The sequence below is a fragment of the Argentina silus genome (assembly GCF_951799395.1).
Source record: "Argentina silus genome assembly, chromosome: 1".
Lineage (NCBI taxonomy): Eukaryota > Metazoa > Chordata > Actinopteri > Argentiniformes > Argentinidae > Argentina > Argentina silus.
The window spans coordinates 8,518,954-8,663,132 of NC_139655.1; the positions used below are offsets into that span (position 1 = coordinate 8,518,954).

Genomic DNA, 144,179 nt, shown 5'->3' on the forward strand with positions numbered 1-144,179 from the left:
AATGAATCACCCAATACGTTTCCAAAGAGAGTATTCATCATTATACAGTGAAATTAAGCACAGTGGCAAGGCATTCAGATTATACCCACTAAAACACATTTTAATTCAATCATCTCCCCAACGAGGAATGGCCATTAAAGCCAGCATGGTAACTCATTATGGTTTCGCTGATGACTTTTAGCTGCTTGCTTACATTGTGTCTTAGTAGCCTGAAGAAATATTTAATGTATTTGCTTGGCTATTAACTGCAGAATTGCTTGGTACAATACATTGAAAGATGCAGATACTACTTATTGTAGGAATACATTTGACACTGTTACCCTGTTTTGCTGTTATATAGACACTTCCTGTTCATCCCATAGAGGTTTTTACACATTCTCAACATAGACTGATGTACAAAAGTTGGCCTATGGATGAATGTAATGTACTGTACACATGCCTGACCTGCTCCATGAAGCACCCATAACACGACAGCTATCTTATCAGCAAATCTTGGCTCTCACCCTGCAGAATACATAAGATGCTGGGTGTGAATGCACATATCTGTGAGCATGACTAGTTAACTGTGAAATAGGAAAAAGGTGGCTGAAGGAGTACAGTGAGATGTCATACAGCTCAGATTGCCCAATGCCAGTAAAACTTATGAGCACTGACTCAGTGGTATTGACACTGTTGTGTACAAGTATAACCAACATGAATTTTCCATCGAATATCACTACAAAAGAAGTCCATGGTCAATTAGGAACAATAGCCATGTGCTGTGAAATAATGATGAATATAACTGCATTGTCACGGTCCAACAGCATGTAATTTAGAAACCTTTTTAAAAGTAATTTTATCAAGATTTCACATCTTTGAAAAAGCCTTTGATTTTCAGTTCACGATTCTAATTTGATGAGCCCAGTGTGTAGTGTATTATTCCACCTTAAATGATTAGAAATATAGATTACTAAATTCCCAGCTGCGTCAATTTCAATCCTTCTGATTTAATAAAAAGGGACTTTGTTTAAACTAGTGGTATAAACCACTTAGAAGTGTATAGAAGATGGTCCTTATCAGTAAAAAAGTATCATCCACTGATATCTATCAGATCTGCATTTAACTTCAAGAACATTGATTTGTTCTGGTATGCTATTTTGGGTTTATAATGCATTTATGAAAAACGTGCTGCTTCAAATACTATGCTAGACTATATACCGGTAAGCCCTATGCATTACTGAGCCTAAAAAGAGACTAAGAAATTAATTTCAATAATAACATCAACCTCAGAAACATATCTTTGGCTGTGTGATATCGGCTTCCACTGCCAAGGCTTCCAGTAGGCTAAACATTACTACTGTTTGGAATTGAGGCCACCCTGGTCCCCTATACAGAAATACTACAGCTACCTGCATACTCACAACAGAAAGGGATTGCTGTGGAACTCAGTGGTAATTAACAGTAAAAAATGTTTAGCCTTAATCTCATATAATTTATACAGCACTGTTACACAGCAGCTTTAGTGTGCGCTCAGCATGTTGCTGGAATCACATGGAATTATGGAGTCTAGTGCACTGCTTAATCCCATTTTGCAATTAATTACCCACCACTTCGGAAATCTGACCCTCTGCACTCAGACTGTGGGATGTTTTGAAAAACCTGCACCTAAAATACCATTCCATTGCAAGCTATCCCCCGGGGGACAGAGCTTGGCAGTGCCATTGTTCATACTCCTCACATATGCCACATTAGCATAGCTGGCTGGCTGTGAGGACATTAAACGCAGGTGAAGCACAACAAGGGTATTATCACATTTTGTTTATCACACAAAGGGAACGTGTGTACTCTCCCTTCACTTCATCTCACACAGACAAAAACATCAGGCTGCATGCCTCGCACACTCTCTTGTTTGAATTGCCTACTATGATGGATTCCAACCCATAATCTCTGTTTGTGGTGGTTTGCTTGCTTTCTCTTTGTGTTGTGTCCTTTATTTAGATTTGTGTTGTTGTTCTATTGTTGAGTACACATTCACAGAACACAGTCACAATGACAACACTTGTCTACATACTGGTGCATTATCTTGATTTCAATGCAACATAGATACAACCTGCTGTTGTAAACGTTCTGGATGTACATTACACAATGTACATCCAATGACAAGTGCATGTACTTTATGAACATTCCATTCAGGCAGACAGCATATTCAAGTATATTCAAGTTAATTGAAGTGCATCCTTTGTTACAGTATCTTAGCAGACAAAACTGCAGTAATTTCATCATATAAAAGGAATTACATATTGTGAATAGGGAAGATGAAACCTCCCATACATCCTATTTGTAGAGATTTTCTATGGACGCAATGACTCATGTGTGCTCTGAATCACAACAGGAGTAAAATAACAGCTGAAAGGCAAAATACCGAATTGCCTTTGCCATCTCAAGTATGCCCCAATGAATAAAGGAGCAATTTAAGATGGGAGTTGGAGAAATTACCTCTATTCACAACGAAGTAACCTGGGCAGGGGGATTGGATTAGACACAATATCCATAATCAAACGGGTTTAAGAGTTGTAGTTTGATAATGGATAACTTCATATCTGACAACTTTTATTTCTGTTCAGTACATGTAGTGCTGTTCTCAACTTCAAGCTATTAGTTCAGCCAAATATAGATTAATGGACTTTGTTTAAAAACACTGTTTTCCACATTTCATGCTTAAATGTAAAACATGCTTTGCTGTATCTGAAAAGATATTCCCTAAAATACATTTACTCAGGCTATGTCAACAGACACAGCTTTATGAGTAGGATGAGGCTATTTACAATTCATGGCAGTCACAGTCAGATTATACTAACAATTGAAGTTGGGAGCAGCTAATTAGTGGTGACACCTCTAAACACAGGTTGTGTGATAGCATGCTTATAACCACACAAACAGTGAAGCAAGGATTCTCCCTGCCTGTTGTCTCCTCTCAGCATGATTCCTTTGCTGATGATGAGTCACCCATTCAGAACAACTCAGGAGCTTGGTTTTCATCAAACCCCTTAATGGTGTCACTCATATTTCCCATCATAAATACATTTATGTCACTTGCCAAATATGGTATTTTAGGTTATGAATAGTCTCCTGCTGTTAGAGGAGATCTTGAATGAAACACAGTACCGTTACTCACTGGCAACATACCTAAAGAGAGCATACCCTGCAGGATTACAAAGGATAATACAAGTAAGGCCCAGAGAAATTCTTGACTTGTTTTTTGCTGGTAGTTCCATCCCACAGCATCAAGAACACGACATATAGTAGTGCCTAAAACTATAACCAGGATGTATATAAATGTATCTTTTAACAATGTTCATGGAAAGATAGCGATCAGGTAAGCAAATTTAAAGGGACAATCTGAGATTGTTACATTTTTTTTCCTTTGAAATTCCTGCTATTTAGCCATTGATTCTTGAATATAGTTTATAAATTCCTTATGAGCGTAGTTCAACTGTCTTACCCCATCAGAACCCCAAATATAAGCTTGCTTTACTCAATTGTTGCTAAACAATGTCATTGTAAACAAACACTGTAAAATGTTAAGGTCATACATGAATGGTCAGTCCTTGCATCCATAGCTTCCTTTATGCATTTGAGAGAGGTAACATTTCTCCAGCCCCATCCCTCAACTGTTTAACAAAACGTGGCGGGGAGACCGCTTTGTTGCTGTTTGAACCCCAGATTGCCTCTTTAATGTGGGAAAATCTGTACAATTGCAGGCCTGTAGAATTCAAACACATTTTGAATAAATGAGTGTTTCCAGTCTATTTATAATGTTATGTCTTTAGTTTAGTTTAGTCCACTGCGTGAAAAAAAAACACTTTGAAACTGCCGGGACTGTGGAGATGCTTTAAGGAAAAGCTTTGAATTACACATGACAGTTTTTCTCGATTGCTTGAGCACGTTACCCTGAACAGTTAACATGGTGCCAAAACACCACATTTCTTTTGCAAAATGCACTATAACAGAGAATATGATTGGTTACTATAAATATGAATCAAATTAATCTAAAATATTCAGAAACAGTAATTGCATTACTGTAGAACATGAAGAGTGCCAACAAAAACATTTACAGTAATCTCTTCTCTCCTGTCTGCCACGCCACGTGTTACGTTACTGATGTACTTGATTACAGACTGATTGTTATATGAGAGTTTACATGTAAGTCAACACTTACTCAATTCATTTTTGAGTGTGTGTGTTACAAAAAGGTGCTTAACAGTTTCATTGTGTGTAAAACAATGAGAAATGACTAACTGTTTTGTTGAAAATGTTACTGTTGTGCTCATATATGTTATCGCTGTGTGCATGTGAACTTCAGTTTCATACAAATGGTGAAAATCCAGCCCTAGATATAATGAATAATGTACACAAAAATGACAGAAATAAGTATAAGTAAGTATGACTCTCATTTTTGATTTATCCCACGTACCCGAAAATAACTCATTGATCACAGGTCTTCTTATCCATTTGTTCATTCTGATAGCGTGCTCACCTGGTGGCTCCCAGAACTAAGTAACATTTCCGTCCCATGTTGCATAAATGCTGAAGTATGCTAAGTTTATCAATTAGGCCCAGGTATGTGTCTAGTCAGGGCAGTAGGGGGCCTTCAACGCATCCCCATTAGTGATGGAATTATGTTTTAGATGGATAATGGCTTATTTACAAAACCCAGTCATTTGTATAGGGTCACGTTCACTCTGGATAAAGCAATTTGCTTTGATAGACCCTCAGAAACTGCTTGTGCATGCAAATAGCAGCATTCATTAATATGTGACCGCTCTCTGCGTTGCATAGAGAGGCTATTACTGCCAGGCTCTGCCTGCCATTACAAGCCAGGGGAAAGTGAGATAGAGCAGCCTCTCTCCTCACACTGTATAGGCTGGGCTTGTTAATGTCAGTCCTTGTCTGTAGGAATGGTACTTGTTACCTTTCAAAACTCCCCAGTTGGTAATTGACAGGGACATTTAGAGACTTTATTTGGACTGTGCTGTTTAGATGGCCAGATACTGCAGATGGAAATTAACTAGTGTCATGATGTAGTGTTGGGAGTATGTACACAGAGTCAGTGACATTGACATGAACGGAGATGGCCCTCAACTCAATGACTCATTAATCAACGGAGCATAGAGAGAGGGATGACAGGCAGATAAGAGTGTACACACAGAATCAGCTGTATTATAACAGGGTCTACACTAAGCCTGTTATGTGCACTGGTTGATAATCTACACAAGCGCAAACAAACTTACGAACTGAATTAATATGATAAACTTAGCCTCAAGTTATTGCAAAATAGCAAGCAGTTTCATTGCATGTGTAAAAGGGAATTTTGCACTTGTGTATGTCTCTCTTATCTTTGTCTGGAAGTGCTTCTTGATGAATCATGCAACATCATAAGATGATAATTGTCTGAAAAAGTCATCACTTTGATGATGTATAAACAATAAATCAACAGTTCAAAATACATGCCATAGGCTTTGCAAAAGTGAGTTCTTAATACTGTACATCAGCAAAATGATAATGCATTTTTGTCTGGCATTTCAAGAGATGTTGCATCAGCTCTATGTCTGACAAGCAGCATATGTCTAACGTTATTACTGCCCTTCCCTACTCCAGTATGAAGTGCTCCTCCCAGCTGCAGTCTGTGCCAGAAAATAAGTCAGCATTCTCCAAGGACTGTGCAGGTGGTGGGTCAGACAGCTCTAGCACTGCAGGAGGGAGAGATGGAAGGAGGGAGTCAAAGAGAAAGAGTGTCAGGAGGTGCTTAGAGAGGATAAGAGACACATTTAGAAAGGAGTAAGAGGAAGACAGATAGAGCCAGGGATGAAGACTAGGGGGGATGAAGACTAGGGGGGATGAAGACTAGGGGGGATGAAGACTAGGGGGGAAAGAACAACAGAGTGAAAGACAAATAGGTGTGGGGAAGACAAAACCGGGGGAAGACTTGGGGAAGACTTGTAAAAAAATAATTAAAAAAAATAAAGGAAAAATAAATGTTGAGTAATTGAGAGAGAGGGAGAGATAAAGCAAGGGAGACATAAAGCATTGGGGGATCAGGTAAGGGCCGGTGTAGCAAGGTGGTTGGAGGGAGAGACCTTGTCACTGAGAGCCATTGTGCAGATGTTGCAATGTACAAAGGTCCCAGCCACCCATGATCATGAACAGCTTGAGTATGGTTGCTGGGCCTCTCAGTGGAGCAGTCAGATTGCATTTCAAGGGGACTGCTGGGAGCTGGGGTGCAAGGGGTCTAATGAAGCACCATGTTCACACAATCGCACATAAATACATTACAGCATGGCCGTGTGATAGCCCCTGCCTCATGTCTGACAGAAATTGAGCAGCCGTCGTAGATAATGGAGTGTGGGAACCTTTGTCCTTTCATATAAATAACGATAACAGAAAGATATAACTCAGAATGATATAATGACTTTGTGTGTGTGTGTGTGTGTGTGTGTGTTTGTGTATGTGTCTGTCTCTCTGTCTGTGTGTGTGTTTGGAGGGAAGTTGATAAACCATGCTCTGATAAATTGATGGAGGTTAGGGATGTTTGTACGTGGATCCTGATGCAAGCTATACAGGAAGGGGCAAGGGACATAACAATTAGCAATTTAATGCAATAGTGACACATAAGAGGATCATGTTACAAGTGAAGTGATTATGTTTGCTATACATTTCCTGCTCCCTGGGCAACACAATGATCTTCATACCTGCCCTGGCATGGGTCCTATTCAATGCAATCAGGACACAAGGTTTATTTCACTGCGTGATGACTGAAGCACAATTCTCACACTGGTATAGCAAAGTGGCAGCAGCAAGGGGATTGTTACATTTACCTGGTTTTGATTATGGTTTTCCGAGGCTGCTTACCACTGGTTCAACACCCTACAACCAGACATAATAACAGTTATACTGCAATAACAATTTGACAAGTGAAGTAACAGTTTTCATGTGGTTTGGTCAAAATACACTAGCTACAGTATCTGATTTAAAATGCCCTTACTTCCTTGCTTATTTGAGACCTAGAGGTTACAAATGTAACCCAGGTTCTCTGAAGGAGATGAAGGAGACCCCTCACTATGCGACACGCACTCTGCGCCTCAGCAGTCATCCCACTGAAACCTACATGGCACGCCGAGATGGCAGCCAGGTAGACTTTCACCGTTGCGAAGGCTTGCCCTTATCGAGCAGGTCCTGTAAGAAGGAAGAGAAAGAAAGTTCTGAAAAGGCACCTCAAAAAGCCTCCATTTCAGGTCCTAAAGACCCCTGGTGGATGGCGCTCTAGCACTTTGAAACGTGGCAACCATGTTCGAAAGCATGCCTTAAACCCATAAGTCCATCAGCTTGGGTCAAGGGTGTCACAAATACCCATGCAGCACCCATGCTGGAAGTCTTGCAGGAGGTCAAGCTGAACTACCACAATCTATGAAGCCATTAAACCCAAGAACCTCAGACACGTGTGGTATGATAATATATGCCATTTATCTGATGCTTTTATCCAAAGCGACTTACACTGCAGTGAGTGCATACATTTTTCAGTATATATGGTCCCAACAGAAAACGGTCCCAGTATGAAACCCATGTGGCTGGGAAAAACACCTGCAGACACCTGTCCAAGGACGTGTGTCTGGCTGGGGTGGGGGAAGCTCTAAGCGAGACCAAGATCAGGCCACCATTTTGCTGGGAATGAGAGAGCTTTTGGCATAATTCATCTGAAGCCTAGGTCGAGCAGATGTGACAGAAGGATTGATGTGTGAACCGCTGTCTATGCCTCAATGTCCACGCATACAAACCAATTGTCAATAGGCTCTATGTGAGAATCTAATTGCCTCTCCCGAATAGGGGGGCAATGGCGGTTTCAAAACTTCATGAATGTCCTTTGGGCCAGGGACAGACCTCATGGCAGAATGAGGTGGGCGAATCTCAGTGGGCGAATCTCAGAAAACTGCTGTGTGACTAACAAACCTCAATGTGGAAATATGCCGGAAATGACACCCTCCACGTACCTGACCCTCCGTTCCAGAACATCTGAATCCTGCAGAGCGCATAGCAGACTTGATGTAAGTCTGACTTCCACACAGCATGACCACATCCACTAGGGCATTCTCCCTGAGGAGTTGCCCTCTTGGAGCAGCGTTTCCCAGCTCGAGTGGAGTACAAAGAAACACAATGGTCACCATATACGTTCACACGAGCTAGCAGTAGTGTGTTGCAACAACTGTAATGAGTAAAATCTCCCGAGAGAGCAGGTACACGCCCACACACCAAATTAATGGAGCAGTAAAGCTTCACTAAGATGGTGGAAGAAAGCTAACGCGACAGTTGCCTGAACGCAATAGGCAGTGTGAGGTTAGCAGTAGCTAAAGAGTAGCAGTTGCTAAAGAGCAAACTCTGTTTGCACGAAGCGAATGAGCAAGCTACCCTCAGATTAGCTACGTGCTCAAGTCGTAAAAAAACAACAAACGTGCAAGCTAGCCAACCCTCCAAGTGGTTAGCTGAAGCTCATATGAGGGACCTAGCAAACTTTACACTTGGTAACTAGCTGGGAGTTATGCAGAACTAGTAGTAAGAGCTCAATAGTTGAAGAACTATGAAACTCTAACTAGCCAGCATTCCTGTGAACAGGGCGCTAATATTTTCAGCACAAGGTGGAATAATATAACCTTGTCAAATGCCGGGGGGTGAAACCAAGTTGACTGAAAGAGAACTGTAAATAGGCCCAGCAAAGATTGGAGTAGTAGCTTTCAGCAAACATTTAGCAATAATTGCAGCATGTATTGATGATTTTAAAGAATCTCAGAAATGACTGGAAGACATTTCCAAGTATAAGCACAGTCCCTTAAGAGTGGTTGCCAGGCAATGAGGAAAAGTGATTCATCTCACGGAACAGACAGTATATCTACAGAGTATCTTCATTATGGTGCACAACATGTATAGTACAGAATGTATCATTTCAGATTTTCGCCTCTGTGATAGTGTATGTTTGCAAGACACACCTTGGGTGTAAAGTCTCTTAGTTACTCAACATGTCCACTGCATGAGAGAGGGGTTATGAGGTAGGGAGGCAGGGGCGCAAGATTGATAGTCTTCTCATATCATTATAGCTGTTGCATTAAGATACTTCGTATTTCTCAAAGTGTGACCATAGGGCTTTTGCACATTAAAGTGCCTAGCAAGGAGTCTCAGGATTTTCAATTTTCCACCGATGAGAGCCCTGGGGTATTTCAGTAGATCACTACCTTTCAGGTTAGGTCTATACCATCATGTTTGAATTTGGCATAAGTGATACAGTATTTCTCTCCCAAGACATCGTCACATCCATTTTCTTTTTACATTACGGTCATGTTTCTGAAGCACATTGTAGCGAGATGACTTAAATGAGTGGTGATGAGATGTAAGGGTCAGGATTTCAACATTAGAGGGTAAAGGGTTAATGTCACAGCCATAACTCAAAAGACTTAAAAAAAAGGCTTCTGCTTCCACTTTCATATAAATTATGAAAAGCCCTGTCGTAGTGTATAGCAGGTTCTCTTACATCACATGAAGCCATGAACCATGAGTTGCTTGGATTAATTCTCGGGGTAAAAAAACTGATATGTTCTGCAGTAATGGAGCCCATTGCCATCTGTTCAGAGAGCAGAGCAGCTTTTTATCATATCATATGAAAAAGATAAAATATTCCAATGAAACCACATTGAAGAAAAGATCATTTAAAAATCATCCTAAAACATATTCTAATTTCCTCTCCTAACGTCAGATTATAGATGGGAACCCAGTTGAGCTGAGGTTGTCTTGAATATGCCTCACTTTGGTAAAAAAAATCCTGTCAGCAAAAAAAATTAATTCACTCAAGCTAAGAGGAGGAGCAGACTGGCAAATGGAGGCTGACATCCTACAGCGATATCTGTGGTATTTGTTAATAACGGCCATGAATATGACTAAAGTAGTCAGCAGATTGTGATTTAATTGCATCATGTTTACATCTCTTGAAACTGGGATTTTTGGATGCAGGTGGAGAAGCAGTGAAGACAAAAGGTACATTTATTCCCTATTAACTTCAGATGGTTATGTACATTAAGGGCCCTTTCCCAACTAGTTTGTTTGCTAAAGTTCGGCTTGGTTGTTACGTTGTATTTTTTTCATTTGGTCCGATTCGTTTCACATTGCCCAATTGCAAGCACACCACAGTTCAAAATCATGATGTCCTGATGCAGGATCGTTCACTCATTGGCCAGAAATCTTGCGGGGTTCAACAAACAAATCGCACACTATATCAAATCCCACACTTCACAACAAGAAACAATGGAGAAGCACTGCCGTTGTATTATAACCTTCTCATCCCCGAGCTGCCACTTCTCCTTAGGACATTGCGCACCTTGACATACTTTTTTGTTTTGTTTTACCTTTAAGGGACACTGTTCACCGGTTCGATTAAATCCCCTGCCGCACAAGTTGTTACTTAACATGTTGAATGTATTGGCATTTTTCTGTTTTCTCGAGCTGTTCTTTTATGAAGTCGTCCGCCCATATTTCCAAGAGGCATTTCACCTCTTCATCGCTCCATGTGAGCCCCTGACTCATTTTTTAACAGCTTCTTGTCTTTGTCTCTGCTAGCTTTCGTTTCACAGCTGTCTGCTACCTGCATTCTCTTTTATCAACAGCATCTGCCAAACATTACCCACAAATAGTTTATTTCCTGTGATTGGTCCGGACCTTTGTCAAATTATTTTCGAATGGAATAGGATCACCCTTTTTTCGAACTACGGTCCGATTGTTTGGTGCGCATCCAAGGTCAGACTTGTCTGAGCAAAACGTTTGCTAAGTCTGCACCACGAGGTAGGTGTGAAAGCGCCCTAAGTAAAACATTTGGTTCCCACACACACAAGCACATGCCCGTACTGGACCGCATGTCTTTTGTCTCCTCCAAATCCGACTACAGTAGCATGTATAATGTACCAACATTATAAGCCTACAATGAATCAGTCAAAACCAGATGAATCTTTGATATGGTCATTTATTATGGTTTCCACAAGACTGCCATAAACAATCTGTCAGATTGTTAAATAAATACCAATAATGTTGCAGAATCAATTGCATCACTATAATCATCTGATAATATCAATAGAGAATATATACTATTCAACAATTTATTTTGATCCAGCTTTTATTAGGCACAGGCGTTTACTTGAATTTGTACGGTATGTTATATTTCTCTTACTTCTTGTATCAGTGTCACACTATATTGTTTGTTGTTCCCCAAAAAGACCCAGATAGGCTACATACTGTACTGTAGATCTGCAACAGAGTAGTGGGCCTACTATAAGGGCAGATATAGAAGTAAGGGTCCATATACCCATAACAAAATGAGGGAATTCATTGCAAGTGATAATAAAGTGCTTTGTAGCAGGTTGTTTATTTCTTTCAAAGAGTCATATGAAATAAACTCTCCTCTGAGATTTGGATACCCAACTAGGACTTGTGCTATCGGGCAATAGCTGCACAGGCAGAAGAAATAAGCTTCTGAGAGGAAGTAGGCAAGACTCAACATTGTGGTGGAATTTCAATATTTAACTAAAACATTGGTCTAACATTTCCCTGAAGAGCTTGAAATTGTAGGAAAAGAGCTTCATGTATAGAAAGGCTACAGTACATGCAGTACTGTACATGCATGTCAATCAAAGATCTGTTTAACTACTACTGTCGAAAGCAAATGATGGATGGGTGAACACATGTAAAGACACCACTCACACATTTTCTCATTTCCATAAAAAATCCAACATTTTCAAGACCCAAACACGCTTCTGTAAACGTTGTACACTTTGCAAAGTTTGTGACAACTTTACAAAAGCTGTTTTTAGCTACCTTTCCATAACTGTTCAATTTCCGTTGTCCTATTGTTCATTGTTCTCTCATTATACCTGCATATATTGGCCCTTGATCTCTGGGGGTTTGTGCTGATTTAGAATGCAGTAAGGTGGTGCTTAGTATAGAGCTGTTGTATATGCACTGTGCCATGTTTCTCCTAAACACATAAACACCACAAGAAATGAGGACTGCACTGGCGAAGAACGTCCCTCAAGGCCAATCCTGTCTTTGTATCTCTATATTGGTGAAAATAATAAGTCCCCATGTGCCATGCACATAGTTACACAGAATCACACAATTTCAAACATTAACAATCACATGTCACCTATAGAGTTTGTTGTCTCTCTTTGTTGTTTCCACCCTGGATTCCCACATGGACATTGTTTCATATGCTTCTTCCGTTCTGGATTACATCAATACAAGTGTCAACAGTGTCACCACCCACAAACAGATAAGAACTTTCCCGAACCAGAAGCCTTGGATGAGCAGCGAGGTCTGCTTTTACGGCGCTTTTAGATCTGGCGATCAGCTCATCAAGGGCTAACCTGAAGAGGGGCATCAGGAAGGCCAAACACAACCACAAACTGCAGATTGAAGAGCACTCTGATCCCCAATCCATGTGGCAGGGCATCCAGGCCATCACAGACTACAAGCCCAAAAACACAGCATCCCAAACCAGCACTGCCTCCCTCCCGGACAAGCTCAACCACTTCTATGCTCGCTTCGACCGGGACAACAAGGAACCAGACAAAAAAAAAAAAAGCTGAGCCCCCCCCAGACGACCAGCCCCTCACACTCTCCACCACTGATGTGTACTGCGCACTGAGCAAGGTGAATGCACGCATGGCTGCTGGCCCTGACGGCATCCCTGGCCGTGTGCTCAGGGTGTGCGCTGGGCATCTGGCCGAGATTTTCACTGACATTTTTAACCTGTCAATGACCCAGACAGATGTCCACATGTGCCTCAAATCAGCAACCATTGTGCTGATGCCGAAGCATTCTAAAGCAGCGGGCCTGAATAACTTCAGCCCCATTGCACTCACCCCCATCATTATGAAGTGCTTTGAGATGTTGGTCCTGGCTCACCTTAAAGACCACCTACCCCCCACACTGGATCCCCACCAGTTTGCCTACCGCCCGAACAGGTCAACAGAGGATGCCATCTCCACGGCACTACACTCCGCCCTGACCCACCTGGATAACAACAACACCTACGCAAGGGTGCTGTTCATTGACTTCAGCTCAGCATTCAACACCATCATCCCCACCAAGCTGGTCATCAAACTCAGTGACATTGGCATCAGCACGTCCCTCTGCAACTGGACCTTGGACTTCCTGACCAACAGACCCCAGTCTGTTAGGTTAGACAACTACACCTCCTCCACCCTGACCCTGAACACCGGTGTCCCACAGGGCTGTGTGCTGAGCTCTCTCCTGTACTCCCTCTTCACCCACGGTTGCATGCCTGCGCATGGCTCTAACACCATCATCAAGTTTGCAGACAACACCACAGTGGTAGGCCTGATCAGTAACAACAACAAGTCGGCCTACAGGGAGGAGGTCCAGCACCTGGCGGTGTGGTGTGCCGACAACAACCTGGCCCTCAACACCAAGAAGACCAAGGAGCTCATTGTGGACTACAAGAAAGCTGGGGGCTGCAGACACACCCCCATCTACATCAATGGGATGGAGGTGGACCGTGTCTCCAGCTTCAAGTTCCTGGGTGTCTACATCTCCAAGGACCTGTCTTGGACCCTCAATTCCTCCACCCTGGTCAAAAAAGCGCAGCAGCATCTATACTTCCTGAGGAGACTGAAGAAAGCCCATCTGTCTCCTAGGATCCTGGTTAACTTCTATCGGTGCACCATTGTGAGCATTCTGACAAACTGCATCACAGTGTGGTATGGCAGCTGCTCAGTCTCGGACCGGGAGGCCCTGCAACGGGTGGTGAAAACCTCCCAGTACATCACTGGTGCCCAACTTCCTGCCATCGAGGTCCTCCAGCGCAGGCGGTGTCTAAGGAGGGCGCGAGCCATCAGTAGGGACACCTCACACCCCAGCCATGGACTGTTTGCCCTCCTCCCATCCAGGAGGCGGTACAGGAGTCTCAGTTTCCGCACCAGCAGGTCAGGAACAGCTTCTTCCCTGCAGCTGTTACTTTGCTGAACTATCAGTGTACCCTCCCCCCATACCTCTACTGGCTGCACACTCAGGACTTCAATTTAGCTTTTGCACTACTGCTTGTTTGCACATACCGTATTTATTATATTGGTCTCTAATTATACATCTTACATATGTAACATATCTCAACATATCAGATTGATATTCATCTCATGTATATTCACTCATTATATTCATTTATTTATACTCACTGTAATACCTTATACTGTAATACCTTATACTGTAATACCATGCACTGTCAACAATTTCATGTCTTTTGCACTATGGCACGATTTGCACTACCTGGTTAGTTGCCAAACTACATTTCGTTGTCTCAGTACTTGTACTCTGTGCAATGACAATAAAGTTGAATCTAATCTAATCTAATCTAATCTAATCTAATCTAATCTGCACATATTCAGAATCACTCTGTATGTCTTCAGCCAGTTTAAGAATGCAAACTGGATTCAGACGATCCATAATGTAAACAAAACAGGCAACACAATGGGCTCTCCCAATGGACCACTTTTACATTCCCATGTAGCCTGTACACTACAGTACACTACACTACAGTACACTAAATGAAATGGCTGAACAAATGTCAAATAAACGTACTGCAGTGCTGATTTTTACTAGCCTCCATATCAGAATCCTTTACTTCTGTCTCTTATGCCTATCATGGAGGAACATCAAGGACGAATCAATCAAGGTGGTTACACTCTGTCCCCTGTTCACTGGTGTTTCAGTAAAAAATGACTCTCTAAAGAGCGATTCCCTAAAGAGCTCATTATCCTCTTAATTTTAAATGATTTCAACATAAATGAGTGCTCCTGGCATCCCACTACAAGGCTGTCATTGAGGAACATCGGTGAGCGTGCTTTCCTCTCACAGGAGATAAATGGGCAGGTGATCAAACACTCTATTTCATATGCCAAGCAGGCTTTTTTTGTTAAAGGAACTTTAAAGAAATAATATCTGCTCCCATTTGGTGATTCTATTCTTAGTTTGCCATGTAGAGCATTTTCATGATGTGTAGAGAAGGGGTACAGTATGTGTGGAACTGGAAGTGATTGTGGGGTGGCTTTGCAGCATGTTGGAGAAATTACTCTCCTCTACCCAGGAGACAAGAGTTTCTGCCTCCCCTATTACAAATCAAACGGGAGGTGAACCACTACCAATGACACCAACTCAGATGTGTATAGACATGGTATATAGGTAAAGACAGGCCAAAAGTTCTGGATTGGTTTGATCTCATTAGATGGTGGGCTCTATTTTCAGCCGGTCTGTGTCGGCGGTAACAGGTGAAAATACCATTGTGTTGTCTTGCCTGCCAGCCTGATCTCATGCCCATACGTAAGAATGTTCTGATTGTTCATGCCTCAGAATACAACCTATGTTTACGTATGCTTGACCATGTGAATTGTGAATTACGACTTGCATGGCGGTTAGACAGTATTAGGCATTAACTTCGAGTGGTTAAGGTTAGGGTAAGTTGTCAGGGTAAGGCATTAGCAAATATTTACTAATTTACAATAATTAGCAAGAATTATCCTCCGATGGAGGCTTATGTAAGGCATACGTAAACACTGGCCGTTTTCTGTGGCATGAACAGGCACTCAGAACATAGTTGCATAAGCAGATTAAACTTTGTCACTGCATGATAATGAAACAACCATTGTGTGTTTAGAATGTCCAGTTCATGTGATCATTTGTTTTCTCTAGTTTTAATGTTGCTAGTCCCTCCAGCATGCTAGAATGGATTGTGTTCATAGTAGTTTATTGTGGCTGTGTGTGACAGTGCCACAAATGAAGAGTACACCTTTGAAAGAAAACCTAATCCATAGTAACTGTATAGAGGCATTTGGCAGGAGACTGAGCCACTGTAGTGTTGTGCACACAGCAGAGACAGAGTGGACCACAAGCATTACATTGCTTCTATTAGGCATTCGTATCCACTGCGAAGGTATTCAAATATCCTCAACATGAATCGAGTTATACATTTGTGCCAAATGTTTCAGTTTGTTTAGAGTCTCACAAGAATAAGAATAACGTGTATGTATCTCATACTCATGGAGAAGTTCCTAAAAATGGTGCGCTTGCTAAAATGAGTCATTCAGACGTCCCCATGTTTATCGGGCTATTGCAGGTCATCCATCTCGCTGACAGAGGCATTCTAAACCATAATTTGAAATTCACAGTAATTTTCATTATTGTGGTTTCTATGGAGATTATTGTCACAGTGGACATGTTCTTATCAAAGGGTGTAAAGGCTCATTCTCTTTTTGCCTCAGAGCAAATTCTGTGTGTCCAATATGCATAGACATTAGACATAGACAGTATTCCATTAGGAGAAGAATTATGGAATATTTTGTTGACTCAGTTGTCTTTTCTTTGTTTACATTACTGAAATGGAATATCTTTGGTTTCAGAATAATTTATGATTTTCAGTTGACTCTTTTCAGTCTACTCTCTTTCTGTCCATGTTGAGTTGATAACTGAACAAGGACAAGGATAATACCAACTTCAACTGACACAATGGAACAGGAAATGTTAAAACCTTGAGTGTGTGTGTGTGTGTGTCTTTTTTAAGTGAAATGTCAGCGTAACAAAAAATTAAACTGTTCATAATTTCACTTTTCCACTGCAAACTTAGTAAAAGTATATTGAATTATGGGGGGGGGGGGGGGGGGGGGGGGGGAGTTTCCGTAGAGTGAAATTTATCTTGCTGATCTTACCAAAAACCAAAGATTGATTGGACAAACTGGAACAGAATTATATTGAGTTCCATTTAAATTAAAAGATTTTCATGGCTCAAACCCGGTGAACAGATATTTTGTGTTGATATAGGAAGGTTTGCAAAATGGAGGTATAATTGAAACATCACTACTGGCACCTGAAGTGTTAACATGGATTGCAATATAATATATAATAATATGTGCCATTTAGCTGACGCTTTTATCCAAAGCGACTTACATTGTAGCGAGTGCATACATTTTTCAGTATATATGGTCCCAACGGGATTGTGTTAGATAAACAATGCTGCTATTGTTGACACAATATTATTTCACTGTATTTGGACTAACATCCTTGCAGTGCTGTTGAAATATAGTTCTGCCTTATATCAGAAATGTATGGACATCTCTTTTATTAGATTATGGTTCTATAGTTATCTTTGTTCAGGGAACAACATATCAATGTGAATGTAAAACCACTTTTATGTCTGCTCCTTTTCCATATTATCTTACTTCTACACACAAATGCAAAGGCAGGACTTGGCATCCCCACAACAACCTTATATCATATTAGAATTAATTAAACACATTGGGTTTGTTTCTCAATTGCCACCTGTAAGTACTGTGTATGTGTCATTAACCAACATGTGTAATTGCAAAGAGATTAGTTTTGCCAGTCATGTATGAAAAATCCCCTCGTTAAAGTTTTTTTGTCACTAGGTTTATCTTCCATATAGTGTGTTAGGCTTGAGTGTGAGGTGCACACACACTGTTAACAATATTGTTATTACCAGAGCTCTGAGACACTGAAACACACCATTTAGGTCAGATTTATGACCTCCTGTTTACTGTAAATGGGCTTTTTAATTAGACACGTTGACATTTGTTAATTGTGCAACTAGATCAATTAGAGGTGGCAGGAGATTTGTTTTCAGGGGCAGACTGGAATGACCCAATCGTTATCTAGACCACAGAGAAGAAATTTGATGGGTCAGACAACCAGTTTAAAGCTTGTCAAATGCAAAACAAATTAAATTCTGTGCATACAAATATTAATGTACCAAGAACAGCACACACACACACACACACACACACACACACACACACACACACACACACACACACACACACAGCCTTTTATAGTTTTATGGGGAAAGTCTTACAGTGAGAATCCATATGCGAGGGACCACCATCCCATACCGTATTAAAATCCTTCCAGTTCCCAGGTGTCCCCCAAGCCTAGTCCCATCCCCACTAACTCAGGGCAGTGTTTCTCTATCCATGTCTCAATGTTTTAACACAAATGTGACAAGGCAAGACAGTCAGAGAATCAGAGAGAGAGGGAGAGCAAGACAGAGAGAGGAAGCGTGATAGAGAGAAGGAAAGAGAGAGAAAGGGGGTCTCTGAACTTTTCATCACTCTCTCATCCCCTTTATCCAGGCCCCGTCAGTGTTTCAGGACCAGCCATGGCCCAGGGCCCAGGAATGTGTGAAAGACTGGACAGGCCTCCAGGGATTCTCAATATTAAACTGCATGTATAAAATACCATGTAACTGATGCAATTTGTCCTAGTTCTGAGGTCAGCTTTGAATAGTAGTGTCTTTTCAAAATGTTATGCCTCCCCGATGGCAGTAATAAGAGATAATGCAAGATTTCACCCATCAATAAAGAATAGTTTCGGAGAGTAAACCAGAATAGAACGTATTGGGTTAGAATGTCAGTTATTGTCATCAGATGGAAAAGGTTGCCAGAAATGGCAATTTCACAAATATAAGAGTTGTTAATTGTGTAAAACAAAGGTGTGATTGGGGAAATTACACTTCTCTGTAACGTTATTTTCAAATATTCGTTTGCTTTCACACATAGCCAATTTGTGTATTATGAATCAATTATACTCCTTTCAAGTTAGAATGTATGGTTGATAAAACTTTTTTTGTGCATTGTGCATCTAATCATTAAAACTTTGAGCAATTAAAACAATTCTCGACTGAATACGGTTCTATTGTGCAATAACCCTAAATATGTATATCTTCTCACAGAAAAACAAGTTAACACTTTGTATCACATACATCCACTCATGGAATTCAGGACTTTATTGAGCAATAAAAAATATACACCAAGGAAAATATTTTCCATTTTCCGTTAGCCTTATTTTCCATCCCAAAATCTGATTAAATTCTTCCGCATGTACGACCCATGGTCCAAAATGAAAAAAAAGGAAAAAAGGGTAGTCAATTCAACAGTAGAAGTGGAACAGCTGAAACAGTTCAAAAGCATGTTCTGTTTATTGTTAAAATGAGGAGAGGAGAATAGGTTTTGGTTTTGAAAGTGACACAGGCTAGGTCGCCACATCCGACTCTGCCTCTCCGTAGAGTTCTGCCAGTTTCTGAAACTCCGGTCCCCAGTCCTCCAGGTAGTTATAATCCTGCTCTGAGTGTGTTCCCGGGGAGTCCAGAGAGCTGATGGAGCCTGCGGGCGAGCACTGCCCCTCGTAAGCGTATGTCTGCAGGGAGTCGTAGGGTGGAACGCTGGTGTCCATGTCGGCCTCCACCAGTCTCTGTTTGATAAACTCCTGCACATCCACCTGGTCCAGCTCCAGGGAGGGGCTGTGGCATCCGCGAGGCGGCCCGCGTTGCCTTACCTCCGGCCGTACGTCCCGCCTGAACTTCAGCTCCTCAGCCGCGGCAGGGTTCCGCAGGGCGATGATGTCAAATGCCTCCGTGTCTTCCTCGCCACCTCCCTCGTCGTCGTACGTGACCACGTTCTCACGGATATCCTCCTCTGAGATGATGAGAGGCTCTTTTTTGCTCCTCCGCAGAGTGATGAACAGAACGACAATTGCTGCAAGAGACAGATGAGTGTATTAAACAACACTAGTGAAATCAACATCAACAAAACACTTTGTTGAAGAACACAATGTCATTACAGCAGAGTTGAATGGTGGTACAATATTCAGCCTGACTGTATGCTAATGACATTCTCTGCATGTGCTACGTTGTTTGTTAATTCATAACTTAACATGTTGTGGTTCATAAACAGCTAACCAAATGAGAGCCTAACGTCAGCGCTTTTTATGTGAATATTTATCTGGTTTTCCATTAGGACACAAAAACTATCCAAGCGTTGAAGAGTTGTAAATCAATAATACATATTTGCCATCATTAGCATTGGCTATGATGATTCTCTGAATCGAACCTGGTAGGATGATGAGAATCTCCTCATCTCAAATACAGTATTGTGACTGGGGAGTGAGAGAAAGGTACACTGTAACAGCAAAGCAATCCAAACTTTTTTTGTATGACATTGTTTGAGGTTCTCTGGCTGAGTATATACTTCAAATGCACCTTTTTCATCCCCAACAATAATTATGAGAATATTTCTAACATTATCTGATATTTACTGTATCTTGCTCCTAGAAAAAAAATTAAATGAAACCTACATGAACTTGCTACTGGAGTTAATGACTGTTATTCCTCTGAGTGAGTTAATGATGACTGTGTGATGTTAACACAGTCATCCATTTAATGAAATGTCATGCAAGTACATTTTCAGCTAATAATCACAACAAATTTGATAATCATGCTACATGAAAAGAGAAGACCAAGAGAAGATCTTCCATCTTGGTGAATCATTAATGCTTATGACCTTTACTTCCCCATGCAATTATTTTTGAGCAGTCACGGTACAAATTCAGAGTTGAAACAGAACAGTTTAACACGTGCCTGTCTATATTTAGAAATACAGCAGCCTGCCAGTGCGCTACGCACCATTTCTCAGGATGAGACACATTTTAACACATGCAAAAGGTGAGAGCTTTCTCATCTCTGATGATGCCCTAGAGTGCTTAAGAGGTGGGTGTATCTTTGTCATCTGACACACTGGAAATAGAGACACAGAGAGATGGAGAGAGAACGAAAGGGAGGGAGGGAGAGATGTGGCTTTTTGTAAGGTGGCAGGGGATGTACACATGTACACATCACAGATCTCTCGCTTAATGACACTTTCAACCATCTTCTATTGCATCTATACTCTGAGCTTTGTCTCACACTCGCCTCATCTCAATCTTCCACACCAGCTCCAGTATCTCACTAAACCCCTGTATTTAGGTGTCCAGATGCCTCTCTCTGTCTCCCTCTCTGTCTCCCTCTCTGTCTCCCTCTCTGTCACTCTATGTCTCCTGCTGATAATTGGTCATGCATGTGCTGTCTCTCACTCATGCGTTCACTCCAAACAGTGATGATGGCCTTTTGTTCCACCGAGCCACAGACTCTGCCATAGCGTGGTATGACTGCTGATATTAATATGCACCACCTTCACGCACTGTTGTCAGCACACAATCAAGGGGAGGGGCGAGGGAGTAGGTGATGGTGGATTGTGTTAATTATACACGCTCTCTTCCCCTGTCCTACTACTGTTCTGTTTGCACTAGAGGGTATTTGTTTGTATTTGGCAGAGGCATTTTCATCTCTCCCTTTTGCTGACTTTTCTGTGGCAGGTTTGATGCATACTCTTTGATCTCAGACTATAAACCATTTAGCACTGTAGAGCAAATGAATTTACTCAAGTAGTCTGCAGAAACTTATTATGTTGTAAATGGAGAACAGAAAACAATGTGTGGATGAAGATGATTAGTCAAACCCAGCCCAGACCCTGTGTACCTCCATGCACCCCTCTCCAAATCTCCTTGTCCCTTTCTTTGTATAATGTGCCTCCTTCTATTCTCTCTTTCACTCCCCTATCTTCATCTATCTACTGGCCACGCTCCACCTTTCCACTATCCTAACCCCCTAAACTCCTCCTTTTCTGTTGTCACTCTCCAGCTCTCCTCAGTCTCATTCTGCATTCCATCTCCGTCCTCACCCTTACATTCATCCCTCCCCCTGACTGCCCTTGCCCTGTCATCCCCTCCTCTCCTCTTCTCCTTTGCCCTTGCCCTGTCATCTCTCCTCCATGCCCCCTAGGCATGCGCCCCAGGCAGCCCCCCCGGCCTACCGAGTAGGATGACGATGCACAGCAGGATGGCAATGAGAGCCCCTGTGCTGAGGCCTGCTGAGGAGAGGAACGCCTCGCTCTGGCATGTGCGGACCCTCCCGTTGCGCTGGCACGGGCACACCCGCAGGGTCAATGTGCTGGTGCTGCTCAGCGATGGCTCCCCGCCGTCCCACACCACAATGGGTAGCTCGTACAGCTCCTGGGCCAGCTGGTTGAAACGCCTCCGTCGGGCAATGATGCTGGCTGTGTTGTCTGCAATGAGAGAATGCACTCATTAAGGGAAATTAGCCATATTGGCGCAGAAGAGTGCTTTCATTCTGGTACTACTTTCATCTCCCACTACATTCAGTCCATAGTGCTCATTCTAACCCATTTCAGCAGATGGATTTTAATGGATAAATTCAGTAAAGAACATATCTGACACCTGGCATTGTCACTGCAGGAGCAGAGTAGGACATGAAACTGTACATTTTTTGCACTTGGAGGGTGTCTTGACCGAAATGCCAGTGGTTGTTGCATGCGGTGGTTGTGGACAGTTTTTCTTCACAATGGAGAAATTGAGAAAATGCACCAAACTGAAATATTCCAACACAACCCTACAATCCAAGCAATCCTGATCTCTCTCAAGTTCGTAAACGTTTCTCTCTGCCTCTCGCTTATTGTTTCTCTGTTCGCTTTGTCTTCGTTCCATTTCCAAGGCATACAGTATATCACATACTGGAGCTGCCAATGAACACTTCACCTTGAACATCCACAGGGCCACTCTACTAATAAAGTTAAGGTTAACAGAGGCGGGCGAGAAAGAGAAGAGAACAAAAAAGAGGAAACAATTGGGGTAATCCAATGGCTGTTGTCAGAGGCACTGACGTCTGTTCTCTCCTCCACGTGGACCTCACCTCTCAACCCACCACAACGACTGAGCCGTGACCATCAGCGTCACAGGAGCTCTGACATACAGAAAATGATCAGACCAATGAACGATAGAACACAGGCTCCTAATTGGCATGTTCGGCATGTTGAGGTTCTCAACGCTCTACCACACCAGTGCACAGGACATTTAAACTAATTATCTTACTGTAAAAAGAAAATAATAAGAATACTTGAATATCAATTTTCAGCCAACAGCATCGGTGGAATTGCGGTTACTGCTACACGCCTAAAGACCACATGCTATACTTTCTATTAGACGTGTAAGTCTAAATATATTGCATTCCCCATTATGACATGGTATTGACACATCTCTGTAGTATGTTTTTACACAAGCAGCACAGGTAATATTATCCAGTATGCAGGCTTGAATGAGAGAGTGTCTCTGACTGTGAAAACACATCCTCCATACTGTATCAAACTGCTGCTCTGAAACCTCACCTCCCACTCCAATCTCTGCTCCATCTATGAATAATTAGAATGATCGACAGTTGGAATGACAACACGTACTTCAAGCTTTATTAACTCAGACTCACAGTATCACATTATCGCTGAGATGGGAGGGGGTAGAAAAAGAGAGAGAGAGAGGGAGAGAGAGGGTCGGGTTATATCTAAAGTCCAGATCCATAGCAACGTATCATCTTTTAGAAAAAAAAGAGGGGGTCCATAGCAACTCAGACTCACAGTATCACATTAACTCTAAGATGGTAGGGGGTAGAAAGAGGGTGAGAGATGCAGAGAGAGACAGAGAAAGAGAAGGGGGGGGAGAGAGAGAGACAGGGAGAGAGAGAGAGAGACAGACAGAGAGAGAGAGAGGGGGAGAGAGAGAGACAGACAGAGAGAGAGAGAGGGAGGGAGGGAGAAAGAGAGAGACAGAGAGAGAGAGAGAGGGAGGGAGAAAGAGAGACAGAGAGAGAGAGGGAGGGAGAGAGAGACAGAGAGAGAGAGAGAGGGAGGGAGAAAGAGAAACAGGTAGAGAGAGGGAGGGAGAGAGAGAGAGAGAAGGGGGGGGGGGTCAATTACAACATGGTAACATCATATCAACCCAATTACAACATAGTTTATATCATATCAACCACTGCTCTGTGGTGGGTGGATGAGGACATCATGCTCATTAACCAGCTCTCAAAGCTTCTCTGTTGCCTAAACCATGAATGTGACAGCATTATAATAAAGAGTAGACAGATAAACAGCATTGTGCCAGCACATACAATACCCTAACCAACATCCCCTAATGAGGAGACACTCTGAGAGACAGGGGAGATACTGTGTGTGTGAAATTTAGAGCCATTTTTACATTTAATCACAAAGAACACTTTTTCCTGAATGTTTCAATGATTCAATAATACTGAGGTTTTCAATTACTATCTTATAGAGAGACCTTGACTATTGATTTAGGCTGATGCAGTGGAAACAGCTTCATTTTTCATGTGCCAAGTTTCCCATTATGTAACTGGCTCTGTGTTAGTGTGTGTGTGTGTGTGTGTGTGTGTGTGTGTGTGTGTGTGTGTTTGTGTGTAGTGAGGTTGAGAGACCTTTGGGAATTCCAACAGCACTGGCTTCGTTAAGCACAAGAACTGTATGAGCCACTCACTGGCAAATGGCTTCAGTTCTACACAGCCAGATTTCAGATGTCTATTTTATTCTATTATTCTATTGTCACTTTATTTTGTTGTTTGGTTGTTTGTGATGTGAGCTGCAGTAACGCCTTAATTTCCCCAAATTACTTTCAATAAAGTACCTATCTATCTATCTATCTATCTATCTATCTATACATACAGTACAAGCTCATTAAAACTCCCAAATATCCACAGCTTGACAGCAATGCTTTCAACCAAGCTGATTAGTTTAAATACTAAAAGGTCCTCTGTATGCAAAGTGGAGAAAAATGCGTTCAAAAATCAATTGATCTATTAAATCTATTGGTTGTTTTGATATCATAGCCTCCAATTAACTGACTTTAAAAAAAGCAAATGTCATCACGCTTTGGCACAAAAAATAGGATCAAAGGATAATGTAATGTAGAGTAATTGTAGGCAAGATACAGTATCCCTTTTAATAATGTGTAAACAATGATGAAATAATCCATTACAAAGTCACTGAATACTTGACCTGAATTTAGTGCATTTGAAGTCCATTTGCAATTTGTCTTTTATTTAAAGATGCACAAGCAAGCTTTTTACAAATAGTTTAAAAAAAGTGGCACTAGTGGACCTGAAAATGTAGTACTAGGTCAGCCTCACGCACACCAGACACGCCACATGCACGCAAGGTGTGCACACTTTATATGTGGAATATTGCAACCTCATTGGTCATCTCTGCATGTGATAGAGATCCTCATCTCTACTAAAAGCTCAATTCTCATTAGCTGTTACTGCTCTCCCCTTACCAAAATGTAATAGAATATTTTTGACTCAAGAGGAATAAAGGTTGTGGAAACATGCCAAAAAGTTCAAGAGTCGATAGCAGTCGGTTTGGATATCTGCATATGTGGCTGAAAATTATATTTGATTTTGTTAAGCTACCTTGGAGTACCCTGTGGTTGCACTTTTTAAACTGTCTCTGCTCACTGCTCGCTTGCACAGAGAAAGCTTTGAAACTAAAACATTAAACTAGCGTTATAATAGATCTAATAGATAAATAGCAACCATTCTATCGATATATGGAATTTATTTTAGCTGGAATTGTGAAAAGGAAAGACTAGCACGCAAGGATTATCGGAGTTTCCGATAGGCGGTTCTACATTCCATGAAACATATGTAGCCCTGGAAATTGCTTTAGAAAAAGTTATACTTTACAGCGGATGATTTCACGACCATATCTGGTAAGAGAGTGATCCTTATGATTTATTATAGATATACCAGGCTATACCTCCATTTCAAGCTGAAAATGTCTTTCCTTAGCATGTCAGTCCTCCGTCCATCTTTAATAACACCACTAAAAAGATCCACTTTCTAAACATACACACAACTTGAGACAACAGTAAAAAAAAGAGTAAAATTAGAAGCAGACAAAACATATCCATGGCTGCTCTAACAAAAACACCTGACATATCACTTTATAATGTGACAGCTTGAAACAGCCATTACTACTCATTGAGAGCAGCAGCAATGGAATTAAAACGTTCATAATAGCTTTTAGAGATTCAGACATGGTTGCAAGCAGCCTGAAAAATGGGCCTGTGAAGTAGCCATAATGCTTTAACTGGTGTTGAGTCAGCTGAAACAAGAGAGCCCAAATAACATCCTTAACAAAAATGCCATTCAAAACGTATCAGTTTGACTGTCTGAAGCTAGACTCTTTTTGTCAGTGAAAAGCCTGTGCAGCAGCAACAATTCATAGACATGTAGTTCAATGAGGACCCATTTGGAACATAACTGAGAAGGGAAGCATTCTACACACTGGAATACATGTGTAGTGTCTGTGTAGTGGAACATGGATGAAAGAGGCTGCTCTAAGTGGGGAGAGCTTCCCCTTTCGAACACAGGAGTCAACAGTATTTGCAGGGTTCTATGCATCACTCTCACCGTCAATGTGAGTACTGAAAATAGCCTGTGTAATACACAGTGACAGGAGACCCTTTTAAAAGCAACATATTTCCATTAAAATACAACAACTTGCTCTGTCAATGGACAAGAAGTGTGGAGTTACGTGACCAGCATGAGGAAAGACTGGAACCCTCCTGTAAGTGTCTGAATACTGACTAATTTGTGAGAGCGTCACACTAGTGAATCCCACTCTCTGGCAATACCCAGCTGAAATGTCCCTTAATTGCTAGCACTCCCTCAGGCTGAGGAGAGGTTTGTTAGCTTTGTGTAAGCATTTAGTCTGCACCAAAACACTCAACATGGTTCAATTATTGATTACTCTGAGAAACAGGAGATGATGCTTGATGTTACTACAGTATGTACTTTTACCATTAAAAGTAAAATTACATGATAATAATCATCATGGCAAGCTGCTTACTGATGTAGAACCTAACCTATCAGTCTCTCCCTGCTCTGGCTATCTGTGGTGCAGAATGATTAACCTCTTTTTAAAGGGTGCAGCACAGGCATTCTGCATTAGCACAGGGAACCTGTTAATTAGACACATGCAGTTAGCGAGCAGCTTTGGGACCAATTCCATTTCAAACAAACCCAGCCAGCCAATACACCAGGTTACAACAACACTAAAGCACATTCAAGCTGTATGCTCTTATCACTCACTCCAAGGTGAGACACCACGATATCTCATATCAAAAGTGTTCAAAATACACTACTTTATTAGGTACACCTTGCTAGTACCGGGTTGGACCCCCTTTTGCCTTCAGAACTGCCTTAATTCTTTGTGGCATAGATTCAACAAGGTGCTGGAAACATTCCTCAGAGATTTTCTTCCATATTGACATGACAGCATCATTGCTGCAGATTTGTCGGCTGCACATCCATGATGCGAATCTCCCGTTCCACCACAATCCCAAAGGTGCTCTATTGGATTGAGATCTGGTGACTGTGGAGGCCATTGGAGTACAGTGAACTCATTGTCATGTTCAAGAAACCAGTTTGAGATGATGTGAGCTTTGTGACATGGCGCGTTATCCTGCTGGAAGTAGCCATCAGAAGATGGGTACACTGTGATCATAAAGGGATGGACATGGTCAGCAACAATACTCAGGTAGGCTGTGACGTTTAAACGATGCTCAATTGGTACTAAGGGGCCCAAAGTGTGCCAAGAAAATATCCCCACACCATTAGATATTTGCGTTAACGAGCAGTTGAACAGGTGTACCTAATAAAGTGGCCGGTGAGTGTACATTTCAGTGATGTGATGCATAAATTCCACGCTATAGCAGAGAGGTAATACCATGGAGCATTGAGTAGCTACTGTAAGGTCAGATGAGGTAACATTCTGTGTGGAAGGAATGTTGTTTGGTTACAGGAGTCACAGATCGTATGACATGTATCATGATGTCAAAGTGGACAGACAATTCAAAGGCAATGAGACCAATTATTTGCTCAATATTGTGGATTGTTTTGCTGTTGGAGGTGGACACATTTGAAAGGTTACTGAGGGAAAGTTACTGGCATCAACCACCAACCCTAGAGACCTACAATCAGCACTTGGCTTGTTGCACTAACCACCTCCCAGAAAGGTAGGCTGAACGGAGGTGAGGATGGTCTGTGAGTGCCATATGGTAAACCTTGACTCTCCCCTGGTATAAACAGAAAGTGGGCAGCCAAGGTTGGTGGTGCGGAGCTGGACAACTACGGGCTCAACAGACTTATCTCCTATTATCACATTGATTTTTTCTTCTTACTCTCTGGCTCAGGCAATACTCCAAAGTTGTGTGGACTATTCTCCCCGGGCTACCATGGTATAATGGGGTCTGTTGGCTGAGAGCTTTAAAAGCCATGGTAACCCCTGCCACGGCCTTTGCTGGTACACAATAAGGCAAGCAGCAGAGACTGAGAGCAGGTAATTTATTAGACAACACAATGGCCAAACATGCCAACCCTCCATGCCTGTATGTTTTCAGAGAAATGCAAAAAAAATAAAAAATTGTCAACAACACCTGTGTGATTGCACAGTCCACATATTTATAATTACAGCTCTAAGGTATCTCAATGTCATCACAGGGTATTGAATGTTTGAATATGAAAGCCAGGGTGGCGATGTGCCTGAAGGACAGAGCAGGGGAAAAACTCATAAGAAATGCACACAAACATATTGAACGCAATAAATACCTTCATTGTCCTTGAGGGTGAAGTTGGGATTAACTGGGATTCCGCTTGGCAAAGAGAAGGAGAATCGCTGGCCGTTTGCAAAATCATCCTTGTCTAGCGCAGAGATGGTCTGGATCACCTATTGTTTTCAGAAGACACACAAAGAGGTGCAATAGGACACATGAATAGCCTTCCAACCTCTGTATCTTAGACTCTCTCTATAATAAGAACTGTGAAACCAAAACATTTGAAATATACAGCAGTGAAATATTTTTGTGAAAATACTTTCATGAGGGATAAGTTATTGATATATACACATAACTAACAATGGAGTATTAAGTTAGCAATGATGAGAACCACAGTTCAATGACAAATTGCAGAATAATCCAGTTTAGTTTTCATTCTAATCACATGCCATATCTAGACATATACATGACATATACATCTGATATGCTTCATCACCTGTTAATTAAGCCAGTCTTATTGAAACAATTATACGTAGCCATCTGGATATTTCTCCACTATCCATTGTTTTTGTGTGTGTGAAAGAAAACCAATTGTTACAGGCTAAACATGTGAGCATGCCCGTCTGTAGCCGTTGGGAGTTGGCATCAAAGGCAAGACAGGGGTGCTCTCATTGCGACCCCTCTGCCGCTTTTGTCAGTTTGTTACCCTTAATTGGTAAGAGGCTCAGTAAGAAAGAAGGGAGAGCCACCCTGGGAGAGGGGTGACCCACTATACCCTTACAATGCATGCTGTTTTGATGTTCCATGAGAGAGAATGGCTTTGACTACCAATCTATTACCTCTACTGCCCACAGACAGTAAGATATTAAGAACTCACACAGGGTTGCCCAAAAGCTGTTACACTAAATGACAGCTGAGGTTAACATTGCATTTGGCAATTCCTTAGTTGAGATACACTTCCAATCAAACTGAGACCACTTTCTGAAAACAAACCTTCACAGCTCGAACTTTGGTTGCCATGGTGGCACTATTATTAATATTCTTAAATATGATTTAGCTAGTGCATCCTCCACCCCCAAACCCACCGTCTGCTGCACCCATCAGCTCCTGCCCCCTTCCCTGGTCTGGATTGTGCTGTATCTCTGCAGCATTTTTAATACGAATGAATCAAAAACTACCAAGAGCAAATTGGAATGAGCTGAGAGTCAGAGCAGTCATGCTTTGCTGCTCAGATACTCATTCTGAATGAGTGATGATTAACCAACTCACCCTCTCCAATCTCTGCTTTGCTCTCTCAGAACTACCCAAACTGCTAGGGGAAACAACAGACCTCTGCATTATGCATGTGATCAGGACCACCTGACACAGGCGCCAGGACATAATCCACAGCTCTCAGCACCTTCTGTGTGTGTGTGTGTGTGTGTGTGTGTGTGTTTGAGAGAAAAAGAGAGAGAGGGAGGGAGGGTGGGGCGTTATGGATTGTGCTAGCAGAACACTTGATATTCACCTGTCCTGGCCTTGAACTCTCGCACACAATGACCTCCTCATCTGTGGCTATTTCTGGTGGGTTGTCGTTCACGTCTAGGACCTGCACAGTGACAGGGACGTGACTAAGGAGGCTCGGGTTGTCTGGAATAAAGTAGAAACACAAAAGCCAATGAAGATTAACATACGTGTCAATGAACAAATTGTTAAGCACTTGGGGAATGATAAAGATATCTGAAATAAAGATAACACTAACTGGCATCCTACCTATAATATCCTACAAACCATTCATCTTTGAATGGACTTGTGATGTGGACCAGTATTCAGCAATGTGATCTACAAAACTAGGAATAGTGGAAGGAAATATCATAAACAGGCAAATATTTCTGGACAGAAGGTTAACACTAACAACAACAACAGTGGTTTCAGTTGCTTTAGTTTGCTTGTTGTTGTGATGGATCATCATGTGCTCCAGCGCTTGCATGAACAATTGTCCAGCAGAACGCACCAAGGGCCAAAGCCACAAAGCCGTGTGTGGTTGTTTATCAGGTGTAAATGTGCCACTCTCTGCTTGAAACATAACCATGCTTGGCTGCACTTCTGTGTGCATGATAATTTAAGGGAGATTTTGGTAACTATTCTTGCAATGATCAATAAGGCACACACTTAGCTGTAATATATTCATGACAGTCTCTTGTTCCTTATTAATTTACTATACTGTTTCATAATGCTCTATGACTATATAAGCTGCTATAAATGTTTATAAAGCATTACAATATATCATAAGAGGGTCCCTCAATAAGTTTCATGGTACACCCTCCACTATGAATAATCAGACTTGGTAAAAACGTTAATTTAACCTTTTGAGAATAAATGTTTAAACATGTCATTGTATCTTTGAATACTAAAGAGAGGCAAATAGATAAAGACACATTTGTATGCAGCCCCCTTGTCAGCTGGTTAGGGATTTGCCTAATTGTGATTACAAATTAGCCAAATTACCTGATAGGAATTCTTGAAGTCATTGGGGCCTGAATTGATTTAATTAATTTTTGAACACAGTATTAGGAATACAAAGACCCACTGAAACATTGAGACTAATTTGATTTGTTAGTTGATTATCCAATGCCAAATATAAGGAAATAAAGCCTGACTATTCTATTCTTAAAACATAAATATGCAAATTACAGCACTAAGTCTCCACATAACATTCAAGAAAGTGTTTTTTTCCTTACATTCAAATGGATAATCCTCACCCTCACTAATTCTGAGGTTTTCTTACAAAAATGGCTTCATAATTGTAATGATAATATTGTTCATGATATGCATGTTCATTTCCATAATTCAACAATGTACTCACAATATCAGACGAATACAATAGCTGGAAGCATGGTGTAGAAATGGGATTAGGGTATTTTTGTTTTACATATGGCAATGTGAGATGAGGTGAAGGAGATTCATCTTCTAAAGTTGGTTTTGTCCCAGATAAAGGTGCAGGCTATACTGCACTGATGGTACACTGTTAGAAGAAAGGGACTCAAAACATACGGATTGCGTTTCGAAACCATACAATTAAGAAGGCAGGCTGATTAAGAAGGCAGGCTGATTAAGAAGGCAGGCTCCATTATTGGCCTGAACCCAAAATCGTGTCATCACAGAGCAGAGAACTAGGAAGAAGCTGCAGACTATACTGCGATACGATGGTCACCCTCTGCATGAGCTTAGGAGTGCTTACAGTGGCCCACTCGTAATGCCTAGATGTTCCTCAGAACGTTTTAAGTGGTATTTTGTGCCAGAAGCTGTCAGGTTCTTCAATGACCAGACTACAGGATGATATATCATGTATAATAAATTTGATGATGATGATGATAATTATTGTATTGGATCAGGTTGTATTGTTGTGCTTTTTACATAATCATGTCAGATGTTGGGAGAGCCTGCAGAGGTCTTGAGTATAGAGCCAAACGAAGGAAAAAGAAAATGACTGGTGTATATACACCTTCTAGCAAATATGTATAATTATATTGCATTACATGTCATTATTGCTTCAGATTTGTGTTCTGTTTTACTTGTTATCAAGCATATGGTGCTTCACATTTCACTGTTTTTAAATTTAAAAAATGATAGTAAGCTATGTACAGTTACACAATTATGTCTGTCAATATGTTATATTCATGTAAGCTCTTTAAAATACAAAATGTGATATTTTAATGATTCTTAAGTCCTGACTAAACACAACTAGTTAATTATTTTTTGCATGGAATTGATCTAATTCAATGATTACACTGTTACACTAACATCAACAAAGGGACTCTTATCCAATGCCAAATATAAGGAAATATATGATGAGATGAGACCCTGGGTACTTTGGCAAGAAATGAGGGCCTGGGGCTTCTAGTGTTAATGCTTCCTGTTGCATGTAATTGGCTGAGCAAACAATGGGTGCTTTTGATGAAATGAAACTCAGCAGCCATTGAAAAACATGATTGTTCCCACAGTTTATAAACACTTTTTTGCCCAGCCTTTTTAATGAGTAGGTACTCCAGATGAGGAGTTTCTCATCTCACCCTATCAGAGATAGGACTCCCGATAGAACCCCTAGTAGAGCAGGGACTTGTGATAAGGAGTGTATCAACATATCATTAAGAGTGTTTGGAAACCTCAGATGGACGAGTGTCTTGTAGCTCCCAAAAAGGAGGTGTTCTAATTCTGCACATGGAGTGTTTCAAAACACTATTGTATGGGTGCTCAACCACCTCTAGATTAGAGTTCTGAGTCTCTGAGATTTATTGGTGTAACATGTCATGTTTCAAATCATCTCATAATTAATGTTTCATACATCCTAAAACATGTCTCAAAATCTTTACGTGAATGTACATACTTTATGTATGGTCTGTGAACACCAGAGAAAAACAAGTAGTTGTTTGTGACTGGCTAGAGGGTAGACGTTTGTTGAAGAGTACACATACTGTAATGTGAGCATCGCCACTGTTTGAGCATTCACTAGACTCCCCCTCTACCATCGCCTCTGTGTCCATGGTAACTCTCCCAGGTGTGATGGCCCACCTGACATTCTACTGACATTATTTACCATGGGAACAGGAGATAAAACTACATTATTACCCCCTTTGTAGTGTGACTCCTGAGACATGCATTGTCATACTACTAAAGTGGTACTGATTGGATACCATTCTGTAAGAATAAGTATTCTAAAAACTTTAGGCAATCTATGTAGCACAAAGACCTCAGCTGGAAGGGTGAAATCAACATAAGTGAGTCAGCAATCCAATATTTAGAAGTGTTTACTTAATGGCATGTTGTTTAATGATGTCGTAAGAGAGAAACAAGACAAAATAATGGTCTATTTATAGCATAGAATATTTTACCTGTGTCTCATATTTGGCCTTTATAGATGATTATGAGTCTTGAATAGATTAAAGTTTGCTTATATTAAAGTCTATATTGATATCGTTTTGATTTATTCAATACAATATTGATATTCAGCGGTTGGAAAAGCTTTAAAGGAGCAGGGCGCAAGTTTGTTGGAAATCTGCCACCAACAACATCCTCCCTAATAATAATATAACCCCCCGAAATGGACTTGCAGGGTCGGACGTTAGCTGTTGTGTTTCTGCTTGTGCGCACAATTCAAAGAGGCAGCCGCCAGAGACAGAAAGGCGAAAATTGGTGAGTCCACTCCCCTAGAACACTGTGTAGGCATTGGATCAACCCCCTTCTGTTTGTCATCTTATTTCGTTTGTCATTATTATTTCATAAGTGAGAAACGATTACAACATTCTTTTACTATCGGAGATAGTTTGAATTTCATTTCTGATAGATTGATAATTCAAATGGGCAGGGGTAGAGAGTGTCAGACAGGGCGTTTCCTGCCGTTTGCAATCAAAGTGAACTTACACACGGATATCTATTAGACTAGTTGTTCGCCAAGCAAAATTTGGGCAGAATTTTGGTTGTGAGTGTCATTATCATCTGATACTACTGTTGATGCATCAAACCTCTCAAAATCATTTTGAGATATCACTTTCAGATGATTTGGGCATGCTATTTTTAAGCATGATAACAGGGATCCTCTCCAATTGCTTTGTCCTCAACAATGCCAATACTTAATAACTAGGTATATAGGGAAATTATACAGTCATTGAATCATTACAGATCATAAATGACTATAAGTATCAACAGTATCATTGCTTTAAAGGGGCAATCTGGGATTGATACATCCATTTGTGGCGTTTCAAATGAATGATGTATAGCAATTGATTCTTGAATAATATAACATAACTGCTTCATGAGTTTAGTGTAACTATCTTACCCCATCAGAACACAAGCTTGTTTTAGTCCATTGTTTGTAAACAATGTAATTGTAAATAAACAATGTATACTGTAGCTTCAAAACATGGTTAAAACTGTGATTTTGATCTCATGGATGGTCAGTCCTTGCATCCATAACTCCAACCATTAATTTAAGAGTGGTGACATTTCTCCAGCCCCATCCCTCGGGTGTTTACCAAAAAAAGTGGAGCAGTGACCGCTTCGTTGTTTGAATCTTTGGGTGACAGTATGTAATCTTGGTTCTCTGAAGGAGATGAGGGAGACATCTCACTATGGGATATGCACTCCTGCGTTCCCTATTCACTGAAACCCTATTCAATCACTCTTGGAACAGGCCGGGAGCAAATTGCATGGTTGACCCCGCCCAGTCCAGCCTATAAAGCCTATTTTAGCCGGAGGGCTAGAGCACAGAAAAGGCACCACGTCTTTCACACCAACCCTCCACTTGAGATTGTATAGATTCCTTGTAGATGGGGTCTAGCCCCCTGAATTGTGGCAATCATATTTGGGACAAGCCTTCAGAGTTGGACCTTCCACGGGCCAAACCCATAGATCCATCCACTCGGGGTGTGGGTGGAATATTTGTCCCTACGCCTAGGATAGCATGTCCCTGCGCAATGGGAGGCGCTAAGGTCATGCGTAAAGAAACTGAGTTACCTCCACTCATCAAGCTCTCCCAGGCCAGTGCGGTGAAATCAAGAGAAGGGATAGACCGCACGTCCTCACTCTGTCCAGAGTGGGAGAAATGAGGCTGACAAGAAGGAATGCATATGAATGCGTCTGGCCACTGGTGAGCCAACGCTTCCATGCACAGACTGCGGTCTGTATCCCTGTTCCATTGTGCATAAAACCCAGGGGGAAACTGCTCCATATGGAGTGCCAAGGTCCCCACCTGTTCCTCCCTGAGACCATCCAGCCTAGTCCTTTTCATGGAGGCGATGGCCCAGGAACTTCAACATTGAGTTTCACTGCGGCACGCCTGATTGGCTCACCACATGTACTTGCCTGTGTGTCAGACACAGGTTGAAGAGCCTCTTCTCCAAGAGCCTCGTCCATCTCCATCTCAGAGAAGTCGTTGGACGCACACAGAGAGATGTCACTCTCATCACTCTCATAGTGAGAAAGTTCCTCTGCCTCCGTTGCACGGGGTCCCCCAGAGCTATGTGAAGGCTCGCTGAGAGAGGGAGAGAATTGATGAGCGATTCTCTTTCAGTTGACTCGGTTTGACCCCTCACTATTGGACATGCACTCTTGTGTACCTTTCACTGACCCCTATTCAATGACGCCTAGTACAGACCCACTCGTCCCAATAAAGGGACGTGGCAATTTCATCCTCTTCATTTGCTGACTGTCCAAAGTACTGTACTGTAGTTGTATTCTTGTAGCTTGCTACAACTTAACTTTTCCACTGAGAATCGTACAATTCTCCTGGGGCGTTAGGTTGTCTCTACTGGAAACATGCTGTTCAGCTTGACATTCAAAAGAAGATTTTTGAGGAATTTGGTAAGTTTGTCGATTTTCATCTTGTGAGCACCTGAGCACCTCTCTGAGTTAGCATGCTAACACGAGGAGGTCTGTAGCTAGCCTGTGATCTCGCTTGTAACTTGCTTGGTTCCTAGTGTAGGCTAAGGCAGGGACTAGGACAGTCAGCTAACAAAGTGACTCACAGCTGAGCCCTTGGCTAGCTTTGACAAGCAAATTTTCTCTCACCTTGTATGAGAAATATTAGCACCCTATTCGCAGGAGGGTTGGCTAGCTTGTGTTGGCTAGCTTCCAAGGACTACTGAGCACTTTCTAGTTCTACATAATTCCCAACTAGTTACCTTCATTCGTGAAACGAACCTAGGGACCTAGTGTAAGCTTTGGCTAACCACTGGGATGGTTGGCTAGGTAGCATGTTCGTTGTCATTATGACTTGGGCACAAAGCTAATCTGACAGTTGCTAGTTCTTACACTTTGCGCTAACTGAACTAGCTCAAAAAAGCAACGCGACCAGTTGGTCTCAGGCAAGTGGCATGCTATCTATCTTCCACCCTTTAGTGTAACCTCATTCCTGTACTGTTTTGGTGTCTGGGTGAGTTTCTTCTCTCCAGGGAAAATGTACTCTTTCAATGGTTGGCCCCAACTGTAGTGCGTGTCAACCTCCTTAATAACCAACCTGATCTCATTGCCCATACATAAGAATGTCCCGATTCATGCCTCAGAATACCTATGTTTACGTATGCTTGATCACGTGAATTACAACTTCAAGTGGTTAAGGTTAGGGTAAGTCGTCAGGGGAAGGCATTAGCAAATATTAGCATAAGCAACAATAATTAGTAAGAATTAGCACCAAAAAAAATTTAGGGTCCCAAGCTCGATTCGAACCAGCCATGTTCGGGTTGCAAGTCGGGCGGTTTATGACCACGAACGGCGTGACATCCTCGATGGCCCATCGACCCGGCTGGGTTGTTCAGGCCCTGAAGGTGAGAGTCAAGTGGAGACACAAGGACAAGGAGGTCTACACCTCCGTTCTCCTGCTCAAGGACAGACCGAGGCCCTTCCCCAACCAATTTGTGACCATGAGACCTCCTCCTCTGCACTTCAAGATCCCAAAGTTGCTCCCGGCAGCCCAGTCACCCCCACCAACCCTCACCTGCGGCTCTATTTATTACTGTACTTTACAAAAGCCTGCTTATTTACCATAATAGACATTTTTAAGTTAGATAAAACCATGCACACACACGCACACACAAACACACACACACACACACGCTTATATGGATGGAAACCTGGGTACCTACCAACCTCCGAGGCCATCACAGTGATGTTGTGCCATGGCATGTCCTCTCTGTCCAGGCTCTGGGTTGTCTTTATGACTCCGCTTTCCACATCAATGTGGAAATACTTATCGCCATCATCACTGCGGTCGATGAAATACCTATTTTGAGAGAAAAGGCTAGCTTAGAATTGCATGATTATCGACTCTTCACAATCATGTCAAACAGACATAACGAAATGCATCTTGTTGACTTGACGTTGAGTACACCCCGGTACTATCCACTGTGTTTACACTTCTGTTGAAGACTTAATCTATGGCATTGAGTGTTTCATGCAATGTTTTGTGTGATAGTAACATTGTATTAATGGTTTTCTAGTCAAACAAAATCGTTAATCGTGGATCAAAAGAGAACCTCGAATAGAGATCCAGATTCAGCTGTTTTCCTTGTGACTAAATGCATGAAATGAACACTGACTGTGTACTTGCTAATTTATTTTTTAATGATCCATTTACACCTCTAATCCACCATTAATTCTCATAACTAATACATGTTGGCAATTTCCAATTGACGTGAACAAAATACTACAGTAATTGGAAGATGGAAAGGGGAAAACATAATAAAGCAAGGATTGCATTCATTTGACATAATGAATTAATCCTTGCATAGCTTGCTTACAAGTGTAGCAGGCACTCAGCAGAAATGCTGTCATGGTTTATTAAATGCTCAGACGTACAAGTGCACAAAGGCCTTTCGACTAGAAGAGTGACTTTGCAGCAAGGTATTTAAAGATTACTTTGAAGAAAATAAAAACAACATGGCGGTTTCATGGCCAATTTGTAATGTTTCTATATGGTGCACTGATATACAGTACAAAGGGACAGTACACAAAAATAGGACTGATTTCAAAATATCACCTACAATGCTTGATATGGCAATTTTTAAGTGCATCACTATGTATCCTGTTCAGCCATATAGCTGGCCCTTTGGCCAACAATGACCCGATATTCTCCATCCATTGTGTTTCTACCAAGGAAGATCCTCTTTAATGAAAATAGTTTAAAATGTATACAGTTGCAAGTGTTGGAGGTATGTGGTCTATTTTTACACTAGCTATGTTATTATCGTTCTGGTCTAGTCAAAATTGAGGGATAGAACAATGATACAACAAAACCACCTGCCGTTATGAAAAAGGTACACTGCCTATTCTACAAATCTGAAATTTGCCAATGGTTAGATGGTCCTGTTATGAAGTTGTCAGCTATGCATCATGGAGGTGTCATAAATGACAGCACTCTGGCCGCTCGGGGTATATAACACTCCCTGCCTTGTTTGGCTATTAAAACGTGTCACTTGAATACCAACATTTGAAATGTAAGTACAAAGTGTCATTACTTCATAGAATCGTAGTATGAGCAAAAGCAACACCAGTGATCAAAGACAGGCAATATCGGTCCCTACTGCATTCTGACGCCAACTCAAGGACTATTTTTGAGTGTGTTGTTTATTTATTTATTTTTCAGTTCAAATGGATCTCCATCCAAGCACTTCACATTGTGTTCTCCTGTCTGTGGTGAACACTGAGGGAGCAGTAAGAATGGACGAGGGGGAGGTATCCCACCAGGAGGACTGTAGGACCCTTTCATATGTAGATTTTCTTTTGTTTACCTCAAATACTTTAAAATATCTTAAGATTCTTATGTGAATCAACCATTTGTTTTTTTATTACCCACCTACTTGAATATGCAGTAGACGTCATTCTTCATAATGGCCTAAAGAGCTAACTTTAGACAAACATGGTGGAATGACAGATGGGAGCTACAATAACTAAATGCAGTTAGAGACAGACATTAGATGGCTGTCTGAATGGAAATGCGTGAAATATCTAGTCGTGTCACTTGTTACTGAATTGACACACCACTTGTGTGTGGTGTCTATGTTGTCCAAAATCTTGTCTGACCTTATGTCTGGACACATGATTCAACTATGGTTAGCCAGTGGTGAAAACTGACTTCATTCACTAAGGGCATGCCTATAGAGGGGTCTGGGGGCAGACTGAATATGGTAATGCTCCTGGATTGCACTGGCTTGGGAAAACATAAATGATTTAGCTAATAGCCAAGCACATTCCATTATATTTTGGTCCATACAGATGTTAAAGGTGCAATATGTAGCTTTTTCTCCTTAAAAATGTCACTTAATAACCATGCTGAATCATTACTTATGATGCATTGGCAGTCTGTGACAGTGTGTGCACCTGCCAAGAAAAAAACCTCCTTTTTCAAAATGTTCGGGTTGTTTCTGGGCATCTACCACTTGCTGTGGTCGGTAACCTGCGACTTGTGTTTGTGTGGCTCATTGGCTGCCTACTGCCCGGGAGCCACAAGCATTTCTCAGTGCTGGAAGCCCATCTAAGAGGCTTGTTTGGGGAATAAGGGGATTTGTTTGAAACTTTGGGTTTAGTGAATGTGAGTGTCTCTGCTGGCGGGCTCATTTCCGTGTTCATGTTTCCACAAACATTTCCAAACTAAATAACGACTGCACTTTCAAAGTTCCTTTGCTAGTTTCAAGGCCATGTTGCTGAGACATTTGCTGGATAACAACATGAAAATTATTGACAGATTCATTGTTCAGTTAAAAGTAGTTTGCATTGAGCAAGTGGAAGGAGAGAGGAGGAGACACTACTCTGAATTATAATCCCATTGCAGTCAAAAGAGGATGCAATCCTGCATAGACATACCTTTTTAATCTTGCTTTTATTTAGGGTGTTTTATAATCCTTTTAGTCTTGTATTTTATAAAAAAAAAATCCTATTTTATTTGTAGTCTTCCTGGTCTTTTAGTCATTTGGTCACTTAGTTATTTTAGCTCATTCCTTTTATTACATTTGAGGTTTTACTTTACCATGCATTAGTCTCTACAGTCCTTTTACTGGTTTACTGTTTGAACCTCTGTGGCTGGTATATCTTTATCCTTTAGTGTTGTCTTACTGTCTTGTTAATTTTATTGTCTTTTCTACCTTTATTTATTTATTATTTTCTGTGAAGTGCATTGTGTTTCCTTCATGTATGAAATGTGCTATACTGTATACGTCATTAAAGTTTGATTTGATTAAAGTTTGATGTTTTCTTTTCAGCTAAGTGGAACAGACATTGAACAGTGGAACATCCGCAAGGCAGCCGGCCTGGATGAGATGCCCGGTCGCGTCTTCAGAGCATGTGTAGACCATTATTCAACCTTTCCCTGTCCTACTCTGTGATCCCCACCAACCAACCCTCACCATCAAGGCAACCGCCACTGTATTTATACAGGGAAACACCTGACTGAGACCAGGGCCTCCTTTTCAGCAGGGCCCTGTTACAGAGAACAAACAAATCAAAGAAAGATACAATAACAGTTTATAAGAACACCTCAATGAAAGACACAGCACTACCCACATGTACAATCCTCCCAAAACAGATCCCTCACCAAAAAATATTATTATGGGATCTAGAGAAAAACATACATTTTGTTTTGTCCTCATTCAGTACCAGCTTAAGGTCAATAAGCGATTTTTGAATATAATCAAAACCATGCTGAAGGTCAAAAATAGCTGGTGAACTAAGGAGGCAAGACTAGACAACAGAATCATCAACATAAAGATGCAATTTACAATTGTTCAAGGACAAACTAACATTATTTATGTAGATGGTAAACAGCAGTGGACCTAGAATCGAACCTTGCAGAACATCTTTATTAACATTGAGAAAACAAGGCTGAACATCATCTACTGAAATACATTGAGTCCTATTCTGCAGGTAATTTTAAACCAATTACAGGCTGACCAAACCAATGGCAGATAACCTCTGTAATAGTAGGGCATGATCAACAGTATCGAAAGACTTAGAGAGGTCAATATAGAGGGCTGCACAATGCTGTTTCTTATCCAGAGAGATCACAATGTCATGTATAACTAATTAAGCAGACATCTGACTGGTGTGCATTTAAAAAGCAATTTATTGATAAAAAAAAAGGCTGCATTTGAGAATCGATCAGGGACAATATTTTAGCTAAACAAGAAAGCCTAGAAATTGGGCAGCAATTATTCAAATCACTGGGATAACCCCCCTTATAAAGAGGGAGTACATTGGCTGCCTTCCAAACTCTGGGAATGGAACTAGAGAGACTTGTCCTGTTAAAAATATGAGCCAGAGGTTCAGCTATTAGTAGGGCAGAGAGCTGCAGGAGATACGGATCAACCATGTCAACCCCGTAGACTGTTTAACATCAATCTTATACAACTCATCAAACACTTCCTTGGTAGAAACACAACGGATGGAGAATATCAGGTCATTGTTGGCCAAAGGGGCAGCTCTCAGGCTGAACAGGATACAGTACCTAACCAGGCTATAAGTCTGATCGGGGACATTTAAATGAGAGTTTCTTTCAAAAAGATAGTCTGCAGAGATAAAATGTTGGTAAAAGGCGTCTTTTTTTAACTGTAATGATGTGAGATTTGGATAAAACTTGTTGAGGTTGAAAGGGAGAGGAACTATTGTGTTTAACTGATTGATTTAACTGCTTTCCAAAATATTGTTGGATTACCACCAGAATCAGAGATAGTGTTTAAATAATAACTTCCTTTAGCCTTCTTAATCATGGCAGTACATGTATTTCTGAGCTGTCTGAAGCATATAGCCAATCAGTACCTAAATCAGTAGATCTAGCCTTAGCCCAAGCTAGCTTTCTTTCCTTAACTAATTCAGAGAGTTCAGGACGGATTGGCTGGAGTACCAAGGATTGGCTCTATCCTTGATTCTCAACCTTTTAACTGGAGCATGCTTATCTGCCACAGAAATAAACATAGAGGAAAAATATAGTAGATGAGTGTTACTGTAGCTTGGCATCAGGAATATAGGAAACACTGGGTAGATCACAGTGATAAAATTAATGTAGAAAACCTTGTGTATCGACATTGAGTTGTTAGAGATGCAGGTCGGGGGAGGGCCAGACTTTCGACACACAACAGCTGTGGAAAGAGATACATAAGGTCACCACTGAGAGATAACATGGGCTCCAACCTCTTACCTGACAGGACTGTTTCTGCTGTCGGGATCCCGGGCTGTTACAGCCCCAACCTCTGTGCCAATCTTAGTGTTTTCATAAATATCCATGATATAATAATCCATTGAGAAGACAGGGGGCTCGTCCACATCTCCCACAGTGATTTTAAGGGTGGCAGTGTCTTTGAATGGGCCACGGTAGGAAAAACGGGGGTCTAGGTGCGGATTCACTCCCTCAATTTCAAGAGTGTAGGTCTTCTTCCTCTCATAGTTCAGTGGCTATTCAAAGAACAAGGCAACAGTAAAATATACAGGATTAATCAAGGGACTAGATGCAGTCGGTGGAAATCTAAATATGCAAAGAACCATTCAAATGGTCATTGGTATTACAAAGTGATACTGAATAAGAGCAACAATAATGAGTCTTAAATGATATAAACCCTGTTTTGAGATGTCTTCAAAGGGCTGCATCATGTGCTCTATGTAAAAGACAATAATATTATTGTTACCTTTTTCAGGCTGATGACACCCTCTCTGGTGTCCCTGTCTGTAAAGATAGAGAACATGGCCGCCCCCTCTGAGTTGATGATGCTGTACTTGATCTCAGCATTGGAGCCAAGGTCCTTATCATTGGCTTTGATCTTCCCCACTGGTTTACCCACCTGCGCTGATTCAGGGACATACAGCTGGTAATTTTCTGTGGACGAACAGACCAATATACATTAAACAACAATATCCCTGGTTGGTGCCATATCTTTTGTTGATTGTCCTGTTGAAGGTATGGAACATAGCATTTAGAACAACATAGCATTTAAATGTCATTGGAAATATGTCAAGCCACGTAAATTGACATTTGATTCTGAAATGTGTTTGATGGCAGATAGATAGATTGGACATATGCAGATGCAATTATTGTAGAGCAATTTGACTGTTACGACAAGCATCCCTACGGAAAAAACTGCAAGCTATATTTATGAGGGAAAGATGGCGATGGAATCTTTTGAGACAACATGTCATATCAATACGTGATTAAATTGTTGCATGTATTATTAAAAGGGGAGATAACATAGAACATCATAATTGGTCTGATTTTTCTCAATTTATGCTTGTCTAAAGTCTTCTGCTAATTATCAAAAAATTAGCCTCGGAACACTATTAGCCTGATGAGTCGAACCATAATAAAGCAGAATCCACATGAGAGGGAAGTACATCATGGTCGTTTATAGATGAGAACTCTTCATATGTAATTAGCCCTCTAAAAATACCTTCAAATTGATATCTTGTCACGTGATGTCTGAAAATAATTGTATTCATCAAAGTAATTCAGCAGAAATATGCACAGAAATATGCACTGTGTCTTGAGCTTTTTCCAATGTCAAGTTCGTAAATGGAATAAAATCGTGTACATACTTTGTGGGAACTTGGGAGGGTTGTCGTTGACGTCCGTTAAGGTGATGTTGACAGTTGTGGAACCGGAAAGTCCTCCAACCTGCCCTGCCATATCTTTGGCTTGAATGAGAACAGAATAGTGTTCTCTTGCCTCCCGGTCCATGTTTGCTAAGGCAGTCCTGATGACACCTACAACAAAATAAAGGGTGTGAGCCTCTACACCAAAGCAGAATGATTACAAGACTAAAAAAAGGTGCTGTTAGCTAGGAGCCTGCTGAACTCCAATACAGAACAGGACTAACCCAATCCTAGTCTTGACTGGTAACTCCATAGCCCTGTGGATCACAGCCATTATGCTATTTTGAAGAAAGTACAAAATAGTATGCTGGTACCCCCCTCCACTACAGCCCACTCCAGTTCAACAAGGAGGGACATTTACAGGTCTGTTCTGGTACTGTAGCAAAGTGTTTCATAGTGTACACATTGGTTGATAAAGATTCAGTATAAAGATTGATGGTTAATCAGTAGGGCTAGATTATTTCTAAGAAATGCTCAAATAAATCAAATGGATGAGTTCTTTTTGACATACACTCTGTATTCAGAGAAGTAACAAACATTACATGTAAGAGAGGGCATCTGCACTGTCCTTTCACTGATAACAAACGACAGAAGAATGTCTTATTGTAGGAGGGTAGAATATTCTGAAGTTATGCTATTACTAGTCTAGTGTCTAGGAGAAACATTTTCTCAAGTACTCTGTGGAATAATCATACAGTTTGACAGTTATAAAAGACACACAACCTACAAATAGGCCCTAATATTTTCCCAGTCTTTCATTGCCAAGGTTAGCCTTTCTACACATTTCATTATATTTCAAATGACTATGCAACCTTCGTGGGACAGAGAATGAAACGTTCCAAGGCATCGATTCAATCATGTTTATCACTACCATAACACTGCCATGAACTTTCACTAGGGTAAAACATAGATATCTGGCTGCATCAATACATGCTAGGGTACAACGGTACATAGAGAAAATGGCAAGCATTATGGCAGTAGGTCATTTACATTTAAATAATTTATGCAGTTGCCGTGTGAGTTGAAACTATGATATATTATGAATATTGAAAAAAAAAATCATGTGTATGTGTAGCTGTGTTTACTTTGTGTGAGTGTGTGTATCTGTTGATATACTGTCTCACCCACTGAAACCACATCAAGGACCCTGATTTAACATCTGCTGTCTGTTACCTCAGTTCCTTACTCTCAATGTCTGTCATTCTCTCTCTTGTTAGTTTTTTTCTCCCAGAGGCTAAACCCTCAAGCAACTGGTGAACTTGTGTTCTTGTGAACTTATGACCTCTATGGCTGAAACAACAATATACAGAGAACAGCAGGGTCTGCTGTGATGTTAACACATTGATCAAGAAATGAAATCGACTTTTCTCCTGTGTCTGGAGATAAGTGTGTATTATTTGGTACCACAGCCGCTGATGATAAGGTTATAGAATAGATCGGTGGTCACATTGCATGATTTAATCTGTAAGAGGCCTTTGAAAAATATGTCAATCTCAGAGGGAGTCCGCTGGACATGAATTGTTTACTTCTAACAATATAGAGAACATTTGAGAGACAATCAGTCATTTCTCTGAAATAATGTATTATTTATTCTAGTTTTTCTCACTCATGCTTGAGGGTTAGACATGAAGTTGTTAGGGAGTAAAAATCCACAAAAAAGAAGAAAACACAAGTGTTGTACTAAAAGGTGAGTAGAAGTATTTGCAGTTTCCTCTGTTTCAATGTCACATTGACATCACATCAATGTACAGAGTGTACATGAGTGTGCACAAGAAACATGGAGCTCAAAGGTACACACAGTAGACAGGTGTCCCAGGTGTACTATTACATGCAGTATAATACAGTATAATGTATAGGATTCTTTACAGGGTCTATCTATATCAGTAGGACAGAACTACAACAATAATTCATTTATCTATCTACAGTATTTTCTGTACAAAAAACCCCAAACAGAAACATACAATATGTATTAAATTGATACTATATGCTTGAGAAGTCAATATGAAAACAGATTACTACAGTACATTTTCATTACTGGTCCTGCATTGTTCATTCATAATTAACTCTCTTGTATGCTAGGGTGATTCTAAGTAACAGGGTGAAGACACATTTAGATCCTATCAAGCCTTATAATTTCCTGTTTTGACAATAGAGGCACTAATGTATGTTTTCTGACAGACCATTTTTCTCTTTTTCTCTTCAGGATCTAATCCACTTGCCTTGGGCAGAATAATCATTAAAAGTGGGTCAAGAAGCGAGCCAGCCAACAGTATTAACATCCAGGGGATCTGAGGTTGCGCATCATCTGTCACACGGGACAAAGGATAGAGCAATCCTGTCTTTCTCTCTTTCTCTCCTGGCCAGGTGATCTACAAACCACCAACTGATAGCAGAGAGAAAGATGACATTAAACACACAATAGATATGTTGTGCTGGTCAATATCTTTGACTGCCAGGTGTAGAATGCAGAAAGAATTTGTCATGTGAATGCCACAGTATATAAAGGAGGTACACAGGCATGCACCTGTCTGTTCTATATGCCCTATTCCCTTTTTATTGCAAAACACAATCAATCCCTCGATGCCTTGTGAAGAATTCAAGATCATCTAAAATAATGTAACCTTTCAAAACGTAGTGCTGCATAGATGGGAAAGGTACACCTTGATTTAACCTCGGCCCAGCACTGGCGCGTGGATTAACCCTAACCTTTTCTATTCATTCATTTTACCAAAGCATCTCATGTTCATATTGCTCTGATATGTGATATTTCTAAACATATTCCATGAATGTATTGGTGGCTCTGCAGAGGTTATTGAAAGTTGCAAGATATTAACTGGAGCCCTAGCATTACTTAACCTGGAGTCCTAAAGAAACAGAGACCTTGGCAGACGGCCACACTTTCCATTAAAACAACACAAAGACGGATGATCTGACCTTTCAAGTCTCTTTTTCCCACTTTAGCCATGAAGGCGCATCACTCCTGAGCAATCACTCATTGAATATTGTTTAGGAACATTGAGCACACAAAGAAATATGAAATGTCTTGTGGCTAGGATATTTTGCACTTTTCCATTTACTTTTTTCCACAAATGAATTGTCAGCTTCTTCAGACGATTAGAAATCAGTCATGAACTCAATTGTTTTTTAAAGCCCACTAGACAAATAACAAACTCAACTCTGTAGCTATACTATGATCAACTATGTCTGTGACACAGCCTGTTAAACATGCATTGATGGGCTATTCACCATGAGTTTACGCCCCACAACATCCCTGTTCCTGAATGGTAAAGGGCTTTCAAGGGCTTATCCCACAAAGGGGACGGCCATGGTGTGCATACTCTCCAACATATGTCACCTCAAGGAGCTCAGGCTTAGTTGTCTAAGCATAATTCATGGTCCTGCAAGGTATCTTGACTCTTTGACAGAAACCCTCTCCTTGAGTCTCCTCCCTGACTTTCCTGAGTAGCAACATCCCTGATTGTCTGGGCTAGGTCTCAATGGAACGAGCCTGTTAATTTAGAAAATAATTGAGAAAGAACTGGCTTCCTTGAACCCAGGTCCATTTGACAGAGTGAGGTGGTTAGCCTTTCCCTCAACCCCCAGTCTATTAGACATGATACTATCGCACTATCCACCTCTTTGTCTGGCTGGAAACTTCTAAAAGAGGACAATCTCCTGGGTGAACAAAAAGGATTATGGAAGATTACCAAAGCTCTCTTCCTTCGCCTGGTAGCTTTGGTCCATAGAGTGTAGTTTTTGTATGGCTCTTTTTTAATATTATGACCAAGATCCTTGGGACAGACTAATGCACACTAGAGTCTGAAAACACTGGGCCAATATTTGTCTGACACACAATGGGTAGGTTTTATCAGTGCAAAATCTGCCTTTTGTCACATACAGAGGAACACATGTCTAGTGCTTCAGTACTCAAAATGGAGACCTGGTCGATGACGCACACAGTTTGCCTTTTTCTGAGATACCATTTCAGTACAGTAGTCCTTTACAGAGCCATGTGAAAGGGCTTCAACCATTAAAAATTGTTGTTCAGATGCTCACTTGCATCACTCCAAACACAATATAGACACAATATAGATTATGTTTGTTGATAAAGTGTTATTTGTGAAGATGTTTCCTACCTTATTCATTTAGCAGTAGACCTCCACTAATGAAGGTTATTAACAGTCGATCCTTAACTACATGTAAGTATGGTAGAGTGGGATGCTTGAACGGTAGGCCACCAATTGACTGACAAAGTGACAGCATTTAAGTTGATCCAACTGGGAGCAGAACTTAATCCATGCTCTGAGAGATCGAGGCTCGATCTGTGTCAGCTCCTTCAATTGAGTCAAACACTCCCAAATCCCAAATCAGCAGAGAAATTAGCCCACTTAAAATGCAAAGGGAAGCAGGGGGCAGGGGTTAGGGGGTCTGGGTCATCAGACACATAGACTCTTTGGGAACATCCTTTTTATCTCCTATGGTAAGTGATAGATACTCACTGGTGATGGGAGAGACAGGAGGTATGACCCAGCTATTGAACAGGATAAATTAAGTGATATTCCCGTTCCTCTGCTGAAACATTAAAGCTCTGAAAAGAGCCAGCTGGCAGTTTTGGGATTGGCAAACTGTGTAATCAAGTCAGTCCATTTCACTGACTATTTTATGAAAAATTAGAAATGTATATAATAAATATATAAGAGCTTTCTGAAGCTTAACTGAGACAAGACTGAAGTTCTCCTAATCGGGTCCAAGACCCTCCTCAACAAAGCCCAGGACTTCAGTATCACAATCGAGGGAGTAGAGGCTAATGCCTCATCCCTTGCCAGAAACCTGGGGGTTCTCCTCGACTCCACACTCTCACTTGAATCCCACATTAATAATATTCGAAAACTGTCATTCTTTCACTTGAAAAACATTGCCCGGATCAGACCATTCCTCTCCTTTCCAGTTGCAGAGATACTCACCCATGCTTTAATTTCCTCCTGCATAGACTACTGCAATGCACTTCTTTCTAGCCTCCCCTCCCACTTAGTCAACAGACTACAGCATGTCCAGAACTCTGCAGCTTCCTCACCTATACGTATCTGACCCAACTCTTTACACCCTACTACCCCCACTCTCTCCGGTCCTCAGATTCTGGTCTTCTCCTGGTCCCCAAAACCAAACTAAAGACCATGGGCCTTCTACTCTGCTACACTCCGCCTCTGGAATGCTCTGCCACCACAGTTAGAGCCTCTGACAGTCTAGACATTTTTAAGACCCGGCTTAAGATCCACCCTAGGCAGGCTTTTGATGTGTGACTTTGTATGTTGCCCATATTCTGTGCTGTCCCTATATGCTCCATGTTGTTGTCCCTATATGCTCCATGTTTTGATCAATTATTATTATTATTATTATTATTATTATTATACATTATACAGTATGTGAGAATTAGCTTTTCCTATCCGCAGTTCCTCCTCAAATGCATTTTCTATAGGGCTGTTGTAACAAGGAAGAACAGTGTATGCAGGAAAACGGTGTGACCTAAGGCATTCACTTTATATATATATATATATATATATATATATATAAATAAAACGCAGGAGAAGAAGACTCCTTACAGTATGTGTAAATAATATAATAAAACTAATATATGCCATTTAGCTGATGCTTTTACCCAAAGCGACTTACCCGTACAATGCAGTGAGTGCATACATTTTTCAGTATATATGGTCCCAGCGGGAATGATGTTATGTTATTGATTATGAAATGCAGCGAAAGAGAGAGAGAGAGAGAGAGAGAGAGAGAAAGAGAGAGAGAGAGAGAGAGAGAGAGAGAGAGAGAGAGAGAGAGAGAGGTATTTGCTTTGGATAGATATTGATAAATTGAACTGTTTGTGGCTGTAACCATGGATTTAGAATGTTTATTGTAGCTTTCAATCTCTGCCCCACTCCAAACAATAATGATGTGAAAAAATTACATTTGTGCTTTACTGATACTGTGATCTGTCCGTGAATGATAATGAAGTATGTTTGTTTTTCTTTTTGGAATTGATCTATTAGCCTAATGACCACAATCATCTCAGCCACAGAGAACAATTCTATTGTCCTACTGTATATAGTGTGTGTGTGTGTGTGTGTGTATATATATATATATATATATATATATATATATATATATATATATATACACAGTGGGGGAAATAATTATTTGATCCCCTGCTGAGTTTGTTAGTTTGCCCGATTACAAAGAAATGAGCGGTCTATAATTTTTATGGTACTTTTATTTTAACAAATAGAGACAGAATATCAACAAAAAAGAAAAAACACATTATATAAAGTTATAAATTAATTTGCACTTGATTGAAGGAAATAAGTATTTGATCCCCTACAAACCAGCAAGAATTCTGGCTCATACAGACCGGTTATATGCCCATGAGGCACACAGATTAGTCCTGTCACTTTAGGAAAAGTACTCCTAATCTCTGCTTGTTATGGGTATAAAAGACACCTGTCAATAGAATCAATCTCTTCCATTCCAACCTCTCCACCACCATGGGCAAGACCAAAGAACATTCAAAGGACATCAGGGTAAGAGTTGTAGACCTGCACAAGGCTGGAATGGGCTACAAGACCATCAGCAAGAAGCTTGGTGAGAAGGAGACAACTGTTGGTGCAATTATTAGAAAATGGAAGAAATACAAAATAACCATCAATCTCCCTCGGCCTGGAGCTCCATGCAAGATCTTGCCTCGTGGGGTAAGGATGATCATGAGAAGGGTGAGGGATCAGCCCAGAACTACACAGGAGGAGCTTGGTAATGATCTCAAGGCAGCTGGGACCACAGTCACCAAGAAAACCATTGGTAACACACTACACCGTAACGGATTGAAATCCTGCACTGCCCGCAAGGTCCCCCTGCTCAAGAAGGCACATGTACAGGCCCATCTGAAGTTTGCCAATGAACACCTAAATGATTCAGAGAAGGCTTGGGAGAAGGTGATGTGTTCAGATGAGACCAAAATTGAACTCTTTGGCATAAATTCGACTCTTCGTGTTTGGAGGGAGAGAAATGCTGAATGCTACAATCCCAAGAACACCATCCCCACCGTCAAACACGGAGGTGGAAACATTATGCTTTGGGGTTGTTTCTCTGCTAAGGGTACAGGACGACTTCACTGCATTGAGGGGCCAATGGACGGGGCCATGTACCATAAGATCTTGGACGAGAACCTCCTTCCCTCAGCCAGAGCACTGAGGATGGGTCGTGGATGGGTCTTCCAGCATGACAATGACCCAAAACATACAGCCAAGGCAACAAAGGAGTGGCTCAAGAAGAAGCACACTAAGGTCATGGAGTGGCCTAGCTAGTCTCCAGACCTTAATCCTATAGAAAATTTGTGGAGGGAGCTGAAGCTTCGAGTTGCCAAGCAAAAGCCTTGAAACCTTCAGGATTTGGAGAGGATCTGTAAAGAGGAGTGGACCAAAATCCCTCCTGAGATGTATGCAAACCTGGTGACCAACTATAAGAAACGTCTGACTTCTGTGCTTGCCAGCAAGGGTTTCAAGTCATGTTTTGCTTGGGGATCAAATACTTATTTCCTTCGATCAAATGCAAATGAATTTATAACTTTATATAATGTGTTTTTTCTGGACTTCTTTGTTGATATTCTGTCTCTATTTGTTAAAATAAAAGTACCATAAAAATCATAGACCGCTCATTTCTTTGTAATCGGGCAAACTAACAAAATCAGCAGGGGATCAAATAATTATTTCCCCCACTGTATATATACACATACACACTCACTGAGCACTTTATTGGGAACACCTGTACACCTTCTCATGGTAGAGGTGGTGTAATGGTGTGAGGAATGTTTTCTTGGCACACTTTGGGCCCGTTAATACCAATCAATCATCGCCTATCCAGTATTAGTAGTGTTCCTAATAAAGTGTAAAAAATATATACATACATATATACACTCATCGAACACTTTATTAGGAACACCAGTAATACTGGGTAGGGCCTCCCTTTGCTCTCAAAACAGCCTCAATTCTTTGTGGCATTGATTCCACAAGATGTTGGAAACACTCCTTTGAGATTCTGGTCCATGATGACATGATTGCATCGCGCAATTCCTGCAGATTTTTCAGTCTGCACTTTCAAGCTGTGAATCTCCCGTTCTACCACATCCCAAAGGTGTTCTATTGGATTTGGTGACTGGGAAGGCCACTGAAGAACACTGAACTCATTGTCATGTTCATGGAACCAGTTTGAGATGACTTTTGCTTTGTGACATGGTGCATTATCATGCTGGAAGTAGGCATTAGAAGATGGGTAAATTGTGGCCATGAAGGGATGCACATGGTCAGCAACAACACTCAAATAGGCTGTGGCATTCAAGAGATGATTGATTGGTATTAACGGGCCCAAAGCGTGCCAAGAAAACCCCACACCATTACACCACCACCACCATGAGAAGGTGTACAGGTGTTCCTAATAAAGTATACACACAGTATATATACGTAAGTCAAGATTGACTAAGTTGGTGAAAAGCACTTAAATTTTTCTTCTCTCTAGTAAATCGATCTATTCCTCCATCTCTTCAGGACAGCAAGATCATCTACATTTTTAATCCTTCTTGTTCCCTTGCTTGTCATCTCTGACATCCTTACAGATAGTGTTTGAATACAAATTACAACTCTTTAAGACCTAGGGTTTATATCCCATGAAGAATGGGAGCGATCTAAAAGTGTATTAATCTATCTTTTATTTTTTTATCTATCTTTTATTTTATTTATATAGGGAGATCTTACTAAGACTTGAGTCTCTTTTACAGAAGAACCCTGTAAGGTACATGGGGATTACAAAAAAGTACCTCATGAAAGATTAGCAATGTCTCAAGTACACATTAAATAGATAAGTGTGATATATGTGATATGTTTCATTTGAACACTTTCCCAGACTTAAGTTGTCCATGAAAATACAGACAAAATAAATGTTTCTACTACAGTATGTGAAGCAATATCAGTCAGGATGAAAATAATATATTCAAACATATCCCTGTTCAATTGAAGACAATATGTGGCTTGACATGCCATAACTGTGAGGGTAAGGTGGTGAAAGTCTTCTAAGAACACACAAACAGCGGTCAGACCAGTCTAACACAAGTTGTTGCAGCCATGCACTTGGTATCAGGTAGATACATGGGTGCCACATGACAGCTTGCTCTTAGTGACCAGAGTGATTTTTAAAATTATTTTCTAGTTATTATTTTTGCCAGGTATAAGCCACAAATTCGGGGAGCTTGCTCATTCATTATCCACATCATTACACATTGACTGCCCACTTTCGGTGTTGTTATCAACATCATAGTCCTTTACGCAGACACGCATACTGTAGCATACATACACACATGGGAGATATCATAAGGGTGCTCATTGAAAACAAGGTCTAAATAGACTGAGAGAAAAACTGTTGTGGCTTGAGTCGACATACTGGTGTGGGTATGTGTCTCTTCTTCGGAGGCTCGGTGCTCACCGTCTTTGATTCACATGTAATTGCGCATTGATCATGCAAATAACTATTATTGTCTTTCTATCTATGTGTGCAACCCATTACGGTTGAAATGGGTAAGCCATTAATAACTGTAAGTTCAGTTTCTAATCACCACAATGAGGGTAAAGCTAGGGTAAGGCTTTCGGGAGCAGTTGTTAATTGCACCTCAGGACGTGACTTGCAGATGTTGGCTATCAAAAAGTAGTCATGAAAATGCTTCCAGATTTTTTTCTGTGTGATTTTGAAATTGTAATAACGCTATTATGTTTAAACGGACATTTAGAAAAAGTAATGGAGGGAGGGAGGGAGGGATGGGTTTCACAATGGCAGAGTTATTTTATTATAAAGTGTCACATTGCGTCCGTGGACCTCCGGATGACTATTGTGTGTTAAAATCTTGTCTAGGGATCCCACATTGTTAACGTTCATTTATTTCAGAATCAGACTGAAATTGAGCATAATATTTCTCATACTCTTCATGTTTATCCATCTGAGCTGGGTATTTGTACACTCAATTAACTTGGATACTGTTTTTTTATTTGTTTTTCTTTGCGCTCGCTCGGTTAAACAATTAATCAAGCTTGCAGGTCCTAATATAAACACACAATTTAGGTACACAGCAAAACATTATACAGGCTCATACAATACAGGCTCATAATAATGCATTATATATTTTGTCTCCAAATAAAATGATCACAGATTTGGATCAATTCCATAGATTAGAAACATTCTGTATTTACTGCCTTTATCTCCTATTGTCTGCAAAATCTTACTGTATATGTATATATCTAAGAGTACAATACATACTTATGACTTACGAGAAACTTGGGCAAGCCTCTCAATAAAGTTATAAACAGTAATACGAAGAGTTTCACATAATTTGTAGCAGCAATATTTGTTTTTTTCCTACGGTCATGACTAAGAGGATTTCAGAGGAGAGAGCAGTTTCAGATGAAGCTGTTGTGTTCTGTGTTTCTGTTATACTGCATATGGTTTGTTGACTATTTTCTCTGTATCGCTTTTGAGGATTTGCGTAAAATTTAAGAAAGTCCTTCAGGGATCCTTCAAGAACTTCTGTGTAGGCCCCAGGGTCCCAACACTATGTTTATCTCCTCTGTAGGGCATTTTCTCTGATCAGGGCAAGGGTTGTTACAAAGTCTACCTCAAAACAACAGGCCTTTTGATCTACCTAGTTTTACATGAGAGAGTGGATTTGGCTGCAGCAGTAGCATGGGAGTCAGATGCATGTAGAAAGGAGGATGTCTTGGCAAGCTAATGTGCTCCTGAACAGATGCAAAGTGTTTACTACAGCAGTGTGAGGCTCATCTGCGGCAACGGGCCAAAAACCTCAGAGACCTCCCTCTGAATATTGCAGGTTACATAGGTAGGAAACACATGTCCATGCCCTTTGTCCTATGATCTGAGAGTTTCATGTCCTAGTTTGTGGGAGGGGGTGGGGTGCTGGTAGTTAAAACAACAGGAGACAGTGCATTATTATGCCTGGGTGTAACACTGCTGTGTGGAGGAGTGAGCAGCTGGCTAGGTCTTCAATCACGTCCCTGTGCCTTCACATGCCCCATGCTGAATTACAATGCAGACAAGATGCCAAGTCAGCCCAAGCGAAACAACCCATCTGATATGACCAATTGCATACTGGATATGGAGAGAGAAATGGACATTACACTCGCCTCTAAATAACAAAGCAGTTATTTTACACACAATAACCAATTTTGCTGATGTTTCAAGACACCGGTATAGATTAGATGATAGAAACATCTTAGTTTCATCAGAACATATGTTGCAAAAATAAGTTTCTCGTACATGATATAGGAATACATTGGTTAAATTGCTGTGTCTCTGCAAGTTGTGTTTTTCCCTTGAGACATTTTTGGAATTACATTCACGTCAACTTTATCGATTCATGTATGTCATAATTGTAGTGTTCTTTTGTTAGTCTCAGAGGGGTCCATGGAAATTGCAGCACTCAATCTCAAGAGTTTTTGTGAAATGTTATTCATGTTGAACAATCACAGACACAGGCACAAACACCATTTACACACACACGCACACGCACACGCACACGCACACCCACACACACACACTATATATTGTACTTGCACTTTGGCTTCCCTATTAACATTTTATAGAGTCTTGTAAGGACCTCTCAGACAAAAGATGCATTTTGCAAACAGTGAAACTATTTCAAAGCACTTCATGTCAGTTGTGTCTTTTTTAAAGCTGAGAAACAATGGCTCTGTGAGAGCTTCTACACAAATGCTTCCTGTGACCCCAAGGGGACAGTCTTAGTTATGGCCCAGATAGAGAGTACCGTAGATAGGGTGCTAAACCATGTGGAGCTATATTGCTGTACAGTGGTTACATCTGCTTTTTTTATGATCTCAGAAATGCTATAATAACGTCATTGTTGCCAAGGTTTCATAGTGGGGAGGTCTATTTCCAAGGTATGCCTTGGAATGCTGTGAAAAGAAACATCTGCATACAAACTTGTAAGTAGCCTATAAAAATGATTGTGTACCCTGTAGTGCTCATGATGAATATACATTATAACTAGTTACAGTATATGTAGGTGTATACACAGTCAAGGTCAGGGAATGAGTACACTTCTGTCTTACCAGATTTGGGATCAACAGAGAAATATGGCTGTCCCTGGAGAATACTGTAGACAACCCTGGCACTGTTTCCATAGGTGGGGTCATCAGCATCCGTTGCAGTAACTTTGAATACAGAAGTACCTGAAAAGAAACATCATATTATTAAAAATCAAGCATTAGACTTCTCTGAATTTGTCATATGTCTATCTGCATATGGTTATGTGCTTTTGTCTTTATGGATGATTTGTACTGATAACAAATTATCCACATGCTTTAGTCGAAAATGGATTAAGTTAATTCAGGAAACATAAAGGAGTTTAGTATTTGTGTACGTTTTCTGATCAAAGCCTGAGAGAAACATAAGTATTTGTGCAATTTAATCTATTCATAATTAGATTTTAATTACCAAGATACAATGGAAATGTAATATTGCTCACTACACTGTAGTAAACATTGTGTTTTCGTGCAGCTCTATATTGTTGTGAACCAAATTACATCTTTTCCCCCTAAGGAATGACATTTAAACACAATTTAAACACAGCTCATCAACTTAAATTACATCAAATGTGAAATCTTTTTTTCCCATATTACTGCTCTTATATCTACAGTGGAATGTACCTTCCTTTGGGTACAAAAAACAGCACATCTATTATTGCTAGCTACCCTTTTAAATGGTCCAAAGGTACACAGTTTTTGTAATGCACATTTTCCTTTCATTGGTGGTATGGCCCAGATGGTACATCATCTTTTCCTCTTACAACCCAGGTCACATATCTCATCTTATTCTTACCCCTAGCTCGTCCATGTTCACTTTCATTACCTCCAATTGGTTTCAATCCATCTATCTATACTGTCTGATGTTGACTTATTGCCTGGACCACAAAACATTTAATGCAGTTTTGAAAGCTCAGGTTGGCCTCTGAAATGGGATTGAAAGTGACCAGGCTCTTTTTATTCCTCGTCTTCAGTGAAAATCAACCAAACGTAGCAAAACAGAGACTGTCCACCCCCGGGTAATTCAACATTGACATCACATATCTTAACCCTAACCCTAACCCTAACCCTAACCCTAACCCTGTCCACCCCCGGTTAATTCAACATTAACATCACATATGTCTTCTCAAAGATTCTAAACTCCTGTTTCAATGGATAACAATGTTTGTTTGAAAACAATTCTAGTCTATGGGGTAGTTTATTGACCGAGTGCACAGTGCTATGAATACCTAGAGGGGTAGACACATCAGACATTTTGCAATTGTATAACTACAAATAGAGTGATGTTTCAGAGAGCCACCACTTCTTGTAGAGAGACAAAATTTAACAAAAGCCTTGATGAATTGAAAGGATATTTTTTCTCTACCGCATAGCCTATTGTTGTTGCTAACTTAGTACAAGCGTGCTATCAAACTTCCACAAGAAAAGTAAGTGCTTCCTGGGCTCTCAGACTGATGAGTGTCTCCAAAGACTGACGGGGTAATCCTACCGCAACAGACAGGAAGAAAGGGAAATTTAAATCCCCCAAGTAAAAATGAGTTTTCATGTAATATGGCTGGAGAGATGTAAAACTACTCCATCGTATACAAAATTACTTTTATCTTGCCAGCTCCTCTGTGGTAGCATTGATCTGTATTTTATGATGGGTGACAGCATCTATTGGAAACCCCATTTCTCACTTGAGAAGGGTTGAGGTTGAGGAAAGGAGAAAGATTGAAATGTGCTTCATCTTTTGTATGGGGCCTTAAACCTCTTTCTTTACTCAAAGGTTCTAGAAAATATTTACTCTAATGCAATTTCAGAATAGCCACAAATGTTTGTTAACGTTCTATATTTATTGGATGAAAACCCCCTATATACTCTGCCTCTGCTTTGACATCTTTTTAACAGAAACATTTCCAGTAGCTGTGGAGAGTCAGTGATATGACAGAAAGAAAAAAAATATATTTAGTTTCACCTCCTGTATGTCCATTTAGAACGTTCAAACAGGAGTGCTGGAGGAGGAGAAAATTGATACCCCTTTCATCTGGCACTCAAAAATGTGATTCTGCAGTTGAATGGGAGAGTTGAAATGGTAATGTTGGAGTACCTGGCACGTTCCCAGCTAATCAATTTAGACAGAAAAAAAGAACATCATGGGCAATTAGCCGCCACACTCCCAGACAGCCCCTTCCGCCGCTGGAGAGCACCCGTATTGACAAATGCTGGGGGATTAGTGCTCTGGAGGGTGAGGACAGTTGATTGTTACAGCCGATTTGACGCCACAGACGCCAAGCCGAAGAGGAATGGCTTTAATGGACAGTAGCAAAAGGAGGGGCGGGAAGAAAGGGTAATTATTTTCCCCTTCGCGGTCCTTGATTCCTCGCCTTGGGGCATCAATGGTGATGGATTCTACATGTGTACCTGGCGTTGAAGTTTGCAGTCAACGGGGAAACTTTGAAATAGGTGAATCTCTCTGGCAGAGTCAAACAATGAATGTCCATGCAACATAATATGTGTAGTACGAGACAGCACAAAGTTTTAAGAAGGCCATGCCCCCAATTTCTAAGAAAACGGCAGGGTTCTGCCATTGGTGTTCATCGTTCTCTTAAACCTCATTAGCCTGCTATATTGTTTGGCTGTCACTAAGAACACATTTGGATTAAATCATTGTACACCATTGACAAACTTGCAAACGGATTGGTCACATTGCTAGCCAGCTACTATCCACAGGTTGAAGTTAAAGTAATTTTTAAGTGTGATGCAGTTGATTGGCGAAGATCACACATAAATATATCAAGCACAACATTCATATGGGAATGAAAACCTGGTTACACAAAAAACACTAACTTTTATGAATATGATTTTCTTATGTTTGACTTCAGGCTTCTTTAAACTGTTTGTACATAAGTATCTGCACAATTCTTCTATGAGGCTTTAAAAATGTCCAAAGAGGTCTCAGCTTTTTGAGGACACAAAAAAAGATGAATTTAGACATATTGACAAAGAGGCTCAAGGAACACAAAAGGTGGCATTGATGGAAACACCATGGCAACTGAATGCAACAGTCCTACATCTTTCTGAGGAGAAAACACCATGATAAAAGCTTGTCACCATTTGGACAACAAGCAGACCTTTTGAGATCCAGTCTGAAAGGTTTCAGCACAACAATGTTTTGCCATTTCACTGTGAGTCCACTGGACTGAAAGAAGGGTGGCTTTTGTTCACCCGAGCTAAAAAGAGAATGGTAGAATAAAAGAGATAAACAAAGATGTTTGCCACATGATACTGGGCATATCAGGAGCAACTGTCTCAGAGGAGGAGAGTGGAGGCTTTTTCTCCCTTGATGTGGAGGATTCCACAGTCTCGACGGTGGGATGATGGGGAGGCACTATAGAGTGCTTCATAAAGACCTGGCCACCCCAGGGAACCATCACAGAGCCGGAGTAGAAAATAAAAACAAAAAAGAAGAAGACTCCACTCGAGTGCAAAAAATTAATATATGGAAATTAAACAAAACTACTGAGAGGAGGGAAAAGGAATCAAATTGAACATTTTACAAATTTTCACTGTCCTGATGTAGTGCCTGACTATGTATGGCTTTTATGAGTTGACTTGAACCATTTTGTATTATGAAACATTGTGTAATTAAAATATATAGAGTAGGCAAAAGGTTTTTACAGTGTGTCAAACTTATTGTTCTACATCAAGACCAGACCAAATTGTCTCTTCCTTGAGATTCTGATGCTTCCTAAATAAAACATCAGAGATGAATATAATACATTTATCTACAGCAAGAATAAGTGATGTGTAGCGTGCATTTCTTAGATAAAGGTTGCTCACGTAGACCAGCCAAACCAAAATGGCCGCCAAGTCTTATCCTTCAGAAGCCAGACTGCAAATACAAGTACACTCATTGGAACCACATGACAAATATAACTGGGCAGTCCTTACCCAATTCTGACATCTCAGGCACAGAAGCTACAAAGGGGCCGTCCGGAAATTTTGGGGCATTGTCATTGATGTCTTGGACTTTGATGATGAATTCCGACTTTGGTTCCAGGGCCTTTTCAGTGTGGCGGTCGAAGGCTTGTGCGTGTAGGACATAGTGTGCTTTCCTTTCCCGATCCAGGCTCTTAGTGGCGTGAATGTCTCCTGTCACCTCGTCAATGACAAATATAGCCCCAGCACCGTCCCCACTCAGAATGTACCTCACGGATCCATCCCCTTTGTCTGAGTTGGAGTGAAGCTGGAAGAGAAACCAGACATGGAATGTAAACGAAACACATTGCTAAACAACAAGTCTTAGATTAGTTTCTCTTTGAAGTTGTATCTATTCTGAAACTTTAATATTTAATATATGACATATGCCAGTCAAAAATACAAGAAAGTATGGAAAGATTTGGGAGAGAAGCTGTATATGCAGCATGAAACATGGCCCAATACTACAGAGCATGGTGATGAGGCAAGCCTCTGAGTGTTCGATAACTCATAACATATTCAAAATCTCCTATGTAAGCATTACACTATCATTTAGGTGAGTTAGGGTAAGTGTGGCATCTTTTGAGATGAAAGTTTTTGGTTTAGTGAAATGCTTATAAACTGACGGAAGTACTGCTTCTTATTCCACTAAGACAGAGAGGAAAACTTGGTAGCTGGGGGATTTTACCACTCGTGCCAATTACATTGCAGGGTTTCAGTAAAACTTCATAATAAAAACATTTCATAATATTCCCCTGCATTTCAAAACCACGACACTGTACAACAGGAACATTACGGTCCAAACCATTTCCCATTTTTCCCAATGAATAATACATGACACAACTCTGATTTCAAAGGACATAAGGTGCAAAGTAATAGGCAAGGCTTTATCATTGTGCTCTAACACTGTGTGTAGATTTTAATATTATTTTTCATTCCAATTCAATTGGAATGTTAATCATCAATTAGCTAGTCATGTGGCTAAATAGGTTATTTTGAATTCAGACACGCTGTAATTACTTGTGTTAGCACTATTAGCACCGTCTTCATGTTAGCAACATTTTCAACATTCATTGCAGAATCATGTAGTCAACCATTGAGCTTGACTGAGTGATAACATTGCAGCAAGGCTTGTTCTTGTTGGCTGTGCTATAATGTATTGACAAAGAACTCAAGGCCTGGAGGACAGCTCCCCCAGGGCACACTGAAGTCATAGTCCAGTCATCAGCTGATTTGCACTGGCAATAACAGGCTATTGAATTCCAATCTAAATTATAATCTAAATTAGACAAATACAAAATAGCAAGGGACATACAAAACAGCCCTAATCACTGTTTTTGCATTCTACAGTAGGAACCCCCCACCCCCACCCTTTATTTCACAACGTTAAATTTAGCAGTGAAGGTGCTGAGGCCAAATCTAATCAAAACTGAGATTGAGCAAATTAATCACTAATTAAAAAGCTGCTGCTGATTGCAAGCTTACCTCTTGATGAGAACAAACTGTTCTTTCTGTGGTAAACATCAAACCTGTAATTAGGTAGGGAGTCAAAGTTCCCATAGAATTTTAGCTCTCAATCAGGAGCAGGATAAAGGTGATACAGTATGAATCAATACCACAAAAAAAAACATGTGTTTACACATTCATCAGTGTTATACTGTAGCCTGGATCTGGACCAATATTGAGATGGAGTTTTACACAATATGTGAGTAAAACTACCCACAAGGCCCCTTATTAAACAGGCAGTAATAATCCAAAAAGGTGTCCCGCTGCAAAAGATACTAAACCTTACGATGATTACAGGAAGCTATGGGGTAGCTTTGTAACTGAAGCCATTCTGTGATTTGCTGTTTGTTTCTGAAATGGTGAAAGTGTATATACAGTATATGCAGTAGGCTGCTGTAGCTCAGTGTTAATTTCATCAACAAAAATGACACCTATTTTTCCATGGCAAAAGACGAGACCATAACTGACTAAATAGACCCATAAAAAACTATAACTAAACAAAATGTTTCATTTTAAAACAAAAAAAAAACTAGACAAGATGAAAGTATCTCTGTGACTAAAATCTGAATAAATGGAAAATAGTTTTTGGAGAGATTGAGGTGATTTTTGCTTCAGCCAATCAAAAGCATGCAAGAAAAAATTGTAAAACGTCCTCAATGGAACGTTGCATTAACGTTGTTATTGGTGGAAAATGAATACCATGCCCAGGTCATTTGCACGTGCGCGCCAAGGCCAATTGCTTTTTCACAGTCACTCACAGTCTTCAACAGGGCTATTCTGCTCCAGGCCTATTCTGTGCTTAAATCGGGCTTTTAGCCTCCTCTACCCCCCCAGTCCTGATGAGGCCAAAAGGGTATAGGGGCGCGGTTTTAAGGATATTCTTATCATCCAAGTGCTTAGTGAACTTGGTGGGTGGCAAGCATAATCCAAGTTAGCTGGCTGTAACTACACAATCACATGGATTTGAATAGCACTTTTTTTTTTTACAAATACAGTTGTCACAAAGGGCTTAAGTTACCAGAACCTGGTGGGAAACCGGACGATTTGATGTGTTGCTAGTGTCTCTATATTTCGTCACCTTGCGAACTGCAGAATGTAAACAAACTGAAAATCATACGGGTGGGCCTAGATAGCAAAATTCGAACAGGCTCGTTCACTAGGCTCGAAGCACCGGGCTTTGATCGCTAGCTGGCCGCCAGTAAGCCTTGGCACACACTGGCACCACTGTTGAAAAGCGGATATTGACGCAAACAGGCACACACTTACTATCGCCAGAAAAAGGGGCTACTTATCATGTCAACCAAACAAGACCGAATGCAAAGTTACCATGGGAGAAGAAAGCTTTCGCACCCACAAACTAACTGGGAATACGACAAATCTCAAGACAGTCAGAGAGTCTTGGCATTTGAGAGGGGCAGTTGGTGCTGAGCAGAATCACTGATTTACAAATCTGCGGTAAAGTGTCATATCAGTGAATCTGTGCATTGCCTTGCTGAGGCTGACCCTCTCAAATACAGAGCTTGTTTTTGCATTGATTAGGTTTTCTGCCCTTTATGTGCCCTGCTCATGGGTGTGACTTTTAATCTGCTGCAGAGTAATGTGTTATTCTGCTAATTAGGCAAATTGGTTGGGAAGAAAATTATGTTATAAATATGTGACTAAAATGTGACTAAAATGAAATGACAGTAAGTCCACTAAAACGTCCCATAGTTTTCATAATTTTGACAGTAACTAGACCTAGATAAAATCATTATCCAAATGACAAAAATATGACTAAAGCTTCAGGCTATTTTAGTCAAAATGACTAAAACCAGACTAAATCTAAAGAAGGGTGCCAAAATGAACACTGTATATCTGAGGAGGTGCAGCACACTACTCACTACTTACAACATGGATGGAACCACTTACATGTCCAAAAAAGTACTCCACAACAGAAGCACATAAATTTCATTTAGGCTGCAGTCAGAGTGCTAATTTAGCCATTGACTTCTTTGGGAATGGCTAATATATCATGCTGGGTAAAGCGTGAACCACTGATGCATAGCCTATGGTGACTGTTCCCTTCCCAAAGCTATGGGAGATAAAAGTGCCAACGGGTTGCGGGTCATTACACTGACATCAAACACTGGGGCAAGACACTGTTAGGCCACCTGAGAACCACCCCAGTGACATATAAATCATGTCACCTAATGGGCAATACTGATAGTCTGGACCTGTGGCCCTAGGAAGTTGCCCTCTCAGGACAGATCTAGGATCAGTTTACACAACTCAAATCCTATCCTTAATCATTTGGTGGAAATTATCTATCTAAGATCAGTGGCTAGGGACAACATCATTCAACTCCCAGCCTGTGACAGGCACCGTGTGCTGTCACATAGTCCTGCACACACAACTCCATTTCTGTTGAGTGTAGGCCTACTTCTTGGACTTTTGAGTTCAGCACTACAATCTTTTATTCATAGTTCATTCATGAAAATGTCATGACTCCCTTCCTATTGAATGTAATTAGTGTCAATTTTGTTCATCCATGAAACTGGCTGGATAAGAGTTTAACATACATCACCAGTGTGTGTGTGTGGGAATCTTGAAGGCCAATAAAATATGACTGCAATGCCCTACAGAGGGTATGCGTGGGCCAGGCCACATAGACAAAGCAAAATAAACAGCATTCTTCAAGGCAGGCAAAACATCATTACATTTTGTGATTGGCCACTGGGGAAGAGGGGGTGACCTCTGTGACTTTGGTTGGGTTTTATGTTTTCTACCCAGGAAGACTTAGACTTCTATTGGGCTGCAGAGTGGGAGATTGTGTTTATCTCTCTGTATGGTGAGTTTATAATGGCCTAAAACGAATGGATGAATGGCGTGTGGCTGGTGGCCGTCTGCAGGCAATGCATTACACTGGAGTTTAAAGGGATCAAAAGTGTCTGGGGCTCTAAAGTCAGTGGCTGGAACAGTCATATCCTTAGACAAACCCCAGATAGATATCATCAAACAGCCAAAGAGGGTGTGCTCTACCCTTTGTCATTTCAGACAAATTAGAATGCATGTCTACTCATTGGGATGTGATTATCTGAACTGATTATCTTGTTTTTCTGTGTGTGTATGTGTGTGTGCGTGTGTGTGTGTGTGTGTGCGTGTGTTTGTGTGTGTGCATGCGTTTATACCCACATTGCTTTCTACACTGTCATATACACCAGCTGCAGCAATCAGACAAATGTTAGCAACAACGGTCTTGGGTAGGGATGGATCGAACTCCTGCTTAACTTGACACAAGTATGACTTGAAACAATGTCTCTGCAATTTTGGAAAGGAGAAGTGCTGATAGGAAGGTTGAAATTGATAGTGTCTGTGGGATGGGGTGCACTCATTCCACAAACAGTAGGGGTGGAGAGGGGAGGGAAGGTGGTCTGAAAAAAGGGGGTTGGCTCATCATCAGTGCCAGGGCCTCATATTTGCAATTAGTGAGGAGGGCTGGTTTTTGATTAAATCTCAGCCCTTATTCTTCGCTCAAGAGGACTTAATCACTTTTTATGTGGGTGCGCTTGATTGTCTGATTATCGCTGCGTTTCGGCCATGCTTCCCCCAATCAAATCCTCAGAGCTCTCTCTCTACGATTGATTTGTAACAGTCACAGTCAACGGCACCTTGATGATGGAGCACACGGCTAATGGCCGTGCGTTGGGAGATTGCGATGGGGGCGTGATGAAGACGTGCCGCTGATGCACATCACCGTGATCCACCCTAATGGTTGTCCTCTATTTTGACTTCTGCTAGAGAGAAATAAAATGAAACGTTGTCTCCCGGCGGGATGGTTGACTTCTTGATGTACAGTAATGAGATTATTAGAGTTCGGGAATCAGTCTTGACACTTATTTAATACTGCCGCCACTCACTGCCGCATGTCAAAGTTGTGTTAATGATACAGAAATGAAATCGTTTACAGATAAAAGGGAAATTAACTTTAAACACCAATTAGGTGTTTGGAAAATAGTGGTTTTCAAATTGTGCCTTGTGCAATGCAGTAGATGAATTGGTGATCACACATTTGGTCAGTTGGCCTTGGTCTACCAGTGTGTGGTGGCCAACACCTGTATTATGGAATCACCTGTGGCTGTTCACACCATGACCCTATCTAGAACAGAGCAGTTGAGAAGCTTCCTGACATGATCACTGATGGCCCATGAGCCCCAGCCAGACTGGGTGTGCATTCATCCAAATGGCCTCGACAGAGATGAGAAAAATTAATGCATCTCTCCAGCTCTCCACACACACACACACACACACACACACACACACACACACACACACACACACACACACACACACACACACACACACACACACACACACACACACTTATCTTATGTACTAAGATAATACAGTATAACTGTAATTGGGTTTGGGTTCTCTAAAGAACAATTCTCTGAGCGATTTCTCTTTTCTCTATTACAAACAAGGAGTGGTATGAGCTGTGGCAGTGTATTTTATTTCATTCTAAATTACCACTCAATGGGTAATGAGCATTCAGAACTCAGCATGCGCTCAGCTCCTATTTTGCAAAGCATGGAAGAAAAGCAATTTAAGTAAAACCCTTACTTCACCTTTTCCACTGTTGTACCATTAAATACAAGACAGATGCCTGATTCTGTCACAGCACAATCCATTGAAAAGCTGTATGAATAAAACATTTTGCCACCTTTTGTAGACGTTGGCATTTTGTTCTGCAAATGAACATAGAATAAGACACACAGAGGGGCGATTCCTCTTTTAACTTTAAGTCTACTTTTAAGCAGCAGATCTATCAAAAGCCATTCACATCTCTGGAACTGCAGGTAAGACTTTCTGGTTTTGGACAATGGTTTGGTCAGAAAGGGTCAGTAACAAATATTGTAGGTAGCTAATCACAAATTAGATTCCATTATATCCAAAATACTTCCAGAAAGACAATTCCACCAAATACAGTACAATTGAAAGATCAGCTCATAACCAACCATCAATATTGCACAGGCATTGTCATCTAAGGAAAGCATACTACTGTACAAGTTGAACAACATCATGGCATTGTGTGGTGTTCTGAGTGACATGTGGACATTCACTCTTCCCAATAGGGCAATGGGTGTCTCTAGTCTCTACTGAACATATCTGTACAAGGCCTGTCCCCTGCCTTGCATTTGCCTTTCACTCAACATAGACCTGTCAATTCCCAAATGCATCAGTCCCCAGAGGGGTGTCACTGGGGATTATGTGGCATACCACAGGGGGATTAAAAATGAGTTTGACAGATTGGCCCTCCACTCTCATTCCCAGAAGTCATTCTGTCCTGTCTGCATCCATTCTCGTGTGTGTGGGTAAGAGATACACATGGGCAACTGCTGAGTAATTCTCACCATGTGGTTGGATTGCGTAATGTCCAGTGCAATATGTATTCTATACTGTCAGATTTTCATGATTTATTCTTACCAATAATGTACAGTAATATTGCTGCTACATACTCTTGACATTATGTTATTATTACAACCATTACTACACAACCATTACTAAGTACAGTACTTACACTACACCCGTATGCACTACTATTGTCACTGTTTTATTATTACTATATTATATTGTATTGTTGATTTGTTGATTGTTGTTGACTGTTGTTGATCTCGGAGCAAGATCCCAAAGTATTTCACTATATCAATTACCGCTGTATGCGATCTATGTGACAAATAAAATGTTATTTGATTTGATTTGAACGTCAAAACCTACTGTTACAACAGCAGGAACATTGACATCAAAAAGAGTCTGCCATTCACCTACAGGGAAACCCATATGGAAAGGTAATGGATGAAAATATATTTAAATATATGGCAGGAAAATCTGATTGTATTTAAATATATTTATATATAATAATATTATGAAATATATTAGTAACAAAATGCATTTAAATATATTTTTGAAATACATTTATGAAATAAACTAAACTAAACTAATCACGTGACTGCATTTTAAAATTTTCAACAAAATATTGTCTTGGTGAGTCAGCTGTAGCCAAGGTAAGTGGAAAATGTTTTAGTTTATTTAGAGTGGAACATCCCTTAAAGAAATTTAGTTTAAGTGGTGGATTTTGCTGTTCCCAGTAGATGAGATGAAATACAGTGCCTTCGGAAAGTATTCAGACCCCTTCACTTTTTCCACATTTTGTTGTGTTATAGACTCAATTTAAAATGGATTAAATTAAAATAATTTGCCATCAATCCACACACAATAGACCAGAATGACAAAGTGAAAACTGTTTTTTAGAAATTTCAGTAAATTTATTCATATTTAAATACAGAAATACCTCATGTGTATGTAAATATATTATATATGTTATATATGTACATATATTTGACATATGTATTTATTTCACATACTGTATAGGTGAATATATGTTTCCATATTGGAACGGCTACGTACTTTGCTGGTTTCTGCAGTTTTTAATAAAGCATAGTGGAGAAACAATATAGTGTTGAATGTGAAAGATTAATCCTCCTCTGTTTTATCTTAATTAAGGGTCATTCTGTCTCCTGGACACATTAGAACAAGGCACATCACTCCCAGCCCACATAATTCAATGTTTCACAACAGCCATGGGGAGACCTTATCTTCATAAGTGTGCATGTCAAATTAATAATGTTTGTTCTTAGTGGCGTGTTATCATCCTGGATTAGCTGTTTATGTTGATGTAGCTATTATTTCGCTCTCTCACACACACAGACACACACACACACAGACACACACACACACACACACACACACACACACACACACACACACACACACACACACACACACACACACACACACACACACACAGACAGACACAGACACACAAGGTGAAGGGGGTTGACCAATGTTATTTCGACATGATAGAGCTTGCTAAAAAATCAGCAACTTCAAAGCAAGCTGCTGTATTTAATGTTAATATAATCCATGAAAGTAATTACTCTTTCATGCAATTAGTGCACTAATTAACCATTATAAAAGTTTCGATCAGAATTCCTCAGCTAATAACCTTGTACTCCAGCTAAGAGTATGTTTTGGTGGCACCTTGGTATTGTATTGCTCAGTCATGCATCTAATCATGTTAGGATGTCATGTTTCATTAATATCACCTTTAAGTATACATGTTTTCCTGCTCTGTCAACACCACAAGGGCATCTGTGATTAAGACATACAATATATACTCTGTTGTCATGACAATATTCAGAGGATATTGAGTTTTACTGTGTGTTTTCTCACTCTCGTTCCACCCCTCTATCTGTTGTCCCTCCGGACCTTGAATCTTTTCTTTCGCACCGTGCTCTTGTTGAAATACAGACATATGCGCAGTCAGGAGTGATCCGCCTCCCTTGTTCACTGTCTCTCTGAGTGCGGTTGAGGGGATTAGCTTGTGCCTGAGTGCCTAGAATAATGATCACTGCAGCAGAGAAACACATTTCCACATTTCACGAGATAAGGGCAGGCAATCTGCAAGCATAGGACTTAACCAGTTTCCCTTGGCTTATTGTGGAACTAACACAAAAGTCACTGCGGTGACCGCTGACCAGACATGCTAGGACACTCTTGCCCTCTGAATAAGAGACCAGTTATCTCCTGTTTCTCTCTCCGTCTGGGTGACAAATTGCAGCCCGCAGCTCAAAAGTGTGGCATTTATACAGTACAGTATTTTAACTATTAATGCAACCAAAAGCCCTGGGCCCCATAATGTATCACTGGCCAATTTGCTACTGTGGCTCATTCCAAAAGAGAGCCAACATTTTTATATTTTTGGAACTGAAAGTTTGATGTAGAACTCTATTTTCACAGTCAAACCTCATTCACCCTAGCTGAGCTGCCTAAAGTGCTAGACTTTCTGATGAATCTCTTTAATTGGACTGAATAAAACATAGCACATTATCATGAGAAGAACTTCAGACGTCTTGCTCATAAAAATATTCACAAATGTGATTTGTATTTCCACATCAGTAGACAGAACAAAAGCACCTGGAATACCAACAAGACAATCCCTTAAAAAAAGAACCTGTTCCTGCCACAACATATTTCCAATGTGAAAGAGCACAGAAAACCCCAGAGCAAGCTAGCTATTCAAGTTTCCTGGGATCAAAAGCTGTTTACCATTTGCACTGAAATTATTCATTTAAAGTAGGACAAACAATACCTTTCCCACATACTGAGCGTCCGGTCCCATGTGTTCTTCTAAAACAAAGAATTGGTTCCAGATCCATCCCCTCTTAGGCCTGTGGTGCACTTCTGTCTCTCCATTTGCCAGTTTGGTCTGGTTCTTGGCGGGCACTTTGGCTGGGGCATGGTGGCTGGCCCCGGAGCACCTCTGGAGGAAGCAGAGGCAGACAAGAAAAGGACAGAGACAGGAGGTGGTGGATATCCTCATGGTGGAACGTGCTTTTGTAAATATATCCCAATGTCTGTGTGTGTGAAGGTCCTCCCACCACCGCCGCCGCCACCACCACCACCAGCCACCGCTGCAGCCTCGAGTGACGGTCTCGACAAGGGTGGCACTAAATCCAAACAGAGAAGGGCCTGGTCCGGGTAGATCCTCTAAGGCTCATGGCCTAGCCGTCAACTGAGGGTAATGACCAAGCTACATTTACATCATGGAACATCCAGGGTCTTGAGAAAAAAACTGTTGGTCGATCAACGTTGGATAGTTTTACCAAGGACAGACGTTGACTCCTGTGACCATTTTGTGTTTCCTAGGAGAGGGAGAGAGGAAGAGACACAGAGAGATTAATTCAATACAGTTGTGAGTTAAACTTCTACAAATCCCCTTAAAATAAATTGCAACCCATAAAAATGCTTGAGACGGGCGAGCATTTCAAACAGTTGACTTGAAGTACAGAACAGAAGACACTGTTCAGTATTCTCCACACTTTCAGCATATGAAAGATAAAACAATTTTGGATGTGATGAGTCGCTCAGTTATTTCAAAGGTTGTCTGTGCCTGTGAATTCAGGGAGCTATTTGGAAAATGATATTGCCCAATGAGTTCTGATCCATGTATCAGGCCAGCACAGGGCCCTACCAGTTACTCACACAACATGAGTTGGTTTTGTTGAAAATATCAGAAAAGGTTTTACTCATTTCTTATGCACTGCCAGCGCATACTGAAAGGATTAGTTTGTGCTTGGGCAATCTGAATAATAACCAGGGCAGCAACAAATACATTTTCAGTGATAAGGACATTAAGCCACTCAAAGTGCATGGCAGACTGTGAATTCGGTAGGCATAGCAATGAAAAGAAAAAACACAGTTCTGCTAAATGCCCTTTTTCAAAATTGAAATGACATATTGAAGAGAGCATTTCAGTGGTAAAGATATGACTGTATTGCTCTTTTTGATGTATCCTGTAATGTTGCTATTGCACATGTACAGTACATTAATGATGGATGGCCTTTCGTCACCAACAGGCCATACAAATTTCCCTTTAAAAGAAACAATTACTACAATGAACCTGCAGGCCTCTACACATTAATTATTCCTGGCTTGAGTTAGATTGTTGTGTTTAAGAGGGAAACTTTGGTCCCAGTATAAAGGATTAAAGGCCACTTTAATAAATATATTAGTTGTGACATACAGTCACATATGTGTACATACTGTAGATTATAACTGTCTTATTAGATCAGTCATGACAGACCAATCAAAAGGAAAATGGACCAACGACAACAATAGAACATGTTTGACATCCAACACAGGCATACAGTACATCTACACATTGTTCACAAAGTACCATTGTAGAATTAAGATTGGTGGAGATTATTGAGAGGACAACAACGTGGATTTGATGTTTACATGGATATAGGAACTTGCAAACTTCAAAGGCAACTACTCTGATGCTACCACTTACAATGCAATGTAATGTTTGAAATAATATTTATACCAAGACAAGGTATTAATAGAGTCATGGCTGTCACACACTTGGGGAGATAATCACAGAATCCCTTTAGAAAAATACATGGATTAAAATATGCTTAGAATCCTTGACTAATCCCCATGTTTCAAACATCTACATGCAAATTATGCAGCTCAGCTTTAGTTGTTGGTGATGTACTCCAACAGGAGCAGTTGTAATATGTAATACCTACTGCCAGCACAGCCACTGAGACACATAGCAGAGGCTGTTCCACGTCACCATGGATTAGGGCAGGGCTGTTAATGTGAGCCAAATATTCAACATCTATAATCTGTGACAAGAGTTCCTGTCTCCACAGGTAAGATATATAAATATTAAAAACTCTCTGCAATCAAAACAAACGACAAAACCTACTATCAACTCAGCAACAGCATATTTAATCTGTCCTCAAAAAGTAACTAAACACTCTAATCAAGAGGAATGGTAATTGGCAGTCCTGTATACTACCTGTATATTCTGGGTTTCGGTAAATTGGCTCTTCAATCAGTGTTCCAATTGTCTGATAATTTGACATATTTCAGATAGCCAAGAAATCAGCTGCAGCTGGCTTTGTCAATGAAATTGTTGCCTATTCTTTAAATGCAGATTATATTTAAAAGTCGCAGCAGCATGTCAAGGTATCTACCTACATATAGCCTGATTTAAAACATGCATGAACTCAACGGTATGTTTCTGTTTATTACACTAGTGATGAAGTGGATGTTTAAATACGAGAGAGAGAGAGAGAGAGAGAGAGAGAGAGAGAGAGAGAGAGCTGTCGTCTGCCACTTATGGCTAATGTTTTCGACTCCTGCTGAGTGCACACCCAATGTATGCGATTTCACAACATCAGCCTACTGCTGATGTCAAACAGAAGATAGCAAAGGAATGGGAGGGTCAAACAGATATCTCTATGCTGCTGTTCTGTCCTCAGAACAGAGAGAGCCTGACAGAGAGGGAACTACAACAACCAGTCTGTTCACTTTTTATCTCCCCAAAATAGAAAAATAAAAACATTCTCCATCCAATTGGCCAAATTAAATATAAAGCACATGATATTCTAATTGGAAGTTAATGAAACAAGACATTGCAGTTGAACCCTGAAATGTCTTGTTTATGTCTAAATTTTGAAGTTGTAATGAATATTCATCTACATTTCACATCAATTTAAATGTTGTTGGCAGCAGTATGAATTACTTTTCTGATCCTCTGTGCATATCTGATGGAGCTGACAGCCCAGCACCTGCACAAGATGACGGTATGGATGTCATCACAAATCAAGGAGGATGAAAAAACACATCCATATCACATATTAATTATGATTTGTTACATAGACTGCAGTTCCCTTCTACTTTTCCCCCTGTCAAACTCAGATCTGAGAAGACTTACTCCGTTATAGCCTTTCCAAGGAGGTGAGGGGAGATCATTTTGTTTTCCGACAACAGAACAAATGGCCCTCTTAGTAATGTTGGAACTTGAGGTGGAAGCTCTACAGATGAGGATATGCTTGCTTGGTTGTCAGTCTCCTTCAGCAAGGAATGTTAAACCAGTCAATTCGCCTTGTGTTAACATTCTAAGAAATACAGAAACATGGATTTACACTCTGAGGCTACATCTAAAAATCATGTGTATGACACATACACACACAGACACGCACACGCACATGCACACGCACACACATGTGCACAGGTAGGGCGAAAAGAACAACGACTCCTTCCCCTTTGCCCTGCTTCTCACAAAGTTTTTTTTTTATAAAAAAAGGTTGTCAGTGCAGGATAGGCCCATTGCATTGCATTTACCCGTGCCCCAGCCCCCTTGCGCCCGTTTTTTGGGAAACAGCACCTGCCTTTCCATAAGTCACACACAAACACACAGGCACACATACATGAGAGCACCATTACGTCTCTCAGTCTTAACACTTGTGGGTAATTAAAGAAAAGCAGCAGCAGGTTTTAAACACAGATTAGGCTGGGAGCTAATTAGGCCCATTGCAGTAATGTCTCCCACTGAGTCATGTGGGCAGGGCGGTGTGTCAGTTACCCCCTCCCACTGCCTCTCCCAAAGTCAACAACACCACGTCCTCCACCACTCTCCAAACGCCATCTGTCCTAACCTCGCATCAGCCTTGATTACCTGACTCCTGGCAGCAGCATCCTGTATCGGCATGACAGAGAAGGTCCTTAGATGAGAGATGCCTCTGATGGTCTCATTTCCCTATGTTTACATGCCAAATTAAACAGGCTTAATTATATCTGTGCAAGAGGACCTTTTTTTTTGTCGGTGGTTAGAAATTAGGAATTAGAAAACATCCCTACACTTCTCAACCTTCCTATATGTTGTTTGGCTTTTTAATGAGGGCTGTGTAGGAGAGGGAAAGTGTCCCATCTGTTGTGTGTTTAATGGTTGGATTCTTGAGTTCTCATCATAGAGTAGGAGTGCTAGGATGATGCAGACAGCACCCATCTGCTGGCCACTGCAGGGAGAAATACACAATTTACTCTCCACTCATATATTCTCTCTCTCTCTCTCTCTCTCTCTTCCTCTCTCTCCCTCTCTCTTCTACTTTTACTGCAGCACTGCTGCAAAACATAGACAAGTCCATCATCATCATGAATACAAAATCTTCAAGATCTCTGACAATTGTAAGAGTTAATCATGTAGTGCTGTTCCACACAATGCAGAATTATCGTGCCTCGATGAGTCCTCAGATAAAACAGAAGGAAAACAAACGGCGTAAGCAGGTCGGTAATATATTCATATCACCTGCAGCGCAGAATTCTTTTCACGTCTGGGAAGCTTAAACTCTGGGTGAAGCTACTGGAGTTTGGCAGCTTCCACCATTACACACATGCTAAATACACAGAGCAGGTTGGTTTTACTGAGAAGAGGCCCCAGTGTTCCCCTCATCAAAGTAGAGCCAGGCGATCCACATTAGCATTTCATACACAGATCTGCCAGGTAGATTCCCTCGTGAGAGGAGACAGTGCGAGAGGTGCTAGGTCTCACAGCCCCTCTACGCGCAGCTTTTCAAGTGCCCACTGAGACATCTGAAGTGGGAGAGGTGCAACAACAGACACATATACAGCCTTGTGCTGCTGATAAAGGCTAGGGCAGCAGTGGAGACTGCAGTTTAAGTGTCTGTGGTGTGTGTGTGGGGAGGGGGAAGGATGGATGGATGGATGGACGGATGGATGGATGGATGGACGGATGGATGGATGGACGGATGGATGGTGAGGCGGGAGTGTGCAGTGAATGGGTAATGTGTGGACAGCATCCTGCGGCTCCTTCTCACTCGCCTTAGATCTGTGAATCGATAGGGACGTGCTGTCCATCTCCCTCTCTCTCTTCCCAGAGTGTTGGCATGGTCCAATTAGCATCTATCTCACATTTCCCCGTCTCTGCGTTACACGTGAAGGGCGAAGAGGGCTGACAGGTACTCACACTGCACACTGATGTTTTATCAGCGAAACACATCAGGTCTCCTCTTCGCACTCCAACATTGGCGAGTGTGTGACTTGTCCAACAGTAACTTCCCTCTGTCTGAGATGTAGTACCATATTATACTTCCTCTTGAACTTCTGTTCAATCAGTATGACTCTCACAATCTCAGGCTGAAAATACTGACTATAGATTGTAAATGAAAGGTAGCCCATATCTTATACTACATACACTAATATTTGACTGCTTCTCTTTCAGCCCTTGTAGAGGAGGGGTGATGAGAAAGATGGGTGTTAAACACCCCCAGGTGAATACAGCAGGTGTTCCCTGGGTAAGGACTAAAAGTCCCGTGAAAGGTGGCCAGGAGGCATATCCACCATCACTTGATTTGAGAAGAAGGAAGGGAAACTACTGCGAGGCAGCCCCTAGGTTTCCAGCAGAAAGGCTCACACATTACATACTAATCATTCCTCCTAACAGCTCTTTAAAGAGGAAGGAAGTCTCTGAGCAAACACTCTCAAACGAAAGGGGGGAAATCCAATCCCCTAATGCTACAGTACATGAAATATTGATGCAGGGAGCATATTGCCAGTCATACATTAATTTCTCTTTTTATAGATTTTCTGCGAATATATATATATTTTTCTCAACAGTGATGAATACGAATGGTCAACATTGACATCATTCAATTCCACCACAAGAAGAATGACATTTGCTCTGTCTTGGTAATTACATTTTGAGTTATTTTAGTCTAACAGACTAATGCAAATATGGAGGCTATGACTCCTTGTTTTTCCACAGAAACACAGTCCTAGGATGCCCCAGGTGACATGTCTCTGTACAAGCTTCAGATCAATCTAGAGCTAGGTTTCAGTGCTGATATAAATACATATTCATCTTATTTCTGTCCCTTCAATATCCCATCATCAGCCTTCAGTACATTCATATGAGTATTCAGTGACCTCTGACAGGCTGATTTTAAATAATTAGTTCATATAGAACTCAAGATGATCTAGGACAATATGCTGTAATGAATTCACTGCCCCATTTGTTTTATGTTATGCAAAGCACAGGAATATAATAATCAATGTAATACACTATTTAAGATATCAATCTGTCTGTACTGGTTGACCATCTATTCTTCTAAACCTGTGAATTGATTATTTGCTGTGACTAAAGGCTCAGAACAAAAACTCACCTCCACATGAACAACAAGGAAATGGGAGACGACTCCCACTCTTCACGCACGCACGCACGCACGCACACACGCACACACTTGATACAAGTGGGAATCTAATGCAGTAGAGGCAGCTATCAGAGCTTGTGAATAACAAGCAACTAACCTCAGACCCAGACACACCACATCTATGTCTGTTGACACTTTACCAATTTTTACACCCAAACACAACTATGGGCAACTCTGTTTTGTTGGAAAGCACTGTACAATATACTCTATTATAAATACATTGAGTCAGTCTTAGGAGTTCAAAGTCATCATACATAACCCGTTTCAACAAGACAAACAAGGCATTCACACCAAGGAACAAAACCTCCCTTTCTCAAGTGAGCATGCAAATATCAGCCCTGTCGAGTTCTACAGAGCAACTAGCAAGATCATGCTCACTCATAATTGAAAAGCAATTAGCATAAACTTATGTTTTCCCCCCAAAGCTTAATTTCCTGAGCTCGTTTTTGAGAGGTGATGCCTTTGTGCCAGTGGCTGGTGAGGATCGTCTTACTTAGCAGCCGTAATGAATTGTTTATCAACAGCGTCATCCAAGTTTCTATTCTCTCTCAGGTGGCTTCGTCTTACCTGCCAACGTTGGAATATGAAAGGCCTTGCTCACCGAATGCCGAAAAGAAAGAAAAACGAGGCGACACGTCTGTTTGGAAGGTAGCTAGTGCTCTGCTGGGTTTTCACCTGACAAGTTTTTGTAAATATCATTCCAGGAGAGTAGAGCCCACTGTCTCTGTGGACACAGATGAATGCACTTAAAGTGCCGTCAATGCTGATTGCAAACTTTGGTGGAGTGTTCTTTCCTTTTTCGTTTCCATTTCTTTTCTTTTCTTTTCTTTTCTTTTCTTTTCTTTTCTTTTCCCTTTTACATAAGTACAAGACATGTACCGTCTCTTGCTAAGGCAGGGTTAGGGACGGGGGAGGGAAGAGAGTCTATTGTCACTCTAGTATAATAGCACTATTTTCAATTTAGTATCTAATGTACCACCTTTTCTTCTTAATGCTAACCTTTCAATAAGTAGATGCCTTCCTACTTAGCCATTCACTGTCCAACAGTATTCTTTTTCATGTTCAATTTGTCTCTAGCTAAAGCAAGCAACAAAGGCTGGATGTTGCCCGTTAAATAGACAACCTGAATATGCACTTGATTAATAGTTTTAATGATACTTTGATTGTGCTGTTTGAGAAGTAAATCATTATGTTCCCAGTGTTTGACTATTCAATCATAGAAGCTGAATGCGTTCTTGTCATCATTAATGGCACTGCTGCATTCTACCATGGATGAGCCTTCCATAAGGTGTGTAATAGAGGAGTGATCTCTGTAAACAACCATGAGCTAGAGGTTAAAAGGTCAGTAGGGGGAGTCAGAGACAGATTATTGGATCTAGACTATTGGCTATATCAAATGTCACTTTTATATGTTAAGGTTGATGATGGTAATTCAGTGTCAGCATGCACTTTTGAGTAGGTAATAATGATGCTATATCTATATCATATTTATCTACCAATATTAACACCATTGCTGGATCAGTAAAAGGAAAGCACCTATCTATGTTCATATTGTATAGAGACTACGCTTGCCCTACCCATAAATGCATTCTATTCTCTTCTCAGCAGCACATGACCATTGGGAATGAAATTGGCTCTTCTATTGGACTGAATAATATTTCCATTGATATTCACAACAATATTTCATTCACAACAATAACAACACGTTAGCTACACATATTCATGAATTAACATAACCTAACATTTAATACAGGTTTGTAACCTTAGAATCCAAAGCTAGTCCTAGCTGAGCTCAAGCTCCACAGCTAACCTTAGAGCTAGCTACTTTCCACTGAGGCTAATGTTTGCTTATTGCTTAAAAAATACTTTGCTAATAAAAACATAGCACAGCTACAGTATCTGTACTTAATGTAGCTATACTCTACTGTGACTTTTAATTTTAAAAATAGTCCTTGGTGACCATCAATCAAAAGTTAAACAGTACTTTAATTGTGTTTTGTATCATGGTTGTTCAGTAGGCTCCTCTTCTATTGAAAGAAACAATTGCACATGAGCCCCTGACAGGAAGTGACCTCCTAGTGCAGGGCAGAGCACCTTTATATTAACTGAATGGAAATCATCTATAAATACGTAATGTATCAGAGCTTTTGGGTAGCTTATTACTGTGTTACTGTACATTCAGTGGATGCACGCATACCGATACTACTGTACGTAGCCTAAGTATTACCACTGACTGAGTAACCATTCTCTTAGTTGTGAGGTTAAGACCAGGTCTAATATAGCATTTTCCAGCTCTTATACCACCTTATTTCATAGTAACTACCCTCGCTGTTCAAGCATCTTTCATGCAAAATAATTACATGGAAACTATAGTCAAACTTACTTTGTTATAACAAAGTAATTGTCTTTCTTGTTCCTGGTAACTACAGGTGATTACTGGTAGAGTTATTACCATGTTATTACCCACTTATTCCAAGCAGTAATGTAAAGTGCTACCGGCCTGTTAGTAGTTTGGGTGTGGCTAAAATGTTTGTGATATTACATGCTGGTGCGTAGACATGCCTTTCTCATTAATACGGAAAAAAATGCATCTTGCTTTTTGGTATGTGAGTAATTTTAACCCCCAAGTCTGAAATGTCCATGGTATTATTTTCAGGGCAATATCATCTGGACCTGAGAGTGGCCATTATCGGTAATTTTGAGCTTATCTTTATCCTTTCCATGCCCAAGTAGCATTGAACATGTATGGCATGATTGCCTCAGAACTTTGTGTGCTGAGAGACCCTGCCAGTCTAGCACAGCATAGATACCCAAAAGACATCCTCACTTCACCGTATTCTTTTTCTTTTTTTTTCTTTTAATCATCTGCAATTGAATGAAGTCTTTGATGAGGAGAATAACATGTCTCCATGATGGCAGGCTGGAACTCCTTTCTCAGAGTAGGTGAAATACCTACTACTACTACTACTACTACTAAAACAAACAATTGCACAATGTATACTGTATGCGTTTGAAACATGCAATTTACACTTAAATGATTCAATGCTTAACAGCTGTTAACAAAGTACAAGAACACATACTCTACAAGCTGTATACAGTATCCCTATAATGCAAAGTTACTTCATACCCTGTGGAAACATTAACAGTCACTACTCCACTGTCTCTGGGCATACCTCTCTCTGAGCATACCTTGCTAGCCACAAAGATACCACAACATCAACACTGCAACGCTGTGGTTGACAAGGTGCTGTAGATTCAGGACAACACAGCATTAGGCTCACACATTTTGTATGAAATCCAATTCTTTTTTTTTTTACAGCATTTTAAAGCAGTACAAATGTTCTGCTTACTTCTACAGTATGCCGTCACCAGGTTCAGTTTTTTTTCTTGGGAGATAGATGGAATATGATGCAGAGAAAGACCTCAGATCATAAAAGGATGAAATCGATGAATGGAGTCCCGTTTCCTGCAGTGCATTTATATTTCTGTCTGGCTACAGAAGCGGTGCACATGCATCAGATGTATCAAATATCCTTACTTCCCTACAACAGCCCATCCATAACCATAGAGAGGTTTATAGTGTGCATACTACAGGAGATAGCCAGCAAGCTTCAAGAGGACTTGTTGGTACGAAAAAATGACTTTGGAGTTATAACCCCCGCCCCCCCCCCTCTCTTTCTCTCTCTCTCTCTCTTTCTCTCTCACACACACACACACACACACACACACACACACACACACACACACACACACACACACACACACACACACACACACACACACACTGACACTCACACACAGACACACACACACACACACACACACACACACACACACACACGTGTATGCATAACAATACAAAACCAGCGGCACAAGTAATGCTTTAATCTTTCCATACCTGGAGGGACTCCCTTTGACAAGCATGACAGCTCTCGGCATGTACGAAGTGTGCAGGACTTTCTGTTCATTCTTCATCATTTTCTCTCTCTCTCTCTCTACCTCCGTCTGTCTCTCTGGGGCAGCCTTTAGTGCTCTGTGAGCGGAGAACCCTCTCTCTCTCTCTCTCTCTCACTCTGTGGTGTGTGTGCGCACGATGGAATGAGTGAGTGTGTGCACTGAGCCATACTCTAATCCTGCCTGGCTACGGCTCCTCAGCTGCAGCAGCTCAACCAGGAGGAGAGCACTGATTGGTCCGTTTTGTGGTCAATGCACGTCTGTCAGGCTTGCACCAGCCTCCCTGTCGTTTATGCTCCCCTCTTCTATCTCTTTCTTACTCTCTTTTGCTCTCTTCCTCAGTCTCTTTCGGAATGTTAGCCTCCCATATTCATCCACATACATCCCCCCCCCCCCCACACACACACCCTCACACGCACGCACGCACGCACGCACGCACGCATGCACACACCCTACGGCTGGCTGTGGAGTCTGCCTGTGAATTCAGCTGTGCTTTCACTCTCTCTGGCTCCAAAGACAAACTTAATGAATAATGAACAGAGGAGTTTTAGAGATGGGTTGGGGTGGAGGAGATGGGCAGAGGGAAAGAGGGAGGCCTTCAGGACCATGGCACATCGAAGAGATGGAGAGAGGGCTACATAGAGGTGTTCACCCATCAATTAGGTAGACAAGAAAGAAGAGATTACAGGACGTGCCAAGTGGACAGTGAAGGCGGGTGGGGGTCTCTAACTAAAGAGGGTGCCTGGTAAAGAGACAGATTAGATTCAGGAGACAAGGAGGCTCAGACCAAAATAAGAGGCAACAAAAAAACAGATGTTGAAAGACAGGGGGGCTCAAAGACATCGTAGGCTCCTCAACACATAGTCTCCTCCATCTATCAACCAAACCCAGTTCTCTCAGCCTCCAGAAAATGTGTCTCTGTTTAATTTCTAGAGGCTTTGCGTCTTTAAAGGCCCCCTCCAGTGTAAATGCTACTTTTCCTGCCTTCTGTATGGTATTTGCACAATGGGACATTGAATAAACATGATGTTTTGCATATTTTTGCAAAAGTTACATTTTGAAAACCCCTTTTTTAAAGCCATTTCTGTAATGTGTGTCATTCTTGACGTCACAACAAGGCTTAATTTAATAGACCACCTTTAGTCCTAGTGTTTAATCATGGGGAGGATAGATGCAGTAAGTAAGTGTGCATCAATACATCATACATAGTTCTGAAGTAGTTAAATAGCAAACTGATTATAAAATTGATTTTGAAAGAGATCTGCATGGTCCCTAACTATTTGGATAACTATAGCCCAATTCGCCACAATTTACCATTGGGATACATGCAGGGCTCTATCTGTTACAGCGGTCTGCATTTTCAATGTCTTCCCATTTATGCTCAAACATGGCTAAACATCTCTGGCTGGTTTTGCACAATTGTCTAATGGTAGAGATTTGGCTTCAGCAAGAGGTGGACCCAGGGTTCCATCCCCACCGGTTATATTGTATGTATGGTTCAAGCATCTGCAGTAATATGCAGGCACCTGGTATGAAGGAAATTGATTAGAGTTTATTGATGGTTTATTGATGGAGGTCAACTGCCAGTCTCCAGTTATATTTGATTATGAAGTCATTGAGGAGAGCGCTGCTCCTAAATTACATGGTCTGTAGGTCTTTGAGGGATGCTTGCGTGTTGATCTACAGGGTCATTTCACTGCATGATGTCCATCTCCCTGAGCGGTCTTTAATGACGGGTCTCTAAATCATTTAATCAAAGGCGCTAATTCTAGAAGTGACTTTAACGATACATCTGATTACAAATTGTTTACTCAGAGAAGATCGCAAAAGAATACCTGAAACGTCATTTTGTCGGTTAAATAGTCAGGACCAGTGTGACCATATAAATAAAACATTGATTTGATGTGATGTCAGATGGTTCTGTGGTCCCTCCATAAGAAACCTTTTGGTCAATTAATCACAGCTAAGCAGAACAGAGAGAGACTATGCAGTCGAGTGAATCTCATTTCAAGCTGCTGGTTTGGGTGGGTGTGTGCGTGGGACATGCTGGGGACACAGACAAATGGCAAACTAAGTGGGCTTCACTGGAGCTTTGAGACACACATCACTGGGCCAGCATAAATAATTTGTTTTCTTCCCATGACTCTCCAATTTATATCTACTGGGCAAGCATCAAGGTTACATTGCATTATTCCATTAACAATCCATACACCCTTGTTCCCCTGCAATCTTCAAAATACAGTGAATACTGTTATCCTTGGGAAGTTAGCCAACAAATACAAAGAGCTGCTCAGAAATATGTAGTTTTTTTACTCTGTAAATTATAAATATATTGTATCACCTTTCAAAATATTAATAATTCTAACAAAATGTCTAGATAACAAATATGTAGCCTTCAAAGAACAATATTTTCCTTGTAGAATAGCTGTTAAGATGTACATATTGCTCAGACAGTTACTGTACAACAACAGCAGGTGTGGATGAGAATGTGATTGTTTAAGTGGGCGGCAGGGATAGCGACACACAATGCTTACTATTCCCCATGCATAATCACATAAACCGTGACTCAAGAGACTTGATCTCCCCACACTCTAGCATGACAAAGACCCATGGACGAGGAGGACAGAAAGCACAGTCTACAATCTATTTCCTGCAGGACAAGCTAATGGTGCAGAGAATATCCTCTTTATGCATCATATTGTATATGACATTTTGTGAATAACCTGTAACACACTTTGTAATGACCTGTCACAAAATATTAGCTGTGATAGAAATTAGTGAGGTTTTGTATTCCCCAAAAAGTTATTAGGCATCAAAATTAGCTGCCATACCTCTCTATCAGTATGTAGAGACGCACCCAGAAACCTCAAAAAATTATTATTGGCAATGGTTTGTAATTCGGATCTATTTCTGATCTATGTATTATTACTCATGAGACAAAAATGGCATAAGGTAGAGTTTCTCTGCTGCTATTTTGAGTGAAATTGTGAGGGCAGAAAGGCACAGTCAAGAGTGATAACTCTTAATAGACCCACTGCACTTTCAATGAATGATAGAACACGAGTAATGAAAACAAGAGTTACAATTACGGAAGTGGGTCAAGGCATATGAAGTACGGAAAAGTCTAATTTCTCTCAAACTCTGATTGGTTTACCCAGTCAAAAGTCAACAATTAATGTTTTGAGTCTAATACTGTAAGAGAACAAAAACCCAAACAAATATTTGTGAGCTTGTTTGTTACCAGAATAGGATTACCCTGATTAAATGTGGAATGTTTATCATAATTCCAAACCACTGAAGATTATACTCATCAGCAACTCATATAATGTAATGCTTCCCTTATGTGCTTAAAAAGGCTTTTGTGTGATAGCATACAGTAGCCTGATACTGTATGGCCTTCAAATCACAGGGCAAATGGGACCAATGCAGGACATTCCTAGTTTTAAAGGAGGCTCCATTCATGCTCCGCAATGACCTTGAACATCTCTCTAATGTACAATAATCAGTCATGCTCCAATGTTCACATTCTCATTCTACCTTAAGGCTTTTCTGAGGGACAAAGGTCTCTCAGCAGGACACCATTATTCTCTATCAGAAATGCTACATAACCTTGATCAGAGATTATTTGGGCTATGGAGGAATAAGAATTCTTGCTGCTGGGTTGGGGGGTTTTTTCTCCTCTTTTCTTATCCTCCAATGGGGAAGCATTTTTTTAACTTCTTATTAAGCTCTAATCAGTGAGGATTTGCTAAATCAATACTACATGGTTGGCACTCGTGGACTCTCCCTGCCCGCAATTACGTGCATTTGGTTCATAGACTGTCAGATTTGAACCAAAAGGTGTTGACTAGAGCCCTGCGCGGGACTGTTTTCTTCATCCCGCTCCCGCCCGCTCTCACTGAATTTCTGACCATTACCGCCCGCGACCGCAGGGTGCGTGTTACACTCCAGCCCGCTCCAGCAGTGTGTATGTCCACTCCCGCCCATGTCCGCAAAACTCTGAGAATTTCTGCCCGCACAATAATAGAGATGCATTGATTTTGTGTCTTCTCCCGTCCCGCAGGAGAAAACACGTAATTTTATAGGCTATTAATAAAGAGATTCATGGAGTTGTTTGTTTCGTTTCCCTGGCCTGCATGTATTTTGACGCGGTTAGGGAAAGCTATTCTATTTCGTCAAAGCCCTACGTGAAATGTGAGCAGCACTTCCAGAGCTTCCGAAGCTTGGCTATAGTGTTGCCTTGCTTGAGTTTCTTTTCCACATCATTAACAGTGATCTCCATTGTCGCTAGCCTTGACTACATCCCGATTCCGCAGTGTTTTTTTTAGCCGCCCGTTCCCGCCCGCAGCAAAGTTCAAACCGCCCGCTCCCGCGAGATTTGCGTTGGCGGGACCCAATCCCAATGCAGCCCTCTAGTGTCGACCTGAGCCCTTTTAAAACATCCCTGCCTCTTTCTACCGTATATTTCTAATTCAAGTGAGTAAAACTTCCTCTGGCAGTGGTAGCAGAGGGCGCACATAATATTAATAAATGTTATTTATATAGCACCTTTTTAAAACAATGTTACAAAGTGCTTTACAAATAGATAAAAACAGATATGCAAATACACACAAAAATATAAGTAGAAACCTTAAAACACAACACAAATTAAAAAGAATAAGAGCAGCATCAATTAAAGGCTAGTCTATAAAAAAATATTTTAGGAAAACATTTTAAAAAAAAAATACTAATATAGCCTAATATTCTCAGGTCGTTCCAGAATCTAGGGGCTCTATTGGCAAAGGCACGGTCACTTTTTGTCTTCAGGAATGGCCAGAAGGGTCTTGCCTGAGGATCTTAGGCTGCACTGAGGCTCATGGGGGATTAAAAGGTCAGAATTATAGTCTGGTGCCAGACCCAGGCAAGCCTTAAAAGTTACCAGTAAAATCTTAATATCAATTCTAAAACTACTAGGCAACCAGTGTAGGGAGGCTAAAATTGGGGTGATGTGGTCTTTTTTACTAGTTCTGGTTTAACACCGAGCTGCTGCATTTTGGACTATATGTAACTGTGTGAGGGACTTTTTAATGAGGGAAGAATAGAGGGCCTTTTTCTAGATCGGCAAATGACAAGAAAGGCTATATTTTGAAAATGTTTCTCAACTGATAAAAACATGACTGTACAACTGTTTTGATTTGTTTCTCGAAATTGACTTTAGCATCAAAAATCAACCCTAGGTTTCGAGCTGAAGATTTCACATTGGCAGACAGACAGCCAAGACTGTCCTGTGTTGCTACCATGGAGCTAGGAGGGCCAAATATGACTACCACAGATTTACTGTCATTCAGTTGTAAAAAGTTGTAGGACATCCAACATGTAATATCTTCCAAGCAATCATTAAGATAAACTGGACGAATCATGGGGTTTAAGGGGAAGATATAACTGGGTGTCATCTGCATAACAGTGAGAGGAAATATTGTGTTTCTGGCCTAGTAGAAGCGTGTATAATGAGAGTAAAATTGGGCCTAAAATGGGGCCTTGTTGCACACCAAAGTTCACTTGAGCTGAGGAACAGACACACTTTCTTAGACCAACAGAGAACTGTCTGTCTGAGAGGAATGACAAGAACCATTTTATGGCAGTGTCTGTTATCCCTATCCCACAATATCTAAGGCGGTTTAGATTAAAATTAAAATTGTATGATCGATTGTATCAAAAGTTGCACTAAGATCAAGGAGAATTAAAATGGAACACTGACCTGAATCATCTTATAAAAGTAGGTCCTTTGTGACTTTAAGTAGAGCAGTTTCAGTGCTATGCCAGGGATGAAAACCATTTCAAATCCAAACATTTTTATCCAGATAGTGTCATAGAATTTAAGTTATAATACTTTGAAATAAAATACCGTTAACCAGAGCTGTTGATTCATTCAAAGACTTTATTCACGCAGAATATGTAGCCGTTCAGGTTTTCAAAGCTGACCCCGTTTTTACCTCAGTCACCTGTCTTTATAGATTTCACACAGGTTAACGCCTTCTATTCAACGTATTTCTGATTCCTGTCTACATACACCAATAACATTCAAGAACGATCAAGGTGTGCGCCACCCATTGGGCTGGCGTCAATTTGTCTGATCAGGCCTTGCTGAGCCCAGGCTGATTTCAAAAGCCTTTTGTTCTGGCTGTTTACAACTTTGTTTATTACTTATTTACCCTAACTTTTAATTACTCTATCCTGGTTTCTGCAGCTTTGATCCTTTGTTTGCTTCACCTATATCAAACCCCTCAATCTGACCTCACCCCTCTTGACTGCATTCTCCAATTATTCTAGGACCATCTGTTTTCTTGTGACCTCTTCCCCTAGGTGTGGGATTACAAACCCTTATATTGTCTTTAAATTTACCATAATAGCTAGGTTTGGATAAAAAGGGGAGTTTAGAAATGGGTCTAAAATTGTTTAAAATGGATGGGTTCAGACGTAGCTTTTTAAGAAGCGGTTGGACAAGAGCATGCTTAAAATAAGGCGGTACTGAGCCAGTGGCCAGGGAGCTATTAATAATAGGCAAAATGTTGATTGTTTCCATTACTTCCTTTAGTGGTCTAGTAGGGACAATATCTAGGGCACAAGAAGAGGATTTCATGTGTGATAATAATTAATTCAGAGAAAGTGTGCCTTAACTGATCATTCATTTTCGTAAATTCTCGGCCCACTGATATTGAAGTATAGACAATGTCATACAAACAGACTTTTGTTTCTATTTGGGACTAGACTTCTGATTGCAACTGCTAGCACTAGGCTAAATGAAGCTGATAGCACAGCCCTTATACCAATTTCTGACTAAACAAAATATTATTAAAAAAAAAAGTGTAAAGAAGCCACAACCAAAAAATTCGAACAGAATTCAAATCGGAAGTGGTTGCGTCTTCTCTTCATGTCGTTGACCAACTGCACACTGCGAGTCAAGGCGTCAACTTTGACGCAGATGACCCATGTTTACAGCCAATATGTACAATTTGTCATGAGAACTTGGCAAATTTGTGGCTGAAATCTGTTAAATCTGTGTCTGACCCGCTTTACCCTCATGTGCGTCCCTGCTATTGCAACCCAAGTAAGTCAATAACTACTTTACTTATAAAGTAACATATCAATATTATTTTGTCTGTTACTACAGTACACATGCATAACAGCAACTTAATCTGGAATGCAACTGAATTAGATGCATTGTGTGTGTGTGTGTGTGTGTGTGTGTTTGTGCAGATTTGCAGATTTGCAGAATTCCTATGACTACATAGGTTCATAGAAACATGTTATAGGATATAAATCACACACAATGGTACTACTGCAGACTTTTGTGGTTAGAACAAAGGTTTTCATGTTTATCATGCAAGTCTCTCACTCTATCCAGTCAGGTTACCTGCATTCTGCCCCAATACTGCAAAACCACCATACTAATTAGCCGTGGTGGTATACTTGGACAGTCTGAGTGATGGGTTTCATTTAGGTCACACATACAGCATACAGCATATACACACACACACACACACACACACACACACACACACACACACACACAGACACAGACACAGACACACACACAGACACACAGACACACACACACACACACACACATACACTAACACAAAATCTTTGATGGGATATTACAGGGATGGATGGGGTTGTTTTTATCCTCCTCCCTAATGACACACAAGGAAGTAATTTACACAGGGACAGTTGCCATGGTATTCAAGCTACTTATGGAATGTTGCAGTTAAATAACCTTGTGGAAGCATAAAGCATTTATGGAATGACATTCAACATGTCATCAAATGAAAATTCAAGTATGACTTGTCAATTCATAATTCCTCACATTCAAGCCTAATACAAATGTTATGTTTGTTTATTGTTATCATGGGATAGCTGCTAGTGACTCACTATGGCCTTTGAATCATCAAGGCTGTCAATACCTAGTTGGTATGGAGTGACAGTAGATGAAATCCAAGTCAGGACTTGGGGATCAGGGCAGGCACAGTAACCACAAAGCCAGTGAATCATCTTTAATAAAATTGTATACAAGACTGTTTGTGTGATGACTTCTAAATGCTCTGGTGGATTCAATGAGGATTATTTTTGTAAACACTTTATTTAGTATTACACCTGGATTAAAGGCCTTCTAATCATAGTTCATTATTGCTTTGTAAATAAACAACATACAGTTTTGTGGTGTGTTTATACAGTTTTGACTGCAAGCCAGATCATACTTGTTCCAATTCCCCTCTTGCCTGGTAGTCTGGTAGTCTGAACACTCATATCTGAATGGCAGATCTACAGTTTCATGGGTACTGAAACATGACACAAAACAACAAAACCGCTATGAAATGGTCATTGATTCTTTGGAAGGGGAGCCAGATATTGACCTTTATTCTCAATAACATGTTACTCATGAATGTTTCTTCTCCATAAAACCGTTTCTGAAGCCTACGGTATGTTTGTATTTATTCATACCCTTTCCAAACAGCATATACATAAAATGAATTAATTCTTGAACCGTACATTACGGTCTGTAACTATTTTCTCAATGTTTATGCACCACCAACATTTAACTTAGTGTAAAGTGACAAATGAAATAAAAACATTTTTGCAATACGTAGCAGTAGTCAGATTATCTCCCTTTACCACAGAAGTCCCAGTCAGCCTCCGCGTCTGGCAGTGCCAAGCACATTTTCACAAATCATAATGAACATTTAGGAGTCCAAAGATCAACTTGAATATCTCTCAGCAACTTCTTATTAGTTTTACAGAGGTAATCCAAAGGCATCATATATGTGACACAACTGAATAGCCAAACCAGTCATGTTTGCTACAGTACTGTGTATGCAATATAATTCAATACATAATCAAATAATCTGTACATTTAACTAGTTAGAAAATAGTAGTTAAAACATATGTTGACAAATAAGATTTTTTTTTTTCTGAGGATACCTGTGAAATCAAATTTTATTTTAACGGCATTTCCGCAAAAGGTGGCGGTGGTGCTAGGGGGTGTGTTTGAAATATAAGAAATATAATATAATATTTTCAAGGCCAGAATTTTTCAGTGTGACTGATGGAATATGGCCTGCTCATTGTCATGACCACACCTCTTTTATCGCCTCTCCACTCACCTGAGCGCAGGCTGAAAGTAGAGCAAGTCGAGCTGCGTCAGTCGGTCAGAACCGATATTTGCGAATGCCAGTCACTATTCCTCCTGAGAAATTCCTGTTTTTTCAAATACATGCATGGTTCGTATATTCACTGACACACGAAATCCAAGATCAATCGTTTGTATTTATTTTTGTACAATATTACCACAGTTTCAGATGGTATGCGTTTTAAGATGAGATAAACATAAACACAGACTGCTGCAGCTGCACCTTGTCCCCTGGCTTCTTTCGAACTGTCTGTCTGAGGTGAACAAGATGGCATAGGGGAAGAAGGAGGATGGCACAACATACAGTTCAATGCTCTGAGCTTAACTGGCCAATGGCGTACTTGTGTTTAGATAGAAAGCAATCCTCTCTGATTACGGATAATATCTGAAAATGATCGGATGATACTTGTATCCGTAAGATGCTCAAAATCCGTACCGAGTACTCGGCACACATCTACCAACCAAAAGTGCATAGTTAGCTGTCTCTGTTGTAAGATGTCATTCACTTCAAGGATTAGGTCATCTTTCGGGAGGCACCTATGTAGCTCAGCTGTCTCAGAGGGGGCCAGAGAGGCAACACACACTGATCAATGTCTGAGATACTGAGTCTGAGATAGTGTCTGACATACTGTACAGCTCAAGTACAAACAAACACACACACACACACACACACAATTATTCAGCAACAGGTGAAGTTTACACAGTGGCTATGGGCTCTGCGGTCAATTCAGTGATGCTGCATTCAAATGATAAGGTTGTTTCTTAAAACATTGTGCTCTTTGTATGAGCCACAAGTAATTGACCTGTGATACTATACAACCTTGGACAATTTTGCGCAATACTTCTGCTGAAAAGAAGCGTGATTTATGGAGATGGTCCTTGACATAGCATTGCTATTGAAAAGTGTAATATAGTGAAATGCTGCCTGTGTCTCTATCTATCCATCTTAGTATGATTGGCTAGCTAGCAATGTCTCTTGTTTTGTGTTGTGACTGTACAACATGTATAGTAGCTAGCCTATCTGTAACAGAGCAAGCTCAAATTAATATGTTTTTTTAAGTTGTGTTGTTTCAGTGCCCTTAATTGTCTAAAGACTATACTGTACATGGAAACAATGGTGTACAATAAATACATAGCTCTTTGCTCTTTATTAAATAATTTATTTGGAAACTATTTTTTTACAGAGGAACGGAGCCTGCTTTAGTTTACGGTACAGATACAACATAATTAGGCATAACGTAATGAATAAGTACCTTTAAAGATCAGTGTTCTTGTAATTATGTCTCTGTTTGGGAGGAATGATCATGAAATTGGACAGGAACAACAGGGGAACTTTAGTATACGGCTTGCTTTAGTATACGGTACAGATACACCATTATTACACATACAGTATCATCAGAGAACATTATCTTTGCTTGGAATTGTGTATCTCTTTGGGAGTAATGATCATGAAATTACTAAAAAATTGGACAGGAACAATGGTGGAACAGCTTGTTTTAGTATACGGTACACCATATAGTATTACACACAAAGTATCATCAGAGAACATTGCCATTGCCTAGAACTGTATCTGTCTGAATTACATTTTCATATGAAATTAAACAGTAATCGACCAATCCATTTTACTGTCCTGTTCCTATGTACGTTCATGGTAATAAAGAGTATAACAGCAGGTAAAGTAGCCTAATTATTCGTGTTGGCTAGGGTCTAAGCCCCAATTTCTGTTTTTCAGAATTCCCCCCGCCTCTTAAATTAATCTTTTATAACAATCCATTCCAATGAACATGAACTATCAAGTGTAATACTGTACATGTTCTTTTTCAGGACAGTTAGGGTTATTCAGTTATACTGGTGTCATGTGTTTTTATGAAAGTAGAGAAAATAGCATGTCAAACATATAAAAGCTAGAGATCATTTGACATGTTCAATGGCAATCAGATTATGGTAGAACAAAAGTGTGATCAATAAGAAAAACAAAAAAATGTAAGATGTTTTAACTTAATTTAAACTAAACTAATATAATTTGGGATAAATAACTTTTTTCACCAATCCATTTTACAATTCATGTAATACACAAAAATCCATCAGAACATCCATCCAAATGAGACAGATTTGCTGTATCTCAGACTGTGAAACTGAAATGGTTCCTCAGATCTGCCTACTTGACTTTGGAGGTCGATATCTTCCTCGCTGGTTGGCCCATCAGAACAAATGTCAATATATGCACAAGAACCGCCCCTATAACGTAACATGGGACGGCTAGGTCAAAGCTTTCGCTTGTAAAAGCAGATTGTCTGCAGCAGACAATGTCTCAGTCACTCAATACTAGGGGCATTCGTTGTCTTTAGATAGCTGCAGTTAAAGTTCTATACATCCTTGTGAAAAAACTAAAACATTTTTTTTTACAAAGAGGAGGGTTGTCAGATTTGGAGTCTCTAGTTGTGCTTGCGTTCGGACCCGCTGCAATTCTGTCGGTTCGCCCACGAATCGGTGGACATGGGAGCGCTAATCTGTCTTGAGACAGGAATATTTACACCATAACTGGAATTTATTGCCTGCATATAAATAATATTAAGTCCTTATACCCCCACCCACGCTATCCATTAGCTTTTCGATAGCGTAGCTGGTTTACGTCGGGTATTTGAGGAGACGGTGACGTGTGTTGGCAAGGTCGCAAATTCAACACTCGGTCGGAGCAACTTGAATTGCGGGGCTACTGTTTGGAACAATTTTAACGTCTGTTTAACATACTCACCTATTACTAAATACCAATGGGCTAATACCATGTTGTTATTGAGTATTTACTTAGACATTACTCTAGCTTTATTTACATACTGGAAAATAAAGTGATACTAATAAAATTCAAGTCTGTCATTCTTAAGTAATTCTTCCTAATGTAATTATATTCCTAATATTAATGAACTTGTACCTATAGCTTGGCCATAGTAATTGTTTTTGACAGAGTGTCTAGAGGACAACACTTTTGAGGACAGAGTCTGTGACATTGTTTATGCAGCCAGAGAGGAGCATTCTTCTCCTGCTTCTTGTTTTCCTCACCACGGCTGCCAGAAAATAGTATCTCTTCCATTGGGAGGGAGCTCCATAATCTGGGAGCGAGAAGGCGCTCTCCCACTGTGAAGTGAGACGGATCACAAATGTTCCAAGCTTCTCGTTCCGCATGTGGGCCCGCTTCAGTTCCTCTCTCCCACACAATGTGTTCCTATTCCGGAGGTGGCACTCATTATGTTTTCTCCCACCAAAGCCAGGCTTTTAAAAGGAAATGGCTCTGGGTCCTACAGCAGCTCAAATTTAAGCGTAAAATTGACATGTCCTGGATCTGTTTATTTTTCGGGGGCAAACATAACAGGGACAACTTCCTTTACCACACTACTAGGCACAAATCATTACCTAATGAGAGCAATGTTTGGAAAAGATGGAGAGAACTCACTGAATATTTTAAAGTTACTGGCTTTGGCAGCTATGTAATGAGATATGTGTACTGTTACGTACAGTTCTGCATGCAGTTGACTTTTTGAGCACTCATCTTGGTAGAGAGACAGATCTAGGATTACAGAATCAGGAGCACATTATACTGTATCACCAGGTAATCCTGCTTGTATGTGTCACCAACGCAGAGGTCAGGGATTTCAGCGTCTGTTGCTAAATAGAGCCAACAGTGAACACGACACAGTATGACTGAGAGGCAGATAAGCTTTTCGCCTCGTTACCAAGCACCGTTAGTAGGTCAAGTCAACACAGGTCAAGATGGGCCCAGTTGGTTAGCCCAGTTCAATACAGTATCAATGCTCTCAATTTTCATCTCTTAAAATCTCATTCTTCTCAACCTTTTCTGAGAAATAGATCTGACCGTGCTTCACTCACAAAGGCTATTAACATCTAATGTGTAATCAATGTTACAGTTTATGAGGCCAATTGCTGCTATCCAGCTCAGTGGAGGACTGGCTAATGCTTTTCGTAATCTTAAAACCTTCATTATTGGAAAGCAGGGGTCACACATTTCACCTTGAGACAGATAAAGAAAACACCTCTCTAGGGGGTCATGGTGAATTTCTCACAGTTAGACACACATCTTAACCCTGTGGGATTTGAGTTAGACAGAATCCACATTCCAGACACTTGGTTTTGAAAAGCAAGGCTCTCCACGGACTGTCCAGTTCAAGGAGGCAAAATATCTTGGCTGTGAACTCCTTTGCCATTGGGAACTGCCTTGACGCTTGGCCCGATCAATACTACCAAGAACAGCCTGCAGTGTTGTTATGCAACAGTGTCTCGGAGTCAAATCTTAACCTGAGGAGGTGGAGGTCCTTTATCTACGAGGTTAATAGAAACTCTGAAATAAATCCTACCCCCTGTCACCCAAATTTCATACAAAGCATATTGCCTATCCTCTACAGTTCAATCATTACAGCAAATCTGGACACTTCACTCCCTTTGGAGTGAAGGACAGATAGGGGTAGGGAAGCTCCTGGTAACATTTTGTAATACTTCACTCATTAATAATCATTAATAAACAAATAAGTAGTGTTTTGTTTTTTTATTTAGTTTTACTTTAACTCCTAATCTAAAGAAACCTAAATAAATCTTATCAACCATAAACTCAACTATCTTGTGTACTTCATGACACACGGAACCATTCTACAGAACTATCCAGCAGTTACTTTTTTTAAAATGGTTATAACTTGAAATGAGAGCTTTAGGTCTTAATCAGCAATGCACTCAATCACACTCTACTCAAACATGGCAGCAAGCGGTCGACGGTGAGCAGAGTCATTTTGAATCCTCAGTGCTAATAGAGCCTTAGCGATTGAAGGGGCAACATCTTAATCTCTTACCTCATTAAGGTGTATAATGTGGAATTATCTCATTCCAGGCACAGAAGCATACAGTGTTGACTTTGGAGTCCAATGTTCTCGCAATTTGTGATGATAAATCACACACGCGGAGGTGACTTGTCTGAGAGGCAACAGAGAACAAGCTTAGAAACAACCACTTCTACCAGGGGTTGCTGTTAATTCTTGGGTAATCCCTCTTTATCATCTTAGGGAAATAAATCACATAAAGGGATTACCTTGTTGTAAATGATTTCCAGCATGTCTGTTCCATAGGGCTATTTGTGCTTTGCAACTTTTAATCTGTGGGGACAAGACTCCAATCTCAGTGCGATTTTAGCTATAAGACACCAACTGGCAAAAGTGCTGTAGGTGTGAATGAATATTACATTTGGATTATGAGATGACACGTACAGGTACATTTTACATTTAAATACTCACAAGCCACTCTGTGCAGCTGTGATAGGAGAGATGCTTGTTCAAAGTTTGGAATTTCAGTTGTTACGAGATCTTTCCCCTTGGGCCAATCAGTGTAATTTTGTAATTTCAGTTGTTAACTATAGCATCCCCCTTGGGCCAAGTGTAATTTTGTAAATGCTGGATCTCTATGGCAAGACACATAATTTACCCAAGTTTCGTCAAAATTGTCCCAGTGGTGTATGAGATATTGTGTGTGACATACAAACATACAAATGGACGGAGACCGATCCACAGTCCCCTCCCTGATTTCATCATGGGGGGCAATTATGGAGGGTGAAAGGACATCACATCTTAAGTCTCTACAAACATGCTACTGCTTGTGCTTAGCTTTGCACTTTCAATATTGGCCTTCAGAATACATAATGTGAGCTGGTGTCCAAAGACGATCGAATTGTGACACAAGAGGTCACTCAAACCCCCAACATATCCTTAGGCTTAGAACTGAGGATATCAAAAGTTGGACCATGCTTCTCACAGGTTAGAGACTGATGATGTTTTTAACTGTGACCTGTTAGTTAACCTTAAACATTTGGTGTCATATGGCATACTGTATTTATCCATAACTTCTGGATAACTGACCATGTTAACCAACCACACTGTTATTTTGGAACATAGTGTCATTGCTAAATGTCTAAGGCTATGTCCTGTTTTGTCAAATGGAAGACCTCTAGGTAAATCAAAATAAAAGTAAGTTGTCGGGGGAAGGTATTAGCAAACATTAGCAGCAAGATTTAGCAAACGAAACCACTAAAAGCACTTTTGTCAAAATTGTCCCAAAGCCGATTCGAACCTGCAGTGCCAACCCTAACCTACTGTACCATCTACCAACGTTTACTGCTTGTAATCTGACGAATGATCCCAGTGATCTTCCAGAGGAATGGCCTTGCAGAGATAAGGCAGGGAGACAATGAGGTTGTCCACCTGGCAAGGAGAGATCCTCCATCACTGGGGCCTGGGGTGGCTGAGGTGTCTGCATCTGTCCCAGCCAGAAAACCTCCAGGAGGGGATGGACTCTCTATGGGGTCCTGGCAGGTACACAGGGCCTCCAGAGATAATGCCACCTGCTCATGGTAGTTCTCCTATGTCCCTGAGGGTGTCTCTGTGTATACTCAGCCAAATGAAGATTAACTATTTACATATCGGACATAGTAATTTCATACTTATGGATGGAATCCACTGCAGTACTTTATTTATTTAATTTTACCTTTATTTATACAAGTTTGTTTCATTGAGATTAAATCTCTTTTTCAAGAGAGATCTGTTTCGACAGCAGCAGGGGGAACAACGTTTCAGGCAAAACAACTTCGATACACAGACACAACATTGAACAAACTATAGACACACATACAATACAACAGTTACATATAGAAACACAAACATCATAACTAAAAACAATTGTCCAAATGACAGTTGCACTCATGTGTGTTGACCAAGTGTTTAAACCACCAAAGTGACTAGATCCTCAAGTTTTAAACTGTTCTGGAGAGAATTCCAGGACCACAGAGCTGAGAAGATAAAACTATTTCTACCATGACCTATTCTTATTTTTGGGACTGTTAAAAGCTAGTGTGAGTGAGACAGTACCTGATATTTATTTTCTGACCTAATCAAAAAGGAACAGAGATAAAGTGGCTTTTTCCCAGTATGGCTTTATAATCAGAGTATACTTTACCAATGTTTGAGCCTACGCAAAGTCAATGACAACCAGCCAACATCACTGTAGAGATCACAATGTATCAGACGTTTGTGGTTGGTAATGAAACTGAGTGCCGCATGATATACTGAATCAAGTGCTCTCAGGGTAGTGGATGAGGCCTGCATATATACAATATCACTAAAATCCAAGCCCGACAGATAAGCACTGTTTAATTTGCTGTCCAGAAATGGGGAAAAAATTACTGAACTATATATGAACCTGTCATATAGTCACTGGATATACTCCATAAATTGTCCCCCTTAACACTTGTCTATACAGAGAGGATGCAAGTGTGTGACCCCTTACTCCAGGCATATTCCCTCAACCATCTCCAAGGAAAAATACTCCACAGGGACATACATACTGTTGACTGAACCTCATGCTTTGTCCCTGGTGAGGGGGATGAAATCATGCAAAGGGGGAGATGGTATTTGGAATGACATATCTGCCCTTTACCTTTCATGTTCAGATGATGACTTTTTCATGGTAAACACATGAAATGTCATCTCCTTGAATGCAAGATGAACAATCAAAGTCAGAGAATAGCTGTAGTCATAACAGCAGTTATGCAAATGCATGCACACACACACACACACACACACACACACACACACACACACACACACACACACACACACACACACACACACACACACACTTTCACTGAGAACCTTAAATGGAAATGTTTCTAATTGAGAACATACATGGCACAGGTATTCATTTGAGCAGGTCTCATCTTCATTGCCAGGTCCTGGAGGATTTGTCCTCAGCTAAAGTGTAAAGTGCCCCTCCTAAATCTGACCATATGGCCCGCTCAGTGACACAAGGAGTGGGTAATCTGGATTCATGACCTTGTGCATATGGTAGGAACCGGTGCATCTGTTCTAATGAAAATGGGAGCTATCTTAATAAAATCAGGAACTTTGCACTGAGCTTACACTTAATGCACTCCAGACTTTCTCGTGACATTATAACTGGGTTGATACCACATGGATTTCCCATCTGTTTGGCCCAGGTCTCATTAAGGAGCAAGGAACAGAGAGTAGAGCTTTTACACACACAAATGAGGTGAGCCTGTCAGAGCACTTCTCTGTCAAACCCTGTCAAGTCAGTTTTTTGGTTTTCTCAGCCATCAACTGTTCATTATAAAAGTATGGACTGTTGTATTCTAGTATTGCATTGCTTTGACCTGCAAGTCTATAAGTAAGTATCATGCAAGACTGGTGCTCAAGCTCTCCAACCACCTAAATAGATCTACTCATGGGAGTCTTGCAGAGGAAACTAACTGGCGGGAGCTGTTAGGTAGAGAGAGGGATGATGAGTCTTGTCGAGGGACGATGATTTGATGATGACTACAATGGACGTTCCATTTACAATTACTTTTTTATGGCATTTACCACATGAAGAACACTTCGTGTCCCAGTTTTACACATCAAATACCTCACAACCTTCTCAAATCTTGATACAAATGCTACCTACTGCTCATACAATTTGACAATATTGAATATAGAGTTGAAATTTGTTTAAGTATATTTCTACTGCAATATACACATAGCTATATTTGTGTTCCTTGAAACTTTATCTGTTTTCCATGTTAGTCCATGCATGTACTCATGTACTCATATCTTTTCTATTTCTCTCCGGTTTTGCTATTTGATATGACAACCATACATCCTAATCTTTGCATGACACACAGCCAACATAAATCATGTCACATTGTCTCTGAAATGGAGAATGAATCAACAGCTTCCTGTACATCTGACGAAGGTCTTGCATATCTAACAGACAAGCATAGGAAAATCCTGAACTGTCAATCCAGTTGTTTGTTAGGATGTTCTAGACATATGGCGACTAGTTAGCTCCAAGTATGAGAGAGTTTGAATCTTCTGACAGCAACCGTAGTCCGTTGGGACTGATGGAAGCAGGTGAATTGGGTGTGGGGACAAATGTAGACAAACCATGGTAAAAAGCTAAAGCCTTTGCACTGCCTACAGTATGCTTGGTTTTCTCTGTGTAATAATAATCAACCACCTCAAGGTGAACCGCTTTTCCCAGTGTTGTGGCTCAGTATCAAGCGAACTGCTGCTTAACAAACATGAACAGTGAAAAGGCCAAATGCAAACAACCTTCCCGATAGTGGTGTATCCTGACTGTGGGCACAGCGGAGACAGGAAATGATAAATGAATAAAAAGGACTTTGATAAGAGGTTGGAAATGGTTTTCTGAGCAAAGATAAGGGTCACACTCTCTGGAATAACTTTAGAGCTTCTGGCCAATTTTTAGAGTTAATGCACAGCAAACATTTTATTCAGAGTTTCTCCTTTGTTGCACTCGTCTCTGTGTGTCAAATAGTTATGATATGAGCAGGGGTGAAAGGCAACAGAGGAGTTACAGTGTTCCCTGCATAGTGTTGTCCTTAACATTTTTACACATTATCCATGCACAAAAGCACACGTGGGCACACACACGCACACATGCTTTGAGAGGCATGTCAAGGCCCAGATCTGCAGCATGCTCCCTCGCAGCCTGGATCCTCACCAATTTGCCTATAGGCAAAACAGATCAACTGACGACGCCATCGCTACCGCACTCCACTCCGCCCTCATCCACCTGGAGAAGAGGAACACCTACGTGGGGATGCTGTTCGTTGACTACAGTTCAGCATTCAACACTATTGTCCCCTCTAGGCTCGACACCAAGCTGAGAAACCTAGGCCTCAACCCTGGCCTATGCGACTGGATACTGGAATTCCTGTCGGACCGACGACAGGTGGTGAGAATGGGCTCGAAGACCTCCACCCCCCTGACCCTCAACACAGGAGCCCTCCAGGGCTGTGTCCTGAGTCCCCTCCTCTACTCCCCGTACACCCATGACTGCGTGGCCACTCATGGCTCCAACTCTGTGATCAAATTCGCTGATGACACCACAGTGATTGGCCTAATCACAGACGGCGATGAGATGGCCTACAGGAGAGAGGTCGACCACCTGGCCCAGTACAGCCAGGAGAACAACCTCTCTCTCAACATCGACAAGACCAAGGAGCTGGTGGTGGACTTCAGGAAGAAAGGCTGGGAACAGGACCCTATCACCATCAATGGGTCCGCAGTAGAGAGGGTCAACAGCTTTAAGTTCCTTGGCGTGCATATCTCTGACGACCTCAACTGGGACGAGCACACCAATCAGGTGGTGAGAAAGGCACAGCAGCGCCTCTTTCACCTCAGGCGGCTGAGGAAGGTTGGCATGCGGCTCAAGATCGTGCAGACCTTCTACAGGGGCACTACTGAGAGCATCCTGCAGTGGATGCATCACTGCCTGGCACGGCAACTGCACCGCCCTCAACCGCAAGACGCTGCAGAAGGTGGTGCGGACAGATGACCCCAACCACAGCCTGTTTGAACTGATGCCGTCCAAAAGACGGAGCCTCCTCCGGTATGCTGCATTGTCATGGAACCGAGCCCAAGAATTTTACTCCCTGCACTCGTGTATGAGACGTGACAATAAACTTGAAACTTGAAAAAACACATACACACACACACACACACACACACACACACACACACACACACACACACACATTATGATATGTAACAAGAGAAGAGGAGCACATGCTTGGAAACCTTAGGATTTACAACACATCAGGATTATTGGCAACATTTCTCTTCAGTAACACATCTCTCTGAAGCAGTGTAAATTAATAGGGCCCGGTACGGTCTAAACGACAACACCTTCACCCTGAAAAGTGATGTAGGGATGGCAGGTCGTGAATCTTGACCTATAAAAATCCCAGTTCCATCAATTCTACTCAACCTTCTCCAGTCAGATATGGTTTATGTGGGTCTACTATGGGAACAACAAACTCATGCAGGAGTGAGTGTGTTTGTTTGATTCAAAAAGCTACCTCTTGTCACTTCCTCAAAAGATAAAACAGGACTGAATCATAACACATTTGGACACATTCCCCCTTTCCATCTCTATGTTATGCAACAGTATACTGCATATCAATAGCATGGAGATGCATAACCCATGGTAGAAATTCACAATTTCCAGATGGCAACTGTGTTTTCACATTTATGAATATGATTTTCCATATGCTGGCTTGTTAGATAGCTTGCCTTAACCATCTGGGAGCATTTAGATATGCTTCTGTCTCTTAATTGAGAAGCACAAAAGGCTAACTAGTCATAACTCAGTTTCTCATGTCCATATTTCTCTCCTCTTTTCTAGACCAACTTCCTGCATATATCTTGTGCATCATGGTGGATGCTCCTCTCCGATCGTCATTTCGAAGCACTATTTGTGTTGATGAAGATCCAATCAAAGCAGTGTAGTTGACAAGCACACAAGTGCAAAGTCCAACAGTTTTAATTGGTAATAAATTAACTGTGGACATAGGCACTCCAGCTTTAATTTGCAGCACTTCCTCCCCACAATAAAGCCGTTGACTCCTAACCTCACACTTTAATTGATCTCAGGACAGCTACCAATACAGCCACCCAAGGTAACCTAAGGATATACAGGGAATACGTGCTCACAGCACTGATGCTGTGGCTGCTCTCTAATGACCATCGGGAAAGAGCAGGTAAAACTGTATGACATATGCTTGAAATATGCTGTGACATGGTTTACAAGCAGGTTGCCACTTGTGAGTTGCCCTTTCATTTCTGTAAGGTGTCTTTGTATACACACAGTGAAAGATAGGAGTTGTGCAGCTTATTCCAGAACCCAATGATATTGACATTTGTTAATTAAATCAGTAGCACTTTCTATTACACAGATAAAAGGGGTAATAACGTGATAATAATAAGGTAACAGTTCATCCATATTACTGTGTAATTTATTATTGCATTTCATGGTTACACCGATGTCAGTAATTTATAATAGATTCATAATGAAGGTTAAGTACTGGATCATTATATAGAAATAAAGTGTTAAAAGTCACATTATTAATTTCCCTATATTATCAATGTAATTTCAGTGTAATTATCGTCTTATTCCAGGGTAACACACTGCATACTTCATGACATGGTACTGACGGATAACATTATGTTAACAGGCATCACTTCATTTTCCAGCCCTGATTCCCTGTATTGTCTCTATGATGTCAATGGTAATTACAGTGTAATTATAATCGTTATGAGGGTAACATACCACATACTTCATAACATAGTATTCAAATTCTGTTGTCCACATTCAAATGCCAATACTGTAGTGCTAGTACTGTAGTGCATCTGAGCAGCGCATGAAGTTTCCATATTTTCACTTTCACATTGCTCCTCCCTAATCTACCAAATTAATTTACCTCTACATAACCATCTGCTGAAAATGAATAGAATAATGAATTTCGTTATATTGAGGGAGATGGAATACTTCAATCTTACGTCTGGGGAGTTGGCTGGCCTATACCACCCTTATCATCACTGATGTATAAACTTCAGTGTAATTTAATGAAAGTCATTTTTCCCCACTGGTACTGCATATTATGTTGTACCCAATCTCTGAAAATCACAATTTCCTACACACAAATATGACTGGTCGTTCCAGGGAAAAAGATTATCCTAAAAATGTACTTTTCCTACCAGACTGTTAACCTTCTAGTTAGCTTGCCTATCCAATAACTCATTGTATAGGTAATGTTTCCCTTATTATCATATCATTATTAAATGATATATAAAACCACATGATACTTTCATATAACCATGTCTTACAAAAACAGACCCATGAATACAATATTGGATGACATAATTATTCTGGCAAAGGAACATTACAAAATATTTCATTAAATGTTATTGATGGTTTTAGCTCAGAATGTCTTCATCAGAATGCTGAAACCTGGAGCAATTACTGTATTGAATAAGGAGCAATTGCTGCATTAAAGTCTGTAGACATGACTTTGACATCCACTTTTCAGTACATTGCACACGTTTCATATTCTAACGCGGTGGCATGAAAACAACTCCCAGCAAGGTCAAAATATTACACTGCTAATAATACATTTAAATTGGACTACAGTTATTCTCCATTTTCTTATTTAGCACTGCACACTTCGTCGTCGTCGCATGTAAGGAACTTACAGCTGGGATTACCAGAGTAAATCAGAAAGCCTCTTAGCTCCAGGACCTACGGCAATGTCAGCACCCGGAATGTCCCTATAAATGTGGAAAAACACTCAATTTACTCAAAACACAACACAGCAATTTAATGATGCTTAGTATAGTGCATAGTGCAAGAACTACAAATGCAAGGTTCTGGGATTGTTATAGTCAGCTTTATAGTCACTGATGGATTTCATCATCCCCCTTAACACAGGAGAGGCATGTAACCCATGAGCTATTATGTTAACAGTGGATTTAATCAATAGGTCTCCTCCCATAGGTTGTGCACTCCTAATGGCATCGCTCATTTTATCCCTAGTTATCCTTCCACTTCAATCAATTACATTGCTTTTAAGAATGTGAAGCCAAATTTACAAGAGCTTGTATGAAATTATGTCAGAGTGAATGTGCTTTTTATGCTGATGGATTTGGCAAAAAAACAACAGCAACGGGATAATGCTGAAACCATACAAACATGACAAACATGGACGTTTATACATTTCCAGTTAGGTTGGCACTCCGAGTAAGTACTTACAAGATGCTGGGTAATTCAATGCCAATGTTCAAATTTCAGCAACAAGAGAGAACTGAGCAATGTTTTCCAATTCCAGATACACATTGACCACATGTGACATCTCATTGGGATGTTAGAATTACTCAATGGCCACAGAGGGATAGAGCCGATGGGAAACCAAATGAAACATGGGAAAAGGAGTGCCTGGTGTGGCCTGGCGCGACCTGTGCTAGGGTAGAGTGGCAGAGTGGATGATCTCACTCATCATTCTCCTGTAACGGTAACGGGAGCCAGCGAGCAGGCTGTATCGATTGGCTGTTCTCTGAGCTGTGTATCTGCACTGTACTCAGCTCTAAAAGGACAAAGGACCCTCTCCTCTCTAATCGTCACATCACAACAGTCCAATCCCTTCGACTTGAAGATGACCCCAACTTATTGTTGTTTTTCATCACATAATGACTTAATTCTATGGAAGTGCCCTGGCTCAGTGGGTGGCTTGTATCGCACATCTGTCACGTCGGTGCTCTTTCTCCTACACAGCCGCAGAGCCGAGGGGAGGTCTATTTACATCAGTTACTTAGGCGCTCTTTGGTGCTCACGCCGTGTGATCAGACTGCCGCACTGAGAGCCCTGGGCTTCCACTGAGCTGAGGGCTTATTGACATGGAGCACACAGTGCCACTGCGACCGCCGCCACGCTGGCCCTGCTGATCTACTGCCACTGCCGCAAAAACACAGATGACAATGTTTAAGAACGCAGCGGGGGAAAGAGAGGGAGAGACAGAGAGCAAGAGCCACACACAGGGAAAGTGTGAGGGAGGGAAAGAGAGTGATAGAGTGAGGAGAGAGAGAGAGAGAGAAAGAGAGAGAGAATGGTCACTGCGCAAAGAGGCTTGTCTCCCAAGGAAAATTTATTTTAGCAATTACTGCTAGCACAGAGCAGGAACAGAGTATCTAATTGCCTAATGCAAATACCTTCAACTACATGTAACACTTCTCTCCCTACTTTTGTCCCCTAGCTTGGTAATTTGTCAACTGGGGTGACACGTTTATAAAAAGAGCAAGAAGAGATGGTAAGGGGGTGGATTATCAAGGGCAGGCTAACAAAATGTTAGATTTGAGCTCCCTGGGGAGCTTGCTACAGTATGTCAAACCATGCGGGTTATCACAGTTGTCATTATGTCCACAACCTCATTAGTTTCAATAATACACCCATCTATTCACTACTATAAACTAAGCTAATGGATGCGATTAAGGACCTTCTATTTTGCAACAGTGCTGATATAAATTACAGAGTCAAATTATCTACAGTAGTTGAAGCACAAGTCATGAATGCTGTCCTCTTTTCTGACATGAAAGCACGCAGCACATTAAGGGGTTGTGTCCAGGTCTGTACCTGTAGCAGTTATATTGTTTGCGTTGTCTTTCAAGGATTTCATTCATCATCACGTAGGCCGATCACAAACATGTATTAAAAATGGTTGTTCCTTTGAGTCAATGAGTGTGGCAAAACTAGTAAAACCACAGCATTAAGTTATTTAAGGCCTTTTTAGCTGAGAAAAGTTATCTGACTTTGAGATCTCAACCCCTGCTCCACCTTCCCTGTCCCTAACCCTTCACCACCACATCTTCAGCCTAACTTGCTCGCCATGTCAGCTAACACTCTGGACTAGGCCCCCAGTCCAGTCAGAACGTTCCCAGGGGAATCCTAGTGAGCCCCCTCTACACTCTCCCCTCACACTGACGAACAGACCAGCAGAACAACCACTTCTGGGAGTACATGTAGCACTGGGGAGAATTGACATGAGTAGCAGGGCCACGCTATGCCTGGAGAGCTTTATCTGAACACCACATCTATATTTGTAAGCGATTGAATAATAATTTTAAAAATGTTAACATACAATATAGTATGTCTTATGTCATTAATTAATGCATTTCATGAATCCAAATTGGTGAGTAACAACATTAATTACTTTGAATTATGTTATCTACTGTTCAAATAAATCTGCTCATCAATTATCCTTAACCTGATCGCGCAGTACGTTGTAGACATCATCAGCGGCCCCCCAGCGTTCTTTATGAGTTATTTAAGAATGCACAGCTTCAGAATGCACTGTTCTAGAATGTGATTGTTGCGCCATATGTGTCTGCCCTGTGTGCTGCGTTTTGGATGTCATACCCTCAGGAGGCTAAAAAGGTTGGTCTAGCTTGTATAGCTTAACTTTTTCTTAAATTTTGTCTGTATTGGATATCCGACGAATGTATTCAGCCCAAGACATCGGGACTCGCCACTTGTATCAATAACAAAAATCTCTGACAGAGGTTTCTGTGGTGATCATTAAGTTATTCACATGTTTTCAAATACTGGTGACAAATCATGTATTCCGATTCGTGCATACATTGTATGTACCTAAAATGTGATGTGCCTAAAATACTTTTTGAAGGTTGTACTGATCATAATAAGCTAATGATGTCTACGTGCTTATCCATGTTTGTTTACATTTGTCATCATCCAATGCATCCTGTATGTCTCGTATATGTCTATGTCTGTCATACCAAAGATGTCTTAGTGAAATGAGGTGAGTAGATGGTTCACTCGTATTTTCGGGAAACCCATTGCAAAACTTTCCGCAAGACTTGACAAGTGAATGATGAGAGTGACCATCTTGTCATCTGGTTTTATCTTTGGTTGGATGCGGAAAAACAACTCAGCGCGCACAAACAAGCCACCTTTGCATTACTTTCAACTTTTGGAAAGTGTTAATTGTTTCGATCACTGGTGAGCATATTTGTGATGTAATACATTGTAAACGCTATTATCTCCTTTATATGATGGTTTCTGACAGCGTAGAGTTGGCTCAATTAGACTCAATTGATTGTCAGCTCACTTTCCCCAGAGCCACGAATAACGTATAGCCTTAGCCTACATTTAGTTTCCGATTTTGATGAAAACTGTGTTATGCTGTTGCAACTTCTGTGCATGTCTGAAAGTCTACATCAATGACAAACTGCTCACATTGAGGACATACAGTTGTCAAGACTTATCATTTGTGCAAAATGTTTGTGTGTGATAACAGTGTGGTCAGCTCAATGCTGATTGTTGCTTCAGTCGTAAATAGTTCAATTGTTCAAATCACACCATTGTGGCTGTACGCGTGAGGGACCCCTCTAGACTGGTATCACCAGTTTGACCGTACGCTCAAAGGGTTAAAGGACATTTTATTGATTGTCACCATGTCTCAATAGCAATTTATTAGAGGTCTTTGTTGCCTAAATAGCCAGGAAATATAAAAACATTTAAGCAAATATGCAAGAAAATAGTATTTTATTGGACCAGGAAATCATAGGTGGGAATAAACTTACTACAATGTCTATAGTGCTTTGCGCTTCCCAGTCAGCAATGTGGAGACGCGTCTGAGCTGATGTCGGCATTAAACACAAGTGATACATGTATGCGCTAGCTCTGTGCTTATGGATGTAAACAAAACGACCTCCCATTGAGTTTTGCTGTCCCTTGTTCACTTGATCTAATTAAATATGCAACTGACCTTGGGGAAGAACAGACAGCTCTTAAAAGTGCTCATTGATCAAGTACTATATGGGTTACACCCTCCAAAAAGATGAATGCCCCCCCCCCCACACACACACACAGTCGTATTGCACTCATAAAACCATACACCAATAAATATACAAATAAGCATACCTGTATGAACAGAAAGAGGGAACACACAGACACATGGTATGTGTATGGACTGTACCACACCATGGGGACAGTGGTGATCAAGCAAGGCGTGACATGCATTCTTATGAAATTGGGGTGTTACACCACCATCAATGATACAGTACATGGTGATCCTGTAGGCAGGGCTTAACCTTCATACCCATTGAAGATGATTGGTCTGGTAAGAAAATGCTATAACACAGCAAGTCATCATAACCCGTGGAAAATGAAACAAAAAACATACCACCAAAGAGATGATTAATTCAGATAGTTTGTCTTACGTAGAATTGTGTAGTTCAGCATTGTTTAAGGTACAACTGTCTTAAACAGCAAGGTAAGGATAAATCATTCTCAAAGCGATTTGAGAGTCAGCCTGACTTTCTTTTGTCTTTGCCGATAAATAAATAAATCAGAATGGATGAGTAATGCTGCCATCTGTTAATGTCAATCCTAACAGCTGTAAAGTTGATTTCTCGGTTCTACGTAGGCACTATATAGCGGAATGTGCACGTTACCTTCACATTATGGGCTTTGTAAATGGCTGCCATATTTCATTTTATGCACATTTGGGTTCTTGCCTTTTAGCACTGATTGCAACCATGCCCTTTGTCAGTCTACATTCTCCTTCTCTTCCAATAAAGCCCCATATTAAAGGTTCACTGACCCAAAAATATTTGTATATTGTAAATTATACCTAGAATTTATTATATATAATATATAAATTCTAGGCTTGTTTGTGGGTCTCGTTGCAAGAACCAGACAAACTACAGTAGTTATAAGCACCCATTTTAGCGAGTGAGAATAATGTATCTAATGTCTCTTTGTCAGTGATACTTGTACAGTATGCCTATGATAGCAGTTGTCTTCTCTCTCCATATAATACCATATTATATGCAAAAACTTACTTTTAAGTGACATATAATATTGTACTGTTGCTGAAAAAGACAGGAAATTAAATTGAGCCCCAGAAATCTATATCCTATGCACTGACAAGGTTTTCCAGCATACTCAGCTTTGACTCCTGCTACAGTGCAATACAGTTTGTTGGTCTACTCAACAACATACACTCACCACTGAGAAGGTTGTTTAGAATTCACACCTTCCCTCAAACAGTTGAATACTTACTGTTTAGAGAGGACCGTATAATGATGAAATTGTTTGCAAGAGAAATACTGAGTGCAGTAACTGTTTTTTTATAAACCTGCCTGACACACACACGGGAGAGCAAATTGTTTGCCTCATCCATTATCTACATCATTACGCATTCGGTATTGTTATAAACATCACTGTCCTTTACGCAGACACACATACTGCAGCCTACTTACTGTACACACACAGGAGGAGATATCATGAGATGCTCAAACAGGTGTGATGAAGGGTATCTCTTCTGTGGAGGCTGGGTGCATGCTGGCTTCTATTCACATGTAATTGTGCATTGATATTGTCTTTATTTTATGACGGTTGAAATGGGTAAGCCATTCATAACTCCGCTAGGCACAGACGCACTCGCCCATTTGTGGCCATGCACACTCCTGTGCTCCCGCCAAGCACACTCCTGCCAAGGGTAGGGCTGTGTCTACACACACCACTCCTATTGTGGGGGTCATTGTTGAGGCTTACTGTTGTTGGGGATTGCAGCCCCCTTTGGGCATCCAGGCGCACTCCACCGACGGGTGGGTGCCGTCGCAGGCCATGTTCAAAGGTGTCTCTGTGTCAGAGATATGTGCCATATACATTTCAAATGTACAGTTTGGATGTGACTGCACCCTTTGTAGCACACACCAACAAACATATCTCACCCTCACATCTCATTACTTTCAAGGCCTCACCATTGTTTGTTAAATAATGAAATCAATGCTCCTGCATCAATAATTCAGAAGATAGCCACACACAAAGCTATGAGGGTGAATTTATTTGCATGAAAAGAAGGTGCTCAGTTTTGGTTGTCAGACTGTGTAACACGTACACTGTGAGACATAACCCCCCTACATATCCACACACACACACACGCACACACACAATGTTCAGCTTACATCTAGGACATGGGATAGCTCACCTTGGTGTTTGCACAGTGGACCTTCACATAGATCAATGGAGTTGTTGGTAGTTGGTTTCCTAGTGGTGAGTTCTGTTCTGCCTTACCTCTGAAAGAAAGAGAAAGAGGATTGTTTGTATATCGGCACAATTAGCAAGTAGTGGACGTTTTCAGAATTCAGAACACGTCTCAAGTTTTAGAAACATATGGAGGTAAAAGCACCTTCCTCACAAATAATTCTTTTCAGCACACTGCCATGGTTGATTATTTGTGACAACATCAATTTGCATCTCATTATATTTATTAAATCGACATCTGGCAGAATTAGAAGTAACTCTAATCAACAAAAAAAAAGTTCAACCCAGAGATGCTTACATTGTTCTGGTTTCCTTTCTCGTAACTATTGTAAAACAATATGATTATTTTTTTTCAGGAATTGGATTCTGTTTTAGGAAGCCTACTGTTGCTCAAGCAATAATAATTCTTACCTTGTGGGAATATGTTATTGTACATGTAGTACTAAACAGGAATAGACAGACTAAAATACATTCCAAGAAAAACACATTCCAGTAAAGGGAACCTTGCCTTTAGCTAATTGATTATGGTTTCATGTTGTATTGTAAAATGCTATACTGTACACACACAAATGATAATACTGTATACAGTACTATGCATTACTTTTATTGAGAAAATAGTGGTTAGAACACTTCTCTTCACACATATCAGGATCCCTCACAACCTTCCTCTGATGGCATTCACTTAATTGGAATGGTAAACACCTACAAAAAGTGTCCTCTCATGTCTTTTCAATTTGGGTAAAAAGAGTATTTGGCAGTGGACATTAGTCAACGGTGACAGATGGGAAACTTGAGATTTATTTTCATGGTTGAGGTGATGCTGCTATGTGACTGAGATTTCAAAGGAATGGCATTAATCTGCCCCCCGTCTCTCTGTGGGCCAAGGAACAAGTTCAAGGTGGAACAAAAACAAGACAGAAGTCACTAAGATTGACAGGCCAGCAGGGGGGACAGATAACTGTCGTCAAAGAGATGGTACAAACAAGCTTAGACCAGGGGATCAGGGAGATTCCAAGTTGAAACTGTATTTCACAACAGCAAATGTCATAGTTTTTAGATGTTTACAGAGGGAATAAATAGACTGAATAACAAACAAACAACTAAACTGACAAACTGGCCGGGAATTGATGCAAAAAGGTCAATCCTCGTCCTAAAATGTCCATGATCTAAAATTAAGGAAACATCTAATAAACCTAACTCAATTAATGATTAAATAAATGACTGTGTAAGCAACAACATCAGTGTTATAGCCTTTAAAGAACCCTCGTTTCCTTTAATTGACTCATTTGTGTAATCGTCAGGCTCCAAACGATGAAAGGAAGGTAAAGCCTTTGATGTTACTTTCATGAACTGATGGGCTTGTTAGGCAGAGGGAGAAGACACACACATCACTCACAAGGATTCTCAGTAAAGCCTTTCCAAGGCCTTTTGCTAAGTCATTGGACATATACAATATGTTACAAAGCTAAAATGAATTTGACAAAACAGTTTGAAGGTCCAACTAGGGACTAATGCTGAAAGTTAGCACAACCTAAAGCATGATTCTTGATTATTCAATGTGTCTGTCCCTACTCAAATAAACTATTATTATTATTATTATTATTATTATTATTATTATTATAATAAGGCGTCTAAGCCTGTAGGGTGTAGAACCCTATTGTTATTGTTAGGGTTTTTATTATTATTCCATAGTTGTTAGGATGCTGTCACTCAATTTCCTGTGAGATGCTTCAGGCTAGAGACTTGAAACTTAGTAGTATGATAAGAAGTGGTGACCACTACCCCCAACTGTAATATTACCCCCATTGGCCTAATGGGGGCGCTATAACAAGTTTATTTACTTTAAAGGCCATATCTGCCATATCTGCCATATCTGGTACATTTGGTCCCTCTCATCTCGTACCATCAAGCTAGCCCTAACCCTAACCCACCATGATGGATTATACTCCATTTTGGGATTTTGTGAAAAACACCTAACTAAAGTTTTTACAGTTATTGACCAAACTTTTTACATAGCATCAATGGACTGAGGTGCTCACAGGATCCATTTTGTTTACCATTTCAATAACAACATGGCCACTATTAACCAATGAATTGTCCAGGTGGCATGGCCTCTCATGGTTATAGAGTACACTAGACACCAGTAGCAATGCTCTGTAAAATTGTCAAAGTGTTTATCCATAGTATCTGTTTAGCTACAGTATACAGTGCCTTCGGAAAGTATTCAGACCCCTTCACTTTTTCCACATTTTGTTGTGTTATAGACTCAATTTAAAATGGATTAAATTCAAATAATTTGCCATCAATCCACACACAATACCCCAGAATGACAAAGCGAAAACAGGTTTTTAGAAATGTCAGTAAAATTATTAAAATTGAAATACAGAAATGGCTCATGTACATAACTATTCGGACCTTTTGCTATGACACTCTTAAAATTAGCTAAAATGCAAAAATGTCAATTTTCAACAGATCACTCAATGACTTGAATTGAGTCCACCTTAATACAAGAATAATAGTTTATGTAATTTTTGGAATTAATATCTTTATTTTTATGGGGTTTCTGATTTGCATAGGAATCAATTACACACTGTGTGGATCAGGTTGTCATTACAAACTGAGCAAATGGAGAGGAACAAAACTGCTCAGGAATGCAACCCTGAGGCCTGGTGAGACTTACAAAAATCTACAAAGTTGAATGGTGGAGAGGAAAAAGCACAGTTGATGGGATGAACATCATCTCAATCACTCTACAAAATTGTTCTATAACCAAGTGGCCAAAAATAATGCCTCTCATATCCATAATTGTGTTTGCAACAATTAATTCAAGTGATACAGCAAAGAAAGTAGCTGGAAATGGTTTTACTACAAAGCATTAAGTTTGGTGCAAATCCAGCACATGCAATGCAGTTTCCGCATCATCTCTCATGTAAAGAATTGTGGTAGCTGCATCTAGTTATGGGTATGTTTGTCACTGCCAGGGACTGGGGAGTTTGTCAGGATCAAGAGAAAATTATGAAATTTGCTGAGTTGGTAGTGACATCCTAATCTACACAGTGTGTAACTGATTCCTATGCAAATCAGAGACTATAAAAACAAAGATATTAATTCCAAAATTACATGAACTATTATCCTTGTATTAAGATGGACTCAATTCAACTTATTGAGTGATTTGATGATTTTGGGATTTTAGCTCATTTTAAGAGTGTCATAGCAAAGGGTCTGAATACTTATGTACATGAGGTATTTCTGTATTTCAATTTGAATACATTTACTGAAATTTGTAGTCTATAACACAATAAAATGTGGAAAAAGTGAAGGGTTCTGAATACTTTCCGAAGGCTGTATGTGTCTGTATGTGTCAATTCATGAAGCCAGCAGATATGCTCTTGTACAAAAATAAGGAGGGCATAGTTTTCATTGTCACTCTCACTTAGCCTTGTCTATACTCCCTCCACAATGTTTTAAGACCTGAGTGAAACATTCAAATTCCAACTATCATTTGGCAAAACCTTGGGGTGTGTATTGATGTACCCTTTGTTGACAGTGATGGATGCAGCTGTCAAGAGGACTGGTGCGCGGATCTAAATTACATTACATTCAAACTATTTTTTGTTCCTTTTCAAGGCTAATGCTCCAGTGAGATGAGGTAAATGGTGAGAGACCACATGCTCTTCTGCCTGGGTAGAGCACAATTCAGAAACCTTTTAGAACAACATTATATTGTAGTAACATGCTGTTTTGTAGTGCATTAGTAATTTAGTTGTAATTGCAAAGTAGTTGAACCATGGTTGTAAGTAAGCAAATGGAATAAGTTATTATGCAATAATAATGTAATATTAAGGCACTTCACTATGTGTACAATGCTATTACATTTTACTACTGTTCCTACACGAGTAGGCAAAATAATATAAACTGATGAATTCAATTTAATTTCTCCCCAAAATCTTTTTAAAGATACAAATGGGATGTTTAATGAGGATATGTTCATGAATACAGGCACTTCACATTGTTCAGTGTCATGGAACAGTGGGCAGAGATCACATTCTACATTATTCGTGCGGAGGGAAGATACACCCTGTTAAGCAGCCTGAGAAGTGAAACGTGGTCACTAAATTTCATTAAACAAGACAAGGTCATGAGCCTGAGAAGAAGGATCTGTTTTAAAGGACCCCTAGCGTTAAAAGCCAGTTGACCTTGTTGTTGATCCTGACAGACAGTGCCTCTGAGCCCAAAGCCCCGCCCCACTGTACAACTGACACGCTGGTTAGCCATGATAGTGGAGGGGAAATGTGTCCCTGCTGTGCATGCATAATGGCAGCCGTATGACACTTGATTACAATGCTATTAATTCCTCTTCTATTGCTCTGTTACGGTCAGTGTCTCCAGTCCTCCTGGGGCAGATGGGTCCATCTATGATAGCCACATGCTGATGGAAGAAGTCTGTTCTGGTGCTGCTAATGCAACCGATTACATGAGGCTGTGTGTTAGGTCATTCGTTTAACATTGTCATAATGGCATTGAGGGCTGTGTCAAGTCTGCTTTGATGGAACACACAGCAGATCCTCATCTGCTTGGAGCAACACACTGTATTCAAACTGAGACAACCCCTGAGATTCTGACTCCCTGCTTTAAGATCATTTGCAATCTGGAACTCAGAGGCTCCCACTCCTCACCCTCTCCCTTCTCTCGGTTAATTTAGTTGTAAACATTCCTATTACTGTCAAGTTATGGTCTGACCTTCTCTTAACCTGTATCCAATAGATGGAGGATGTGTGTTAATTGAATCTAAGGGGCTCCCAATATAACCACTTGAGTTTACTTTGGTCATGTTGTAAATGTTACGACTCTGGCTGTTAATAAAACTGTCAGGCTTTTACTAATATGAAACATCTCAGTGGACTCTTTACTCTAGACACTAGGGTAGATTTGGAAGGATTGGATAGGTACAGTATAGTCAAGATAGTTACAATACATCTTATCTTTACCCTCTGAAAGTCTACAGTAGGTTGAATGTTCTTCTCTTGAATCGTGCGTATACCTGTCCTGTCCAATCCTTTCGGATGTACACAAGTGTCTATAAGGAGTAGGTACTACTGCAGGGTTTTCGTCTCTCACAACAGTTAATCCTATTATGTTAGAGTTACGTTTTACTGATGACTGGAGAGCAGCAGGTTTAAAACAGACAAATTCAATGCATTCTCAACCTACCCGAATGATACCTGTGACAAAGGCAGATGTGAATTCCTTTGTGGAGAAGATATTGCATTTAGCAACATCTAAATGGTTACATGTGATTTCTCTCTAGATGGAAATTTGGACAATCCCCAACTACAATAGAACTTAATGGAACTAGGGTAAACTGATGGAGCTTGCTGTGATTACAGTTTCTAGATAATGACTACTGTTTGAATCCCATACAAAGACTTACAATAATCTAAAGTATTCTAATTAACTCCTACTTCACTGACAGAATTGAGCTTATGGCTTAATGGGGAGTTTAATCAACTGCAGGTCTCTAGATCTAGTCTGCCAGCAAACAATGACCCAACCAGCTTTGTATGATGAGGTGTTAGTGCTGACAATGTAAGCTTTGATCCTGACCTACGTTACACAATGTTTCTTTCTGCCAGACTCTCTTTATTTGCTATGCTTCTTCCTGTACCCTTGCTTTGTTTATAGCTACTTCTTCGACGTTACCCTCCTTTGGCAGCAGCTATCTTTTATCCACGAGAGGGCTATCATTTACTGCGCCATTCTCTTCTGGTTCTCTAATCTTTCCTTTTGGCTTCATCACTTTGTTTTGACCTCCAGCAGTGTTTGTGTGTGTGTGTGTGTGTGTGTGTGTGTGTGTGCGCGCCCGCCTGCCCGCCTGGCTGCCCAAGGACAGGGATGAGGGAGGACAGAAAATAATGACATTAGTTAGTCTCCCTCTTCATCCCTCCTACTCTTCCTCATCTCCTGCTCCCCGATGCTGTAGATTGTTGCAATGTCAATATTATAGGCTGGCAGTGATATTGGGGCATGGCTCGTAGCAGGACAGAGAATATGAAAAGATGACTTCAAGAGAAATCACAACTCATCTGTGGCTCATCACTGACTTTAAAAGCTGAAGTACAGAAAGAAAGTTAACAGCCTGACTTGCAACCCGAATGTTGCTGATTCAAATCGTGCTTGGGACTTTGTTTTGTTTTTGTTAAATCTTGTTGGTATTGCTAATGTTTGCTAATGCCCTCCCCTGACAACTTACCCTTACCTTGGCCACTCAAAGTTAATGTCTAATACTGCCTAACCGCCACGCAAGTAGTAATTCACGTAACTCTCACCAAATGTATCTTACGTTTTTGGCGTATCAACCACACATGGTTGACGCTGGTAAAGCTAGACAATACATGCACAGAGAACTCATTCTTTGGACTGCAGAAACGATCCCCCAGGACGTATTAGTTTGGAGAATATAGTGACATATGCGATACAGTGACATATGAGAGTCTCTTCACATTTCTGTTTGTCAAGTCAATTACATGTGCCATTATTATCAAAAATCCATATGTCATTTGAATTGTTCTTCGCCACACAAACAACATTTCATGAACCCCCACTGCCCTAAGTTCCCAGATTGTCGAGCCTTAGACATTGAATAGTAATGTCTTATACCTCACCCAGGGATATGAAAAGACGGAATATGAAAACAAGCAGACGGTGAAAACATAGAGCATTTAGGGCTACTTTCCCCTGAGGTCCTCATATTCTTCAACATAGTACAGAGACTGTAATGTAAATTCATTCAGAAGTCTTTTACAGTGGATTGTGTGACAGGGGAAAGCAGCAGAGATAAACACTGAGGTCAAAGTCTACAGTATGCCTTCCCATTTGTAGCCTGGGGAGACAAAGAAGCTGACAGACTGCCTCTCTCTCATCATATGCTAAGCTTCAACATCTCACAGAGTCCCAAATGGGATAAATGAACAAACACAGGAATGTTTGATACAGTTCACTAGCCTCTTGTCTCCTCTCTTGTAGGTGTGGTGAGGAAGAGGTCTGTGTGTGTGTGTGGGGGGGGGGGGGGCAGAATACATGAGCATAATATAATATGTTAATATAATAATAATAATAATAATAATAATAATAATAATAATAATGTTATTGATTTCTGGCCCTCACATGTATTACTAGATTTTTGCATTGACACTAGTCAAGATAACTAATGCATTTTTGACTTATCCTTGTTCCACATATATATTTGAAATTACTGCATTACTGGCATGGTACAGTATTTTGTGCATGCCTGTAACTATTTTTTATGTTTATTGGGGAATTATTCATGATAAGTAAGGAAGAAAGAATCATACATGTATCTCCATAGCTCTTTGATTTAATGTCTTCACTGCTACGACAGGGATACATTAAACTATCTAAGACAATCAGAAATCTTTATGTCATTGTTGTCTCGGTCTTTATCCCCAATACATAGTTTTGATTAATTTGACATCCAATCAAATGATTGAATGTCACATCTCTCAATTATTTTAAGAATATTATATCCATTACATGGGTGTTTTAGACAATGTATATTAGATACTATTTCAAAAGAATGAGGTGTGAGGGCTTTGGATGTGGAAACTGTCTGGGACTCAAAGGACTTGCAGTTTGGACCAGTGTGTAAACATCTTGAGGACAACCAGAATGACTCTTCTATCCCTATGGCGATCGAGATTGCCTATTAAAGGGACAGATAGTCCAATGGTGAAAATCAATGGCATTGAAGCTCTCCACGGGTTATGTCCCTGCCGCATGTGGAGAAGCACAAACACCTCACAACAACAACAGCAACAACAAGTAAGCTAAAGAGGCTGTAGAAGGCAGGGTGCTCGACAGCGTGGTCATGGAGATCACCCAGAAAGTCATGCACTTCACTTTATACAATACACCCCTGGTGTCTTTCCACTAACAATCCCCAACAGTACGCTATGAAAGTCTGTACGCCACAAACTGCAGAATGTAAACTAGTCATTGTTATGATTGCTAGAAAAAGTTAATCTGAGCGGTTGCTAACGAACAGTTAATATGTTCTGGTTTTGCCCGAGGTTTAGTAAGCTTGCAGGTAAGATAAATTGAGTAATTTATTGGAATTTACTGTTACTTATTTACCATGCTAATTCTTTTGCTAGCAATCATAATGATGTCTCCAAAAATGTTTACATTCTGCAGCTAGTGACATTGAATAGCATATTGAATTAATAATACACAGCAGAGTTCTGTTTTGCAGATTTTAAGACCAGCAATCATCACCACACCACCTCATCAGCTATAATGGTGTCTTCCTTCTGATTCCTTCAGTAGCTGTGTGAACTTGCGTCTTGTGGTGTTGTCTCTTCTTGCCTTCTTGGGAGTTTGTCATAGGGTATTCCAATGATTCTGCAGCATGTGCAGCGAAACAAATTAAATCATATTTTTATAATATCATCCTGATGCACACAGACTTTAAAGTCATTCTCCCTGATAATTTCAAACCTCTTAAGGCTGAGTAGTGTCATGCCTGCATGCAAGTTTCAACCGCAGATATGTGTCCATTCTCAATGGCTGAGAATAGGAGGTTTCTAATAATACAAAGTGCTTGTGAAAGTGCAATTGCCTATTTCAGCAAACAGGTAGTAGGCTACCAGCTCTACTGTTCAAGCAAGCCCAAGTTGTCAATTGCACTGGTGTCAATGCACCCTGTGTTGCATGTACTGCAGATGGTTATGGACCTACAGGGCTACAGAGAGCTACAGAGACCAGTGACAGTCCATTACATTACCCCACTGTAATTTCATTAAAAAACTGCTGCTCGTGCACAGGAGTGACTGCGTTGATACTTGTGGAAGTTCCGCTACACGCCATAGGCATTTTAATTGCCCATTCTTTCAAGCCCTTTCACATGACGCACGTCCCGTGAGTTGCATGGCACAACTTGTACAACTTATCGAAATCAGAGCATAGGCAAAAAGAGCTCAGTTATCAGTTCACTCAGTTAATCAGAGGGACTGCTCTATCCTCATGTTAAATCCCCTCTCCAGTCGTCCCTGAACTGATCAAACCAGGGCAAAAGCTATGAACAATTTGATTCGAGGATGATACTGTTCAGCAAAATCACTATGGCTAGGGTCAATATCACCAATCTCCATCATATCAAGCAAAGATGGCCAAACTGGAACCTCAGCACCGGGAGCCAAGTCAAACTCAGCCACATGCACATGCAACTTTTCATGTTGGATTTCAGATCACTTTCTGAGAACAACCTCCCCAACATCATCTGTGTTCATCACACCATCCGCAACTGGCACTGAAGAGGGGACACTAGCAGTACTCTCCTCATCTCTCTTTAACTCATCAAAAGGCCAACCATATACAGCTTGAGCTGTACGCACCTCCTCCTTCACAGGAAGCAACATCACTGGTGCCACAGACGTATCAGGATCCAGCACTCCTATTACAATCACCTCAATATCATGCCTCTCCTCCAGAGGCACCATCACTTCCACCTCAATTACAGAAAACCTATCCAGGTTCTAGGGCTGAAAGTCAATAACCCTTCATGGTCAAACTGACAGAGGTCTTCAACCTCAACATCACCCCACTCTGCAAATAAGGTGTCAGCTAAATCAATAAACAAATCACTGACAACCTCCAAGTCAACCTGCAACCTGCTATCTGCTAGATTGACAAATAAAACATCCTGATCACTAGGGGGAGCTAGTTCATGAGAACTGCTATCTATTTGGGCAAAAATCTCATAATCTAGATCAATAGGAGGCACCATAACATCTGCACTAGTCTGAGCAAGCTCCAACTCATGAGTTGTAGAAGCTAAATATTCCCTCTCTGGAGCCCCTAACACACTGGGCACCTGACTTGTCACTGGGTTAACAATAGTCGGTTAGCATCCCCCTCTATACAATCCTATGGACAGATAGAGTCAGAGACTTGTATGTATCAGTGTATCAAAATAAAAATTACCCCACCAAGACGCAGCTTGTAATGAAATCCTTCTTTCACTGACTGTGATGGTTTGTTGGGTTGTTGATGGGCATCAAGCTTGCTAAATTTCTCTTGCGAAGTAATTTAATAGCAAGTAAAGGGAGTTGACAAAATCCCGAGTTGGAGCTAACATAAGCTTGCTAACCCCTCGAGTGGTTAAAAGTGTGTTTATATATAAATATAATAAATATTTTTTGGAAGGCACACTTGGCAAGCTTTATGCCCGCCAAAAAAGACAACCACCAGAGGAACAATCAGAGTGAGTGAACAAAGGACTTTATTACAAACTGTGGCTTGGCAGGGTACTTTTTATTTATTTATTTTGACAAAGTCTCTTACTCTTATCTGTCCATATGACTCTATAGAGGAGGATGCTATCTGGCTAGGGTAACACAGACCACTGGGTAACACACTGGTTCCAAATGTCCATGGACAAATAAATAGACAGAAATCCTCTTCCAGCTCCCCTTGCCATTCATTGTCACTCTTCTTTAGATCTGCCAATTCAACTCTTAATCTAGCCACTTTTAGGTGAAGCTGGTGAAGTTCAATGCAAGGATCCACTTAATCCTCCCTGAACTTTGGAAAGTCTCCCTTAAGCCACAAATCACTCCAACCTGACCAACTGTACAAACTTCTCACCCTACTTCACTTAATTTACATGCTTAAAATTGCTCTGTTTCCCCCTGAATTTCCCCAACTCTCTGCACATAATAGTAAGCAAGGCGATTCTTATCCGTGTATCCCCCCTTTGTGCTGTAATAATGGCAATAACCTGTCCACTATCTCCCATTTCCTCATCTCTGGTATGATTGTAACCTCAAACAATGGCTTTGTTGTCTAGAGGAAACATAGCGTAACTAAGTGAGCATTTGCACCCTGACTGCATGAATGCAGTATTAACGTGTAAGTGACATATGTCAGAGTGTGTCTGTCAAGTCCCAGAGTGACATGTGCCCACTTGAGTCCTCTAACCTCGGATCTCAGACCTGTAGCGTTGGCCTTCTCTGGGTCGGCCAGCCCCAGCATTGTGTTGTTTGTTCAGGTTTTATTTTAAAATGGAACGTGGCAAACTAAATACAAATGAAATCCAAATCAAATCAAATTGTATTAGTCACGTACATCGCATACAGCCATACAGTAAGTGATATAGTGAAATGCTTTTTGAATCTAGCTCCTCGTACAACAACAATCAATAAATCAACAATACAGTATAATAAAGTAATTATAAAGCAATAAAGTAATAATAAAGCAATAACAGTAGTAGTGCAAAAGGGTGCACTGTAGTAGCACCAAGACATGACTGTAATCATAATACAATGACTGTTTTTACAGTAGTGGTTAATTTACATAATTAGTGCTTACAATATATGTAACAAAACTAAGGAAGGGACTTGTGTCTCGTAGGTCAAGTCCATGAATGTCAAACAATCTTTGTTGATCTCTAGTGTGGAAGGCAAATCATGCTGTAGAACTATAATTGCATTTAATAACCATTTTGGATAACTATAATTGCATTTATTAAATAACACAATGCAGAGTAATATGTATGTACAACCAACTGTAGTCTGCGAGACATTCCTGTGTGGTTGGGTGCTGGGGGGAGAGATAAGGAGACCCCTGGGTACCCCCACTTAAGTCATGGGATCGTAATGTTGAAAAACTGGAGAATAGGCCAACAAAGAGAATTATATGACCTGGCCATATAATGGAATAGAATGTATCGGAAACTTTCTCTCCTATAAGTACTGCACCCTTTTCTTTGTTCTTTGACTTACTCTGGTTATCTCTTAGAGAGAGACACTATTGTACTCCTGCAAGATTGTATTAAAACTGTACATGTCTTCATTCACAGAATTTTGGAGTTTGATACCCATCCGAATTTACTAGAGAATTTCCTCCACACTACACCAAACTAGAGAAAACCATCCAAGTGACTGAATGGTAACAAGTGAGCATGAGCCACACCCCTCTCGTTTATATCCTTCAGGCAGGAAGTACAACTGACAGTCAAGGACGTATGAGCAACACTCCCCTCTGGGGTTATGGGCTGCGGAGTCAGGTATGTAGTCTCTAATAAATGCAATCTGATCTACCTAGACCTAGGGTCGTCACACTTGGTATTAAGTCACCGACACATCACTGAAACATGACATCTTTGATGTCACTTGAGGTAGTGTCAGTTAGCAATGAAGGACTGTCAGTTTAGTATGCCACAAGTGTTTATCAATTCCATAAGAAAGAAATGTATGAATGGTATCCAGAGACATACCATCTCTCTTAATAATGTGTTGATACAGTAAGCTATTGGTCGGAAGATCCTTTGAATAATCTCATATTTCAAATACTGATTACACAAACCGAAAAATATATTGACCACACACGTCAAGTAATGAAGAACATTAGGTCCAAAAACTAATGAGAAATAACCTTCTTTTTTTTTCTATCCTACCTTTTCATCAAATGCATACAGTATGTTGAGTTTATTTTTTTTTTCAGATTAAATTTTTCCTGTACCTGCAATTGCATTAGATTTCTGAGGGGGTTGCAATGTTTGTACAATATTGAATTTACACTGCCACGGAGTCACTCTTTTGTTGCAATGACAAAACAAAACAAATAAAATAGGCGATACTCAATCTCTTCAACAATTCTGAATGGCGTGCTAGGCTGGAATGAAGAAAACTATATTGATTTGGCCGAGAAAAATCAATCAACTAGTCATCCCATCTTAAGGTGACTCAAGGTGACGCCATGGGGATCTCTGGAAATACACCATCTGTCTCTATTCAATTCAATACAATTTCATACACAATGGCATGGATGACACAATTGAAGATATTAAAAATATGAATTAACATTACCAAAACAAAAACAATCCTTGAGTTTTGTAATAAAGTATTTTTGTGATGCTGATTATTTCAGTAAATTATGATTTTAAAGACTGCTGTCCCACTGCCATGTGTAGACATTTATGTCCACCCCATGTTTTTTTTCAGGTTACTCATTTAGGGTCAAATCCTAACTTCGTCTCTAATAAATCCTATCCATTCCCCTTAAATTAAAGTATTTGTTGAAAATCTCCTATTGACATTGATTGATTAAAGCTGCACCATGCAATGATCTCAAATTCATCCCTTAGCCTATGCTGCACTGCATACATGAAAACAGCAATGGGTAATGGTAAAATATCTTACAGTTATCAAAATATACCATACTTTGGGAAATGCCATCAAGATTCTGTTGAATTTCCAAGTGCAGAAAGTTTGCCTTGCATTTAAATTTGTAATCCTTCAAAGGGTGTATAGCAATTTGACGATGGACATGTGCAGATGATTGTGAGAGAGTAAATGAGCCTTGCTGACTGTTTTGAAATGCCAAATTTCATCTTGGCAGTGAAGACAAGTTCCCATCCAGATACCCTTTCTTTGGACTCAATTCCCATCTTGAATGGCAGGCTCCCCACCATCTGTGAATGGGCATTGGGATTTTGTTTTTGTAATTAATTGTTTTTCAATCAAGGCCTCCTCCTCTGCAACCACATGACACTCAGATTGCTGTCTGTGCTCCAAACTAAAACTGCCTTATGATATTTCTCCAATGTAGATGGCATATTTATACCTATGATGGTAATGCCTCGCACTATGGTGCATTTTGGCTTACAATATATATTAGCTATGGTAGTGTTCCACTAAATAGTTCTCATGATGACTCAAATGACAGAGACATTTAAAACAACTATGCTGAAAACAACTATGCATTACAACTATATGGGACTGCAATAAACCCCAAATCACTTTGGAACACTGCAGGCGTTCACTGCATCCTCACTGCATCCTGTGTTAAAAATCGAATGAGAAGCATTTACTGTAGTATACTGATTGTATGCTAAACAATCTCAAAACCATCTCTCTGTCTACATATTACAGACATTCATTACATATAATAAATTCCTTCAAGGTATACCATTCATTTCTGAGCATGGCTGGAGTGTAGAACTCCTACGTTAAAAGGAGGGTCCAAAAGTCATTACTATGGTAATGCAATGCAGTGGCTAGAGGCAAAGAGCCAAACATTGATCTGCAAATTGACATGCTGTCATCATGACTGGCCCCAACTCCATTGAGATAAACAAACGTGTGCTCTAAAAAAGAAACAAATCAATCACAGATTTTCCCTTTACAAAGTTAGTAACATGTTTATTCTTGACGAGGTTATTGGAGTGAAAGGTAAGCATTTAGGAGGCAAGTAATTCATGGTAAATCTACCCAGGGGGGAAGTTACCAAAAGCTTTGTAGCTAATGTTGTACATTATGTCTCTTGCTGACCAAGGCACAAAATCACTCATAGAACAGCAAAGTGCTTCATTTGGCGAATTTCTGAAGATTGTTCATCTACTGAAGATGATTTAACAATGTTTACTCTCTCACTAATGCGGTTGTCAGGAGAGGTGTAGAGCATCATGTTTGGCAGTTATAATAAGAAGGGTTGACAGGGAACTTTTGGCTCTGTATGACTAATATCAAGCATATTCAGATATTCATAATCTGACTCCATTTCACTGAATCTAACTGTGGAAATAATTGTTGAGTTTGGGTTGACTAGAGCAAGAATGGTCACATGAGGCTTTAATAACATTGTAAGTTACAAGGAAACATTGGTTAAATACCTCATACAGAAAGAGAAGAGAAAGAGAGAGAGAGAGAGAGAGAGAGGGCCACATGGCCTTATAGAACCTATTAGTATACTCACAGATTACCCAGTAGGACAACAGTAGGAAGAAAAAAAAGAACCATAATGAGACCTCATTTTATCAGTTACAGAATCAAATGACACTCGGTATTCAAACAGTCCAAGCGAGAATACAATCACATGCTGCTCAACTTCAAAGTGAGACAGTTCCTTTGACTAAATCAGTTTACAATGGCTATTTGGTCCAACGCCCCATCACCCACCTTCAGAGGTAAAGTGCCATGTTACTGTAGCTATGAGGTTTTCAAGAAACTCACTTGATTGTTTCAACTGTGTAATAAACTACTACGAACTTGTGTATTCACATTGCATTTAGAGAATACATGAAAAAGAATACTGTGCCTCGATGTTTAGATCTTTAAAGATATTGATTCTCACTGCTTAACAGTATCAAGTCTCAAGTATCAAGTCTGACATAATGACATGTTTTACCTCATATGGAGATTAGCACAACTGTGGTTGTTAAGATATTACATACAATTACAGCGACAGCAAAAATAATATGTCTTCTACTCTACAATACTGTAAATATAGTTTCTGACTAGATATAAACATCTGCTGTACAGTTATCATTCACTAATTGACTGTGTCAGATTGGTTGTCATGGTGAAATAACCATAATGGTGTTGTATATCTGTGCCCGTAGCTGTAGGTACAGTAACTGTGAGAGAGCCTGATGATAAACTTGAAATTGAGAGATAAACGTGTCCTCTGTCCAATTTGTAGAGAGAAGACATAGAGTTGGCAGGAGTTTAACCCATATGTGCACACCAACATTTCAGCGGGGTACGCCTCAGTGTGTCTTCATGGTGTGAAGTGCTGCCGAAAGCCACCACAAGGTGGTGATAAGAGCTGTGAAGGATTCCATATGTGTCTTCATCCAACGAGTCATGCAACACTGTGTGCGGGTGATTGGATCAGCTATATGCAGGGAAGAGTGTACAGGACCTTATTGAATGTGTCACTGTCACCTTGATTACTTCAATGTTACTCTTCTCTTGTGCACTTGTGTTATAAACTTTCATTTGTTAGTTAGGTTGTAGCAACCTCATCATGGGTATACGGTGGGTACATTTGATTATCATGCCCGGGGTGGGTAGGTAAATAGCCTAAACCTATCGATGTTACATCGAGCTGGGTGAATGGAATATGAATGACAGTCATCCAGTATCATCTTCTGGAATTGTCGGAATCGGGACAAATAGCCAAAATGCCAGGGTGATCAGATCAGATTGACATACTGACAAATATATGCAACGCTCTCATGATCAGAGCTGTTTATACAGTAGGCCTTGTGTCATTTACCTGAGACCTGATCATTTCATGCTTTTCACTCACACTAACCACTATGTTACTCTCCTGTAAAAAGTCACCAGTATCGTTGGATACGGGCAGTAAAACTGAAAATATAATTTGTTTTACTCTCATAACTGCACATGTAAAAAATCACGTCATGTAAACATTTTTGATTGATTCATGAAAGTTATCATTTAAAAATGTCAATCATGTGAAATACGTTCAGTGCCAGAGCAGAAGATTAATGACACGGACTGCGCTCTTTGCTTTGTGAGCGTGCTGTCCATATAGCCTACTGCTGATATGTGCGGAATCAACTGAGAAACAGTATATCCAAATTGAAACAACACACAAGCCACTCTTCACATAATTAATCAGGCGGCAATGTTTGTAAACACACGATAATACACTGTAAGCATATCCATTATGGTCAACGATGCTTTCTGGTGGTTGTTTTGCCGAGGTGAATGACCTGAAATAAAACTCATGGGTGCCGTCACGGAACTCCTGCGACATTGTCACACCGCTGGCCCAATTCTAAACTTCTGCCAACTGTACAGTACTGTGTGTGTGTGCGTGTCTGCATGTGTGCGTGTGTGTGTGATGTTATAGAAAATACACTGATAAAACTGTTTTCAGGTTATACACTTCCTTACGACTGATACAATTGTGTAAATACTGTAATTATATTTTCTCTTGCCACACCTCTAAAGTTCTATTGCCATTGTTTTGAGAAACGGCGGATAATTACAATATGGATAGCGGTAGTTTTGGAGGGAGTAGTGGGGGGAGAGCAAGAACAAAGGAACAGGCCCATCTTGGCGACAGGAAGGTGGATAAGTGTGAAGTGTGGAACGCCGATTGATCAGTAAGAAAGTCTTCCCATTGTTCATTCTCTCCCGCCCCCTCCCACGTGAGCATAAGCTTGTCAGTGATAGTCTTGGCGGCGCCTACCATTATGTTTAATCTGTATAAAAGACAACTCTTCAGACTTGTGCTGAACAGACCCCCGGATTTACACTGGGCTGCTGTTACGCTCTTGTCTCTTGTTTGCAAGCAATAAATACCGGACTCAGATATTGTGGCTACTCAGGACTTATTTCTTGATTCTTACCTCCTAAGAGCTGAAGTACAGAGTGGCAAATCCTAGACTTCCACCACAGTGACATCCATCGTCCTAGCTCTTTCTGCCTACACCCCATACCCTCTGCACATTCACACCCATTCAGAACCCATTCAAGAGCCAAAATTGTCTGATCTGCAGTGGTCATGGGATAAACCCCATGAAGGTCCACTTAAGTGCTATTTTTAACACCCTTGCATACTCAATCTCAGCCAGGTTTCAGAGCATTGCATCAGACCACAATGTTGTAGGGAGTTTTTTTTAAATCTTTTATGTGTGAAACATGCTTGTTCATTTTACCGTTGCTCTCTCAGTTCTAGCTCAGGACCCCTTGCAAGCTGCCACACCAGGCAGACAAGGGTTTATGTTATTTTGTGTTCAACCTCGAAGCAGCAAATCAAAGTAATCCCAAATGGTGAATGGGAATTTTCATCATGTAGCAGACCTGTGTTAAATTGTATTTGAAATTATGTCAAACATTTTGATTGCTTTACTGAGTCTGCCTGAAGTGCAGGTTGGGGCTATGCACCTTTAGCGGTTTCATTGGTTCAATTGCACCAGCCAACCACAATCAGGTACAGCTATGTTTGTACCCAAGTCTGTCATGCAGTATGCTACTAAAACAATATATAGAAATAGGTGTTGGCTAACAAATGCATATGCTCATCTCTTTGTCATATACTGCCATATGGCACACATACCACAGCCAATTTTTGTTATCTTGTACATTTTGTTTAGTATATATTGTATATTTTTTTGTATTGTACATTTTACATTGGTTGGCATTCTGCGGACAGCAAAGCAAGAATTTCATTGTACAGGGAAACGTGTTTTCTACTGTGCATATGATAATAAACACTTTGAATCTTGAATCTTGAATATCTCCTCCTATATTTTTGTAATCAATGTACTATATGTGAGAAAAAGAATCCCAGGCACAATATACTGTAAGTTTGCAATAACAATAATGAAATCAGGTTAATTAAGCATTTCAACTAGAGACAATTTGCTAATTATGAACAAGAGAACTTCATGATTAAATGTCTGACAGAAGGTCAAATGTCACGATGAATGCCCTAATGTTGTTGCAATGTGAAGTAAATTGCCTCTAAATCTTTGGAGAGATTGAGTCATATTGATATTGTGCTATTTGCCATTTCAATATCTTTGGCTTTGTAATTGTGAATAGTGGTTTTCCATTTACATCAGAAGCCCTCAGACTATTAATATATATGCCTTGCTAATTCACATCCATTACTTTTTTATTTGTCTACCAATCAGAGGTGTACTCAGACTCTCCATTGAAATGTGGGGATGGAAGATGGTACATTTTTACCAGTGCCAAAGATTCTCTCGAGTAATTGAGAGGAACTGAGGAGGTGCTTCAAATGGAGATGGCGAAATGATGGCATTGAAAACCTCTTCAGCTAACTTTTCATTTTGTGCAAATCACGTTGTAAAGAGCACAGGCAGAAGAGGCGACTTAGGTGGAGCTACAGTGAAAAGTTTAGGAGGGTGGAGACTTCCTGTCAACTTCTGTCCCCACTTTTACTTCCTTCACCCCTAGAATCTCAATTGAGAGATGAGATTCTCGGATCCGAAATAAATAGGCATGTGGCTTTAATTATATGGCTGCTTGATTTGTTTGCTGTATTTGAAAGTTGATCCAGGAAATAGGTTTGTTTAGCAACTTAAATGTTTTATTTTTATCCAGTTTTGAACCCTAATACGTTGTGTGTGAACCTCTCTTTTTTCTCATTATTTTGGTCAATGCAATATATACAAACTCTACCTTATTTATTCATTTGACTCTTCTCACATTTGAGGATATTACTGACTGAAATAACCCTTTCTTTTCACATTTTTTTGATTAATGATTGCATCTTGACTTAATCAGAGATAACCAGTTCAAAACCTGTCGGCCTCACTCAGCTTAAATGCTCATCTTTTACTCATTCATAGCCTATGGCAAACAGAATTAAGGCACCTCAAAGCTGCAATTTTGGCAAAGTTCAACCCAAACCTCCAGGGAAATCAACACTGGTAGTCCAAAGAGCTTTAACCTAATTCAATCTGCCTGAAGATGATTAATACAATCGGTAGTGCTTCACGAGTAATAAAGTGGGAAATATTTAGCCTGCTCAGTGACTTTAAGGGCAATCGTTAAGATGAGAAATACATTCTACTTGACATTACCTTCTTGCCTTTTGTCATCGTGCACATTTGTTGTTAAAGTTTTATGTAGTAAAATATTTTGGGAACTACAATAGTGGTAAGTAAATAATATGGCTAGCACTCTCAAATAGAACAATAAATGATGGTTTAATGCATAATCATCATAGTCACTGTGTACAAGTTTCGGCATGAAGCCTTCTTTAGTATGAGTATTACCTACTACAGTACAATACTGGTCCAAGAAAAGAATTGACTGCAATACAGTACTGTAGCTCTTCTAAAGATGATTCTAATCTACAGTATCACAAACAGACTAGTTTATTGTGAGGGCAGTTTTCACAATGGTATTTTCAATATTTATTTACATGCAAGCATTTCTGATGTTAACTTTAATTGTTTACGTTGTTTTACTTTAACTTCTCAACATTATCTGTACTGATGAATCAAGTTAATTTCATGATGTCTGACTTGTAATCAAAGTAATGGCGACCTTGGCTTCTCTTTATTCTTCTCCTCTCCCAGTCATTTGTCTTTGACACAGATCACTTTGCAATGGCTCAATTTTATGTTCAAATAGTTAAAACTATGCACCGTCAACTTCATTTTCCAAGTAAAGTCCTAGGGCCTCCAGAGAATTCGCTCAGAGCTAGAAAATGCATTTTCAGCACTTTCTGGGTAATGTCCCTGATTTATAGCGTTTCATTATTATTCTACATGGAAAGGAGCCATAAAGCTGCCTTTTGGCTTTCAATTATTCTATATGAGCTCAATGCTAATTTAATCTTTCTTTGAGAATTCCCTGGCATTGTACAGTATGATTGTGTAACCTAAGATGTTTTCATTTGTTAAGGCAGTTCAAGAGTCAAACACTGGTCAGATACTGTCGTTCCATATTGGTTCACAATTACTGTACCATCATATTTGTTTTTATTGGCTTAGTAAAAGTAAAATGTCCTCACATATTATTCCATAAGAGGGAGAACTACCTGCATTTCAAGAGCATAAGACATAGAGCACCATCTACAGTATATACTATATACATTATTTACATTGAATGGTTAATCATTCACTGCTTACCGAATAGCCTGCAATCGTACATAGCCAAATATCTCTATTTGAGGGAGCACAGAAATGACAACATGGGCCATACAGTGTATTGATATATAGTAGTACCTCTAAGCTACAGTAATACTGATTCAAAAGTAGCAGATGGAAGAGTATCTTAAAACTTAATAAGTAGTGTTGTATCACAGATTTTCCCAAGTACCCATATGACTCTTAAGTGTACTTCAATTCATCCTCAGGAAAGCAACTGCCTGGGGAACTAAATATGTAAACATATTTTCTCTCTCTAATAGAGCTTAATTATGATCAACAACAATATTGACTTTGACTCGCACCATCCCTGCATAAGCGGCAGCGACTGTCCCTAGATTTAGGTTGAATCAGGCTTATCTCAATCGATTGCATTCATCTGAAAACAAGAGGAGACAATCTGTTCCTATATTTGTCATTAGTTTAGAAATGCAGGACAGTAATGAGTTGAAGCCCCCAGTGCCATGATGACACATGACACTGACGATTGCCTGAAGGCTGAAAAGTTGTCTTTCGATCCCTGAATGAAATTAATACTAAGAGAAACCATTAAATCTATTTTTGGACTGCAGACCAACTACATACCTTTAGATGATGAGTCAGAAATAGGAGATCACTTTTAATTTTTGATTATACTATTTATTGATCTATATAACATTATCTATAAACAATATAGATAGATTTGAGGTGCATATTGCAGTATTATTGCTTATATTTACCATTCCATCTTTTCAAATCTTCAAAGTGTCTAAGGCAAAGGGGCTAGAGGGTTGTTTCTGGGCATGGAGTTCCTTTTAGCAGTAAAAGCCTTGGTTGGACATTATATTGTTGGAAAAATGAAAGTCGCAATTGAGTACCGTAAGGCCAAATATGTAGACCCCCCCACCCTTTGAGAAATGCTAATGTGCTGGAAATGACATACTGCATGTCACTCCTCACCTTCAAAGAGCATCACAATGTGAGAAAGTGTGTATTCAAATTGCAAAAAGAAAAGAATGAATGAATTATTTCTAACATTTGTTAATTATTAACCCAGATACCCTCAATCCAACATGGAACATACGCATAATAGATTTTGCAAACATGCTAGAGGACTTCCCCATATGTCTCAGCTAACACTTCAACTGAATCTAACTCTCCTTGTGAAAACTGACCTCTTGATTATTGTAGACCACAGGAAACCCATGAAAATTCCTGATACATAATCCTGATAACCGATGCAGTTGACTTTGTTTGTAAACTAGTTGTTTTACAGCCACCATCCTACTGCTGACACCAATGAAGCAAATGGTGACAGTGCAACACCCCTTGCGGAAATTGAACCCAGGTCTCCCAGTCCCTAGGCAAGTTTGCCAACCCCTGTGCAAAATAGGAATATCCCATTTGGCGAAGATCATAAAAGCCCTACCGAAGCAAGGGTCATTACAATATCATATTTAATATTAGCACAAACAACAGTCTTCAGCAGTAACAAGCAAAAAAATGTTCCAGTCCACATCATGACTAACATTTACATTGGCCATTACTCCAGAGCTGCATGATATCGTACAATAACATAGTAACAGCTTCATTCAACTTCACCAATATTGGAATCAATGATAACAAAGTGCTGTGGAGTATATTTGACAGAATTCAATTAGTTAATACACCTACAAAGACAACAACAACTCAACTGGCACCTGTCAACTGAATTCCATCCCCTGTCTATTCTGTTTGAAATAAGTTGAAATAGGTTCGCCCACTTCATTCCAAATGTGTCTTCCTAATACATCTCCCACAAGTCATTGAGGATTATATGCAATGATGAACAGCACATGATGGCCATATATTTGCCCTTGTTTCATGGCAACAAGGCGTTTAAGGACCATCACAAACCAAAGGATCGTAAGCCCCACTATGCCATGTGGAATTTCACCTCATGAATTAACAAAACTGTGTGCTAAGTAATTAGGAGGCATTGGTGTGTTTGGCCCGGGGGCAGGAGTAAAGAAAACATTCCCACTGGTGATCTGTAATGCATGGGCTTCTCTTTTATACAGTGGAGCTGAGCATGGTGGGATGCAGCCTTTCTAGAAATACAGTATACAGTATGACAATAAACTTGACCAAACCCCCTAGGCTCTATATTAGTCACACATTGATTTGTTACATTTCTGGATTTTTGCATTTATTAAAGAGGCAATTAGTTAATGCTCTTGCGAGTTGCAACAGTTTTGAGGCTGAAAAAAACTGAAAGATACAGTACTTACAGAGGCAGACAAAACACACACCAAAGATAAACTGTATAAGCTCAATGATTCTCAGTGGCAATTTGCAGTGAAAGAAACAGAGATTGAAGATAAAATATGTTTTTATAAGCAATCCTCTTTCAAAGGAAGGATGTTCCTACACTGGTAAATGTTGACAAACACAGGTTTCTGCCTATTCCTGACAACAAGGTTTACAGCCATGCCTCACTATTACCTTGACTGACTCTTTGAGTAAAAATAGCCTGTTTAGGCACTGCAAACAAGCTACCAAGCACATTCAATATTGTGGTGCATTTTCCTGTTTCCTGGATGACACTAGGAAACATTTCTGAAAATATCCCCACATCAAATAATCATACGCACACACAAACACAACACAGTATGAATGGGAACACACATTTTTGCTTATTTAGATTAATTGATTTAATCAATTCAGGTCTGCTTGCATTGACTTGATGTACAGTAACACCCATATTGTTGACAAGACACTTAGAAACCAGTCTTTTAAACTGCACCTAAATATTTTTTTTCACATTGTTCCTCTCTCCTATTAATGAATAATGTGTGACTTATTCCAAGTGGCAACAACAAGCAACTCGTTTCAGCTCCGTAACACAAGACCAAATAAGTCATCAACCTAAATGTCACAGGGAGACATAACCTTTTAAGAAGGCTAACCTTTGAAGCGCAGTGGCAAGATGGAGAGTCATTTAGTGCATGGGTCCTAATGAGCGGGGCTTTGTGTGATAGAAATAAGCTGGGTTAATGATAAGTATAGTAGTACACACACACACACACACACACACACACACACACACACACACACACACACACACACACACACACACACACACACACACACACACACACACACACACACACACACACACACACACACACACACACAAACAGTCCCAACCTTGTACCTTGGCTGTTTAATACCCAGAGACACATGGAGGGTTATTTGGTCTTGACTCCTGCTCATGGAGGAGTCACTTGAATGAGCCCACCCATTCCAGATTCACATCAGAGAGATGTTATGAGGACTCTGGGCCATTGAGCAAATGCCCATTGAGAATACTTTTGAGTTCCATCATCTGTGATATACGTATATGGTATAAGGACCAACAAAAGGTTAAAATGTCTTGCCAATAAGATTTCTCACAGCAGATTTTATAAATTGCCACACAGTGAGATAGTAAATCAATGTAGCTACAACATATATTTTGCAGTCTGTGGTGTGTGATGCCACAAACTTCACATTTGCAGTGCAATGTTTGGGGACACACAATAACTATGCAGTCAACATCCAAGCCATTGCTAATGTCAATCTCCTTTCATATGATTTCCAATGCAAAAGGTCGGATGACATGGCTGTAAAAGCTTTATAGGTCATATTTGGTCATTCCAGCGCAGTGTCTTTGAGGGCTGTCTGCAGCATTGGCTTCATGATGAAGCATCTTGCCCCAGGTTTAAGTGATAAAAGTGGAACTGCTGGGCCATAAAACCACATTTTCTGAGTAGGTAATCATGACCATTCATCATACTGGCACACTTCTCTTTCCCATTGGCCAAAAAGAATAGGTCATGGCTAAAGACTGTACCTCAACATTGGCCATGAATACAGGTCCCCTCCCCCACTCAAGGCCACTTGGTTGTATTTGTAGGAAAGATCCTGTGTAGTTACCTGAGGTTGTCGTTGTCGTCACCACTATTGGATGGAGACCATATTAGCTGTTCTCTTGTCAACCCTGCTCCTTTCAGGGCCTAAGTTTGTCGGAACTCTGCCACCTCTGACCACTGAAATTCAGTTTGAAGATCCAAACAACAACATCCTCCCTAATAATAATATAAACCCCCGACATGGACTTGCAGTGTTGGACATTAGCTGTTGTGTTTCAGCATGCATGCACAATTCGAAGAGGCAAGCCACCAGAGAGAGAAAGGCGAAAATTCCACTCTCCTAGAACACCCCTGACCATAACAACATGTTTGCATACAAAACACGGGAATCAGGTAGGACACTCCAGTTTAGAAAACGCTTTTGCAGGACCAAAACAGCGTTTGTAAATTAAATATTTCTTTCAAGAGATCTCATTCCCTGATCGCTAAGGGTTCAATCTAGTCATTATAACCAATAGGATTGCTTTTAGAAAGCTTGAATGTTACATACTGGACCTTTAAAAAAGATACGCAGTGTATCAATAGCGAATTTGTTCTTCGTATTAGCACTAATGACTCGACTTATCAGGATCCCGACCACCCCCCACCTCTCAACTCAGACATGTAAAGTGGATCTATGTTATGTCATTGCGGGCTCTTTAAACTTATCTCACTTCCCTTGCCCTCTCAATTTTTGTGTTCACAAATGTATCTAATCCCAGGGTGCCTTTTGGGGACTGACTCAACGCAGAGCTGAATATGACAAAATGAGGTCACACTGATAGCTGCTGCTGCTTGGTAAGCTGTACTATGCTGTACTACTTTTGGGTCTCAAAATGTGGTTGCAGCTGCCCTGAAGATGCTGTGATCTTTATCAGGCTGGACTGATAGCTGACAAAGAGGGAGAGATACTGTAAAACCACTCTGACTACTGTACATCCTGAGCGGCGTTTGTGGTATATGGACGCTCATGGCATACTGTGAGTGACTAAAACCTATAATTATAGACTAAAATCTATAATGGCTAAAACCATGTGGTGAAAAAATTATGCAAATGATTATTAGATGGATAGGTGAATAGGTGAATATTAGAATAGGTGATTTTAACGACATTAACGTAAGTGTGATGTTTAGAGTCACTATGGCATTATGAAAAATCCCATGACCAACTCTATTATGACAGGCCTTATGTCAGTCTCAAGATGGGGTAAGATGCCACTAGTAAACCCCAGTTTCTTTCAATGTGTCTGAACATAATATGGAGAATATTAGTATCCATGTCTATGATACATGCCTCATACAAATTGTTACCAAGGCTATGATCAAGGACCATGTTGAATGGAGTAGATCTTGTTGATGTCTCAAAACTAGAATGTAAAATCAAAATCAATGGATGCATTGTTTATGAAGGTTGAAAAATGACCATGACAAGAATGTCATGCTTTGCTCTCAACGATAAATATGTCTGTTGGAATTAACATTTTTCTTTGAAGTAGTCACTCTCATACAAACACAATTGCTTTCAGTGAATGTACTGTATATATACACACAATAGAACAACTCTCTGCCAGCCCTCTACAGTAATTCAGTGAAATGTACATTTAAAAAAGTGTCTGAGAAAAAAAACATTTGTATAGGTGAGTCACTAGTGTTAGCAGTGTTTTGAAATGTTCCATGAATATCAAGAGATCAATGAAAGTCTGGGGTATGTTTTGGAAAGTCAGACATCTTTCTCTGGTGGAAAAACAGTGCCACCACAGGGCTGTTTTAAAATGACGCATAAAACCCATTTCAAAAACCTCATAAGGCTCTGCAGCCAGCTGGTGGCAAAATGTGATTTTCCCACCCAAAGAGATTGTTCATGCGGAACGTCTCTGAGCCAGAACCTGGCTGTCTTGATGGCGTACCTTGCTGTGAAATCTGTAGGAGAATCATCTTCCTAATGGTCTGCAGTCTCGATAAAAAGAAATTAAGAGAGAGAGAGAGAAAGCGAGAGCGAGGGAGGGGGGAGAGACTATTTGCATTCACGCAGTGGCCACATTATTTTCTAAATGAGAGTGATTAGTATTTGGTAATATCCTGTCACCATTAGACCATATTTGGATATGTGTATGGACTGGCTGAACGAAAAGAGGAAGGGATGTTAGTGGGGGTCAGAGCAATTGCATTTGACCCCTGGGCCCATTGATCAAAGAAAACACACGTGCAGCAATGTACTGCACTTCCCTTGAAATGTGTCAGTGAAGATCAATAAAGGCTAAATCCCATTAATATTAAAGCATTGTTTCGCTATTTTTTGAAGAACACATACATATATCAGAACCATTGAACAACAAACAAGTCACAACATTACATTCACACAGTTTAATTGATGTTACCATGGGCAGTTCAAAATAGATTCACATTGTCTTTATAAAACTCAAGTAAAAATACTGTAATTCGATTGCACAGCATTCACACAATTTGCTTATTGCCTTGCAATAGCAAGTAGCAGCTGTGTAATCGCACACATCTGCTGGAGGCATTTTAATCAACAGCTTTGTGATTCATAACCCTGCACCAGTGAAACTGTGAATCACAGATGTAGATATTAGCCATAACACCATCACCACAAATGACCATGATCAATATGTGTGATATGATGTGTTCGTTGCATTCCAATAACTTGAATTCAAGCCAAATATGCTCATGGACATGAAGAAAGGGACTCTCTTTTTTCCGGCTAGTACCTTTTACCCTGTAAACATCATTATTCCAGTCAGACATTTCTCCTTTACTGAAGTGTAACATATAGACAGTATCACAGTCAGAGCACCCTCTTTGAAATCCAACTGTGTTGACAATCCTGCTTCAGACTTTGGCTTCAATGCACCTAACACTTTCTCAGGTATCACATCAGGAGACTGTCTCGCTGACATATTATATCTCTGTTTCTCCTCTTCTTCAAAAACACCCCCACAGTATCCCTGCTCTCTGCCAGCTGCATACTAAGTCCATCATCATCTAAAACAGGGCGTTTTGCACGGTCACCGACAAATTCTGAAGTAGCCAACTTTTTATCACCCAAATGAAATATATCACCAGCAAAATACATGATCTTGTAACTGTGTATATGCAGCTTTGAGACAAATTTGAAAATATTGTAATTTAATAGAATAACACATCATTGCTAATTATATACATCTCTGACATGATAAGCACACACAAACTGACAAAATAGACACACCAGCACAAAGACACATACAGCATCATATGCTCATTTCAGTTCTATATATACAGAGTTCTGCTGGAGAGGTAGCCTATCCTCTAACAGGAGTCTATTTCAAGCAGAAGTGCTGATGTCCAGTTTCCTTTGAGCTCCACCAAGAGATGAGAGAGTGAACATGGTTAGCTTTTCCTTCCTCCACTGTGAGTAGGTATAAACTCACAATAGCCAGGGGAGGGGTGGGGGTGGGGGTTATAACTTTAGAACAGACCAGGCACCCACAATATATAATTTCACACGATGCTTCAGGGTGGAGACCAAGCCAATACAGTCCTTTATACTTTTCGGAGAGCTACGTCCTCTCAGCATTGTATACATAATAGGCTTTCTTTTTTCCACTCTTCCGTCACAACCTCTAATTTCTTAACTGAATCAGAATCAGAATCAAGTCAGCCTGACTTTTAAAGATTCAAATAACAAATGAACATCTACACCCCTGCATGTTCTGAAGCCTGTTAAAAATAGTAGTGCCCTTTTTTTCTCCTACCTGTGCACTTTGAGCTGAGCTCCAGAGCTCTGGTTCGGTGACTGATACCTCAGGTATGCTGTGCTGGAGCGCACGACAGCAGCAGCAGCAGCAGCAGCTACAGCAGTAGGAGGAAGAAAAAGAAGAAGGACAAGAAGGAGGAGGAGGAGGAAGGCGCTAACGCTGAATTATGGATGTGGAGAGAGGGATTCCTGTGCCGCCCTCACTCCCCAGATCTCAGGGCGTGAATCATCTCTTGCATGAATCAAACGGCTCAGTCCAGTGAAGGGCTGGGTGGGTGCTGTGAGGAGCACGGCTCAGCCAGGGGTGGGATGGGAGGGGGTAAGGCTTGGAGGAACAGAGCAGAGTAGAGAACAGTAGTGAAGAGTATGCAGACACATTCCTCAGCCGACAATCGTCTCCTTGCCTCACTCCTCCCCTGCCTCTATCCTTCTCTTTCTCTCTCGGTCTCTCTCCCTGGGCGTCTCTCGCTACCTCTCTCTCTCACTCACTCGCAATGCTGCACATAATACTCATTCCTCGTCTGTATAATCAATCTAGCCTGACGGAAGCTAATAGTCATCTATCTAACCAGCCAATCAATCGCAAGGATTCCTTATAGCCCATCTCTCAGGGTATAATCTATTACTTATGTAAACAATAGTCTTTTTTGTATCTGCTGTGGGATTAAATTGTAAATTGCTTTGGAGGGTTTATTCCCTTATATGGAATATGTGTATTACTAACAGACTCTTCAGAGCGTGTTAATGGCATGTCCATTGCCCAGTGGATTAAAATGGTTGTCTAGACTCAAAGATTAATAAATCTGCTTTATACAGTAGTGCTGTCTGAGTGGTTTACTAAGATTGTGACAATGACTCCAGAATCCTTGGTTAACACGTTTATTCTCAGTTGAGTTAGAAAAGAGAACAAGACAGAGCATTATTCAATCTTAGACACATGTTCTTCTTTGTTCTTTGATTTCTGTCATTTGCCATGAGAGGTAGATGATTGAGCTCACCACCTCTCAGTTTTAAGAGACTGCTCCACATACCCCTATTGAAATCCAATAACTGGGATACTAGCTGTTGGTATTCACGCATCATTCCTGCAAAACAGTCCACACAAACTGTTCTTCCCCCAATCTATATTTCAATCTATAGTATCTACTGTGATGCCTCTTCAGGTGTGCATCATTATATTGATGGGCGCTGAGGAGCATTTGTCTTCCTCCAAGCGTGCCCTTGGCTCTGTGATTGAGCTTAACACCTGCATTTTCATCCCAGTTACGTTTCTGCCTTGTTAAACACATCTATACCTCCCGTGCTGTGGAAGGCTCTTCCCCGTCAAGTCAAACTGTCAGGGAGAGAGACAACGGCAGCTCTCCAGGCCCAGCCATGCGTCTGTAATCATTCCCCCGCCATGTTGCTGATTGGTGCTGCTGTGTGAGCCCTGCTGTAGGTGAGCGATCAGGCTCTCTCCAGGATACACCAGTCTGCTGTTGATCAATTGCCCCATTAATCCAACCACAAAATGGATAACACAGGCAGAGGGGAAATACTCCTCCGCACTGACGCAGACACTTGTTCTCAGTGTAAAGTCTGTGTTAAACAGTCCTGAGGTTGTTATGGGAAGGTTTTTCACAGCTGGTATCTCCTTGTACCCATTCATGTGCCCAAATAACTGAATATTACTCAGAAAGATATGGAACCACGATCCACCATTTGTGGACTGCTGCTGAATGCATTCACACTTGCAGTCCTATGCAGTTACTGTAATGTAATATTTTGTTTGCAAATACCTTTTGTCTACTCTGGAGATGTCTTTATTGTTAAACAGTTTTCACCAACTTTTCTTCATTTGTGTTATGTGTGTTTATAAGCAAACTGAATAGACTTAACAAGCTGTTGACTTGGATAATAGTATGTCTGGCCTTCTGCTGAATACATGCTGAAGCAATTACACAACAATGATGCTTGGTACATTGATTCTCAATTATTTTTATCCTCCCATCCCGAGATTGTTCACAGAAGGTTCACATGATGTCTTGTTTTCTCATGAATAAACAATGATTCACTATAGAATTTACATGTTGACAGTATAAGGGCCCCAATTTGCTTCTGTTAATGAGTGCAAAGGGCATCTGCAATGACCAACACCAACTTTGCACCAAAATAGGCGGAGCAGTAAATGGTGTTCAAAGGGTTGGCAAGGGGAGTGGGGCAATTATCCATTCCATGTTGAATAATTACCAATAGGTGAAAATAGACACTTATTTGATCATAACGAGCACAGCAGTTGTCTGGGATAATCCCTCATACAACCAGTACATCCTCTACAAATATATGAAAGTAGTAGGCCTAGTGTATATTCTTGATATTTATGAAATTATGTCCTCTATATTCCCTAAAACAAATGACTAATGTTGCATACATCGTTTGCCTCCACTCACTGTACAAACTACTAATGAAATCATGTAACCATTTCTTTGATAGGAAATCAAATAGGAGGATATCAAATAATCAAATAGGAGGATATCTTAAACATTGTATACTGTACATATTAAATTAAAATATGCATACCTACTTCATAGAAAATACAAGAGCCTTTATGCATAAACTAAAAAGATGGTTATGACTGGGGGTCACAAGCGAAAATGGAAGATATAGCTGATGCAAATGATAAAGTACTGTATGAGAAACGTCACGACAGGTTAATTAAACCCTTCTACTTGAAGACTCTAGGCTTGCTGTGCGGTTATATTATGATATCATAGACACTTAAGTTAGATGTGTTGCCTACAACTGTAACTATGGTAATTTTATTTGATAAAAATATATCTGACATGAGACAATGGTGAAATCCTGATTGGGGAGGACAATGTATATTATCAATTTAGCGGCTATGGCCACTAAAAACTTAGTGTTGCACATCGCTGTTTAGTGGAACCAAATTTGGGCCCAAAGTCACCACAAAGATGAGTCAACAGCTTTTCCTGAGGTTCGAAATGTAATTTTAATGTCACCTTTAGTTGTATAGTTATCCAGTGATGGTTATTTCCCCACTGACCTGATTTGCATATATCCTGAAGGGACGGCATGACTAAATAATTATTAATTAATTTAAATTATTATGCTGAACAATATGTCTCCTCATAGATGTCCATTGTGTTATGTATTTTGCACTTGTCAACATAGTCTCCAACGCAACACGTTCTGGGGGATCACTTCTGCAGACCAAACAATACATTCTTTGTTGACTCATCTTTGTGGTGACTTTGGGACCAATTTTGGTTAACTATTAATTATATATAATATTATATATAATATTATTTATTGTCAAATAAATGCAATGCAATACAAAAGTGATTTATCTTATACCTACATTTATCCGGAAAACAGCATGCCAATTGGCTGGGCGTGGAAATATATTTAATGTTTTCACAGAATATTCAGCATGAACGTAATGTTACCAAACACACTAGAGGCTACCACAGTAACAACTACTGCTAGACATTTGCATATGAACCACCCACATCAAAGTAGGCCAGCTATCACATTACCTCTAGCTCCATGTGAACAAAACGCTTTCTAGCTTTATAACGTTAGCTAGCTAGACAGCAGCTGCACTTTGCAAAAATGTCATGCTTCTCTCCTCAAATCGACCATTAATGAGGATTGCTAGCTATCAATTTCCATAAATCCTACCTTTGATGCAGTCTCCTGCTGAAGGACCAATCTATATCCATTGCTTCTTTTTTAATACACAGATAGCAAGTTTCCAATTGTTGATATGGGCCTGACTAATCCCTGGAGTGGAAACGTTCCATATCAGCATTTCATTATGTTCATGCCTTCCAGTAACTAATTAAACAGACCTGTGATGCAAACTAATGATGAGTTGATAGCGTCACACTTATTACATGGCTATATGCTTCTTTTCAAAGTTGCATGCTTGAGTGGGCATTTTGAATCTCTCTCATGTAGTTTTTTGTGGCAGTCATGGGAGGGATTAGAAAATTGATCAACACGTTATTGGCAGATGTTAATGGTGACAATGTAATGTCAAGTCGCACTCGATATAAATCCCAGTTTTCACTGGACTGCTCCTTTAACTTGGAGTGGTTAAAGTCAGGGGAAGGCATTAGCAAACATTAGCATAAATAACAAGAAAAAAAAGTGTCCCAAGCATGATTCGAACCAGCAACATTCGGGTTGCAAATCAGGTACCGGTAGTTCATGACTCCACCACCCCACCAATCTCCTTATGTGGCATTCTGCATTTTGTTTTTTACCTGCCATATCCTGTAGATAGATAATATGTTCACACAGAAAGTATTCTTTGGTCTGCAGAAAGATCTTCCAGAAAGTAATAATTTGGAGACAAGGTTGGCACTTGTACCTTCCAAAATTATTATCAGGTTATCAGCCTTTTGCATTGACTTTATTATTCAACATGAATTTAAACAGCTATTCCAAAGCTGTGTCCTGTTATAAGCTAGTTATTGAATTAACCAACCCCAGAGAGTTTTAATTCTGTTGTAATGTTTCCCTAATTACTTTCAGTACATTCAAAAGGAACACTTGCATAATTTGTGTATGTGTGTGTGTGTGTGTACCAAGTGTATATGTACTGTATGTGTACGCTCCATACACTCACTCAACCAACATGAGGGAACACAAATACATGAATCCATGAGCAGTAGTGATGAGCAGGCAGACTCTCTCCATCATCCTGTCTCTCAATCACCCTTTATGATTGAGGCCAATCAGTGCCATCAGGCCTTGCCTCTCTGTTTTCCCCACTCCAGCATCAGTAACCCATTCCCTCTGTATTAGCCCTCTGCTCAAAACACAATTCTCTCAACACATTACCTTTAACTAATTTAGTTTTTTTAAAATACACTACTTACCTAATAGCTCAATCATGCTCAGAGTATGGGTGCAAGCCGCAGCAGCACATGCGTCTGCTTCAGTGTGCATGTCTTTGTTGGAGGGAGAAAGGGAAAGCTCTTAGAAATAAAGAAAGCTGCACACTCTCAAAGGCAGCGTTCTTCAGGGTTTTATCTGAGAAAAACCTACCATAAAACAGAGGACCTGATTTTGCCAGTTTTATTGAACTTTCCTGTAACAAATAGCTTTCACAGAAGTACTATTGTCATAAATGTAATGGATTATTATAATCCTGCTGTTAATATCACTAATATCATTATCATTATTGTCAAAAAACATTTAGGAGTAATGTTGCAGTGACAGGTAAGTGCTCTCACTCAAGGTAAGAGCACATTGGCGAGATGGAAATGGATGGGAACTGACATGGGCATCTCATGTCCTCCCCCATGAGCCTTTTTATTTTGGCGGTACACTTGTCCCTGAGAGATTTAGTGAGAGACACTCAGACCATTAGTCACCACACTGCAGGGTCAGGCGGGGGGGGGGCAGGACTCCGTCATGGCTGTCCGCCTCATATCAGCCCACAGGGATTCAACTGGCACTAATGATAGCCAGGTGTGGACATGTGAACATTTCCTACTTCACCTCTGATCTTGGTGTTAATGTCTGTGGACATGGATTCATACATCAGCCATCATTCCCCTACACACTCCTTAACTGTAGGAGTCAGTGACACTCATATGACTGTAAGTCACTGACCACTTAAATATCCTGACCAGCTTCACCTAAATCATGCCTTTTTGTCTTGGAAGCATTGGAAACAAGGGAAGGGTGTCCTGTCATGTAGTTGTCTAAACAGGCTTCCTACATAAAAAATAATCTTCGGGACAGTTGAAGCCAATTGACCCTGTGGCTGTGAAGGGCCAACGTTTGGAGCACTGCTGCACTAGACTGGGGAGCTGAAGAGCTGGCCCACAGTAGACTGTGGCCATTACGGACTGCTGTTTACTTAAGTTGCCTTCTAATACTCGCAACTGAGCTTCATACTGCTCTGTCTACTGTTGCTGTTGTTATGTGTCCCACTGATAAGAACCCACTGATATTCACTTTTTCGCTGAATGCAGTGAAATAATGGGAGGTGCACTCTAAACTCTCAGGTTGTCAGTTTCCATGGCGTCTTTGCCACTCTAAACAGTACATTTTATTAATATCCATTGAGTCTCTTTGATAATATGCTGCACATGTTGTGTGCAGGTAGGGAATGCTTGAACAAGTACAGTACTTTGTGTAACAAAATTGGCTTGTTTAAGGACAACAGCAATCAATTAGACATTCGATTTTAGCTGCATGTAGCAATTGAAATAGGTACTCGATGGAAGGCTCTGCCATCAGACTGAGGCTAAAGGACAGCCAGTGCTACAAAGCCCATGGATTAAAGTTAAATATTTCATCTTGGGGAGGGATTGAGCCTCCTTCAGGATACTAAACCCAGTTGATAGCTATGTTTGTTTCTTGTCTCAGCAATGTTTGTCACACACACACACACACACACACACACACATGCTCCCACACACACGGTTAGTGATGTAGAAGAGATGGAAAGTACTTTGAAACAACAAAATCAGCTTGGCAGGGGTGAACTGCTTTTGACATGAGAATATGTCCACCAGCTTCCAAGCACCATGATATTTAGTGAGACGATTTCAGTGCTCTAGATTTATGAAGAGGACTTTAATTGAAAAAGACATGAGGGGAAATGCAGCAGTAAGCCTTTTGTTACACTGGGCCACTGGGACACTGGGGTGCTGGGAGGCTACCAGGATGCCCAGACAGACATGTCACACAGTGGTGGCAGTAGCTGGAACTCAAACACATATCTAATTTAGTGATAGACTGTACCACATAAGGTGAAACAGACAAAGCTAATAATAATAATAATAATAATAATAATAATAATAGATTCAATTAAAAACGCCTTTCTCAGACTCAAGGACACTGTACAAAAAAAATAGAAATACAAAAAGATAAAATCAAAGTCAAGATCAGATAAGTAATTTAAAAAAAAGAAAGAAAAACAAAAATGGTGGAAGGGCTCAGGCTAACTATAGGGAATAGTGTTACTCAGGACCCATGCTGTAGGAAGGCGAGTCTGAACAGATGGGTCTTAAATGTATTGAAAGTATCAGAGCATCGGATGGCTGGTGAAAAGGTGTTCCACAGCTTGGGTGCAGCAGCAGAAAATGTGGGGTTCAAAGGAAAGGGTTGGGTCCAGCAAGACCCCCAGGTTCCTTACCTTCGAGGAGGGGCAAATGTAGCAGCCGTCGATGGTGAGGACGAGGTTGCTGATTTTTTGAAGGAAGGTCTTGGGCGCCACAACCATGAGTTCCGTTTTATTGCTGTGGAGTTTGAGAAGATTGGTGGTCATCCATTCTTTGATTTCCGGTGATGACGAGGGTTGTCTCAAGTCGATCGAGGAGGATGGCGTGTGAGTCAATAGCCGCGGAAAGGTCAAGGAGAATGAGTATATTGATATTGCCATCATCAGCAGCCAAGAGGAGATCATTGACCACATCACACATTACATCTATCAGCAATCACTGATGACATATTTCAGGAAAAGCAATTTCAGCAGAGACAGAAACATACAGTATTTAACCTCTTACCCACTACACCTCTGCATGCTGTTAACGACAGTGTTTAGTCATTTTAAAACAGCTGATATAATATTCATTGACTTGTACCACACTCTTGGTCTCTGAGGGTCAATTGCAACCAAAATTCAGAATGGGATGACCATAAGCTGGTCTCTTGGTAAATCAGATACAGGTGTGAAAGACATAATCCTAATTGCAACCAAGATTCCCTATGCAACTAGAGCATTAATTACTATACACCTGGGGCTCATC

General features: G+C 40.5%; 1 protein-coding gene across 1 annotated transcript; it reads right to left on the minus strand.

The window, feature by feature from the left end:
• Positions 1-19,113: 19,113 nt before the first annotated feature.
• On the minus strand, positions 19,114-69,492 carry LOC310810825 (cadherin-18; the record flags this gene model as incomplete). The annotated part of the gene is made up of 11 exons (XM_083678679.1): positions 19,114-19,616; positions 21,768-22,019; positions 28,421-28,538; positions 29,873-29,994; positions 36,984-37,120; positions 42,026-42,279; positions 42,510-42,697; positions 43,411-43,578; positions 55,635-55,754; positions 59,541-59,835; positions 69,262-69,492. 11 exons carry the CDS (start codon positions 69,490-69,492, stop codon positions 19,114-19,116), a joined length of 2,388 nt encoding a protein of 795 aa, XP_083534805.1.
• Positions 69,493-144,179: the final 74,687 nt, after the last annotated feature.